Below are 144,179 nucleotides of genomic sequence, written 5' to 3'. Positions count from 1 at the left end.
GTTTATGGTATCAGGACCTACGATATATATGCTAATTAAGCATTTGGACAATATATTTAATGAGCGTTTTTTATCCTCTCGACTGAATCTCTGCCTCACTAATGAATGCCGTAAACACTATCCATGTTTTTCGCGTGCGCCACAAATTTAAGGGGAAGGCTTACTGGAAAATCCTACTTAACTTTTTTTTTGCAGCTTACCGATGATAAAAAACTGTGTGGAATCTCCTCCGATTTAATTTTATTCATTTTCGGTGCCTTGTATTTTGGCTGCTGGATTATTGTTAAGTCTTCTTATGTTTTATCCTATTATGTATAAATACTAATTACACATAAATAGATTGTTATAGAATATCTTCTTTTAAACTTTTTCAAATAAAATGTGTTTATTGTTACTAATTAGGTAGATAATATATGAATAGTTTAGGACATTAAACTTTTATTTCATTGTCAGAAAATATTATGATAGTTAAATAATCGTGGGTATCATTTACAGTCGGCAACACAAGTCGTTGAACCTCAAAGGGTATGGACACGGGTGTCAGGCAGGAGTTTGTGAATGTGTAGGCATTGTGCTTGTTTAACGCCCTCGTTGAAACTCGGATATTCTTACCAACAGCCAAAGCTTCACAAAAAAAAGAATTCTATTACAACTACGCAATTTATTTCAAAATGAAACTTGAAAAAAATGTAAATAACTCACCTTCACAATTTTTCATGAAAACCAATTCAATTTACGATACATCAGTAAAATGGAAACGTAGAGACAAACGAACTCACTTACGCATTTATAATGTCAGTCAGGCTTTCGAATACATAATGTTGTTGGCGACTGTACAAGCATGAAAGCTAGACTCGCTGTTAAAGCTCTTTAGCATGAAAGCTTGGACACTTCCGATTTCTAGTGCTCCCTCTATGAATTTCAAATGCCTGTGTTAATAGGCGTTAGCTACTTTTAAATGTTCCATTATTCAACTTGGAACTTTTCTCGCAGACTAAGTAAATGGCAGTTGAATTGACTTCGACCATTTGATATTCAAAATCGTTTCTAATGGCTACTTAACACAACCTAAGCACCGACCTAGTGGTGATCGAATTGCTCGTAAAGCGTACCAAATTCTTTAATTTTACATTCGGGAGTATTTAATCCGATTCTGATAGTATTTAAGTACATCGTAATATGTATTTTCCAAATAATAAAGATGGCTCAATACAGACAAACTTAATTCAGCAAATAATCTGAACCGGATTTTAACTCTGAATTTCATTGAAGAAGGTATAAATTCCGTATTAAAATAATTCTACACTAAAAGCACAACTGCATTTGGTGAACGCTAGTGCAAGTCGGTCTTCGTTACGGTAAGGTTAAATGCATGCGTGTGGGTAGTTCGATTAAGTACGGAGCTACAAGTGAGCGGGCGATACCAATTTATGACACTTGATCTCCTACGTGCCGAGGCATGGGAGATACATTAAAGCCGTCGGTTACGCTTCATATGCCTGAGTGGTGTTCGTCATTTAGGCGTGTGGGCGCTTAGATATCTTAGCCTGTGTATTTTGCTAAATTTAGTAGGAAATTGGTACTGTGTCATTTGAAATCAATCAATACAACTATTTTGGAGTAAGACCCCAATATATTTTTAGTGTCTTAAGAAGCAAAACAGAGAAAAATATTATAGATTTTATTTCCCCTGAAACTGCAGCCCACCTCACCGAAGAACCATAAAACTACTTCTTTTGGAAGGCCGATTAACTATTTGAATTACTACTCTTTCATGGGGTTAGGAGACACACTCGGCGAGGATTCAATGAATAAGTAAAAACCAGTACTAAATTATTCCATAGCTAAATATTTAATGTATAAGGGCACGAACATTTCTCAAATATATTCGTAACGAAACGAGAAATGACGAACTAACTCTTCATACTTTTCAACCCACGTAGGAAATTGTGGTGAGAACCCCACATAATTATGGAAAGTAACTTCAAATATATGGAATAGAGCAACCTTCGGTAAATAGAGGTATAAAAAACCTAAAGTGTCGCTCCATTTATTTCTACGGGTGTTACAAAAGGGTTCTTTTAGTAAGGAAGGATTCGTATAAGGTAGATGAGTTAAAGCCTCGTGGAAGGTTCTAGTCTATGAACACTGACGTGGAAATCTAGTTTACTTAGGAGGTCGATAGATTATCCTTTTCTGCTCATAAAAATACAAGTTTTTCAGACTGACAACCTCCTACGACATCTTTCAAAGTTCTTAAAAGAGCTCTTTTGCGGACTGAATTTGTATTTAAAATCGTGGTTCTATTAAGGTTTTTTTTTATATATATTTTCGTCTCCATGGTAATAACCATCAAAATAAAATATACGCCGAAAGTAAAACACTTTATAAAATAGGTTTCATCACTTAGCTTTTAAGTTTGAAGCCCAATCAAGCCTATCTAAACGGTTATTAGAATTTAGGGCTCCAGCAATCATGAAGACATTTACCAACATAATTACATTAAAGTGTTAGCCTGACCCTAATGTTGTGTAACTATAATTTTGTTGTTGTGAATGTTCAACACAACGTTATTTGGTAGTTACTCGCCACGAGTATGTACTACGGCTATATTTGGCGGTGGCTAAAACCGCTTAAACAGAAGACTAAGCGGGCACATAAATTTTTGAAACGCTTTTAGTAAACTCGCAGAGCATACGTTCTCATTTCTGAGTAGATTCCGTAGGTAAAGTGAGAAGCCTAGAATTTATTGTAGAGGCCATTGTGAAGCCCATCGTGCGTGCTTCCGACTGGGTAGCGGATACAATAAGAATTGATATGTGTAGTATGCCGCTGTGACAGCAATATGCACTATTTTATTTCAATGCAGAAACAGAACGTGTAGTTGTAGTGCTATTATTTCATGTGTTTACTTACCCGTAACTTCGTTCCGCAGAGTTGTAAGCCAATAGGATTTCACGATTATTATTTGAACGATTCTGTTGTTATTACCGCATCATTTAAACTTATTTAGGAGTTTTATTCATTATTTAGAGTTTATATTATTGCCCTTTGAATAATAAACGGATAATTATGACAGTTTTACCGCTAATTGTGATCGGCGCTTGTTAGGACAAATTATACACATCATATTTACATATAAATCTGAAATGTATTATTAACATTATAATGGTTAGTTGAGTAAATAACAATTACATCCAATCCTTTTGAAACATTACCGTCAGTTGCAGTTATCGAATATTGCCCCAGAAATAAATTAAATTAATTCGACACACTGATACCTGGTTCCAAATTATTTTTTGTTCCACAGCGATTGACGCATTGTGCTGTAATTATTATTAATGACCAGTTATTAAAGCACCATTTATTCGTGTACGTATCGACGTCAACAAATTCGTCACTTATCAAACACAAATACGTCACATATCTATATATACTATACTGTGATATTTAAGTACACTTATGCCTCCCGAAAATACTCTTTTTATAGCAAAAAACTTTCGTCTTTTGTTTAGAGAGTACTTGTCCTAGTTCCTCATATTGCTTTTCAAGTGTAAGCGCATAATGATGTGGTATTTTTGCTTTTGGGGCAGCCCTAATAGTTTTGCTTTAGTTTACAGATACTTCATAAATATTATAATAATTTAATAAGGAACGCTTTTTAATGTAATGAACGTAGCATATGTTCAAAGAAATGTAGGTGATCTACAAATAAATTAACTCTTAATAGACTTAAAATATAGCAGCATATTTATGTAGCACTGTATATTAATACACTGCGTTCATTAAGATTTCTCCCACACCAGCAAGATGCGACGAGGCGAGCATTGCAACGCCAAAATGTGTAAAGGACGATGCGGCCTGGACCTCGGTGTTAGTAGAACGAAACGTTCCTTGAAATCCATGCACTACTCATGACACGTGCATTCCGTTGTGTGAATTTGCATGCGCCTGAGCCATTTAATATATCTCGATTCGTGAATGCATGTTGTCAGGCTCCAGATAACTGCAGATATAAATAGATGCGTTATTTAAGGAGGCACGTCATTTTAGATTTCCAGCTAGTTGTACGTAATTGTAATTACTTATACGACACCAAAATAATTGGGAAAAGGATATGCAGATATGCAAAGGTATGAGTTGTCTACGAACGGGTCTGTAGGGGACCTAACTAAAGGTACTTAATGAAAAGTGGACTGTAACACTTAATACTTTATAATGGTTCACTGGACAGTACAAAATGTTGGCAAACAAAAACAAGTATGCGCGCGCGTCGTTGGCGGTGTCCGGTGATGGAGTGCGGCGGTGCGGTGCGGGCCGCTGCTGCTGGCAGCCGTCCCCCCCGCCTCGGTGACGCGACGCCCTCTGTCGGGCCCTGGTGCGCCAGCTATGAATCACGCCTTGTGTGCGTGAACAGGACTTTTCTGAAACAGCGTTGAGGTGATCGAAGAGAGTCCTGCGTGGGGAACTGCCTGTTACTGTCTCAAATGTAACTTATTAATGTGAAAACATTGGCGTTGTAGTACCGACTACTGTATCTGCAAATGCTTCTTAAATTCCTCTGAAACAGGTATAACAAAGAATTACTTGGTTCTTATTTCAAAGAATAGAAAACATTGATCCCGAGCACAAACAAAATTTCATAAATCTTCCATGTAAACTGAAAATATCATATTATACCTTGCTCGGCTTATGTCGGAATCGTTCCCCGTATCCTATCCAAGTTTCTTGCAGCTTACAACTCAATTTCCTTTAGCAAATCCTGGATCAAGAAAGGTATACGTTCTTTAGCTATTTTATGAATACATCATATCATCAAAATACGTGGAATACTTAGTCAATAGAGAATGAGTTCTAATAAAATGGATATAATCTAATAAGACTTAGCAGTAATATTATTAACAGCAATATTACAGGATAAGATATCGGAATGGTCTATTAATATCAACGTAGTCGCATAATCCCGCGTATTGGCGGACGTAGCAATAACCTGCAGCCTCAATGCTCGAGCGAAGATTGCAGCAGAGTTATAATGGACCGCCGTATATTATATTTAGTAACTCTTTCGTGTAATCGTTATAATCATAAGAGCGACACGTATTTTGACGTGGGAATGATTATGTCAGTCGTCGTTACCAAAATGGCGGGGGTCGTCATTAAGTCGGAGTGCCCTCGTTTAAGTCCGCGGCGCGTGAACGGCAGCGGAAGGAAGGCGGGCTAAAAGGCCAGGTACTGGTGCAGCTTGCAAATTAGCCACGCTTGCTGGATAAAACACGTGAGGACGGGCTAAGAGATTACTTTCTACGAACACCACTGTGTATTTGCATAGGTACGTTTAAAGGCTCAGCTTTTGACTTTTTTCCCCGTTTGGAAAATTTGCGAGCGCGTCCTAGTTACCTACATGACAGCTTGTTCATAATATTCGTGAACATTTTTTTCGTAATAATATTCTGTCTTCATCAAAGTGGATGGAAAGTTGTGGATGTTTCATATTTTTTTCATTTTTATTTCGAAGCTTCGCTTACAAAAAGTTTGAATTTCTGAAGTAGATACCAAATGTTCATGGTTTGTGCGGGCACTGAAATATAAAAGTAAAATTTTAAAATGTGCGAAAGAAACGATTATGAAAGAAAAAGTATATGGAAATCGGCAAACTTACTTAGGTGAAATATTTATATTTATTTGTTAAATTTTATTCTTTGTCATAAAGTTATATACTTACACATTTACTATAAACCGAATAACTTTGTACTTGAATCAACAATTTGTGTTACATGCTAAGCACTTGCGAGAGATGCGATGTAGGAGGCTATACAGTGTGCCCAATCTTCGTTCTGAAAAGTTATCGGATAAGTACGAAATATGACAAAAATGTAAGTATTAGATTTTTGAAAATAAGCAATTAGGAACGACTGAATTTAAATTTTGTCTTATTTTAACATAACATCCTAAACATAAAAAGTAGGCACTTCTTTGGGATCTCTTTTTAACCGACTTCAAAGAGACTCTCATCCTTCAGATGTTAATTAAAATAAAAAATATGTGAGTAGCAATCGGGCTACTGATACACTCGGTCGCACTGAAATATGGTCAGTTGCAATTAATATCTTATTTTGTTGAGCAACAGTCATGGCCAATACATTGTTGAGCGATCTGTGACAATACCCAAGAGGATTAAATGCCCGCTTCTCTTTCAAAACAATGTCTGAGGTAGCACCCATCTGTCATAGTGTTGAGCATAAAATTAATTTGAATTGACAATTTGAATTTCTACCAATAGTCCGCGCAGTGTTATTACTAAATTGTCTCATCTGCAGCATCATCTTTATGCATAAATTTTAATTAAAGCTGAGTTTAACACGGCTTAATTAGGCAGTACGGTAATCCCGTAGTACAGAAATAGGAATAGTTGGTGGATGTCTGCGATGCTTTATTTTTCGAGGAAAATATAAAAACTTTGGAATCCGATAAATTGTTATGAATTTCGAAAAACAATGGTTTAAACAAATAGATTTGTTAAGAGTTTTTCCCGGTTTTCCTGCAACCAAGTGTACACTGTATATTACTCTAACTGTACCGGGAACACAAAGCAAGTGCTCCTCTAAGTTAATGAAAACAATCTGTTATTACTTACTTGTGTAGAAGTTTTTCTAAGGCTTTGTCGAGATATAATTTTACATTTTCTTTCTTTACCTACCCACAAACCCACACACACTTTTATCAAACTTTTTCATTAGGTTCTTCTTGCTTTACAAGGTTCTTAGTTATAGCTGTTCTGAACTTAAGTAATATCAGCGAAAAAAAGTTCCCTTTTTAGTATTTGATATTGTACTAGAGAGAAATACGTAACAAATGTGCGTCCATCAAATGTAAAAAGCAATAAATAGGATGTATCTGAGACACCACAAGACTATCAACAAACCTACAATTTTTTTTTCAAAAAGCAAATGAAAACTATCGAACTAATAAATGATTAAAAACGAGCAGAAGCAATAAATGACGATATGCCCTCAGAGTACGGCAGTTTGAATGTCGAACAAGTCGTCAGGGTCCAATGAGACGCGAGAGTTACCGCGGTCAAACTTACAAACCTCCCGCGGGATGATCATGGTACCTACCTGAAGACGATCACCGTAACACCGTAACTAGTTTTATTGCAGTTTTGACAGTTAATGAACTTTGACGATGAATGTAGCTGAAAATGACTTTCACACATGTTTAGATTTTTTTCACATGATTATTTAAGGACTTCTCAAGGTCTCTGGCTGAACTGCGTATGGTACGCATATTATAATTAATACAAATTTTCAGTGGAATCTTTCAAATAATGTTTTAGTTGAAGTTACCAAACGGAGACATGATGATATAGGTATCCATGTATGATGGCCATGCATAGAAGGAACAAGAGCATAGGAAGATGTTTCTAGACTCTAGACCGTAAAACCCATAAGGCCCTTTTAAAAACAGCAATAAAATATAAGCTCATGGGCTGATAAATTTCATTTTCCTGGTCTAGCCTACGGCAATTACCAGACCAATTTATTTAGGTCGCTGTCGATGAAAACAAGACAAGGGTGTAAACAACTTTCGTGGATCTTATTTACGTTTAGAGCTGCTCATGAAATATCCATTAAAGGAGGCCGGTGTAGACTCTTTTCAAAACGTATTCTATGTATTACTCATAAGGAAGAAGTATCTAACTCTTTTGTATATCTACTCTGAGGCTCCGTGATTTGAGCAGACAAAGATCTACTTATTATTGCTGCAAGGCTTTATATTTGGGATTTTGGATACACTCACTATTTTAATCTCTGTAAGATTTAGTTTAAGTTTTAATGTAGTTTAAGTTCTTGTAAGCGAATTTGAAGTGTACACCAACACATACCAAAAATAACTCTCTATAATCTATAGTCTATACTAAAACTATTTATCCTATAAAGGGAAAATGAATTGCTTTGCATGTAGTTTCATGCAAAACACAAGACTCACAAGGAAAACCTAAGGCTTACTGAGACTCGAACTTAAATTGTCATCAATCACTCTAGTAGGAAAATGTTTCCATTCAGAAAATATCTCACAAATCTTCAACGAAATTGAATAGATTTATAAGCGTAAGAAATTTGCTTTGTTGGTAGATTTTTAGAGGAAATTAAATGGTCATACCCTCTTAAACTGAGTGGCTCACAACAGCGCAACTGCAATTCCCTCGAATAAAGCGGAGAGTACATGTGCGTTTATTTACGCTACATTAAAACTTTTTGTACAATTCCAAATAGCGCTATTACATGGTTTCTAATTATACAAGGACTGCGCTCAACATTTTTAGTTTGTATTTTTGTTTTAGAGTTTTATTTGAACTTATGTCCTTGGACAAGAACCTTTTCATTTTCTCTTTTTTACACTTTTACCATTCTTTGAAAGTGGAAGTAAACCATTTTTTTAATAATTAAAAACTACAAAGAACTTAAGTTCTTCAATAGTGTGACCTCCTAAATCAAGAAATATGGACTAAACAACAGTATCACGGAGATATAATCAACATCAGCAATTTCATAAATGCAGCAAAAACAGAGCGCATAAAACAACAAAACTGCGAACAAACAGAAACAATGAGTATGAATCCGTCTGAAAACTTCAATATCCTGTCGGAGTTCATATTAAAGTAAATCAAACTATAGTCGCGTATCCGGCGGGTCTGAACCCAGCCTTAAATAACGTTCGTTGTTTTGGCCGTCATCCAAGTGCTTGTTAAGGAAACTGGAGAATTTCGCGAGCCACCATTGTTTCTTGTTGTGTATATAAAGGCGCGACAGACGTCCTGAGCCTCGGTCTGTAAATGTATGCAATAGAATAATTTCCGTTCAATTATTTTGTTATCCAGTGTAATTGAGGCTTTAGTGGTTATGCGGTTCTGTTTTGATGCTTAATTTGGAAAGTAAGTGGTTTTGTTTATGTTCGTTTGTTATTATGTCTGTGCTGCTGTTGTACTGTGGATACTTTTACGAGTATACTTTATAGGAGTACTACGTAGGTACCTCATAGAGCTGAAATGTGGATTACAATGACTATGTTGTGTATGTATAGAATAAATTGACAAAAAATCGAAGTAGATACCTACAAAGGTAAAACTACAAATAAAGACCATATCTAGATTACAACAAGAACACATTAAAAAAAACTTGGCACTCAAAATGAACCAACAAAAAATAAATATTAAGCCATTCATTTTAACAAGAACATTAACAACTCAGTATGCATTTTTGTGCAATAATTTGAACGACCATAAAATATTCAATGCTTGCAACAAATGAGTAATGGTATCTACGTAGAGGCACTTGGCCGACACCGCAGCGGTATCGAATATCTATGATTTATTAGTCTTTAGTAAACGAACTATCATTAACTTTGAAGTTAATGTATGAATGATACGTTATAGTTTCTTTGATATATAAACTTTTGTTTATTTGTACATTTGTACGTACACTGGCTTGCGAAAGAGTAGTTTTCTTTAAGTACATTATTAATTTATTAAGTAGCAGGAGCCTGCTGGAATTACATAAGCCTTCGGCGTAAATATCAGTGATATTTTCGAAAGTTTAAGAGTTTTTAACAGACTTCCCAAAAAAGTTCTCAATTCATCGAAGTGTTTTTTTAAATTTTTTATGTATGTTCGCCGATTACTTTGTAAATACACCACAATGAAAAAACTTGCAACTATTCAAACTTTTAAATACACACACAAACACACAAGACATGTCATTGACCTCATGCTGAACATTAGAACATAGGAGCAGGCATCCGAATTTTAAAATTAAAATCTACTGACCTGACGCTATACTGGGCATTAAATACGAAAAATATTAGATAAGTTATAATAAAAAAAACAACCACTTTTTTCCAAATATTTTAAAATTCGAAATAACATCAAGCGTCATATGAAAGAGAGAGATAGTCTTGTAAGAAAGAGTAAACAAATGTTTAATGAAACAAAAGACACGTCAATGACGTCACGCACGAAATGAAAGGAATAGAATGATATTGTAAGAAAGAGTAAACAAATGTTTAATGAAACAAAAGACACGTCAATGACGTCACGCACAAAATGACAAGGAAAGATTGATAAACCAGAAGGAGATAAATAGATAGTTCAAGTTCAGGAAACACCAGTTTTTTTTTTAAACGAGACTAATTCTAATTTTGAAGGAAACATTAGGTTGATATTTTCTAGAATGTCTCTAGAGCCAGCTTTTGCAATCTTTTGCAATCTAAGCTAATGCTGTCTCTGATATGATCACGTTTTAGACTTTAGATTTATTTACAAACAGGCGCGTTTTCTTGTTTTTTTTACAAAAACAAAATTGAATAAAAAAACTTATTAATAAAATAATATACATGAAATGCTTACGGTATTTATTTGATCATGTATCAATACTCTAACTTCATAATGTTCTTAAAAACAATTGCAGTTGGTGGGGATCGAACTCTTAACGTTTTTTAGTCTGTCTCTTCTCGTACAGAGAAGGAATAAGCGTTAGTCACCATGCTTACTCAATGCGGGTTGGTGATTCCGGATTTTAAAAGTCCACATTTTCTTGATATGTTTTTCTTTCACTTTTACTTAATAACAAAACAAGGAAAGTTGTATCAGGACATGTCTGACCTGGAATTGAACACATACTACTATGCTGTTCGTTTTTTTTGCATTCCATTTCCATTTATGACAAACTTTAGATCTCAAAATATGTTTAAACATACTGACATTTAATTAAACATTAATCATTGTATTTGATATTTACTTTAACAAATACAATACACGGGATTCAATTTGTAACCAATGTTTCAGCGATTTAAACAATTAATTAAAAAATCCTTTGTAGAGCTGCGCAATATGTTGGTAATTTCCGAAGAAGCTAATTTACTCCATGCCCCCGGGACCCCGGCTGTACATTAACACTTATTACTGTACGTTTTTATTGGTGCTATTTAATTAACTACTTTTCCTGTAAGTCTTTTAACGAACTTCTATTGGGGCTATAGATCAGGCTTCGCTTTGTAGTGTGGTTTTGAGTTTCATTGGTTGCTTCTTTCTATCGATTCAATCTACCAAAATAGAAATAGATGGCCCAGAAAAGCATTCGTACTTATAGTAAAAACTTCAGTTTTCAAAATAAACTGAATCCAGCCTTTCTGTGGATTTACCATAAAAATCATTTATCTATTTACTTTTAGTAGTGAGGTTTTTTTGTGTATCCCAGCCTAATACATACAAATTGCAATTTGAATGTATTACAGTAATTACAGTAGAATGTATTATTTATTATAAGTATGACTTTTCACTATAAAATAATTTTATTTGGTAGGTCCACACTTATAAAAGATAATTTAGTAAAATTATAAATGTACTATCTGTGTCTTATAAATATAGTCTTGGATTAAACTGCTTGACAAAAAGACGTTATTTGATTTTGTGATCAACTCGTAAAATTGCTTTTCCTTTCGCATTTAATATCCCGAAAACGGTTGAAATATTGTGAAGTTAATAACAATGTAATCTTGAACATTATCCAATTTTATCGAAATATTAAAAATGATCGCTGCTAAATCGTTTATAAAGTACTGGCGATGTGGTAATTACGTTCCCAGCTGGGGATTAAACTACAAAAGAGTTTTGTTTGAAAAAGTTATTAATATTCAGTTTATTTCCTATGTAGTCAATTACATATACAATTTTATCTACCTATATACATACATGTGTATTTTAGATATCAATGAAACTTAGCTTTCAACCTCTTATTATTATTTAAAAAAATGCAGAATTTCACAAATTTTATCCCATAATAAATTATGGGGTGGGAAAATAATTGTCCAACTATTATACTGACTATTTATTATTAAAAACACGAACGAATAGATTCAGACTTGGCAACGTAGCAAACGCGGCCTGGCTCCCCAATGTCATTAGGATCTCATGTTTTTTATAGCTTGTTCATTCATTTAAATGAGCCAGTATATAGCAGAAGCGAATCCTTATTTGATTGAATCTTTCTTTACAAGCCAGCTACGACCCACTCACTCCTCGATTCAGTCGCAAAATTTGAATTTTATTCCAATCATGGTACACCATTTCAATGAAAACGACACGGTTTAGGAGAATACGTGGAGATGTAAGCAAACATAGGCAACACAATCATGTATTCAATTTGTACGAGGATTACTCTTACTTTCTGCCTGATTTTTATTCATTGTGCATGCAGAATATGTATATCGCTGATTTGCCTACGATTTGCTCGGAAGTTGTATGTGCCAAGACGTATGTTACGTTGGGACCGCCAAGCCAAGCGCGGCAATAAAATGTTCTAGCTTTATAGAGCAAGTGAGATCTTTGGCTGAGAAGCCAGACAGTAAACCTGATTTGTTTAATTGTTCCAGATTTTACAAATACGTTCTAACTTGGCAAGGATTTTTTCCATGAACATTCTTTGAATTGAATCAGTATCATATATAGTCACGAATAAAATTTCAATTTGTTTTCATCACTCGATGCTCGGCGCTGAAAACGAAGCTTTAAGATTTATATAGCAAATGAGGTTTATGCTAAATAAGGAATAACTTAAAAATGGATCTCACCACAAACTTTTATAGTCTCATTTGTTGATGCCAATATACGTAAGCTACGAGACGTCTTAAAAATATCTTAAAACGGCAAACTTTATTATAGAACGAGTATTCTGGTACTAACTTCATTCTGAAATATTCTAAGAGTTCCAATGCAATATTAGCTTTTGAAATCCACTGACTATTTGGTCTCGTTCAGAATTCGCGCAGATTTTTCTGCATTTTCATTTTCTTTTCTGATACTTTTTCTCACAAACCTTTGCAATAAACTTGTGTGCAAGGTGAAAGCAAAATATTCAATGTTCCTCAACTAGCTGTGAAACAAAGGTGAATAGTACTTTATTTTCCGTCCACTGTATATTTTAGTAATAAAAATTTTCATGTAAAGCTTGAATACTTTATAGACTGTACATTTGAAAAAAATCGTGTCTGATTGTATGTGGATGGATAAGGAATGAACGTAATATCACACTTTGTATAAAACTTTGTAATAAAATAACAAGATCCGTAAGTTTATCAAGTTTCTAGGAAGTTTATAAACTTTCGTAAGATTCTAAATGGGAGAAAAGTTGTAATATTTTACGTCCACATTTTCGTAAATTTATCAATTTCCGACGTCATACGGTAAATTTATAAACTAACGAATATCTATTCGTAAGATTTTATATGGTTCGACCAATCACAGAAACTCTTTTAAATATACGATCTTTGAAATACGTAAAATAACACACTGCTCCCTGATTGGTCAATGTTCATGGCAATTGGCAATGCTTAGAAAGGAGAAGTGACACGTGACAGCCAACCAATCAGATCGCGCGTAGCGTTTGGTTACTGCTTACTTATTATTTTACGAGTGAGTTCAGTAAGTTTATCAATTTACGAAAATGTGGACGTAAAATATTACAATTTATCTCCCGTTTAGAATCTTACGAAAGTTTATAAACTTCCTAGTAAATTGATAAACTTACGGATCTTGTTATTTTCCGGTGACATATATTTGTCATGTATATTTGTCAATAAAATAATTATTATCAACTAATTTTACACTTCAAATCACTTCTCATTAAAAAAATCGTAAGTATAGAATATCACCATTTATAAATAAACTTGGAGTATCGTATTAACAAAATACGATAGGTATAGTGTTATATTTAAATGGTTAAACGCAGGATTTAATAATAATCAACATATGTAGTGTAAAAGTAAATAATCAAATGAATAAACAATTTGATTGTAAATACTTGGTAAAATGTGTTAAAATATTTAATTTAACACTACAATTATTAATAATAAATCCCACATTAAATGGATATGATTAAATACTTCGTCCCTACTTCAGCATGTGAAATTATTTTGTCAAATTTTATTCCGTCCGCAGTTTTGGCAAGTGCAGGAGATATTTCTTACGGCGACCCGCCCTCTCCGCATAGCTCCCGGTGCTTTTGTCGTCATATACCAGTAAATCTTAGTAGCTTCTCTTAAATTTAGTTGCTTTCTTCATCAAATATTCCCTTGGCTAAAGAGGATTTTGCTGAGAAATTGTTTTCAAGACGATTCAACTCAAAAGTAAATTGATGAGCATGGAATCAAATTATAGAAGTACTAGAACACGCGAATTGCGTAGACTTTGTGGAAATCAATAAGACTGTGATTACTCTGGTCTTAACCAAAGTAATGATGTAGCATCTTATGATTTTTTCTCAATACTTCTTTTTTTTTTCAAACAACAGAGTGAATATTGATTTTGTCGATTGCAATAAACCATTTTAAAAATATTCGTTGAATTCATATCACAAAACATTTCAGGCGATTATAAATGTTAGATTATGCACATTTTTTATTTTGAAATGCAAAAGCTTTTATTTTTGTAGGTGCTTACTAAACACGAGCCTCGTGCTTTAATTATTAAAATAAATACGACTACATAATAAATTTCTTTTTAACGGAATGGGATCTGACGTGGGTTAATTAGATTCTATTGTTATAACTGTGTAATAATTGGGCGTGGGATAGATATTATGCTCTAGAATTATACTCTATTGGCTCGTTTATTTATATTAAGGCCAGAAAAGGGTATTTTCTTGGTCGAAATAATATTTTTCGTTAATGCGTTCTGCAAGTTCGCGGGTACGTCCTCGATTCTGTCGTAGCGCGGCCGAGTAGCGATAATTTTGCGAAAATGGCCGCCTTGTCGACAGCAGTGCCTCTGCCACGAGCCCGGGTGAAATAATAACCACATTATGATTTTAGACAGGCTACCGCTTAAAGTGGTTTAAGGTGACGCAAAGTGAGAGAGGAGCTTTGTGCCACTGTGAAAAATGTAATCAGGATATCCGCCTCTTCTTGTTTTGTTAATTTACTTTCCAACTAAGAGGTAAAACTATGAATGAATACTAGCTAAAGGACAGGTTTATTCGTTGACAATGGCCAAGTTCTCAGAATAATGCCATTTAGGAAAGTTTTGAGTCTTAATGCAAATAAAATTTAACGCAGCGTTTTAATGTCACTTTACCTACTTAGTTACAGGACAGTAAGTTTGAATCTATATTTATGTAGCCCAATATTTATCTAAGAGGATTACTGAAACTACGACAACAATTCTATGAAATATGTCTGTAATAAAAATTTACACCAACATTGATAAAAGCTGTGTTTCTTTGTGAATAAAGATGAGACATTACATTTATACAAAGAAATGTAATACATTATTCTAAGATCTCACTTTGTAGCCTAATACAGTCGTTAGTTTTCTTTGTCAAAGGGTAGAAACTCAAGGCGCCAAATCCCTTCTGTAGTAAGAACCATTAGAGTATTTCTTTTTATTAAAGTAACGAACGTTCTAATTTTCTAATTAAACATGAAGGTGGTACCCGCTTCGTGACGTGATTGTCCCGAGTGCCACAATATCTCTGTTTTGCGGAAAACTAGAATTACAACTGGGGAAACAGAAAAGCTTTTGTTGCTTTATTTTAATATTATTTCTCCATTTTTCATTAATCAATATGAAGTTTGCGTTCTATTTTGAAGAGATAAAAAAATAATTTCATTAAACGGACGTTTATCAAAGTACTTAATTATATCGATGTTAAAAATTAGGTAGTTTGTTTCACTAATTATTCCTCAGTGGCAATTATTTGTAATTCAGTCAGTTCCTGAAATAAATATTGTTATATTTACCCGAATATAATATGTTGATCCATACTAAAAACGTGGTCTCAAGCAAGGCATTGAGCCTTCATTTTCCATAGCACATTTTGATTTACTTACACTCAAATAAAACCATGTTTAAGGTTGAAATTTAAACATTGTCATTTATAATTTTATTACTTGCCAAATAAAACGATTGTTCTATTTCCAAGGCCTATAAAAGATCACAGAGCAGATAGTACCACATCGATGTCGTTAAATTAACAAAGAAATTAATTTCCCCGTCTCGGCTTTCAGAAGTAATTATTTGAAAACAGATTGCGCCTGTCACTAGAAAGACGTTGTGTTCTTACAGATTTGTGACACTTTCCCTTCAAAGTGAACGCTTCGGATTATATTTCAGATAAGGATATGAGGTATTATTACTTACTTGTTTAATGAGGGTATGATTACGACGTTTCCAGGAAAAGTAAGCCTTTTGTATATAAACATATTGTAAGGTACCTTTTTCATTAAATGTTATGTTATTTAACTAAATTCTGTCTATGATGACATTCCTGTTTGAATTATTTTGAGCATGCAGCATTTATTTTTCCATTTACCTACTGAATATTCACGTTTTCCATAAATAAATTATTCAGTTTAATGATAACTCGTAACAAATTCCCGGGCACAATGGGACAAAATGTAACAATGTGTAACGTTCTTTATTTATTGTACGGTTCAAGAACAGCTTAACAAGCCTAAGTAAATAGAGAACTGGAGATAATTCACACACAGACTCATTCACGGTGGAACTAATCAAAACCTGGGCTAACAAGTACCCATGAATAAATTTGCGCTCACATTTGCATATTAAGCCAAATTAGAAAAACGATACGTTACCAACTCTTGCTTAATTAAATGATACAATAAAACAATTGAGTTTTGACAGTCAAAAATGTAAAAACAAATCGAAAAATCGGTATAAAAATTATACTTACAATCATATTTGCTTTTTATTAGGAAATAAACCAATCGTAGTTTAAAACTTCTGTCAATACGAAGAACAAGTTCTACGAAATAAAAATATAGTGTTATTTATTTTATACAGGAACATTGAAAGATCGCCTTGTCGCTACGTACACGGTTTCTTTGCGGAATCTTTGTTAGGTTCAGAACTTTTCGCTTCACTAAACGACCAGGTACGCAGCTGAATGGAAATTGTAGGTAACCCAACCTTGTAACTAAATTATGCATGATATTCTAGAGTTTCTTTCGCATACAGCCATTGGCGTGTGCTTAAAAGGCACAGAATAAATTTTACTGAGCTTAAGTAGCTCCTACCTTTATTGACTTCATTCACAATGACAGGGTAATTATGTTTTTGTAGGAACTTGTCCGTGGAAGTACTGATCTCTATTTTTCTTCTAGCAGTGTTGCACTTAAATAGAGGAACTATTCCTGTTTGAAATGTCCAGACGGGTAACTTCTCAATTTCTTGGGATAGCACTAATCGGAAAAAATAGATTTAGATCCAGCGGACATATTTGTCATAGAAAAGTAATAAAAGAAGCTAAAGCTTGGCCAAGAAGGAAAGACTCCACACAGTTTCAACCAATTGCATACAATACAATGCACAATATTGAGCTCACATAATGTTATTCTATGGCAGTGTTTCCCAAAGTGGGCGATAACGCCCCCTTGTGGGCGCTGCAGGTCTCAAGGGGGGCGGTAAGAGACCCAGAAAGAAAATGGGGGCGTTGTGTAGAGGCCTGGGAGGTGATATGTAATTTTATTTAGCTAGGAGACCTCTTAGACAACGACTGCATGAGCTTTCGACTCTCAACAACAAATTGTGAACATCAACTAAGTAATATGAATTAAAAGATTGCTCAAACTCGGTTCTATATTTCTCTCCGCGTAGTTCATATATCTGTCCTATTTTATTGAATATAGAAAAAAATAAAATCATATCAATGTCTGTCGCTTCGTTTCGTAATTAAAGTTGACACAAACAAACAAATAAAAAGGCAACAGACACACTTTCGAAGAAGTTATAGTGGTTTTTAAATAGGTGAAAAACCGACCTAATGCGAGTCGAACTCGCACACGAAGGGTTCCGTACCAGAGCAAAAAGGAGCAAAAAAAAACATGTTTGTTGTATGGGAGCCCCCCAAAATATTTATTTTATTCTAGTTTTCAGTATTTGTTGTTATAGCGGCAACAGAAATATCAAAAAATCTAATCTGTGAAAATTTCAACTCTCTAACATGAACCGTTCATGGGCGAAAACAATAGGGTCCCGTTTTACCCTTTGCGTACGGAACCCCAAAAAAGGGGGGCGCTAAAAAAATATTTATTCTCAAAGTGGGCAGTAGACAAAATAGGTTTGGGAACCACTGTTCTGAAGTATATCCAGGAGAACAGGTGGCAGATGGAAACAAGCGTTCAGTCCGAAGTCAGATTTTTATTAAAACCCAATTATAACATACAATACATATTGCTTAATCAGATTACTTAGTTTCTAGAATATTAATGCTTTACTTGCGGAACGTGACATGTTATTGTATCGACGACGGTCTTAAGACGCCACCGTGATTTTGATAGCCGTTTGCCATGCCAAATTATAGGACTACCCGCTTACCAATGGATCTGAAATTTTGATATAGGTAAATTGATATCTTTATCTAGATTCTGCCAGAACGAAAACACGATACTGATAATTTTACTCGATCATAATTAATTCCGAAAACACGTCTAAAAAAGTACTATTTTTGAAATTACAAGGAAGTTACACTATCTTTATGTTTCAAAATTACTCTAATATATTCTTAACATCAATATTAACGTTCTGTCAAAGTCATTTTTCCATAACTATTACCAAACATTTTTAATTAAAGTTTTAAGATATTGGATTTTTTGAGCGGCAGCGATCATGATAGACGCTACGCAATTCTGAACCTTATGTCCGTGCTCTAGCGATTGATACACAATGTGTACGGAGACGAGCCAGTCCGGCGATAGCCCTCGTCGAGGTCGGACCTGCGCATGTTGTCGCTCCGGCCGTAGGTATAATAATTTGTGACCATAACTCAGATTTGCGCGCGGCCCTATGTGTGCGTCGGCTTGTAAATATACAACTTTCGCTCGTGTGACAGTGACGTCGTCCGAGCATGACGTGTTCTTATCGCTTTTTGTTATGGGTACAGTCGTTTACAAAAATGTCTAGTTGTTCACGAAGAAAATGTTGGAGTCAGGTAGCGTTTCAAAAAATGAAACAACATCCAAAGCTTTTTATTATTACATCTTACAGTTTTTCATTATTTTCTCATAAGTTTTTTCAAATTGACATTGACAGTATCTAAGAAATAAATGAGGTGAAATATCTAAGATGAATTAAATACTCCTTACATATTTTCTAGCTCGGGGTACGAGGACAATAAATAAAAGTGTGGACTTGATTTTTCAAGTAGCGATTCAGAATCATTATAAATAAATAAATATTTTTATTGGGTATTAAACAAATCAAAAACTAACTTAATAATTTCAATAGATATTTACACGGATAAATAAACATTAACCGTCTTACCACAAAAACTTTTTAACGCCAGTTTAAGACTTGTCTAAAAAAATGACAAATTATGACGTTGACATATGGTTCATTTTGGAGCCACATTTTTTTTAGACAAGTGTAAAACAGTGGTTAAAGTTTTTGTAGTAAGGCCATATATTACGTAATAACTGTTTTTCCTTAAACAGCCGTAACCCCTAAATAACTGTATTTGTACCCGACTGTACCTCTTGTCACGCACACAAAGTCACTGTATATGTACAAGGGTTACCCACACATAACCGCGCGCAAGACTGAGTTGAACTTACTATAAGCACTCTGAGAACAAAAAATCTATGGAGACCGTGTTATACTATAAATTCTTTTTTTTACATTATATTATTATTTATATTTCAGTTTTAATAAATATGTTTAAAAATGAATTACTTAGCTTCATTACTTCTTTGATACCTAGCTTCACTACATACATTTATAGCATACATAACACACAAGATCTGCGACGCTTTTATTCCTTAACCACTTAATTTTTACTAGCTGTTTAACGCGATTTTAGCCGCATTCCCGGGGAACTTCTTCCTGTGCCCGGATAAAATATGGCCTACATTCACTGGGGATAGTGTAAATCTCTAATTGTGAAAGCAAATCAAATCAGTTAAGCAGTTTCAGAGCTTATACAATCCACAGAAACAAACAATCAAATCTTCCCTCTTTATAACATTAGTATAAATTATTTAACACTGGTCAAACGCTTTCATTTGATACCCATATTGAGAGAACTATAAAAAAACAATGCAATTCAGCATTTTCTGGCGGTGGCTATCTTGGACTTTAAATAATATTATACATGATTCAACATACTAATCAAGCCCTTTCATTTGATATCCATACTGAAGGAATTGTAAAAATAATATGTAATTCGCCATTTTGTGGCGGCGGCCATCTTGGGCCGATATTCACCAAATAAAGCTAGGAACACTCCCGATTAATTTCATTTCAAACAAAAAAACCTAAATACATATCGATTCATCCGTTCTGGATATACAAACACACATACACGACACACCACACATACATACACACAACCATACGCGTCCAAATTATCATATTACTCTTCATAAAAAGTTTTCATTACAAATAATTTTTGTAAGTACAACAAAAAAAAATCCGATCAAAAAATAAAAAACTTAGGTAAGTTGCGGCTCCCTATCTTCCCTGTTCGGTTCTCCTGACCCCGCGCTGACCTCGGCGTGTGCGATTGGCGCGAAATTCAAATCTTACACATTGAGTGAAGAGTATAGCTTGCGCGACGCGATAGACGCGGAAGTGTAGTGGGCGGAGCTATCTAAAATCAAAAAATCCGCGGTGCGGTCTTAATGTGGATCAGCAAAGGCATGTCCTTACATCTCCCCCGAAAAGTATCGACAACACCTTCCTCCGTTAGGGAGAAAAAAAAAATACAATAATAAGTCACGCTAGGTATTTTTTTTTTTCAATATTAAGAAATTACAAAAACTTATGTATAATAACAGTACCTATAATAATAATCTATGGATAAAATAAATAAGAATAAAACGCAACGTCAACGTCACTGTCACATTTTTTTGCTCTCCAAATTTTTTCAATAAAAATTAATAATTTACATATATATTTTATACATAATGTATTGAAATACCCAAAAAAAAAGGAAAATAGTAACACGACTAAAATGAGAAACGAGAAAGACGACAAGAAACTCTTTAAAAAATCAGCAATGTGCATCGGCTAAGTGAGAGAAAACTAATAATGTTGACGAGAGCGGCCCGCCTACGCGCACGACTACCACCTCCGGGATCGTCGCTCAGCTCCGCCTCGCCGCCGCCGGACCCCGGACCACCAGTGATACCGGCGGCTGCAGCTGCGTCGAGCTCGAGCGACGAGTACTTCTCTCCGCCGACGTCGCCACCACCTGTACGTCGGCAGGGGAGACGCCGGCCACCGACGGGCTTGGGATCGGGGGACCATCAGGTCCCTAGCAGGGTCCCCGCTACCGGTGGTTGTGTGCAGCGCATGAGATGGACTCAGAAAATGAATGAGAACGTCATGCGCGCATACTACGGGTCCACAGAGGGAGGAACTAACCTCACTGCGTACCGTGATAGGATGCTGTCTCTGTTCCAGGTGCTTGAGCCAGCCGTCAACGTATCGGCCCAACGACTGTCGGATCAGGTGCGGGTTATCCAGCGCAATCACAGACTGGACGACGCCGCACTTGATCGGCTGCGCTTAGAGATGCTGAGCAGCCCTATGGTCACCACCTCGTCACAGGCCGCGGTGCCACCGCCACCTTCAGGCGGAGTCACGCCGCGGTCCAATCTCGTTGAACGGGATGAGGACAATAGGGTTGTAACGGTAAGTACTCAGTGCAACGAACGTGTGAGGAGTGCTCTGGAGGATGCGATTCAGGAATTTAGGTACTCACCCGTCGAAAACCGACCGCGACTACCTCGCTTGCCTATGCACAGACAGAATAGGGCGTTGGTGTGTGCTCTGGATTCGCTGTTGGAAAAATATTTTGAAAACAGCGAAGACCTCCTTGATACACACTCAATTATGTATTGCGCGGCTGTTGCTGCATGTCGTGTAGCTAATGTCAAATTCCCTGACAGTAACAGAGCTACACGACCAAAATCAGCGGTACCAGCTTGGCAGTGCAGGATTGAGCGTCGTATCGAGGGGGCCAGAGTACTCATCGGCAAACTATATTGCTTCAGGGAGGGTAATACCCGACCACGGGTGATGCGCTTTGTGAGACGTGCATTCATGGGGACTGGACTCAGTCCTCATGAATATATGCCGCGTATCGCGGAGCGCATCGACTTCCTGAAGCAAAAAGTCTGTGCATGGGCTAGCCGTATTCGAAGGTATAAACGACGGGTAGAACGTTACACCCAGAATCGTATGTTCCAGAGTGATCAAAGATGGGTATATAGAACTTGGGAGCGACCTGAGCAATACGTGATGGACGGGAGCCGGCCGGATGATGGTGCCACAAACACGTTTTGGCGCAACCTCTGGTCGACGCCCGTATTTCACGAGGAGGGTGACTGGACACGTGATGTTGAACGGAAGTGTGAACAAATACCAGAAATGGAGGAGGTCAATATTACCTCCTCCGACGTAGCCTGTGCAGTTCGTCCGATGCAAAACTGGAAATCACCAGGACCGGATGGACTGCACAATTTCTGGTTAAAGTGGCTGCAAAGTTCACACCCCTGTTTAGCATCACAGTTTCAGTCATCCTTAGAAGCCGGGTCGCTCCCACAGTTTCTAACAACAGGAGTTACCCATCTGCTCCACAAATCAGGCAGTACCGCGGAACCCAAAAATTATAGACCGATCACTTGTTTACCGACGGTCTATAAACTTCTTACATCTATTTTGAGATTAAAAATAAACCAACATATTGAAAAATATTCAATTATGTCAGTTTCTCAAAATGGATGTAAGAAGGGGTCCCGTGCTACTAAGGAGCTGCTCCTCACTGATATGGTCATCAGCCAACAGGTTCGACGATCCCGAAAGAATTTGTCGACATGTTGGATAGACTATAAGAAGGCCTACGACTCGGTCCCCCATGCATGGCTTAGGAGGGTACTGGAGTTGTATAAAATAAATACAACTCTACGCGCCTTTCTTGCGTCATGTATGGAGCAATGGAGAACGGTTCTTCACTATCCAGGATGTAGACAAATTGAAGGGACCGGCGATCCTATTAAGATCGAGCGGGGAATATTCCAGGGTGACAGTTTGAGTCCACTTTGGTTTTGCCTGGCCTTGAACCCTTTGAGCACATTGCTAGAGGGTTCGGGGCTGGGCTATCCTTTGCGGAGAGGGGGTCAGGTTATATCCCATTTGCTTTATATGGATGATCTGAAACTGTTTGCCACTACAGAACTGCAGCTGATGAAGCTACTGAAGATCACTGAAAATTTTAGTAGTTGCATCAGGATGGAGTTCGGTGTGGACAAATGTGCAGTCATGCATGTAAAGCGAGGGGGAATTGTGGAATCTGAGGGAGTACAACTCTCAGATTCCATAAACCTGAGATCACTCTCCGCAAACGATACATATAAATACTTGGGTATGGCGGAGGGGTTAGGCATCAATGTGGCTGTCATGAAACAGTCATTACGGGAGCGTTTCTTTGGCCGCCTGAATAAGGTCCTAAAAAGTTCCTTATCAGGCGGCAACAAGGTTCGCGCCTATAATGGTTGGGTCATGCCAGTCCTGATGTACTCCTTCGGCATACTCAAATGGACTCAAACTGAATTGGATACCTTGGATAGGAGAGTCCGCACACTGCTGACCGCAGAACGAATGCATCACCCACGATCGTCGGTGATGAGACTGTACATCCCACGGAAATGTGGAGGCCGAGGCTTTTTAAATGCAAAGACGCTCCACAACCGTGAGGTGTGCAGTCTCAGAGAATATCTTCTCAAAAGCGACGTGGGTATGCATCGTGATATGGTAGCAGTGGACAAAGGACTCACCCCGCTATCGTTGGCAAATGAGAACTGGCGCAGACCTGTGGTACTAACTACCCATGATCGCAAGGAGGTATGGCAGAGCAAACAGCTACACGGACGCTTCTTCGGGGCTCTTCATGGTCCCGATGTAGACTTCAATGCGTCCGTATCTTGGCTACGCTTCGGTGACTTGTTTGGAGAAACCGAAGGGTTTGTATGTGCAATTATGGACGAAGTTATCCTTACGAATAACTACCGGAGATATATCGTGAAAGACGGGACGGTTGACATATGTCGGGCATGTCACCATCCGGGTGAGTCTATCAGACATATTATATCTGGTTGTTCTCGTTTGGCTAATGGTGAATATTTGCACAGACATAACCAAGTGGCCAAGATTATCCACCAGCAGCTTGCTCTGCAATACAACCTTGTAGACCTTGAGGTACCGTACTACAAGTATGCGCCCGACCCAGTTCTCGAAAAGGACCATATCACGTTGTACTGGGATCGATCTATCATCACTGACAGGACTATTGTAGCCAATAAGCCTGATATTGTGGTGATAGATCGATCAGCGCGCCGCGCGATGATAGTCGATGTCGCCGTTCCGCATGACGAGAACCTTGTGAAAGCTGAGAAAGAGAAACAAATAAAGTATCTCGACTTAGCGCACGAGGTTGTCGCCATGTGGAGTGTCGACACGGCTGTTGTTGTGCCGATTGTCGTTACGGCCAATGGTTTAATAGCCAAGAGCCTCGACGAACACCTCAGGAGGCTCTCGTTGGGCGGCTGGATCAAGGGACTGATTCAGAAGGCAGTACTCCTTGATACGGCACGTATTGTGAGGAGGTTTCTGTCTCTGGGACCCTAACCACCGGTACCTTGGACCCTGTGCCCGATATCGGTGGCAACCTATTTTTTATATTTTTAAATGTTTTTTATTTTTATATTTAATATTTAAAAATGTAAATTATATGCTTGAAAATAAATAAATAACAAGAAAATCTATGGATATTAACATTGTTATATAATAAGAAACAACGTATACAATGCAAATACATCCTTATGTTAATCAATTAGAAATTAAATAATTTTGTCAGATTTTTGTGAATGGTATATTCTTTACCATTCTTAATTATTTTTACATTTGGTGGATTATCCACTATTACCTTGTATGGTCCATTATAAATGTTATCTAACTTTGTACCGGTTTGATTTTTTACTAAAATTAAGTCACCTGGTTTGTAGTTAATACTATGTATATTTTGATCAAATAGACGCTTCCTTAATAGTTTGCTTTTAAATAAATTTTCTTTAGCGTCTGCATGAGCTTTCTGAAGTCTATATTTTAATTCTTTAGGATAGTCGTCAAAATTATATAATGGATCAACATTTAATTGGAGATTGCTAGGCAAATTACAGAGTTTTCCGAATACTAATTCGTATGGAGTGTATTTTGTTTCGGTATGTACCGTGGTATTAAACGAAAAACACCAAAAGGGAACCCAATCGCTCCAATTGTCTCGATTATTACTGCATTGAATTCTGAGATAAGCCCCCAAATGTTTGTGTGTATTTTCAATTGAACCTAGTGTTTCATGATGGTAAGGAGTTGAATTTATTTTTTTTATACCTAATAATACGCATGTTTCTTTTAATACGGATGACATAAACTCCGTTCCGTTATCGGTTAAAATTTCTTGTGGGATACCGTATCGTAAAACAAAATTATTTACGAAAGTTTTTGAAACTGTAACCGTATCTTTTTGTTTTATAGGGTACGCTTCAACAAATTTTGATAATTCGCACTGTACCGTTAAGATATACTTATTATTATAATTGTCTAATTCTAGCGGGCCCATTAAATCTAAACTAACCCTATCAAAAGCGGAACTAGGTGTTGACGTTATAACCATTGGTTCCTTAACGTTCTTATTAGTATATTTCTGTAACTGACAGTTCTTACATTTTTTTACATAATTCGCCACGTCCGTAGACATGCCTGGCCAAAAATAATGTCTTTTAATGTTATTCAGCATACGATTCACCCCCGCGTGGCCACTGCTGGGTAACAGGTGAAAATCGTTGAGTATAACTTTTTTATCGTCGTCATCATAAATTCTCGTAATGCCTCTAATTACAACAAAATGAGGTATATTAAGTTGCAACCTTTTACTTTCACTTAACAAAAGTTTTATAATATTAGCATTTTTATTTTTAATGATTAGCAACTCTTTTATAGCTAATCTTTTACAAAATTGATTTAGATCCCTCGCTAACACCTCTACGGTCGATAACGATCGGGAGTCTAAATATATCGCAGAATGCGATGGAACAAAAATACAAAGCTTTGCATTTGATAAAATATTATCCTTATTCTTCAAAACTTTCTCCTTTAAATTAGAAAAAACAAGTTCTACTATTTCGTCAGGTTTTTTGAGTATCTCCACAGCGAATGGTTGATCAGACCTGTGCGCTGTGGATGTCTCATTTTCTGATCCATCATTACTACGAGTCAATACAAGATTTTTACGTTGATTTCTTGTTAAAACATTGACGACGTGTTCCTGCATGTTTTTTAGGTCCTGGCTCGTTATAGGAATTCGACTCAATGCGTCTGCAGCCACATTGGTTCGACCTGGAACGTATTCTACCTCAAAGTCATATTCTTCTAGGTACAACCGAAATTTCGTTAGCCTACTAGACGGTTCTTTTAAATTAAACAAATAGACAAGAGGTCTATGGTCAGTGTAGATTTTAAACTTTCTGCCATATAAATAAGGTCTGAAATGGTTGACCGCCCAAACTATTGCAAGTAATTCTAATTCTATTACTGGATATCTTGTCTCGGCAGGTTTTAAATTACGACTAGCGTATGCAACCACTTTTCCATTGCTATTTGATAATATTGCGCCTAAGCCTATTTTTGATGCGTCTGTTTGCAATTTAAATATATTTTTTTCTGTAAAATCAGGATACTCTAAAATTGGAGGGTTAATAAGTGCTGATTTTAATTCTTCGAATGCCGATTGACATTCAGGTGACCAAATGAACTTTGCACCTTTTTTACACAGTGCATTCATCGGATATACAATATCCGCAAAACGAGGTATAAATCGTCTATAATAATTGGCAAACGCGACAAAACGCTTGACGTCATCAGCGCATGCCGGTGTCGGATACTTGTGCATCGTTTCAATTTTTGCTGGATCAGGAAAAATACCATCCGATGTTATTTTATGACCTAAGTACACGATTTCATGTCTTAAAAATTCGCATTTAATTGGGTTCAGTTTTAAATAATAAGAATTTTGTTATGATGCGTTAACGATCTGCCTATCACGACGCAGTCATCTAAGTAAATAAAACATTTCTTGTAATTAAGGCCGGCCATTGCTATGGTCATAAGCCTTGAAAATACACTAGGACTTGTTTTGAGACCCATAGGACAACGCTTCATTTGGTATTGTTTACCAGCCGTAAAAGCTGTACATTTACGCGAACCTGGTTCTAAAGAAAGCTGATACATTTTATTTACGCTGAATGAAGTGTATTTTCTAGAGTTTTCATTAAGAGATAGTTGGTAGTAACTTTGAGAAAGATCCAATTTTGAGAAATAAATACTACCTGATAAGGAATCTAATATCTCAGTTATATTGGGTAATGGGAATTTGTCGTCTTGAATTTTGTTATTTAGATGACGGTAATCAATTACAAGCCTCCATTTCTTTTCGTTTGTTTTATCTGCCTTTTTAGGCACTAGCAATACTGGGCTTGACCATTCGGATGTGGTTTCTTCAATAATATCATTTTTTAACATATCCTGGATTTGTTTTTCAACTTCGTTTTTAAGCGAGTGTGGGATTCTGTAAGGTTTAACGTAAACCGGAGTAACATTATCTTTTAAAGTAATAGAGTGTTCTAATAAATTTGTCACTGATAACTTGTCTCCTGGCAAGTGAAAAACATCAGTGTATTTTGCGCATATATTCTCTATACTTATTTGTTCTTCTTTATTCATATAACTCAAGTCAAGTAAGGAAAAAAGTTTTTTAACGCGGTTTGCAGAAGGATTCTCTTCTGTAAATTTACACACGTCAAATGTGTTAAGAGAATAAATACATAAAGTTGATAAATCGACAGTAATCTCTTCTTCTTTTGTGTTTAAAACTCTCACGGGAATAACATTATTAACTGGTTTTGCAATTAACCCCGCTATAAAAACTCCCGAGTCAATTTCCTTCGCCAAAACAACAACGTCTTCAGAAAATTGACAAGGGATATGTCTTATCACTTCACAACGGGGTGGGATAACTTGACGAAACCTGTTGTCACATTCAAAACTTATAGAAATTGTCTCATTATAATTTGATAAGCTCATGGTCATCTTATTATAATTAACGACGGCTCCATACCGCTTCAAAAAATCATGACCTAGTATACCATCAGTAGGACAGTTTAAATTCTTAAAAACGTAAAACTGTTGATTAAATACTATACCATTATGAACTAAATCTAAATATACGTAGCCCTCTGACACTAACTGTCCACTTATGCCTTTTATAACTATCTTATTGTAACAAAGTTTACTTATTAAATACTCATTTAACCATTCATATTTTAAAGTGCATATAGTAGCACCGCTATCTACTAAAAAAGTCGCACAATTAGCTGAAATTACGTTAAGTGAAACTACATTACTTTTACTATAGCTTAAAACATTATTATCATTCATTAGAGGAACGAAAAAACTCATTGCTCATAGTTGGTTCATTTATCGTTGGTTCTTGCGACTCTTGCGAAACAACCTGAACACGTGAGTGTTCACTGCTTCTCGGAAAATATTGCACGCCTGCAGGTGTCCGAAGAAATCCGAAACCTCGACCGCGTGCTGTCCCACGGTTGCTTCCGCGCATGTACCTATTGTTGTAATTGGATGGTGCAATATTTTGATCTTGCCTATTATCTGATGGGTTATTGTATCTATAATTTTTAAATCCCCTATTTATATACGTATTGCCTCGTCTATAGTAAGGCCGGTTTTGAATGGAAGGATTTCTAAAGTTCAGGATGTGATCTTCTTTTGGTAATAACGTATGCTCATCTATTGCTGTACGGATAGCTTCTGGCAATGACGTAAACTGGCGAGAAGCTACTATGGTACTTAGCCGCGTATTATTCAAACCGTCTGAAAAACGTTTAATTGCTAACTTTTCATTAATGGGACGTAATATGTTAAACTTAGAGTCATCTCCATCAGCCTGCGCTATAGTTAAGTCAACGAATAGTTTTTCCAATTCATTGCCAAACTGCTCAATGGACCGACGCTCCTGATTACTATTTAAAATTTGAGATTGGTTAGCTGCTGCTGATTTCTTTTGTATTAAATATGTACGCATATCGGTAATCAAACTGTCTATAGTTGCATATGAAGATTTTAGTCGGAGTTTCGCACCCTCAGACAATCGAGTCTTTAAAACAAACTCTATTAGTAGGTTTTTGGTGTTATCGGTGATCATTGAACTGTATAATTGGATACCATCTATCAAACGCTTAGTGTCTTGTTCCTTATCAGTCATTATGGGTAAAAGTGCAATAGCTGTTTTTAAATTAAATGATTCTGTAGCCATCTTTGATGATTTCGAAGTTATATTACATAAACTAATGATCTTATTATAACAAATATGTATATTATTTATGATAGAGTTAATTGTCTTTAAACTATCAGAACTTAATTCAGAGTTTTCAATTTTTCTTTGCACCTCAAGCAAAATACACTCCAACTTACAATATTCCGATTGAGCTAGTAAAACTTTTTGTTCTGCTGTATCGGATGTCTGTCTCCGTACAGGACCGATTTTTATAAGATAATCCTTAATTTCTTTCAACTTGCTTGATATAGATAGCAACTCGTTTAAAGTCATTACAAAGATACTTAGCTCATAGTTATTTAGTGAATTTACTAACTTATAGGCAACTTAATACTTAACTATGCATAATTAAATAAAATAATGAAACCTGATACAAAGGAGCGACTTGCTAGCGACGACGGAGACTCCGAGGCTTGAGGTGACAGTTTCGCTGGATGTGGTGCTGACTCCGCTGCCGGGACAATCCCTGGATTCCACTGGTACTGGGCCGGGCTATACCCTGGACTCCGTGGGCCGGGACATTCCCTGGACTCCGCTGGTACTGGGCCGGGCTATACCCTGGACTCCGTGGGCCGGGCAAATCCCTGGACACCTCGTTCTAAACCGTCGATGTTGCTTGGGGTTGAGAAACAACACTAAATGTACTGGCGTTGAGTTCTCTTCTTAAGACTTTTACTGCGCTTTTTTGGCACTTTTTCGCGATGAAATAAAGTGCTCCGAGAAGTAAAACAATCAGTATTATAATCAAAAGAATTTTCTCAATACTGATCAGTGGTCCAAAGTCTTGACTGGTGCTGGCATTGGCTTTACCGTTTGCATTTTGAGCTATTACAACTTCTTCTTTTGAATAAGATTTTCCCATCTTCTTTCTTGAAGTTTTTTTTTTTTTCTGCTTCTTTCTTGTATTTAAATTGTTTCTTCTTTCTTGATGTTTCCTTTTTTTTTTTGATGTTTCTTCTTTCTTGATGTTTCTTCTTTCTTGATGTTTCTTCAATTCAGAATTTTTCTTCATTCAGGTTGTCTTAATTTTTGGTTGTTATTTCTGTAATTCGTTTTATATAGCAGGGTCGCCATGAAGTATATCCAGGAGAACAGGTGGCAGATGGAAACAAGCGTTCAGTCCGAAGTCAGATTTTTATTAAAACCCAATTATAACATACAATACATATTGCTTAATCAGATTACTTAGTTTCTAGAATATTAATGCTTTACTTGCGGAACGTGACATGTTATTGTATCGACGACGGTCTTAATGTGGATCAGCAAAGGCATGTCCTTACAGTTCTATGGACATCAAAAATGTTTGAGCGTGTACGACAACATTTTCCAACTCGGTTCGCTCAAGTATTGGGAGGGTTTGTAACAACGTCAAACATTTTATTTTAGCTTTTGAGCGCAGCACAACTTTTTGAAACAGCGTTTTTCAGTTTTTTAGGTATTTAGCGCATGTTTGGATTGGATTAGTGACAGCATATGGACACACTTCCGAGTTACGGCGAGGTAGTTATTTGTTATTTTAGTAAAAAATATGTTAGAGTGAATATCATTTTACATGGCTTGCAACGTGCAATGAAAATACACACCTTAATCGTTGGCTTATTTTTACAAACTAAAATTAGATATTTACAAAATCCATAGTCGGTAGAAAATTCTGATTTATTTTAGAGAACTTTCGACACAACTTTTGGACTGAGGTATCATCCGGTCGGCAATCATCTTAAGTGAGCATGAAAATTTCATAAGCGGCCATAAGTAATTATTGAAGACGAACAATTAGCAAGTTGTCTCTACAGCCAACAAAGTTAGTTTACTGGGCTGCTGAGATATCCAAGAGTCGACAATTACTTGTATACTGAATAGACTAGGCCAATCAATAATGGGTATCTACGTTATACAATGCGTAAAGATTATTCTGTTATAGGTACCGAAAAGGAAAGTAATCAAATCATACACAATAATAAAGTATTTTGAAATACCTATTTTTGCGGCAGAGCTGCTGTAACTTCCCAAAAAACCAGAAAATTAAGAAGCAGCCATCTGCAAAATTTTGATTTGTTATGTAGCACGTCACATACTGACTTCAAACTCAATTTCAAATTCAGCGTTTATTGGCCTTATAAAGTCATAAATGATTTTCGTAATTCTATGAAACATAAAATATCTTTTAAAAAGTATTTTCTTACTTGCATAATTTCAATATTTCGTAATGTAAACAGTTAGCGAACAATACATTCACGGGAACGGATAGAGTTAGTCATAAAATATATGATAAAACCAACATTCTAATAAAAGTATACAACATAACATAAAAATCCTCTACTAACACATCTACGGTATTAATATCCCATTACATGGAAGCCATTACTTATTAATTAGTCTAGATAGGCAGTAACATAAATCTCAATTTAATGATGTAAACACCAATAAAGCTCATTAGATATTATCGATATCGAGTTAATAAACTGTTTCATATACGTAGTTCGTCCTCTTTCACGTCGTAATGAAACATAGAGAGATGAATCAACTTGTAAATATAATGTGGTTTCTACGTCTTTTTATCTAAATTGTGTCTTAGTAGTACTTTCTATGTCTATAAAAATGTATTATTTACAACGGTAAGGATTTTAATTGGCTTTACAAATCTCTTTTGCAATTACGGAATAATATTAGTTTTTTTGGTTGTTTGTGTCTTAAGGGCTCCGAAACTACTGGACTGATTTGAAAAAATCTTTGAACCGTGGGTAAACAGCTGGTGTATCTAATAAATGCAAGAATTAATTTAAAAGGACATGCTTAGAGAAACAATTTCTTACTGAAAGGTGTTTAAATATTAGCTAGGACAGGCCTAGGGTAGTACTCAGTAATCCCTCGCGTGCACTTATGTCAGTCCTTAGTACTTACATACTTAATGCTACTTTAAGCAAAGAGCATTCTTATTGCACAAGCGAAAGTTAAGTTAAAACTTTAAAAAAGCGGTTTTCGTAGTAGTCTTAACGAAATGTGTTTTTTTTTTACATATTTTACTTGATTAAAAGCGGGTAGGTACACGTGGAATGAAGTGGACATTTTTTCCTTTTTCATAACAAAAAAAGGTAATGAAAGTATGTGAACATTACAGAACAAATGGGTTATTCGATCGTCAACTAAACCAATCCGAAGACTTCAAGGCCCAAACCGTTAAGTTGCCCAAAGTTATTTAGGATGGAACCCAAAAACTTAAGTGTCGTCAATCATCCCTATAACAACCGAGTGACAGTGTTAAGGTTAGTCCACACAATACTGTCTTAAAGCACACGAGCTTCAGTGAGTACCAACCCTTGGAGACGCACATTCTTCGTCATGTGTTTGTTCTAAACTTTACATTAGAGAACAATTTATGCGGGTGGGTTTTTTACATCAGCATAACTTTTGCAATTCGTGTCATATTAAATAGGAGGTATTTTATCTACAGTAATTCTTAAAATAATTGAGATTAGTACTTTATAAAAGCTAAAACATAGCTAAGATAAGATCTATTTTTGTAGTTAAAATAATTTCCATACGGTAACCCTTTTCTCTTTTAGTACACTAAACTAATATTTTAAATACCTAAAGATATATGTAAAATAAAGTCGTATTATTTCGTTACTCTTAAACGTAACACGGGTTTAAGAACCAACAAAAAAACCGCTGACACTGCCATTTTATGGTAGGTTTAAAATGGGTAGGTAACTAACTGTGCCCGCGGCTCGAAATGCGTGAAACTTTTTAATTTTCCGGGATAAAAACATCCTACGTTCTCTTCACATTTTAAGTAACCACTTACCGACCTGTTTAATTTTTTCATAATCATGGAAAATTCATGAACCCACTCATAGAATTACTGACTATTTTATAAAGATTCTTATAAATAAACTCTTTTTAATTTCGCTGTAAAATAGCACTATAACGTAATTTATTTCACTTGAGGACAAACATTTTTAATCTGCGGCAAGTTTTTTTATTAAGTTCTAAAATACAAAAGTATTGTGATTCATACCCTGTTGAATATGCAAGAAATCAAGAATATTCATAGCTGGCTCGTTAGCGTGGGGTCGACTACGTTCCTGGAAAGTGCCGTATTAAATACCATGTACTTTGTTATAGGTGTTTACGGTTTATATTTAAAAAGTGGCCCTGTAAAAATATAGATTTGTACTTATACGAAATCTAATACGAAAAATTCAATACAGTTTAAAATAATATTTCTTTTAGCAGTTTGAAAAAGTGAGCTACCGATTACAGTATTATTTAAAACATTAAGTAATGTATTAATAGGAAGTACTTAAGTACCTACTTTGAAAAAAATAAACACCTTACAACATACCTACAATAAGAAAATTGTAAGCACCAAATACATTAATGCTGGCGCAGGCGGCGGAAAAGAACATAAAAAAAAACTGAAATAAACTTCCTGGTACCCACTTCCCTACCAGTGAGTGTTTTCGTATTTTTGACTTACTCGTTCAAAATCTAACAACTGCCTGTCAGTCTACAAACTCGGCAATCCGAATTTACGCTTTGCTGACTGAATTTAAAAATTGAACGACAATCGTCAAAAGAAAAATTGAAAAAATGCAAATTTATCAAAAGAATACATGAATGTTTTTAACAATTACCAACTCAGAATATTGTTACGTGCAGTAAATTTTAATTAACGAAAACCTATTAAGTTAAAATATGAATACGTATGTACACATAAAATCCTAATACTTTGAGTGCGTTGTTGACAAAAATAAGAAATAATTTACTGGGACAGGGTCGACGGAACCCCGAGCACGCTCTCACGGCGGCGTCACCGAAGCTTACTTATGTAGACAGCCCTGATAAGTCCCACTTTACTCTGATTTGTGGCCACCGTAAGCACCGATATATATTTTCATCAACGTTATTTATACGAACAAGTTATTTTTATGACATTCTTAAGGGGCACAAAGCGCGACAAATGTCTTACAAGCTTTTGAAAAAATACTTTCCATATGTAACGCATATTTTATAAAACTTTGTGTGTACGCTTGGAATCTTATAAGAGTACCTATTAGGTTTATTCGCGGTAAAAATGTCTGCGTAAATGGTTGTTGAATTATTGAGGTGATTGGTCCATTAACATGTAACATCGTTTTTTTCGTGATAGGTTTTATGAGCTATGCTTGCTCTTAGTTAAAATGTTGGAACTATTAACGAATGTAGGTATATATAAATTTAATCACTTACATCCTAATTTGAGTAAACATTTTAGTAGGCAGTACGTAATTATTACATAGATTATTTGCCTAAAGATTAAAAATGTTAGTAAGCAACCAGGGAGCGCTCTAGCTTGGTAACAAAAGAAGCGACGGCCGTCGACAGTTGTTGACGCGAACATCTCACTTTGATTATTCTTTTAACCGTCTGCACAATTGCGGGCTCATATACATTATCTACTTAAAATTAGGATAAATTATTTCTTTCATAGAACATAACTATTAAATATCATCACAACTGTATGCATGAATTAGTTAAGGACTTGTTATTGGATAACTTTTTCCCAACGCTGTATTTTATAAAATAACCCTGACGAATTTGACGTTTTAAATTTTTTGCCCTTTCTTTTATTATTGATTTCTGCTCATTACGTTATGATTAACACAATATAATCACACTGTCTCCACTTTCAGATTATTAGGTATACCTTCTAATTCTAGTCCTAAAGTCTAAAGTCTAAAGTCCCCAATTATAATATACCTAGGTACTAAGTGTTTAGTTTATACATTGTAGTTACTTTCGTATGTGTGTAGTGCACATTGTATGTAACGCTCTGCGGGTTGAACGTACTATGTAGGGAGATGCCTTGCCCATATGACTTGTTATAAGGTACGCATTTCCATACAAACGGTGTCATACAAAAAGATGGAATGTTCACCACTGTAGCTCCACCCGCTCTTCTGTTTAGATACCTATGCAACTTTCTCTAACTAAAGTCATGTATTTTGTTAAACTTTCTATGATAGTCTTAAATATGGATTAGTTACTCAGTAGTTCTAGAATTCTCAGCATGTAAACATGATTTACACAAACTAATATAAAAGCAAAATACTTATTCGCCCAATCGTTCCCATCAGAATTGCATAAAATTTTTAAAAGATAAGTTACAAAGATCAACCTTATTACTGTTTTTTTATTATATATAAAATTCATAAAGCAAAAGCAACTGCTTATTCAGCTTTGACTGACCTAACTTTGTAAGCAAAATCGGTAATTGACGCTAGAGTCCACTAGACATAAGCTCTTGTGGACTGAAATATCGGATTGGGTCATAATCAAAGGCTTACGAGCTGAAGCCGGCGGCAAATCCTCCCTCCCATTAAATATCACAAAGAAACCTCATACACACACGTAAATAAAGTGTGAATAACATTTATACGTGATTTTTATGTGCACAGTAACGAGGTTTTATGCACACTTTTATTAGCTTTTCACGAAAAGCGTAATATTGTCAATTGCCAGAAACAACAAAATTAGGTTTATACCCGCATAAAATCAAAATTATGAATGAGTACTTATCTACACAAAATTATGAACAAGTTACTTAAAACACAGTATAAAGAAAACTTTTAAATCTCATATTTAATTAAGTGAAGGAAGGATACAGCTTTTCTTTATAAACTACGTAATCTAATTACTATAGCTAGCAACAACGAGAACTTTTCATATTTGAACAAAGATACATCCTTGAACATACGAATAACTTTTAAACCCAATTTAAAGTCGACATCCCATTTGAAATATGAAAATATAAGTTAAAATGAAAGATAACTAGGTCCCACATCCAACAGAAAATGAGCATACGATGTAGATATTCAGTTTCACTATCCGTTTTCCTCTTGGGCAAGCATAGACTCGGATTGGAGCTGGTAAATTCTCCTGGTAGAGTAAAAAACGGAAAAAGAAATACAAAAGGCGTCCGCTAGCAAAATTACCTGGGGCCACGCAACAATGTAATATCAACCTTACCATTACAGCAATAAAAGCTAAATGGCAACAAATAAAATCTTGGTAGACATGTTCGTGAGCTTCATTTGGGCAAAGGGAGGTCAAACACTTAAACTCTGGAGATACAAGATTGCAGACGAGTTGAGGCAAACGAAGCAAGCTTCATGAATCGCTTTCGTGCATGCGAGGGGGAATTTTTGAGGGCCGCTACGTAATCAACCTGCTATTTTGATGGTACATGCACTTGGCAAAAGCTTTTCATGACGAAAAGATATTAATTAAAAGTAAGGATTTCACAAACTACATCATGCGCTTAGAATTTTTTTTTTTTTTTGTTTCATATAAGGCTGTGCAGTTAATGTTGTTTCTAGTACTGTAACGAATGGTATTTATTCTGGAAAAGTTCATACACGTTTTTATTCTAATCCTGCAGAGTTAGCAATACACATTTTCGCTCGGTAAAGCAGACACTCACATATACAGAACAGATCATCACTGGGGACCGTTTGAAAAAGGGAAAACAGGAAACGTGTGAAAAAATAAGCCTTTTTTCCCGTCGAAAGGCGTGAACGCGACGCATCACCTATTTCTAAAGGAACGTAAATAAACGCACCTTTAAGAGTGCGTCTGAATCGACACATGTCCGTACATCCCCGCCGTGTGTCAACATTCACTGGAGGCTTATTCTGACGCAATATGCTATTACTAATTTACTCCCGTATTCCCGCTTTCCTGTCAAGTTAACTCTTTGTGTGCGGGATATAGCAGAAATATTATTCACTCATCGAAATACTGCGAATAATACCATCTGCTGATTTTATGAATTTTTCTTAAGCTCATTCTTATTCAATAAACATCTGACGCTGAACAATGAAATTGAATTTCACCACAGAGAATAGAAAGCTAGTTACGACAAAAGTTAACAGTGTGTCTTTTACACGGCAACGATAAAATTTTCTACTGTCATGCGAGGAAACCACGCAAAAGATAAAAGGAACAGAATATAAATCGGAATAATCCTTTCTATCGCTTGGTATATTCAGAGGAACGCTTCAAATTACTACAACTCGTTGGTGCGGTTGCCTTTGCCACATCATCAAAGGGGTTGCAAGTGACGTCGCTACTTGCAAAGAAAACAGCTTTTGTTTTCTTTGACCGTCGCACACACGACCATTTTTAGATTTTCTTACCTAGATTAGTTCTTTTCATTTATATAGAGTTCATTTAATAAAATCCGAAACCTTTTCTAGAAGCTGTATTAAAAGAAACATGCAACTACAAAATTGGTAGTTAAAATAAATGGAGGTGCTTGACAAATCAAAACGCTTAGTGCACAAGAGCAAAGTTCGAGCGAGCTCCGTTGTAAATCTAGATCGTAAACTAACATTAATCGTCCGTAGAGAACAAACTAGTTTCTCTAATTATTTCCTCGCCTTCGACCCTCTGGTTTTGTCTCACGGATTGCTGCATTCAAGTAACGACACCATTAATCGTGAAATTCAATGGGATCTTTAGTGCGTCACTAAATACCACCAAATAATGGCTCTTATAAATTTGTCGTTGAGGGAAGTTAAAATTATTATAAGTATAGCTACGTGAATGTTCATTGTTGCTAAAGTTTCTCAACTACGTGTTCCTAATACCACAAAGCGGAAGGTAATATAATGCGTGTAGTGGAATTTAGATATACATATGTTCCATTATTCCGACATCCGAAAATCAACTAATATTCTCTGCCGCCTTCAAAACCCAAAGGAGGCAATGGAGAGTTACACAACATGGCGGAAAATCTGAACGGTCCCCAGCCGGGAAACGTTGAAGTACCTACATAGCAAACACTACGAAAGTAAAAACCTAAAACAAATACGGAAGAACGTCACTAAAGATATTTAAAAAAATCTACAAAACTCTTAGTGTTTCCTATTGATGTGGCTTAGGTATACGAAACGCATTGAAAAATTGAGTTAAATAATTTTGATCATTTTAAAGTTTATTCAATGTGATCAGCACTTGAAACTTAAAAAAAAAACGTTTACGTTTGAAATCAAATTTACAGTACCCTAAAAATATAAATCCACACAAAACATTATTAATGGCTTTCAGTGTCAACGCAGACAAGGCTCAGGAAATAAAATATCCGCATGCACAGTTTAGAGCGTTCTAAGTCCCAAGCTCGAAGTAGTGTACGTATCACTGCGGTATAATAATACCACCGTGCAATCACGGGTTGTGTTTACTCAAGGACCGTGGTATTTATTTGCTAAACTCTTGAGGGTACGCCTGGTAACGTCGGCCTAATTTCAAAACGAAAGCTGAATAAGCACTCGATTGCGGATCGGATAAACATTTCCATGGATATAGGTAATTGCTTTAATTTCGAGTTAATCTTGTAACTTTTTACTTAATGATGTGCCCAACTTCTCGTACGATACGAAAACAAATGGTTTTATGCTAAAAATAGAAAAGGAAGGGCGTACACTCGAAACACAACTCGAATCAATCACTCGCAGTTAAAGTTTTTCTAAGGACTTATCCAGTTCAGAATCTTATTGGTATTATCAATCAATGATTTGAGAATATCGTGGATTGCTTGATTTTAATCAAAATATTGAATTCAATCTTCTTGGAAGAAATATATATTGAGCACTACATATCATCGTCCAGAAAAGATCGTACATATCGAGATAATCAAGACTCTTACTCAAGGCGCATTAGCGATTTCTATGCAGAAAAGTAATGAGCGATAGTCAACACGCTTGCTCTAAACTATAAAATATGTTGAGATATGATCGAAAGTCGATTCAATAATAAAAAGTATATGAACAATTGTATTCTGCAGTGGTTTTTCAATGAAAGAGCTATAAATGTAGAGTCATCCAGCGCCCTGAAAGAACTCCTTGGTGTGACAACTGATTGTTTACAACAATTGTCAAATCTCGGTCAATTGTCAAATAAATAATATAACACGGGATGTTATTATAGTTTATATCTGCTTGCAGTTTGATAACCAAAGAATCCGTCGAAACTTAGCAGTAACTGGCACTATTTTTATTCAATCAATACTATCTCTGAATTATCCTCGAAGACGGAAGAGAAAATCTATAGAGCAGTTGACAAAGGTTAAACTTTTACATAGATTTGCTATAATTAAAAGTTCAACACAAAGAGAACTCGATCAATCGTTGAAATTATAATTTCGAATGAGTTCAATCGCTGTCATTCTTTTAGAAGCTGGGAACGACTGCTCCGCAATTGAATAGGAGTTTTCAATTAAAAGTGAAAACCAAATGAAAACCAGCTTGGCAGGCTGGAGGCGTGTTACGAACATAGTAAGTGGCCAGACGACAAAAGCCTTCGCAATTAAATTTTAGGATGCCAAAGCCGTACTTAAAAAGTTCCTAATTTAATCCTAGTTTCATTCTAATCAAAGATCGGCTCTTCGGTACTTAGGTAATGAAATTAGTGCTTCAAAGCTGAGAAGTACATGGCGCTGTTGGAGCTTTTTTAATGATTTAATATTATAAAACTAATGTTCTCGCCAAGTTACTCTATATTTTTCAACACTGCGGTTGTGTGTGCGATTTACATATTTTATTGTGAAACATTCCGCCGAGGCGTTTATAATAAAGTCATCGTAATCTAAAACATCCACATCATAATTTACTTTATCTTGCATTTAACTCACATGTACGTACACACGTATATATATTTCTTGTTGGTATGTATTTTGTGATCCAGACGACTTGGGAGCAGTATATCCTAAACTTTACCCAAAACCGGTTTGCAATATTAATGTATTGTACGTGGTAATCTTACTGATGTCGATACTGAACTGAACAACTGAAATTATAATAACTGCCTTCCTTATACTCTGCGTGACTATTACGATATTCTATCTGCCAAGATAAATGGGTTTACGTGTGTAACTAAAAAAGTATTAGCAATAAATGCTCGGGCAGTACATAGTGGTACGTGTAGGAGTAAGCGGGCGCACGTTTCGACCTAACTACTACCTCCGTGGCGGAACTCACGTGCGCTCGTTTTCGTCAAAGAAATTTACGTACGTATCTGTAGGATGTGGTGATGAACACGCCAAAACCTCCGTGAAATTACCTTCTTAATTATGCTTTTGAGTATTCATATATAAAGTAGATTGTTTCCGTTTACTACCGGTATTGATGAATTCTTTTCATGACATGTTCTTTTTGGTATGTTTCTCAGTAAGGACATAATTAAGGCGAATAATATTTCAGGTAACATTCTCATGGAATGCTCCATTTATTACCTTATAAGGTAATGTAATTACACAGTAACTATGTAATGAATTTTCAGGTACTACCATAACTACTATTATCCAAAAACAGATCGAACTATTCCAGGATCAAAGGTCTTTATTGATTAAGTACGTTTTAGACAGACTTTGGCAACAAAACAGTAGGTAATTACAAACGTCGAACGTTCTATACGGTGCCTTTGCGAGGCTGCTGATTCCGACGCTCGGATTGAATTTTAAGTTTTAACCTCGTGATTCGTTACCATCGGAATTTTAAGGATAAAGTTCAAGCGGTTTATATTATAGCTACTAGGATGAAGCCTAGATAAGCATATAGGCAAGAAGTGGCAGATATTGTACTTTTGTTTTATGAGAACACCTATGGAATCATTATGTTTGATAAAAAATAGGATGCATAATTTTACTGAATAAATAGGTAATTTTACTGAATAATAAGTAGGTATATTTTGCAAGGAAAAAAAAAAAATACCTACACACATTTTCAAAACAAACCTAGTGTACAAACAAGTGTACACAAATGAACGTTTAGTCACTACTAAAGTTTTAATTCAATTGGAAATGATAAAATACATAACTATCAATCTCATAACATTGGCAAACATATTACTTTTCAATTTAATATGACCGTTATTGCTTTCAGTACCTGTCCAGGCGAGATCTGTTGGAATTCATCCGTCCATGCCGTGTCAACTTTATTGCAAAAATACCTCGGCTCGGATTGAAATGCACCATATGCCCAAGTTTATGAACTCCCTCGCACTGCATTTATATGCGCTCTGTCAATATTAAAAGGAAGAGTTTACAGTCAGGTGGGAGCACCGTTATTTCGTATTGTGGTTGTTTCTTCACACAACACGCTCCTCGATACAGTGTAGTAAGCAAAATATCGGTGAAAACAATTTCTGGTGTCTTGATTGCAACTTGCAACTTCATTACATAAAAAAAATATATATTAACAAGTTTTCGCATCTAGCGTTCGTAAAACTTCCAATAATACAACAATATCGAGCTATCTTTGTTTCGTTTTCTATAAACCAAATTATAACGCAGTTCCCTGTTACTATTACAATTTATAATACAGTTTCTAGAGTAGCTGCCTCACAAAAGATTTTAAAATAGACGAACAAATCGTACCTATTTGTTGAAATCTGTTTTGTGGCACAATACAATAATACGTACAAGATCCAACTGCTTCTTCAATTTAGTTGAGCGAACAAAACATAGCGAGCGAAACAGGATATTTCATCGGCAGAGTTGATTTGTAGCCGCCGCGCGCACGGTGACACACAATAAGCGCTTTAACTTGATGGTATTCGCGCATGTAATTAATCCCGCACCTACATTAAGCCTGCATTTGCATGCAAATTTAAATCCATACCCGTTAACCTTAATGCGCTTGATTCTATAGGAGCCAATTACATATCCCACTTTCACGACATTAGCCGAAACTTTTGCGCGTTTTAATTTGTGACAACAGGTGCTAGGAATGTCAATACAAATATAGTGGAGTTTGGAATCTGGAGCGAAGCTGCCTTTATTGCGCTACTTGCACTTGAGTGAACTGAGGCGCAAACATACGGTTAACTGTAAACAGAACTAACGTGCTGTTCAACTACCAAATACCAGTCACTCATTATTAACTACACAATATATTAATAGATATTTCAATATTCTTTTATCGATGTTTAAAGGTTTTCGCAAAATTTAATAAAAATATAACGTTTAAGACAGAGAAAAGAATAAGTGCGTATAATTATGTAAAGGTCGCATCTTGAAATTCAATTATCTAAGTCATTCCAAACTTGTTTGTTTGATATAAACGGGCACTTTACTCGGTTCTAATGCTTGAAAAGTGTTAGATATTGTGAAACTTTAGAAACCACTTCAGTCTTCAAACACAATAGAAATTCCTCACTATTTGATGACTATTATATTTAGAGCTTCTAGGCTTTTCGTAATGCACAATTAGAATTTGGACTGGGAGAAACTTGACATTGAACTATGAAGACGTTAATAAATATTTTCTTTTTATGTTTTAAAACCGGTGACTACCGAAAGAAGTATATGATAATTTCCATATTTTATTCCATCACCATGAAAAACGCATATCTTCTATTTCATTATTATTTGGAATCATTTTGATCGTAATATAAGCGCTCTCATATCAATCAAGCCACGAGGGTCTAGTATTAGTTGGTATTGTTTGACTCTTTGGCGCCTACAATCGGTGGCCGAAACCGCTTACCCACAACTAGCATTATCTAACCACTGCCTCTGGCGGTCTATGAGCTCGGTTAACATACTGTTTCATTTTATTAACCACAAGCTCGATAATTACACGAATACATGTGCTATCTTATTGTCCAGTCATATGTTCATAATCAATAAATTCGTTATCAGCTAGCTTTGTTCCGATGATTTCAGTGTTTGTTGCGGTAAAATCATGTGAATGTCAAAATCGGATAATTCGGATAACATGGATAGATAAGTTCATTTGTTATTTAGATGCATTTATTTTCGAAACAAAGAGATAAACAGACAAACCATCAACAGAAGGACCTTCCGCATTTACAATATCAATTTATACTTATAGCAAGGAAAATTATGCTTTAGATCATAATAGATTTCTAATACCTAAAGAGACTAAATAAGAAGAGAAATATTCAAAAATAATTTATTTTATATCTTATCTTTATCGGAACGAGCAAATTAAAAAGAAAATAAGCAATTATCACAACAATGGTAGTAGCCTTCAGACTATTACGTAACCGTCTCGACAAATTAACTCGTCTGCGCAAAATCCCTTTGATTAATTTAAAACTATATTTTAAAAGCAATGTTTAAAGTCAAAAAGTAGATAAGCACCGACTTTTTATATTTAGAGGCATGATTCTGTAAATTTAATTCGGTAATATCGAAAGGCGTAGAAATAATATCGAGTCAATTTGTTGGCGCGGCGATCATAGCCTTATCTTAACGAAATCCTGTCGAGTCAGCATCAACTTCGCCAACATGGCTGCTGCTGGCAGTTTTTTTTTTAATTTGATATTTTTATCCGATCTAAAGTAATCGAACAGATTGAATTAGTGCTCGTAATGGGGATTTAAGTATTTTATACTGGTTTGGTTTCAATTGTACTTTAAGGTCTGAATGGCATTTGAATAATTTTGTACATTCTACTTTTGCGCTGCTCTTGAACAGAAACAAACATTCGAAATTCTAAAGCCTCAAATCAAGTTCCAAATGTTATTTAAAAACGATAACATAAAAATAAAATATTCAGCACCGCGATCAAACTAAAATTGCTCCTTGCCGGTGGGAAATATAATCAAATCCACAATCTTTATCCACTTCAGCAGTACATACGTATTAAAAGGACTTCCATAATCGCTTTTTTATCATCCAGTGGGATATCATTCTGCATTTAGGCAATAAAACCACGGTGGCGCGCCCCGACGCCTTATCTCCGCCGCACAGCCACGAAAATATAGATCTAAAAAAAATTGATAGCAATTTATATGTTAAACATCGGCTTGAATGAGATATTTCGCATCTTGTACGCTCCCCGCATGATATATGTACTTAAAGAAGAGCATTATTAAAATGAGGCTGTATCTAGCTTATGATGAATGTTGCAATATTCGGAAATCATCAGAGAAGTCTGCTGAACGATCTTTGCACCGATTTCCTTAACATTTTTGTAAAAAAATCTTTCTTTTGTTTTATTGAAAAAGTTTTCATACCAGTTTTTTCTCTCTTTTATGTATTTTTTTATAACTTTCATTATGTACCTACGTTACGTCATTGGCATGTCTTTTGTTTGGAATATGTTAAAAAATATTTATAGCAAATGTCCATTTCTCTCTTACCTTTTAATTATTTAAAATCTCTTTCCGTGACGCGTCAGATTACGATCTGTATAAACTTATTTATTTAAAATAAATCATCTGCTTTTATAAAAGCGAATATTTACCTTCACTTTTGGTCTAAGAATCTTAAAAATTACAGCCTTTAAAGACTACAGTAATGTTTAAAGATTCTTAGAGCAAAATTATCCTGTATAGTATTATACTGTTTATTTAAAACATTAATAACAAATCTAAAACTATCGCGTGCTGTTCAGTTTGATGCAACTAAACTTTGCCTAGCCTTCTCATAAACAATAGAGGTATTAAACTTAGCCGTACCTGCCTGTAATTCGGTGCAAGAGATGAGAGAATGCGTAACTTTGTAACTCCCAATGCCCCATTTGTGCTGAACGAAACTTAATGAATGAATAGATTACAGGTGCAGCATAAAGCTTCTTGCAAGATATCTACTCCTGGATTCTTATTAGTTATGTTATATAGTTGTCTCCATCTTCCAAGCAAGTCGCTGTTCTACGCGTTGAGTTCGGTTCCATTCCTAAGTAAACAGCTCTTCGAAACAACTTCATCTGTACGCAGTAGAGATTTATTTTATGCTTGCTTCTATTTATTGGATAAATTCCAACAACTTTTGTTTCTTAACATCTTCAGCCATCAATTGTTTATTACCTTCAGTATATTTCGGTATTTCCCTTAAACACGAACTGAGAAGTTAGCAGACTTCCGTAGAATTAGCAGATTCATTATTTATTTGCAAACGTAAATATGCTACCGACAGATTTGGCTGTAAAATAAGATAAAGTAAATTTTAACTTGAAGCGTCAGCGTGAGCGGGTGCAGAAGCGGAACTACTAGCAACTGCTATCATTCCACGGCTCAGTGGACAGCTTTCACGGTAATTCGAAGTGTACTACTTCGAACAATTCGAAGTGTATCAGTAATATTACAAGACTCGCAAATATACAAAATTGCAAATTTTGTGACCAAACAGAAGTCCGCGTTTTCTTGTCCAAGTTATGTATTTTTTTTAGGTTTCATGATTAGTACGATCGTGACACATGGTCAAAAAATTATATTCATTCCTATATTCCGAAGAAATGAACGTGAGTATTTTCCCCATAAATCTGAAGACAATCAAAGTTTTACACTCGTTTGCCTGTAAAACAACGCCTCAGGCATCAAAAACATATTCAAGGGAAAATGAAAACGTGATAAAATAAAAATAAAATCGCAGTCGTTTAAAATAAATAAAACGAGTTGGATACGACGTACTTGTTGTTTGTTTAACTGAATAAATAACATTATTAGTAGCTAGATTTTCTGCTGCGGTTTCGTTTAGGTACCTGTGGGAACCGGATTCCGAGAAGTAAAATGGCTTATACTGAGGAAATGAACCTTTTTTTTGTTAAATCCGATCATTAGTTTTCGGGATTACCCGCTTCATGTGTACTGACCGTATCCATTCTATCGTTTTTATCTTTGTGTCTGTATATTTTCATATCTTTTGTTATGATATAACATGCGATGATAACTACTGAAATACAGTCACTTAATTCAAATAAAAAAAGAAATTCTGAAGCCACTCTGTTTACTTTATAGTCGTGTTATTCTCCTTCAGAGTAGGTCGTAGTACCCGTTTGTCATTTAGAATGTTTTTTTATGAACCACGTCAAGAGCGCGTTAGTCTTTGAATTGCAAATTAACTGCGGATATTTTATCCTTTTTAACCCTCGACTGGAAAAAATGAGAGCTTTTATAAGTTAATGCCTAAAGCTTCGTAGCTACCAAACAAAAAGATTGATTTGAAAAGTTTTCTTAGAGATAGTTCTTTGTCATCCGATGTAATGTTCTTTTTATAGTTCTATTAGAATAGCTTCGGTTTTATGCGATTTATCAATTACTTTTTATTTACATACCAAAACATTCTTGGGTAATATCGAGAAAGTGTAAACCTACGTGTATATAACATTCTATAATTCGGAGATTTAACTTCCCAACTTCTTAAATAGGCATTTTGTCCTTATTCGTGTTTTGGATTAAACGATTATATGTATATTCGAAGTTCAGAAAATGATGTCAAGTAAGTATTTATTATTTCCGCGAATTTAGAGTTTTTCGTTTACCATAAAACGAATCTTTATAAGATTTCTTAGGGGAGTTAAAACTGTTTCTTAAAGTTCTTAGGGAAGTTACTTATCGATGCTTTTGACATGATTCTCATTATTATATATATAATATACTGCATTTAATATATATTAATATTTTCTCGTAACCTTTTACTGGGTGTTATATTACGTGTAGGTATATGTAGGTAAGTCAACATAAAATAATGCTCCTACAGACCCTTTTACCTCGTCTGGCAGATTTATCTAGCATGTCAGTCAATATAAAGCGGGCGTATTATGCGTCTCGTATGTCACGCCCTGTACAAACTCAACCCTCGAATATGCTGCTTAACCTTGACCAGAAAAACCGAAGTCTGAAGGTTATAACGCGATTAATCATATGTGCCCACTTTATTTTATGAGCAATATTTATAAAGTACAATGATCCAATTTTTACAGACATATTATAGATTTCTCTTTATTTTTTTAAACCTTTTGCAAATGATATAAAATAACGTTAAAAGGTAATTACATATTAGGTTTACATTACGAGGTTCTCAAAAATATCACAAAAATATATATTTATCATGCAAAATTTGCCCTCTCAAAGTTTTTATTAAATTTAAATAAAAAACTTATATCCAATATATTCTCACTTAACATAAACTATACCAAATAAAAACAATCAGTACTATATATATCGATGAGCATGTGGAATATGTGGATATTGTTTTATTTATTAACTTGACACAACACTCACATTACACCGACTAACCACAGCATATCACCTGAAACGTATAATTTCGAGCTATGAATTTTGAATCCGATCGTTCACCAGTCAATTGCCGACAATCATTAAAACTACGCTAAAGTACTGTTTAGGTACACAATAGCAATTATTAAACTATTCGGTTCGGAAAACCCTAAAATGCGCGAGTTTCCGCGGCAAACTTTCACAGGAACTAGAAATGTCGGAACATCTAAGCGGGGACCACGTCACTAGAGTTATGGTGAAAGTTCCAAAACCTACTGAGTTAAGTTCGGTGACTATGCATCGTTTAAACGTATTAGGATCTGAGCAGGATCCAGGCACCTGAGTAACTCCTGTCTTCTTCATAGATCTTCGGAGCCATGAGAGTGATGTTCTTTATATGCTGATCCTGGGTGAGTGAAAAACTGTTAATGCTACTCCAACCCATAAACATAACTGTCGAGATGTTCGTGTAGCCTTCTCTACATTGCCCTTTGGGGATAACAAGCGTGATGCTGTTTTGATGTCACACACGTAAGTAGGTGCTGCCTATTTTAAAAATAAAAATATCTATGAACGAGTATAGCACGAATTTCTCTGCCTGCAAATTGCGAGAATCTAGTGAGCATGCACTCATGGAATGTATAAACAAAGGCTACGCTACGGTACTGGGTTACGAATTTTTGGAGTATATCGGTTTGTACTGGGTGTAAAAATTTTATTCCTGGTTGGTATCTTACATTTTTTAACTCTTGTAGTCAACAGCGTTTTTTTGTAAGTCTCCAAACCTTGTTGCAAAAACGTGGAGGACCTTTTTACGAAAAACATTCGTGGGCGGATAAGCAAAACAAAACTGTTTGGGGGCCAGGAATGTCTGTTAAACAAAAAGTATGAACCTGAAAACTTTTTTTAAGCTTTCACGAAAAATCCGGCTAATGTGATTAACATGAAACTTTCATTACCTACTGTGTTTTTAAAAGGTCCTGATGCACGAGTGTATATCTAACTGGAAATGCAGCTATAGGCCGATTGCACGTATTATTATAGTATATAGTATCCGTAGTTTCGGTCAAATAATCAAGTTCATGCGCACAATGTAACATGGACCTGTAATCTAAGTTTACAGGAATTTTGAGTACATAATTGTGTTGATAGATTTTACTATGTTTCAAAGCTTCGTGAAAAGTCGTTGATGTTGTATTCATGTTTACACCTGAACATGGAAGCTTCCAAAAACTGTGCAAAAATACAATCACCCATTCGTTTTCAAAGAATCATGTTCATCGGTCGTGTTGTAGTATTTTATCCAAATATTTAAGTAAGAAATTATTTAAATGATTAAAGTAAAATCCCTCTCCAGCGACTGGGGTAAATGTTGAAATATCAAACATGTCCCGTATGTAAAATTATCGCAGCCCCAGAAATAAAATTACACGCAGACGTGGTCCCGCGCGCCTGACAGCCCTATTACTGGCCACGGTCTGCCAGAGCCGGTAATACGGGTTATATTGCTACATACTCACTAATACTAAACAACGGTTATAATAACTCTATAAATTCTAAAGTAAGGATAATATTTACTGTTGATTATTCTCCATTGAGACTGCCTGCTATTGTATATTGAAGAGAAAAACTGTCTTTCGAGATGTGGGATAACAGATACCGAATTAATTTAGAACTTACATAATGACTTTCACTTTGACTTATTGATACAAAGATCGGACTACTTTTATTGGGGTTTCTTATATTTTTCTTAGTTACATCAAAGTTTATCATATATTGCTATCTTTAAAAATAAAATATGAAGGCTAGACTTTTAAAACATTGCAAGTTCAAACCCGTTGCTACCAACCGTATGCGGAATACAGAATTATGCTAAATCATAACATCAGGAGATGATGCAGATTTACAAAATATTGCTTTCAAACTTAGAAAATACTTACTAAAACAAGTACATTTTGCGCAAAAGAACTTCCAAAAACGTTCACCCTTCTCCACCTCGTAGCGCTTAAAAGCTTCAGCTACACGCCTCTACTGTTATGCTACGAATTTTAGACGCATCAGAATACACGAGTACAGCTAAACGAGTAGGATCTTGATTCAATCGTGGGTGATATCCGAACGTGTATTGTTTTTGTGCGCCATTGTTCACGTAAACAATAGTAGTAAACGTTGTTTCCAGTGCTGCGAGATATCATTACAGCGGTAGCCAGCGAGACGCGTAAGTGCAAACACGAGGACGCGTCTACAGGAAGGTATTTGTCGTGCAAGCCTTGTCGCTCCTTCCTTTCATCGTTATGATTAATGACACGTTATTTTTCATTGGAACAGCTGCTACGTATTTTTTCTACTTTCAAGTCTTCTGTTCCATGACGTTCACCTATTAGTCACGCTCTGAAAAGCTTTCGATGTGAATTTTTAAAGTTGTTTTTTCCCTCTATCTTCGACATTTGAACGCACCACCTCGGTTTGGCTTTGACTTTAAGAGCTGCCCCTCATTATTGTTCGTACCTTTTTATTTAAGAGTTGGGACTCTTAACACATTCTACCTGTAACACCTTTTGTGTTAAATGACTGGCTTCACATTTTCGTGTTTGCGAAGGTGACAAAAATCCGCAGAGACAAAATTACGTAACATTTTATACGCGAGGTACTTACATAAATTACTTGTTACTTGTATGTTTACCATAGATGTGGGTTTTAGTAAAGTGATGGGCTAACTTACAATTTCATTAACCTGAAACAAAAATAATAAAATGGTTGGTTCATTCGTCATTGATATAGATTAAAATCCAATACGATATAAAGTTATGGTCTTATTAATTATTTACAAGTGGTCAAATACAACATTCATATAAACCTGAATGTGTAATTACAATTGAATTCAATGTAGTCATTTTTATTTTGTTTGTTTAAATATTGTGTTTACACAGGACACAGTCCAATTTATTTAATTTAAATGAGCAAAAAGTAATTATAAATTGAAACAAAAAAGGATCGAAGTTAATTAATTTCGAACATAAAATACCGCCTAGTAGACCGGGTAAGCAAATCCGTTTTGAAACAAAAAAATATATAACAGAATGAAACTCATTGAAAAAGGATAAGCATACGCGTAAAAGTGAAAGGAAGCGGTTGTTCTGGTAATTAAATGTCATTTTTATCCCATCGTGGGTTTGCTTCTCACTCAACCTAACATACGTTACGATAATTTCATTACACGGTTGCATAACTACATCTTGCCCGAGTGTCGACGGCCAATGTTTAAAGCGGCTGATTAAAAGTAACGTAGACGGTTTGTTTCTATAGCTCATGAAGGGATGGTGGGGGTAAGTAGGTACATAGCTACGTGCTGGGCGGCGGCGCCAGTTTCTTTCATTTCCGTTTTTCGAGGAAGTTTTCGACTCTTCCTGCCTGTAATGGACTCAACTCGACATAATTTTATCCACAGTGCACAAAAATATATCAGGTAGGAACACTGTTCGATCAAATAACGAACGAATCGCAAATAGATGATGAAAATATTTCAATCGAAAATCGCTATCGGATTTGTTTTGCCAGATGGCTACGTCAATTAAGTTATCTTGTTGTACCTATATTCCTTTCTTTGTTTACAGACAGGAACAGCTACTGGGTGCTTTCATAAATGCATTAAATTGGCCATAAAAAAGATTGATGTGTGGCCATAAAAGTAAGTTAACTACATAACAATGGATGCTGTCGCACATACATTTATATGGCGAACATAAGACGCGAGATGAATTTGGTTTACTAAAATTGGAATGCTATTTCATTTCAAACTTCAAGCTATAAATATATATCGTTGTTCAAGAAGTGAAAAGTCCTCAAACATCCATTTTCCTCTTTATAGTTTCACTCTAGCTTTTCTATTGTATGTATAATTTATTGCGTTTATATTTATAGCTCCCACGCCATAAACGTATAATGAACTTCCTTAAACAAACATAAAGTAAAGTTTCAAGTCAATTCGCACTAATAAGACATTCTTCGGACAGCCACAAAGTTAATAACGCAGAATTCTCGCTTCCACATCAGATGACTGGACTAGGCAAATAGTCCCCGAGCTCAAATTTCACGAATTACTTCAGCAGAAACCGTCTCTATATTGAGTGACTTTCGGCGACTGTAAAAAGGGCTTACGGCAATCTCCGGAGACCTAGTACCTAATTGTAGGTACGTACTTAACAAGCCTCGTGGTTTTTGACACCGAAACACCGGGAGGCCATTTTGTAACTTGAGTATCTAGCAATTTAGTAACGTCAGCTTAAGTAGGATATATAAAATGTATGCTAATTTTACGCACGTGCGGAAAGGCGACACTTTCCGTGAGCTTAATAAACAAAAGAAGAACCTACTTTGACCGAAATAGAATTAAGCAGAGAATCACAAAATGATGTAACTTATGTTTCAGGATTTGGTCGCTTACCTACCCACAAGTAAGGCATTTATTTAAGTTTTGCAGATTAGATACCAGGTAGGGCCATAAATTGAGTGTTACTTACGAGCTGTAAATCAGTGCTCTTTATAAAAGCCTATTGTAAGTTAACAAAGTAAAGGTACAGGAAACAGGATAAACCGTGGAATTAAATAAAATCATTGTTTGAGTGCGAAAAACCGGCCGAAATCGAACTACTTTATACACTGCTTCATTATTTACTGAGTGACAACTAAATTGGCCAAAGTTAGTTGTTTCCTGTAGTATCTGGACAGGATCAACTTAAAGACATGTCTGTAAAAATAAACAAGCCGTAGTAACACAAATACGCTCAGTTGCCGTTCTCAGTAGATAGTAAAGCCATTAGGTCGCCGAGCTAGCCAGCTTACGCTTAGAACCTTTGCGAGCTTTTCAATTTCCTTACTGTTTGTTGTGTACTAAACGAGGAAAAGAATACACAGGATACTTTAATGCAATAACATTGATCGGATTATTACAGGAAAATGTACCTAGAGTTTTATATAACTGTTAACAATAAACGTTTTATTAAGCAGGTCTTTTTTGTGTCGACAGTAACTTAGGTACCTATTAAAATAATTATAAAACATGATATTCGACTCTGCCTATAGTGCGGCCGAAAAGCTTTCATGTAAAACCACATGATAGCAGTTTTAATGTCTCATGCAGAAAAAGGACCAAATATGAAAATGTTTAAGATTTTTTGAGCTCTCTCAGAAAAACGAAATAGTATTCCCTTTATGGTTAAGAGCGGGCAATATTCCGCCTACTTATGTAGAAATAAAAAACAATGGTTCTAGTGGGTTCCTTAAAGAATGTCGCAACTTTGTGTATTGTCTACTTCCACTATATACTCCAGGATACTTGAATAAATATATTCTTTATTCACTCTACATTGTAACATGACATTTTATTCATTAGATCCTACCTTTGTACGAAGTATTCAACGTTTACGTACGTATATTTATAATTTACCTTAATTTTGTCATGTACACCTACCTACATAAGTAGGTTTAATACAAACTTCCTCTTAACTCACTGCCTTCATCTTTCATCTCGAACTTTAAGAAAACAAAGTTTGCAACAAAGGCTTTTCTTGCTTAGAAACTACAGATTTTAACTAAATATTAAACGTCTTGGGTTATAATTCAAAGCGCATTAAATAAGAACTGTACTGAACAGTTTATTTTTGCTCTTAATAAAACACATTATGAAAACAGGAAATATAAGTAACACCTACACTTTTTTCATCATGCTTAATTGAGTATTCATATTGAGTAATTAAAAACCAATTACCAGATACCTTTTGCGCCAAAAAATTTGATATCCGTAAAAATATTGAATTGACAATGGATAATATAAAATGGTTATTTGTATTCTGTAAATATTTATTTAATTTTGATTTAGAGTTACTAAGCTCGTCGTAGGTACATTAATAATAATGTATCTTTGATTCGAACATATCTATGTTAATTCTCCTTCAGATATGGCTGTCTGACGCACGAATAGATCTTAGTACAGTTGACGTAACTGCTGCACCGTCTATGTGACCAAAGTAAATTGAAACATAGTATCAAATAGAAATAAATTGTAATGACTACTGATATAGATATACTTTAATAGCTGTAAGTCTGAGGAGTTCGGTTGCTTCGGGATCATGAAACTACTAGTATACGGAGCATCAATTCCAGGATATATCTTACTTTCAATTCCTGGGGCTGGGTCTATCCATTTACAATTTCTGAAAACCGAAACCCGAAACGGCAATAGTCTTATCCACAAAACATGATACTTTAGCATATAATACCATAGAGTAACTATGATCTAGTGGAACGATTCTCTCGCCTGATCAATTATGAGTGTTATAATGACACCTCTGGTTAATCCATTGTTTAATAATGCGCAATGTTTGTTTTTAAAGGAATTTAACAAAAAAAAAAAATAAACTTCTGTACACACTAAAACAAATCTTTTATGAAAGTTCACACTATGAGTTACACGTCGGTAGGCGGTAGCGACAGAACAACTCAATGTCTACCAAAAAAATAAATTAAGTGGCGCTTTTATACTTAATCCACTCTTTTGAATGGAACAAAGATTTAAACACAAGTAGGATAAACTGTTTCTAAATAATATGACCTGAATTTCGTTGTTGGGAATTCGTGAAACTTTCTGACCTGTAGAACAACTAGACTGAATCGGAATAACTCTGAAGCGAATTTGAGTGTAACTTAACAACATTCAATGAATTTAGTTCTTGAATATAAATTAAATCGGCACTTTGTAAGAGTGCAAATTAATCATCCATTCGTTTGATTACTTATACGAATTTTGTTAAATCTAATATTTTTTTATGTATCTATTCTAGGTATATATGCGTATAATATAAATCTTTCATTATATAAAACGTAATAACTAGAAAAAGGTCCACAATTATAGTTGTTAGTTTGTACGCATTTATTTGTGAAAATCTATTTAACAAAAACCAAATATAAACCATGAAACATACCTATCTATTTCCTGGAAGCGACAGTTGCTGAAACATGGCATATAAGTAGTCTTCAATCGTAGAATTTATTTCGATTTATATCTCAAGTGAGAACGGTCGCATGTTTAAGAGCATATGACCCGGTCTACACTGGCAATTGGCCAGCATTTGAATCGCTTGCAAAGAATGAGCATTATATAGACCGCTAGTGGCATCTATAGCAGCGTTTGATTCAATGTTTATTTGAGAAATACGAAATATTGAACACATTAGCGAAAGTGGTTTTTGAAACTAGTATTTAGAAACTATAAATTACTTACCTGTATCAGATTTAATAAACAAAAATACCAACAGTTGCATTCAAGACTTCTAGGTATATAATACATATATAAATATTTTTGACTCCGAGTTCTTCTACGTGGTGTCACGTTTTCAGAAAGTGTATAAACTGTGATTTGCAAAATCTTTTTGCTAAGAAAGACCTAAACTTATCAAAGCAGTAAGCTCTGAAGTTATACTGAAGACGCCTGAAGATTGTGAGTGTAACTCCATCACAACTTCACATTATCTACTGAATTTGTTCAGTAAATATTACTTTTTGATATGCGAAACGTGTCGGTGTTAAATAGTTGCAAAACTTCAACTGTTGGACGGTTGCATTGTACTAACTTTAGTACATTGTTACTTCTCCGTGTTTATATTCAAAAGTGCATTAAGTACTCGTAACTTCTGACTTTGTTGCCTACTTCGAGAAGTTTCTCTTCGGCTCCTATTTAAGGTTAACTTGCATTCGAAATTATACTTTATATTTTCTTTGTTCCATATTCTATACACCTGTGCACAATGGGTTGGAAAAGGTTATTGTAAGATATTTAATAAAAATAATAGTGGCATATTTATTTACTTTATTTTTTATTAAAGGCAATTTTGATCAAAGTGCGTAAATAAAGGTTAGTATTGAATTAGTAAAACATAAAAGCAGTATAAATTTTAATTAATACAACAACTAAACTGAAGTCGATGAAGTCACGCAATACTTTGAAGTGCTAATAGAGCTCATACACGAAACGATCTTACGCGCAACGCACGCGCCTGTGAAGGCTGGAACAAAGGCAATCAACGAATTTAATGTTGACAACTAAATACTTAACCACACTTAGATAACCGAGGCCAATTTACGTTTCTATTATATTCCATTATATACATAAGTAAGTTCTTATTGTGTTTCCACACTGGCTCGCTGCCAGGGTCCTCTTAGCGTGGGACCGTCGAGCTAATGAGCATTTACAAGCATTCTACTAGTCCCTTAAGCCATGATATAATGAGTTTCTGGTTATAGCCTTATGGCCACAGCGATTGCCGCCCGACCTCAACAGTAAGCTCATAAAAATGGGAAATTAGATGCATCGCGCATTAAAGTATCAGAATTTATTATATTGAATAATCGGTTTCTTGAATATTGTGTGTCTTAGAATATTTTGTTCAGTTCCATAATCAATTCAAACTCTTGTGGAACATTTTCTAAGAAATAAAAATATATTATATTCACACAAGTCTATTTAAAAGTTCGCAACAAACTCCAGCTATAGGCAAAAAGAAACAAATACAAAATTTATTGAAAAAAGTAAACCTTATCGGTACGAAAATATATTCCTAAGAAATTCGGCCAAGTTCACGCTAAGGACATCGAAATTGATATAGACAGTTCACAGTATTACTTTATAAGGCCACGGTCAACCAACATCGTGCCATATTGCTTCGGTGGCCAACTTTCTTCAGACAGTTTATTAGACCTGAAAATTTCGTAATTTATCACACTGTCTTAATATTTTCGCCAGGCCTTATCGCACACAACGTTTAGTGAGACGATATATTTTTCTAAGCTTTGAACATTGTCATTTATGTCATAAATAAAAGAAATATTATTTCGGTAAGCGTCTTTGAAATTGTGTTTAGTGTTTTGATAAAAATAGAGCTTTTTTTTAGTTTTGGTAACGGCCTTTTTACTAACTGAAAAGCTATAAGTAACAAAAAAAACTCTGTGTCAAGAAAATAAACGCAATTTTATGAAAATGAAAGTAAAAAAATCCCAATGGAAGAATAAAACTAACTTTATTACTTTAAAATTTTGCTAACATCATGTTCTCTTACAATGTTCAATAGGGTAACATTCAATAAGCATATCAAGTAAGTGAAACATAAGAGGGTGCGGCGAGTGCTCTCGCTCACAACTTGCTTATTCACGGCTCGCTTAAAACTGCTAAGTAGTGACTGCGCTTATTACCACATTATATTCTTGAAGGCTGAAAATATTATAGCATTATACGTATTATATTAACACGTTTTTCAATTGAAATTAAACAAAAAATAGATTGAAAATTGTGTGTTTTTTTATCTTAGTTATCGATATAAGTTAGTGTTCTTCGTAAATTGATGCTCGCCAATATTTGACTTAATTGTATATTACTCTAAAAGCAATCAACTTAATCCTATTATCTTGTTACGAGCATTTGCAATGAGCAGATTAAATTATTTTGAAATTAGAAGCCGATACTTTTTATAAAATCATAATTTTTAACATAAAATAAAATAGTCGTAAAGTTATTTTTTACCTAAGATCCATTATTAAGCATTACCTACATAAATAAACCGTATTATAATAAAATATAGAAAGGGCAAGTACCCAACACGATAATTTTACCTACAAACAATTTAATTATAGGAGAGCAAAATGTACTTGGTATGTTTGTGTTAGAATTGAAATACCAATGTGGTTAATAGGACAAACCGCTCGATTCGATACCCGGATTAGATTTTCACGCGTAGCTGTTATTTAAACTAAATAAACAAACCGTTTTCAATTGCTATAAAATTATGCTTCAGGGTAAAACGTATTATTCAATAAAGGATTTAATATGTATGCTGAATAAAAGGGCTCAGGTTTAAATCCGTATCTGCTTATTTCATTAAGCAGCAGGTACCCCTGGGACCAACATGCGTTTTATACTCGTATTTAATTATTTATTAATTAGCCACTTATTAATCCTTGTACCAATCGATTACTTAGTCATGACATTAATTAATTGAGTCATTCAATTAATGAATTTATATTCAGTTGAAAGATTAATATAGTTAACTTTCTAGCTACGAGCTACGACACAGGTGTAGTATATTTTGCTACGCCGTAGTCTCGTAGTCATCGTAGTCTCATTTAATAAATATTCAAATCGTCAAGATCTTACCTCATCTTATAAAACCAGCTTTATTATAAAAACTGGCCAAGTGCTCGCTGTGTGGCTTACACACACACACACACACACACACACACACACAGAGAGAGAAATGTCAAATATTTCTTCTTTATAAGTATGTGAATATGTAAGGTATGTCGGTAACAAAATAATAAATCATGGATTAGTTACTATCACAATCGAGATCAGTCATCAATCACTCAATTAATATATACATAATCGATTTCAGCTTAAACAGTGAATAATTAAAACGTACCAATGTATATTATGATCGCTAATTATGATAATCTAAATTGCCAGTATATTGTACTTAAATAAATCAGGGATCATCAAATGATTGGTTAAATTTATAAAAATGTAACTCTTGCTCCAATAAATAAAACAGCGCTTTTGTACCCAAGTTCTAGACTGTCACTGTTTGTATAAAAAAGAAAATGGTATTACATAATACGAGTTTATAAAATAGTAGTTTAATTTTTTTTATTAAAATAAGGACGCATTCCTGCGACGTGTAGGACAATAATATACCGATATAAAACGAATGTGTTTCAATGTAACAAACTGTAATCTGCTCACATTTAAAATGATTAGCGTGAATGAAAATAGTCTGCAAACGATACAAGTTGATTACTGTGTAATTGCTCCTGTAATTTCCACCGCATTGCGTTAAATTTACTCTGAGTTATTGACCAAACGTTTATTAATTTAGAACTGACACATTATTTATGGTAATTGCCCCCACAGTTGTCCATTTTGGCGAGTTTAGCTCGATCTCATAGAATACTGATCACGTAGAAAGTTTTCAACTGTACAACTATCTATGGTCGCCGAACTTATCATATTTGAATGGGACTTGCTAATAAGCATGCAGCGCACAGCAGAATTTCAATGGAACAGAAATTCTTAACCAATGTTATCGGATTGTTAATACATGATAGGAATTCGTTTTAGTTTACCTGCATATAAGAAATTAACGACCGAGCAAGTACTACAAAAATAAAATGTATTCAGTTTCATTTTGAAAAAACATACCCTGCATTTATTTAAAAGGAACGCCAATGCCGTCGACGTTTTCATTTAACTTACCCAAATAGTAACAGGTCAGAACCGTGGTCAAAACACATACAAAACTTGGCAATAATTTTCAGATAAATATAACCAAAGAATTTCGAGCTTTGACTGTGATTTCATAACTCAAATAAACAGTGTGTAGAGAAAACATAAAATGAAAAATTTCAAAGCTTCTAGTACCAAAAATAGAATAAATATCGCGTAACCTCAGACTTTAATAAAATAATCTGAATGTCAAAGGTAATAAAATCAATATCGCCATTAACCACAAGACTTGAACTAATAATACAATCAGAAATAAATGGCGGGTGTGTGAGCGTCTCTGGGAATACTATCGGCTTAATGTTCATAGTACGTACTCATATAAATTGGCCTTATCGCCACCAAGTATAACGAGAGTTCCATACATTTAGCGCGGGCTGACACTCGCTCATGTCTCACTCCGGTTCGCAAACCAAATCACGCGATATGAACCGCGCTTATAAATGACCTCGCGTTCTGCTAACTTTACGTGCACACTACTTTCTATGCAATCGATGTACCCACCTCAAACGTAGCGCACCAGTTATTATTAACTTTACTGCAGATATTATGTATGAATTTATTTAAATGTACACCTTATTTTATGTTAAATCCTAAACTGAATCCATGTATGTTAAAATTTTTGTTCAAAAAATTCAAACTGGGTGCTGAAGATATATCGTGCGAGACTATCGGTTGTCAAAACCGCGGATTCATACCCTGGAACTGCGGTAATATTCACCTTGAAACACAACCCTTAGCCTATTACTTGTTATCATCATAATAATGAACATGGCTCTAATAGATCGCTACGATGAACAGCCACTTGGCAAACAGATAGCTGGTCGCGTTATGTAGGATACACACAGGAGGAAACTATTGCCCATTCAATTGACATAATCAGTTACAACAGACGCGGGAATTGAGTTCATTTATATTTCTTATGAAAAACCACATGGGAAATTATTATTTCCCACTTAATTACCAGTAATAAGGCACTAACAAATCAATATAGTGTCTAATCTTAATTAACAGAATTTGACATCATTTTGAAAGTATATGAGACCAAAAATGGGACAAGAAATTTCATTCAAAACCTTTTTTTTTTTTCAGGAATTTTATTCTCCCTAAATTATAGTGACGTTTTTATTCGGAGTGCTTTTATAATTCTGTGTCTATTGAACTCACACAATGTTCGGTACCACGCTGCATGAACAATTGAGATTTAACAGACTACAAAACGTGATGTCATCATCAAATTCCATCACAGCTGTTTTGAAACCCCATATACAGACAAACAACTAAAAACATAATAAATATCTCATAAATAAAGTTTATATGGTATTTACAGACAAACTTTTGTCGATATTATTTGTATGTATTGCTTACGTGACGCGGGTAACTTAGCAGTATCAGATATTGAACACCGCAAAATTGTTTGCCCTGAAAAAATAAGTTGTGTTTGGTGTCGGGATTGAGTTTGTACAATATTACGTATATTAGAGGAACGCCCTAAAGCGAGGATCGTAATTTTTATTTCACTGGTTAAAATGCTCCGCGATAGCAAACCATCCCAACTAAAATCTGCCATCTACCTCCGCTACACAAAAAGTATTCAACATTTTAGTTTGGTCATGTTTTACATGTTACGTACATTGACTTTGTATTTTATTCATAACGATGTAACTTTTTTATGAAAGCGGCTCTGAAGAGCTACGGCTTCGTGTGGCGGCGCAACATAATCATTGAATTAAATCAGTACGTAAGCATGTCAGGGGGCAACAAGCTATAACTCACAAGTGGAGAGCGTCTCGCGGCCCATAACATTCAATCGTCCGCACGGAGGGAGAATTTTGATGACCTCAAGGAAAAGTTTGCGTCAGAACACTCTGTATAAATCCGGGGAGTCATGTCGGGATTTCCTAAATCGCCTTTTTTATTTATTGCACGGCTAGTACAGTAGGCAGCCGTTTAGGGAGTGACGTTGTGTTACAACTACGTGATACGTTTTCGGAGCTGGATGAAATACGCGGGCCCCAATCTCATCCAGCTTTCCGTCTTTATTTCGCGTGTGCAACTAACCTAATATCTCAAGGAAGGAAATCCGCGTTTTCTTCTGCTTGAGACATTAGTGTGTCGACGGGATTAGCTCTGTCTTGTGCGGTGAGATATGATTATTTCATACATGTGTTATTTCGTTTTAAATGGTAATTTCTCGTCTTCAAATCTTATAGGTACCTATTAGGTAATGTTTATTTCATAAGGGTGTTTCGAATTGAATCGAATTATGTTACAGATTGCCAAGCTCTCGTCCTCGGCTAAGCACAAATAATTGACTGTGCTAATTTGATTTCACTTCTCTGTTTCAGTATAAAACTGAAGCAATGCTATAAGCCATTAGCTATCATTTATTTTTGCAACAAAACTAGACTATGACTAGATCGGTAATGCATAAATATTTAATACGCATAAACTGGAGCTCATTAACCTACACGGGACTCACCTACAAAGATGTGTCGCAGATAAGTTACGCTCAAACTCAGTTACACGATGGCTTTTATCCCAAATTTGATCCAAGCCATAATGTATTTTAACGATAAAACTAATTTCCGAAATCTAACCTAAGCAAATAAAATAAATCCGTTCAATACAAATCCTTATTACATACAATATTCAAGTCATGTACACAATCGGTCTTCTTCCTGTTAGCCATTTCGTTTGTTTAACCGACTTTTGTATTTGTTGTTGTAATGGCGTGTGCGTCAGGTAAACACGGGTACATTTGTCGGTAACAGTAATACTTTGCTGATACAAACGTTATTTTTCCGTCGCGATTTGCGAACGGCGGAACGAAGTGATAATTGCGAGAATTTAATGATCTGAATACGGCGGCGTACAAACGGAAATAATCGACTGGCTCTCAACTAGCTGTGCCCCGCGGCTTGCGTGTATCCTTTTATTTTTCCATTTGTTACATACCGAAAAATAGAAGGTGTGCGTTTGTTCCGCTACATAAAAAACATTACTCCGGTGGCTTACACGGTTGTAGGTAAAATGTGTGTAAAAATGGAAAACTGTTTCAAAACCAAAATCACCACGAAAAGACAAACCTACAAAATATTTTTGAAAAGGAGAAAAAAGTTCGCATTTATTGCACATCCTCGAAAACCTCTTTCATTGTTATTGGTAAACCTTACTTTAACTGATAGAAGAAGTTTATTATAGAAGTTTATTTTTAATTTTTAAAATTAATGTAAATATAGAAATAATAAATAGTTTATTTAACAGTTCGCATTTTGTGATAAGCTATAAGTTACGTATCCCAGGTAAAAGAAAATACTTAATCGTAGTTCCACTGGTATACCGATAAACCACCCAAATTATATCTACAAACATTTCTCAACAACTTCCAAAGAGTCTCTCATGTAATCCAGTATTTCAATAAATAAAAATCCCCGATAGAAAACCTTTTGCACTCGCATCAAAAATCGAACAAAATGAAAAAATATTTCGCTACACAATTTAATGTGAGGAGCAACTGTAAATACAACCGATACGCGGAGCTGGAATATGGCGTTCGTTATTTTAGCTCGGAAGCTCTATTGATAATAGTGGAGCTCTATTGAACTTGCTTTTCGCACATGTAGCAATAAAAAGCTTTGCATCAAAGGCCCTTAATGTAATTGGTGAGTGGAGCTGGAATAAGCTCTTACTGGCGTTAAAATAATTCCCGTCGGTGCGGCGGATGTGACGATGGCGGGCGGCACCGGTAGCGGGCTGCGCAACGGCACGTCCTTCCGGCCCGGTCTGCGGCTCCCTTGAGCCCCTTACGAAGCTTCCATACTACACACTACGACGAAATTATACCAACACATTTACACAACTGTGACGCCGCCAGAAACTTTATACGGGACAGCTGGGATTCACTAAATAGATCATACTCTTAATAGTTGTAGCGCCAACTATTTTTGCCAGTTGTGGAAACGTCTGTCATGTTAGCTACGTTCAGTCACTGATGTTCATTCGTCCTAACTTTGGCACGTATGTAAAAGCGAATTGAGTTTAGGTACTTGTTATACTTTTGTGAACGTAGTGCTGAATTGATTTAGATTTTTGCATGCACAAATAAATATAAAATTCTCTTAGAATAAAATAGCAGCTTTAGGTATGAAAACATCAGCATTTATGTGAATGCGTATTGTTTAGATTCATTTCCAAGAATTCGATGAATACCAGCGTACTCGTGGTTTAGCCAGTTCTGCTTAGGTGCTAAAGATTACCGCGAATCCAGATTACTCAAACGTTAAGCTTTATACACGATTACTTCTTCTGAGAACCAATCATGACTTAGCATTTAGTTATTATATCTAGGTACAGTTAATGTATTTATAATCTAATCTACGTGCTACGTGCAACGTTTTAACTAAAATGTTTTATCAATCACTAGATCGAAAAGAACCCATTCAAACATTATAAAATGGAAAGGTATTTTATCATAAAAAAAACTTGCATTGCAGTGTGGCTTGGCTACCCCGCGATGTATGGAAGGGATCATTCTCAAATCGATCATTGTGGCGAATGACTCGAGTTGTATAAAGCCGTGGTCGAATCTGCCACATCACGATATCGCTTTTCGCTACGATGCTTACTGCCAAGTGCTCTGAGTATCTCTTGAAAGGAGCAAATCATACAGTATTACGACCCTTTTCCATTTTGAAAGGACTGAGGGGCTTATAACTAAAGCAGTTTTCTATCGGGGCTAGATACGTAGCCTGATAAATGACCAGAGTACTGACTACTATTATCTAAGTATTATAGTGATATGGATAAATTAAAAGGATAATTCAATTATAATTAACTTATTATAATTTTCCTAAAAAGTCAAATAAAGCGGCTCGAGGGTTTACAAATATACTTGTAAAAAATAATCATTTTACTTAGCTACCTACCTCTAGGTGCGTCATCATAAGTAACAAAAAATATTACAGTTACCTACAAAATTTCCATTTCACCCAATAATACCTACATACTCGTAACATTCTCACTTTGATCTGAACCAAATATAATGTGGAGTCAGTCGTCTAAACTATTTCCACAAATGGCTTCCCTAAAAACGTTTGTAAATCGCTCTATTGCTCGTGATATTACGGCACCAGTCAAACAACAACGAGCCCTTTGATGTTCAAAATTAAATTTACCTGTATCGACTTGTTATATTGCAAGTGGCATACGGAAGTAAATGTAAACGTTATAATCGGAACACCAAATCGTAAAATGTAGACTTATACATGTAAAAAAAGATTATAATAGTAATTCGTCGCAATTTAGTCATTCTCGCAAAATTAACAATATTCTAATGTCGTTCCCACCTCATGTAAATAACAGTTAGGGTAAATGTAAATAGCTACGCTCATTGGAGCACCAAGTACACATCTAATGAAAGAGAATTCGGGATGTCACACACACATCCCCACATTTCTCGGAATTAACAAAAACTGCCGACTTATTGCTCTCGAAAATTCGATTTCGTTTCGTGTAAAAAAGTCGCTACAACAATATTAACACTGAAGAATCTTTCCATTTAAAATTTTGTGACGCTTTATATTACATATTTAAATTTTAATCAAAAGTATTATTTGATATGCATCAGTTATCTCCTTATATCAAAGATAATATCCGTGAAGTTACCAGACTGCGAAAATAAGTGCGATATCTGATAGAAGTTAAAAGAGCGAATACGAATGTACGATCTTTGAAATCTCGTAATGGACGAAAACGACATCGTGAGTACAAACCGCCGTTTGTCACATCACTAATGGTGTGGAAAATCGCGAAAGTCCCGCTTTCTAACAACGCCGAAGTAAAATCGATAGATTGAAACCGAATAACGCATAATATATTAGGCGCACTCGAGTTTACAGGGACCCTGCCTATCTCCGTGCATTAGGTGCTACTTACCTTACTACATTTATCTAAATACTAGATGGGAGGACCGAGGGCGTAATGGAATAGAATAGAGTACGGCCCAACTGTCAGCTTATGTAGGTACGTAAGAAGGATGCCATGATAATGATTATACCTCCACGCATTATCCCGCACAGGGGCGAGGATAATGATTGTGGGTATATCTCAAATAGATCAATAGTTTCAAGATTACAGAGATAGACTTATGAGCACCACCGTATAAATTCGCTTAAGGTTTGTTATGTAAACTAAATATCAGGCCCCAAAATTCAGTCGTGTCATTATTTGCTAATGCAGATATGATTCTAATTATACTGCTCCGCAGAATGCAATAACGAACCTAATTATAGAGCTCGTATTAGAGTAAGATTTCCCTTTAATGTTACAGAGTCACAGAATTTCTTTTTAGTGTTAGTGGCAATATGGAAACGGAGCTCTTTAAGTTCCGTGACCTGTAAAGGCAGCGGCGTCTAGCAATGACGGACAGTAGGTCGTTCGCTTCTCCAAATGTCTATATACGTAGATACAATGTTAAAGCGGCGCCCTGTAACCAGATTTACGAGTACGTAAGTACCAGCATTCAACATGATTACATGGAATGTTGCAAACCAGATCGGAGCTATAACTGTTAACGTTCAATCTGAACCCAAAGGCTTTATAACGTGTTATCTCTGTTGGTTTTACGGCCTGCACTAGTTGAGAGTGGGATTAATTCAGTGAACGGTTATACTCTTTGTACATTCGTTGGTTAGCTGATTTGATTGAGTTTTACATTATGTGTTTGGAACTGTGGGTGTGCGGTGCTTTTGAATTTATAATTACGTTGTGTTATTCCATTCAGTTGCTTTATTTAATTTGAACGCTGAATTGATTTGTACTAAGAACTCTGAAATTACATAGAGTTAAAAATGTATTCAGTGAATCTCTGTAATTGTTAGAATTAAAACTTTAGCACTTAAAATAATTGTAATCAGCTATAAATTTAATGCTGAAAAATAACCGGTTTCCCAAAATATTCGCTGAATTTTTTCGCGAACTATAATAAAACCAAGTTAATAATCTTCTAAAAATGAAGTGAGTGGAATGCCTGCAAGAGTCTAGAGTTCGGCACACAAATACCGCGTGCCCAAGCCGGGTGCGCGTTACTACCACAAAAGCGTACGGTACGCTAAGATTATACGCCTGATTAAATATTTTCGCTCCAATGCAAATAAAGGCTGTGTGTTAAGGAAAATTTTCCCGCGAACATTTCGATTCTGCTTTATATGTCGGTTTCTTGCGCGTTTGAATTGTGTTTGTATTCTTTGTACAGTATGTTATGTATGTACTAGTAGAACTACATGTAGTCCAACATCGGGCTTTACCCATGAAACACATACCCATGAAACGCTTGGTTTTTTTTTTCAGGGAATTATGTAAATGTATGATTTTTTTAATAATTTAATCTACCTACCTATATTATGTTGCCTTTATTTCTGCACAATTTCGTACATATGTGTTTAAATATCTCTACTTGCAAATAATCATTACTGTATTAGATATTCAAGATACATTCAGTCAATTATGTTTTACTTATACCTTAAGTTGGTGAGTCTTAAATCTACATGAATTATAAATGGGTCACGTTTCGTGTGGACAACAAGTACCAACTCCCAATTTAAATAAAAAACGGTCAAGAGCGAACCATAATCACAAACAAATTCTAAGCACACTCTTTTTTGGAGTACCGATAAGCGGACAAAATTTAACAAAAACTTTACGGTGGTTCCAACTTTCGTACGAGGAAATTATTAAGTTCTATGACAATATATCATAACAACACCTCGGGGACATTATATTTAACTGTGCGTAACGAACAGACGGACATCACTGAGTTGCATAAAGGTTTCATTGTTCAGTATTTTTTGTCACAGGACCCTAATTATTTATCAAAGCGACGTGAATGTAAGAGCTGACCCAAATACGTACGTGACATCTCCCTTTAAAGGGAGGTGAGACTTATTAATGTCACATTATTTTGCACAAAACCCCAATGCAAAAAGTGGACCTTTCCGCTTGTCTAAATGACAGCATTAAAACCGGCCAAGAATTTTTCTTTGGTACTGGTTTTGTGAAAATCTCAGGTGCGTTCGTGTTAGGACGTTATCCTAAATGTCAAGTGGTGCGAGTGTTTTTATTTGGGGCGCTCGTGGTTGCCGCATTCTAGGAATGAATAAACAGCTCTAAACATTAAGTAGGGACAGGTTCCTGAAAGCTATAGAAAGGACTTACCGATTCTAAATATAGCCAAAAACAATCAGTATAGAAACAGCCAGTGAATAAATATGAACCATTTTTTTATAAATCCGACGATGCAAAAAAAATACAAAAAATATTCCGCGATGAAATACAATGTTTGACCTACCAATTATCTGTAAAACATTTTTGTTCAAACTAAACTCGGGAGATAATAAAACATGACTATAATAGGTTTCCCCACGTTGAAGTCTGTCCCACATTTATAGGTCATTAATATACTGGATATCAAAGGCAAAGCGTCGAAGCGGAATGCTATTATTGGATGGATATTTCTATTGTCAAACTCCAGATAGGGTTACTCGTCGATAAGTAACATTTTCGAAGGGAAATCATTTCGTAACTCAGATTAAACCGGGATATACAGACAAGAGTGACGTCACAACCGTGCACGAAATTGCTCACTCAACCGTTAGGGCTGTCGTAATTAACTAAAAAGTGTTTAACATTACAATGCGCGAGCGTATGGCTAATTTGCGAGATGAAACACGTTTACCTTTTCGAACAATTCACAATTTATTCACGACGTGAACATTCATTCCGAAACTGTGCAATATTCAAAGTAAAATATCTAATAACATTGTAAGCTATGATTAATTGATTTAGTAGTTGCTGAATATATAAATTTTTATTTGATGATAAATGAAGTTGGTAGCTTCTTTTCTAGAGTAAATAGTAAATTGAAGCAACTTATTTTTGAAGTACCTTTTTACACTTTTGAATTTTTCTGCATATTTGACACAGTTCCGGAGCTACAAGCTATTTCAATCATGCTGAACGGGAGAAAAAGACTAGCCACGTCTCTAATACCAGAAGTAGGATCAGTCATCATGTGCAGCAAGGTAATACCTACATTACTAAATGTGATATTATAATTTAAATACAAGTGAAGAACACCCTTGCACGCTATATCCCTGATGTTGCACGTGCACGGTATTCAACTTTCTCGACGTTTTGAAGCAGTTTCCGCACCGCTCATAGTCATACGTAAGTGTAATTCATTTCGTGCCTAGCCTGCATCTACGAGGCTCTTTCGGTTATATACATAATTTCTATTTTAATATCAATAAAATTCAAACGAAATATGCTAGAAGATCTGCGTAAATCCTGTCTGTGTACGTATTGTAACTTCTGTGAAAACAACAAATCAATTCAATCGAATCTTCGGGCACAAAAATATTCCGAACTCGAAAACTGATGTCGGTTTATTTTATGTCAATAGTTTATCTCTTGACAAAGATAAATCCACTCTTGTAACAAAAAGTCACAATATGTCTGAGTCATGTCCTAAACCCGAATATAATAGCAAGTCTTTCGTCTAAGACTATTATAAAGAGCTATCGTATTGTCCATCTTACAATGCTCGCCGATGATATACGTCGATGAGAAATATCTCCACTCAGCCGAAATGAGGGTCACACGAATAGACAGGATTACCAATGAAAAGGTGCGTATACATAAAACATAAAGTTTGTGGATAAAAAACATATTTATCTTCAAGCTTTTTCATCCACTATGTTGATACCTACATTCAGCAGCACCAAACCGTCAACAGTTTTGTGCAAACAACTTCTTTAGATTTTCTGTATTATGTAAGAAATAGTATACAAGCATATTGAACTGGGAATATAATTTAATCGCGCTGCACGCCATGTTTTCGATACGTAACAAAAACAAGAATTAAACTAAACCAACTAAACTACAGAAAGAAACTGAAATTTTATAGTTTTTATTGAATAAGTAACTACCTGTTCTAAGTTGTAAGTACTCGTAGTACTTGCCACATTACCGTACAATCAATATAATTCAGTCAGTAATCAAAGCACATCATCTCTAACACGATTCATAATCAAGATTATTGAGTATTTAGGAGAGAAGTAATGTTGACCGTGTGAACAAGAACAAGAACTATTTCAATGCCAAACAAAAAATCTAAATAATATAAAGGATTTTACTGTGTGATTTATTTACTTAATATTTTTCGCCAACTCATGATAACAATGTTAACCTAAATGTTTCTTATCAATTTACATAACAAAGACAGCTGACTATAAAGATTTCACGCTTACAAATATTTAAAACAACAGTAGCTACACATTCGTTCTACCATAATAACAGCTTAATTACTGAAGTAGGGAAAATATAACGAACCTTCCTTCTGAAGCAAATAGAAAAAGAAAATAAATCAGCGTCCATAAAGAATGACAATACTGAAGATGATTGCACTGACTAAATCATACTTTATATTTCGCTATAAATCTGCTTTTGCTCCTAAAACGCCAGATAGATCGCTATTATGCGAAATGCAAATAAAGAAAAAATATTTCTCCAAATTTTCTTGACATGCTGATTTACCCTATAAGTCTGGCGTTTAAAAAGGTTATTACAAAGCGTTTGTTTTGAACCCTGCGGCGTCGAGCATCGTCTCCCTTCTTAAATATTGCTCCATAAATCAGAGTCGCTCCATGTCGGATCGCTGTCGCCTGTCGATTATCGCGCGGGAAGCGATTTCGCTCCACACTGTTCGCAAATTGCGAAAGATAGCGATCGAGAGAAAATTGAACGACTGCACTGATATCGAGAAAAAATTGTTACGTTGCTGTAAAATTGTATATCTACTCCGGAGCTTTGAATTAAATTATTGTTGAGAGCAAGTTATAACATTTTCGAATTTTAAGATATGCACCTGCCTATCATAATACCCTGTGCATTATTAGCGTTTTTGATACAGGCAACGTAGTACCTTCTTACATAAAGTGCATTAGGGTTTTCGAATAAATGTATATAGGTATGTTGCAATATGCAAAACTTCATCAAATATTGCATAGCACTGATAAATATAAGTAATTTCACAGCAAAATACAAAAACGCATTATTTCCTGCTCATCATAACACCCGAGGCGATACAACGAGACTTGTAAGCGGAATTATTAAATCACTCGCTTTCAGCATATAACTTGAAAGTGCCAGAAAACGACGCGTTTAGAATATATCCCCAAGGTAATCGGATAGCGGCTTTCCGCGGAAATTTTGCTTTCTATTTATAAATTGATGTCGAGTTTGTGGATCTTCTGGGTGACGCGATTTGAGCTACGTGCATGAAATAAGTATAACTAGGCTAAACCAATTCCTCTAACTGCTACCTACTTGTCTAACGGACTGATAGTTCCAGGAATTCAGTACATTGATAGGGTAAAATATATCTTCTGATTTATAAGCGAATTTCTAAGTAATAATATTGCTTCTCAAGTAACCATTTCTTATAAATATTACCATAGAGCTGTCTTTAGCTTACCTCCTTGCTGTACCAGACAAAATAAAGTTTAAGTAGAAAATCAACAGCAGCCTGCAACAAGACATAATAGTTGTAAAAGATAAAGGAACATCAACGTATAGGTGCTTACGTAAATTGCTAAGTAACTTTGTTGACAGCTTATTTGTATAGTCGGGTTTGACAAATTCACTTAGATTTTGTTCATGACGCTCGCTCCCGGCGAGTTCGAAACTCGGTTAGTCACACAGTTGAGTTTCGTAACTGACGTAAAGAAGATTGTAAACATGTCGGAAATAGGTTTTACCGAGATAGGCACGGTAATTTAATTGGGATCGACCCGCGGAACGAACTCCTTAACTACAAGTAACAACAATCGAGATAATTTAAGTAGAAGCAATCATCCAAGTATACACGAAGCCGGGCAACGTGTCATTTACCCGAATGTTTCAAACTGTGTCAGGTTATACATATACATGTACGTACGTCGAGTATACCTTGTATGCTTACATCCCTATGAAATGCGTGGCAGAAACTCTTTGATTTTAATTCCAAACACCCTTCAATGACCCTCATGGCAAGGTATAAAGGCATTATCAGGACAGAAATCTTCCCGCCTAAGAGAAGGGACGGAGTGTGAAGAAAAGTAAGCGAGTTGAGAACAAACTAAAGGACTGCATAAGGAATGTATGGCTTGACCTAGTTGTGATGAGACCCCATGGGAGGGCAAAGGAGCACTCAACAACGTGGTGGCTGCCGTGAGAGCTAACACAGTCGCTATCGAGGATGCATTTGAACGGAAACCAGGGGGGGGTTGTGTAGCAAAATTTCACAAAGCTGAACATGCTTTACGGAACACTACACAATTTGATACCACGATGTTTCTGACTTGATTTCATGCCGTTTTTCCTTAAGTAAATCCAACACGGAGTGTATTGATAACGTGAGGCGAATGTCAATAACGTAGAAATTCCATTACAGATGACCACTAGTTTTCCATTGCTGGCATAGTTTTATTTTCCGACAAACATTGCACGACACGCCTTCTATTTTGAATGCGGTAAAGTATTCGCACGATGATAGCATAAAGTCACGCTTCATATTAAAATCTTCTCAGTGGTTAACTTTGCAAATTTTAATACAATTTTATTCCTAACTAGCGCAGTCATAGTGGCACAAAATCACGCTCGTTGCCTCCCCATTCAAACGAGACCCGGTTAAAGCGATCCTGATTGCGTATTATACACTACTACATAGCAAATTGTTACAATTTCCACTGAATACATACATTTTAAATGTAAACTAAACCGGATCGGTCAAGCCAGGCATTTGATTATTGGTAATTTGGTTGTTTTGTTAAGCGATATGTTATGCTCAAATCAGTTCAGTTTAATGACTAATACATAAATCAATAATCAGCAAACAGTAGGTAATCAACACATAACGTATCCCAGATGCATACATTAACTATTGCTGAAAATTAAACTAGCCCACTGTTTTGTATGACTGCTCACTAAATATTAATTAACGCATAATCAACATAAACAAATGGAGGATGTATATGTTATGGACCAAGTGATAAATTGGGCAATATACATAATGCCCGGTCATTATGAATAATGCCCAATATGAGAGTGCAATTTGATAATAATTATTCAAACAATCAAATTGACCGGGCACTATACATATTGCCCGTGACCTTTTGGGCAAAGTAATACAAACATATTTAATTTCATTTTTTTATTGTTATAGACATTTCACTTAAAATAAACTAAATATAACACATCCCATATCAATTGACAGAGTATAGAAGTAGGCATGCAACATGCAGCAAGCATGGCTTCTGTCACGGCTCCGGCGCTGCGGGGCTCCGGCGGTCCCATGCGAGCTTATCGTCGCAGATGGTTTTCACGCTCACCACCGCAGCTTCGGCTTGCTGGCCGGCTCCCGGCCAGCCTCAGCCGCGGCGGCGAGCGCTTCAACTACCTGCGCCTCAGCTCGCAGGCCGCCTCGCCCCTCCGTGCCTACGCGGTTTTGAATTGCACTCTAGGGGTAGGGCAGACAAGACTACGTGGAGTCGGTTTTGCAGCGATTCGTTTTCGTCACTAAGTTCAGTTTTTAATACAATGTTTTGAATCCAAATTAAATTCTACCATAAAAAAACGAGCCAAGAAAAATGCGATCAAGAAAAACGAGGCCGAGTTAGTAAATTAGATGACAATTGTCCAATTAATAGTTTTGTGCCTAGACTTATAATTTCCCATTAAAATAGAACATATAATTTAAAACAATAATCATAAAATATGTAGCAAGTAACAGGATTTATTTATTAGAACAACTGCCACCCTCGCACCGCATAAAATATAGCTTTATTATCAAATTGCCCAACTGTCATGTAGCAATATAATAATGCCCGTGCAATGTGATAAATAATGAAGTTAAGATAGTTATTAATCACTTGGCCCGATAAAGCTAGACATTATTCATAATGCTCGGGCATTATAAATAATGCCCGAATTAATCACATGGTCCATAACATATACAAAAACTACATAATATTGTCGTGTCCGATATCGCGGTATCCGTCCCTGGTGAATATGGATGTATGACGAACCATTCAAGGAAACCAAGCGCGATGTTATCACTTAATAGATTGTATGTGACTGGACAGTAAGTTACAGCTAAGTATTAACTTATGTTTTACTTAATCAGTGAATGAACGTGTGGTTTTCCTTTATCAGATGGTGAATTAGGAGCAATAAGAAATTGAAACAAGCAAGAGGTGGCAATTTGTTGGAGTTTAAAAAAAATGAATTTATAATAATGACGATATTACATTTGGTACCTGACCGTGCTATATTGGAGTTATTCAATTCATACTAAGCAAAATAAAATCTATACCTTTATTTTATTGAAACCTAATGCAATACAAAAATATAGCTAGCCAACAGGTAGATATTGCTTTGCGCCACATGGAGATTAGAATTTCATTACTCGGGATTAGATTCCATTATATTCTGTGGCTCTTGCGGCCTCTATCCCATATTGTATGAACTGTAGTAAAATGTAATACACGGTGCGTTCAGCCCTTAAGTTTAGTTAGTATTGTTTGTTTACAGTAACTTTAACTAGGGACTTGATAGCCGGCGGCACTTCCGCAACCACTTAAAAGGGAATAGATTTGACCTGTTACATAAATCTATTCACAAATATCTATCCAAAGAGATCTTCTGGAAGCCTGACGTAAGACAAGTAAGACGTAATGAAGTCATTAAATCTACTATTTAGGGTTTATATCCGACATATTACTTTAAATGCAACACAACACTGATAGCTGTTGCAGGTACAAATAAACAAATGTTTCTGTTTATTACATTAACATTGGTTTAAACAAATATATAATGAGGAACCATTTTAATTTTAAAAGAAACTAAAACTTCAAAGTCAATATAAAACTTAAAAGACCAGCAATTTGCTACTTCCAAAGCAATTAAGGAATTTAAAATGTTCCTGACATAATTTACGAATAAATTTTACGTCCTTTATGAAAAACATAAAGGAGACGTAAATGTTTTCCGACATGATTTTTTTGTCTTTACACAAGCAAAATTAATTCTGATTCGTTAACTTCTTTCATAGTACATGAAGCTGAATGTCGAATTTACCATTAATTTTGAAGTTGACAGGAGTTTGGTGAGAAGTTGTCGTGTAAAAGTTACAGAATAGGGGTCTTTTTTTTTAGCGACGTAAAATCATCAAATGACCCCTCCCGCTGTGACAGAATAGGGGTCTGAGATATCGATTAGCATGGAGGCTTTTAGGTCTTACGCAAGTGATGATACGGGATCTTAGAAGTCTTAGAAACTGCTAAGCGTTTGAAGTAATCAGGAATACTTTAGTTTGTAGTAGGTATATTCGAGTTATAGTTTTTCAGTTTCACCAAAATTATCTTGGTTGTAAAATTAACCTAGTAGATGTACTATGTAGATGACTAAACACAATTTTTTAGCAATTTTAGTTTTTTAGGTACTCCATTTCCGTAATATTTTATTGCGTAAACCGTTAATGTGTTTTAATGATTTTAATTACTCTTTTTGGGCGCTGTTAAGCGACTGTATAAAGCTATACAAATGTTGGTGCAGCCAGCTTACGGGTTCAAAAGATTTAATCCAGCGCTCTGTTTTAGGCAAGTTTAAGAAACTGAATTAAGTTTTGGTCCCGTACACGAGAATTAGGATCACAATTAATCTTTACGCTTTTAACTGAGAAGAAGCGTTTTGTACAGAAGATTTGTGAAGCTTAATTTTGTGAATACGATCCTACCATATGAAACTCCATTAGTCAAAAACATAAAGAAACTCCCTCTACGCATAATGTCGAGGTAGGGTGCAAGGAGGTACATTAATTTGTCATTTGAACAATTTCGTAACCATTTTCAGTGGAAATGCTTTGCGTATAATCATTACGCTAACATATCAGTGGAAGATTTAGTTCTTTTATTTTATAACTAGCTTCTGCCAGCGGTTTCACCCGCATCCCGTGTGAACCTCTGCACGAACCCGGATAAAAAGTAACCTATAGCCTTCCTCGATAAATGGGCTATCTAATACTGAAAGAATTGTTCAAATTGGACCAGTAGTTCCTGAGATTAGCGCGTTCAAACAAACAAACAAACAAACAAACAAACAAACAAACTCTTCAGCTTTATAATATTAATATAGATATCAACCTTAAGGATTCCTAAATAATGTTCCCAGAAGACCCGAAACCATTTAGCAAAATGACTAATATTCTAATATTCGTTTAAGAAAACGGTCGAAATCACAATATTTTTGGCGTTAAAACTATAACATGTTATTAATCACTAAGCTTGTGTAAACACTGCATTATAATATCATATATTTGGGCAGAGACTTCGAGAGCTTGTGAACTGATAAGAAAAACCGTTGCGGCTTGACCCGTGAAATCCGTCTGTAATACAGTTTCGCCGGGAACAATCTCCGCACACACCCCTGACACGGTCCAGATAGTCCAATACTTCATAACAAGTAGACAACATTCGTATTGTACTTGTGTTTCATATTCTCAATAGATGAAACTATCCATAAACGAGATCACAAAGGGAAAATAAATCGGAACCATTTTGTTAACAAATGAGGGTAAGCGATGTTCCAATCTTATGTTTGGTCTGACGTTCAGAATAACGGCACTATTTCTTTATTGTTAAACTCTGTAGGTAATGCTGGAGCTTTGTACTAAGTATTACCAGTAAATATACTCACCTACCTACGTATGTATTTTTATAGGAAAATATATCTTACGGATCAAGCCTGGATTTGCCACGATTGCAGTAGCATATAACGGAACAGGTAATTATTAATTCAAAATGATTATTTTGTAAGTAAGCCACGTAAACTAGATGCTAAATAATTAAATGTGACATCTCAACCGTGCCGGTATGCCTACGCATGACTAGAATGATTTAATTACCGTCTAGTCCAGTTAGCGCAACGTTATTCTATGTTTGAGATCTGTTTGACATACAGGTAACTATAGGTACCTAGGAAAAGAAAGTCTTTCTACCAGACTTGCCTAGGTAAGCGCTCTAATGTCGAATTTCACTCTGAACTTAATTTGAAAACGACAAGTATTGGACCTGTAAGACCATTGCCTATAATGTACTTAAATTCTTGTAGTTCTACATACTATTCTTAATTATAAGTATAAGGACCGATATAGTCTTGACACTTCGATGTAATCAAGATACTAGTTAACTCCGATAGTTCCGATATTAATTGCAAAATGTTTCACTTGATTTTCATTTTATCTTTAAGCTGCTTTATCCAGGTTTCTGCAAATATCTTCGAGCAAAAGCTTTAATTTCTGAGATGTAGTCCATCTAATCAATTTTGCACGAATACCTAGAAAAGTAAGAGAGATCCAATAAATACTAACAAAATCCACGGCTTAAGGAAAATTTCGGCAAAGTAATCAAGTAACTGAGTCACTTTCCTGGAGATTATTGAAATCAACTTAAGTATTTCGTTCTATAGAACGGTTTACTAAGATTTTTTTTTTATAATTTATTTTTAAACTTTTCAGATACTTAATGAATTACAAATGCATAACTGAATTACTAGCTTATAAGTGTTCCACTTTGCTAACTACTGATATTATGAATTTCAGTTACTAATCTTAATTCTTATTAATTTGATTTCTTTTCCCTTTCGTCTTAATTTTTACTTAATCGATAAATACATAATACCTGTATGTAACATTACATTGAAACTACCTCACACAATAAATTACACTAACAATGCGTACAAAATAATTTTGAATCCAAATATGCATCATGTAAATACTTCTCATGATTGTTTGCATATCTTAATGAATGATACTTCATTAATTACCAATCCCCAGAAGCAATCCAAATATTAACGAATAAGTATTTATTTCTGTCGAATGTTCAACAATCGCTCGCCTAGCGCCATCTATGCTTGGTCAGTAGAATTAGCAGTATAAACGCCATCTGGCTACTATTCAGAGAATCACTTCATTCTACTGAGTACTGAAAATACTGAAACTGTAAAGATTTCGCAAAACTGGAGTTAAACGAGGAACGTGCAAAATAGTTTTCGGGATGTCCACGAGGAGGATTGTTTAAAAATAAGGTACCTATGTAAAAATTTTACTTTCTGCATTTAAAAATAAAATAATGTAAATATTGCCTATAATAAATATCGAGCAATTTATTGAAGTACTATCCTTCCATCCTAGAAAAACAAAATAGCATCAATGCAAGACTATTGATTAATGTCCGTCAAATTGGCTGATCGAATCTTGAATTTCCTACTTTGGCGGGATTCTTTAAACAAATACTAGGAGTAACCATGGAGTTTCTTGCCTGTTATTCTCCATAGGGAGCTGCTTTTGGAATGGGCAACTAGAATCAAACTTAGTTATATTTTTGACATTCATAAGTGCTTGTAAAAGCCTAAAGAAATAATATGCCTTTTAATTTATCCATAATATTATGATAGGAAGTCACGACTGCAATACGCACTTCTTATCGTTATTTATTCGTTTTCTTTTGGGGTTTTACATTACATAAGAGACAGTTTTTCAGAATTCTCATTTATTTAATTATGTTAGAAATTTAAACATGTAAACGCACTTAAAACTAACAGAATTAATAACTGGTTTTAAAATTTTATTAAAATGCTCAAGAGTTAACAAATAAGATTATTGATCTAAAAACCTTGACTTGGTTGTGAGAAATTCCCTTGACTATTTTACTTATAAAGATATTGCAAATTGTCATGGAACCATTGACGTGACCGGGTAACAAATGAAATAACATTCCGGGCTGTCCCCGGGGATCTATTCATCGAATCTGGGTAAAATGACAAGAATAAACAGAAAATTACTGGAAACCGAGGCTTTTATACTTATGTCAATAAGTTCTTTGGTATTTGAGATTGTTTATTGGGACCAATACGAGCAATCAGTGGTAAATTATCAATTTTATACTGCAAGCCTTATTTTATTATAATGTTATTTAAATAAAATTGACCAGGTATTTTTAACTATTTACTTGGTTATTTATTTAATACATTTTAGGAATACTTATCTTAATTTGATAAATGTTTAAATGATTAAACCTTAGATATTTTTGTTTACGATGTATAAACAGGCCTTTAGCACGTTTCAAGAATCCAAGAAGATTGTGTACTGACAATATGGGCCTAAACTAAAATTGCTTACATAACGCTTGTGGTTTTGGTGATGCGTAGGGTCAAATTACATTCCTTGCATCAATCTAACAAACAACGGTATGAATTAATTGTCTCTATCACGGTAAAATATAGGTCCCTACAAGCAAATATTAAAAATCTTCGTGTAGCCAGTCAGAGACAATTTCTTCAGCCAGTTTCATATTTTCTTTCGAGCTATTTTTTTAAAGTAAAATGTACAAATTGTCCTATAAACCCAATCCAGATAAAAACCTTCAATACACAGACCCTGACACGTTATCTTGATGACACTGATAATGCGAATGTCTGGCACCATAAAGCCTTCTATTTCAGTAGGTGAAGGCTCTACCGCCATATATGAATAAATTCAAAGCTTGAAGGAAATTATGCAAAGTTCCCAAATGGAGTGAATATCAATTGATAACCTACAACAGATTGTTTACTGTTGCTTCATCATAAGACAGACTTAGAAGATATAATTTTGGGCCTTGGGCAATGGGAGTGCCACAAGGCTCAATACTTGGTCCATGGCATTTTTCCCTTACAATGAATGTAAAGATAAAATTTATTTATTCAAACTAGACTAAAAATTCGCACTTTTTGAGGGTCATTTTCTTGTCTATTTTAGTCGAGAGGATCAAGAGATAATTTTATGTGCGGATGATGATATGGTTCGTATTATATGGCAGTAGCTGGTTACTGGAGGTGAATAACACTTGATAATAAACCTTTGTTTGCTAAGAAAGACACGACACCTGTTAAATTACATTAAAAGAGTTAAGCTGATTAGAAACGTGCTTAAGATATTTAAGGGGCTTTCAAGAAAATCGAGTTAAAGAGAACTGTTCAGAACAGATTACTGAACGACCAGTTAGAGCACAAACCTATTTATTTTGTATAACCAAGAAAACTAACTCATGACAAAGTTATAATAGAAACGATACAATTATATGATAACTGACTTCCTGTAACAAACGCTCAGGCCTACGCCATTGAAACAGTATATTTCCAGAAGGGCTTTTCTGAAGTATCATATGACCATACATACATTATGAGCAAATGGCAGGACTTTAAAAGAGACCTTGACCTCTGTACTCCGTTCCTACTTCCCACAAGATGAGGAAAGGTAACTGGTATTATCTCGTTGAAAAATGTTCAGAAATTCAAACATTTTAATCTTGAATACACGAATTATCCAAGATTAAGATAATAATTTCTACGCAAACGAGTTTCAGCTGTTTTTTAAGGTAATCCTGCTTTTAAAGTAGTTAAACCTCGTTTACACTTTAAAAAATAATATGATTTTGATCTGAACGACCTCCAGGGAGCCTTCACCAGCTGCATTGACATTCAGTTAAGGTTTCCAATGAGATTTGATGATAAAAGCTGTTTGAAAATCAATGAGGTTTAGCAATACGATGTAGACCCTTGTCTATGCAGCCGCTGAAGCGCTTTTGTACATAGCGCTACACTTCACTCATATTAATGTCATGAAGTACTATAGATATGGTGATTTTGTTGTCAAACTTGAAACTCATAAGTATTGTCTAAAATTAATGAATGAAGAATTATATATCGAGGCTTAAATTTTAATTACAAAAAATAATTTACACTAAAAAAGACCAGCTACCAAATTTTAAGACCTGAAGATTTTTAAGTCAAACTTTTCTTTAGTAATAAATACACTAGTCTTATATCTTTACAAACATAACCTCCAGTATTACACTATCAAATAACAACAAAAATCATCACATCACGATGAATACAAGTCGCTGAAACCGCTGTAACGGCGCTGCAGGGGCGCAAAGGCGACGACAGCGCCGCAGAAACCAGTCGAGTTTCAGGCGCAACCCGCGACGCTACTGTACTACTGCGCTGAAAAGCCACGCTGTGTACCCAACCAACCGCGGCATGGAAATAGACAGTGCGCTTGTTTTTCATATTTAGTGCTCCATAAACAAACGGTAAGCCTCCTTGTTTATTTTCCAATGTATATTAAAAAGTTCTACTTTGAGTGTTCTAACATAATAATCGTAATTCAAAATGGCATGTAGGTTTATGCAAATTTTATACCGCATTTGAGTTTAATCAACAATTATTTATATCCAACAATATCTGAGAATTAACTGGTATTTCACAATGCATCTGTGTCGTGTTGTGAATAACATGAATTAAATATTACAGCCCATAATCGTCCATTTTAGAATTTGTCTCGCGTTACTTATCGGGTTTCCTGTGCTCATAATATTTACGCAAAGTTCGTTGTAATTATGGAAGGTTAACTGTTTGTGGCCAGTACACACTACCGAGTGTTTTTGTAATATACAATAGGTACCTACATGAAATGTAGGTTAAAATGGAGGGTGGACTTAGGGACAAAAGGACCCCTTTTGTACCCTTTTCACCTGCCCCTGCTAACAAGATGACTCCTATGTGGTCTTATTATGACAAGTTAACAAACAACTACCACGTTGGTGAAGTTTCCACAAGAAGAATCAAGGAGAAATACTTCAAAGAGAAATAATATATATTCTATTTTTTCTGAATCACCGAGTCGGTGAGGGCGGAATAAACTAAATCAAAGGGCATGACTTCCGAATTTTTTAGAGTGTTTCAGTTTTGTAAATAAAATATTTCTTTTCTGATTCTATTTCTTTTTAGGTTTCGTTGTTACTTACAGATATTTTGATAGATTTCAATTCGCGTCCAATTCAATTCAATTTGCGTCCCTATATTGTAACCCAATACACGTAATCGCTTAAGTAACATGAATGAGTTTGAAAACTAATTATTGCAAATAGTATAGGTATAAAATATTAAACCACATAACCACTGATTAAATCGACGTATTTCCACTAAACATAATACGTTAGTAGGCAATAACTGATGCTACTTACATTATCAGTATTATATTTAGAATTGCCCTTTTCAACAGGGATTCGTAGAGATTTTGGGAGCATGAATAAAACATTAGTCCCACCTATGTCGGTAGACACGACCTTCATGTATATTATATAGAACACCTACCTACATAAATCCATATCAATAACATTTGGAAGGTGTACTAGGGATCAAGTAAACATACAATTTTCTTTTGTTTAGGTGAACAAATTGTGGATTATCGTCAGCATTGTAGTCGTGACGTAGATCCCAACGTCATTATTGTTCGTACGAGCTGACGTTACGACATTCGCACGCGTTATTAAAGCACTTTAAAGACTCAATTACAGCACCTTCGACCTTAAAGTCACGGAACTACTTTATTATGTAACGCAAAGAAATTACGTTACTTTGTTGAGAAACACCACGAAGTACAGAAAAGAAAAAAGGAATTGCAGGAAAATGGCGTTTTGAAATTGTTTGGTTTTCAAACCGAGGTCAGGAAGAAGGTTATTTTATGACCTTCTACTTTTGCAGCTTCCTAATAAACTCTATGCCAACGTGACTTAACTACTGGGTATTTCCTTTTGGAATTACTTTTTCAAAATGAAAACGTATCGTTTATTACTAGATTTTTTATAAAACACAATAACGAGTTTAAAACATGCACAACAGAGCATACGCTCAAGAATTAAGCAGCTTTCTGTTGAGGAAAAACCACATTATGGGCTCTCACGATCCAAAAATAAGTAAACCACAGAAGTCACATCATACATAAGCTTTCATAATACTTTGAATTTAACTAAAATAACTCAAAAATGTTTAAAAAGCATGAAAGGTCACTGTGGACGGGTCACTTTACTACTTTACTCAATATAATAATATCACAGAGTATTAAGCTGTCATTAACTTGCTCGATTAATCAGTATACGTACATACTTAGCCCTTGTTTATACGAACTTTGAGGGTAACAACAAAGTCAAAAGTTTATTGCACTTAACACGTGATAACAATGTTACGAGTAGGTAATGTTCCCTGTAGATTATAAAGATACATGCTTCCCAGAATAGAATACAGGAAAGCAGTAACAAAGAAATAAATAGAATTAAAAAGTCAATCGAAAACAGTGAAAATAAATCTCAAAACGTAGGTATACCGTCTTACCACAAAAACGTCAGTTTAAGACTTGTCTAAAAAAAATTCAGATTATGACGTTGACATATGGTTCATTTTGCAGCCACAATTTTTTTAGACAAGTGTAAAACAGACGTTTAAGTTTTTGTAGTAAGGCCATTTATGTTTAAAAACTCGTCACTGATTAAGATATTACTTATTTATACTACGCCCCTAAGGAACATGGCTAATGCCAAGCTAAGTTACTACCAACTTCAAAATTATTTTCCAGACTGCCGCAGGAGAGCAAACACGAATCATGTTTAACGAAATAACATTCCACCTCAGACGCCATCAATTGTTCAATCAGCTGTCATTATCACTTAAGTTGAAGCAAATATTGATCCAATAACAACAGAACTTAAGTACTAACAAACAGTTAGCGGCAACTTCTGCCAATACAAACAGGTAAACTTTAAACAAGGTACCTAGGTACGTTCAGATCGTGTGAGCGAGCGACCGTGTGAAACTGACATCGATTTTATCAACTCTCGTGATTGAACCGTGTACTACAACCTTTATTGTCGCACGTAGCTGCGGTCTCTGCAAATGAGGTTGATAAAAGTGTGGTAGCTTTTCGACTGGATTTCAAATGGCTGTCCAGTTGGCAGCTGAAATGTATTTCTTTTTCAAATGTTCATTCAGTATGTTCTGGATATACCTACTACTATTCTACAACATTGAATTCAGATTTTATTTTAGAGTAACACATAGGTAAAAATATAGTCTTAAATTTAAAATACCATGCAACAAAGCATTAACTAGTAGCTCGGCAAAAAGATCAAAGATTATACACTCACCCCTCGCCTCGGGCTTGACATCTTTAAGCTACCACTTGATTATAACCTAATAAAGCTGCTCTTTAGAACTTGATATAATAAGTCAGGGCTTGACTCGTGATGTTAAAACAGTAATATCTTTAAGTTTAATATAAAACCGTCACAATTCAAAAGGACATAACGTTAGAAAACCTTATATACTTAATACAACCATTTAATAAAGCTAGGTATATTAAATATGCGTTATCATGTTTTATCTAGTTTTTAATTAAACCGACTTATTAAATTCCAATGTATGCATTTATGGCGACGCTAATTATATTGGCGCATTGGCAAAAGCCTTTATTTATTTAGTATTTTTTTATTTATTCGATCGTCATAAGATCGGTAAGGTCTATGTATATCTTAACCACCCGGTGAGAAATGACGTCGCATGTCTACGGATTAAGGTAGTCGAGAGTTTACTTTAGCTTTAGTTCTAAGTTCTTATCCACCCACGACGTTCTAGATCGGATACGATACAACTTGTGCCTTTCATTAAATAAACACTCTCTTATTCTAAGTATAATGAACATTATTTATGCCCATCTATCTACCTACATGTAGGCAGGGTAGCTATTTAATTAACATATAAATAAATATATACCTTTAACATACGCCAACGCCTATGGGGAGGCCTTTGCCCAGCAGTGGGACAGTACGAGCTAAGAAAAAAAAATACCTACGCACTACAGTTATTACAAGCTTTTCAAGTCGCATTGTTAGCTTCTGGGATACAAATCTTATTTTTTTCCACTTCCTTTAAACTTAAGGACTTTAAATGTTGAACCTATAGTTTTTTCCGATGGCAATACCTGACCTTTATTTTCTGCCAAAATAATATTTCTAGAAGTTTCTTGCTTAAATTCCATATAAATTCTTATTAGGTTCATACTCAAATGCGTAGGTACAGACGACAGGCAGTTTTCCTTGGAACGCTAAATAAATACTTAAACCACTAGGATTAAACATGTTTGTAGGTAGGTATTATTTATTAAAAGCTGAGCTTACGTTGCTCATCTTCATTTTGCTAAGAAAGGTCATAGTGTGGAATTATAAATAAATCTTTCTTGTGCAGTAATATTTTCCTGATTCAGGATTACTTATTGAATTATGGAGATAATAGTATTGAAATTCCTGCTTAATTAAATACTTAATATTGAAGGGTTTGATCACGTAATATGAATCTGCTCTAGCCTCGGTAACCCAACCCTCAATTCTTGGACCATCCTTTAACTCCGACCCACATCCAGTTTCATCCAGGCTGTTATTCGCACTTATTTGACATTCGATATGGAGTGAGAGACTCCTCAAAGTCTGACTACCGGTCTTACTAATGGTTTTCGTCTGACCCATTAACTGGGTTAAGGAGGTCAGGTTGGCAACGGTTCCATGTGGAATATAGATGTTTTGCTGCATCGTGATTGTCACTATTGTCTAGACATAAGTAGCAGTAGTGTTTTTAAGATCTTATGTGAAAAGCCCTGAATAACGAAACGCAAATAAATGAGCATTCTATCTCAACGCTCACACGCTAGACATAATATACACTCAATTAAGTTTTATATAAGTTAAGTATAATATTAAGTGTAACATTAGGTACATTCACGATAAGAATCACCAAAAAACATTGTTAGTTCTGGATAAAAGCAAAGGCAACAACAGTTAACTTGCCTGCTATATACACCAAATTACATTTTAAAATGCAACGTCAATAAGTCACAAGCTTTCCAGCTTGACATGACTTGTAATTAAACCTTTTTGATCTGCAATCTTAAAGTGGAAGTGTTAGAGGCGGCTGTCTTGAGGCTCGTTCTTAGTGGCTATTCAGGGAAATAGGTTACAGCGAGCGCTTAGGCACGGGTAAGATGGCTATCACTACTTACGTAGCGAGGAATGTAGGCGCATAACCCTTCGCTGCGACGCATTTGCAATTTTCAACGATGCAAACAAGCACGGGTATGATTTACGCTTTCGTATACCTATCTTAATTTATCGATTGGTCGGTGCAAGGCATCTTGGCGTAGGTATTTAACACTTGGATTAGACCCGTGCCATTTTGATCCCAGAGAAAAGACAATATAAACAAAATATAATGTTAATTTATTTATAAAGATATACGATATTGGACCAATGTTATCAAATTAATGACAACATTGGTCCAATATCGTTAGTTCAATGGATTATAAATACTTTATAATGGTGTGGAAATAATTACATAATTAATGACACCCATGTAAACGCCATAAATAGATCTATACTAGCCACTCGGAAAGGTGCACGCCCTGACAAAGCGTGGGCAGATTGTAGCACGTGTTGTTCTCTGTACATACAATTTTATTATTGTTTAATTACACGAAGGGACGCCCTTTGTCTTTGACTAAAATCCTACGCATTTCTGCTGAACTCTAACATCCAATTATTTTTAATTTGTACCCACCAGCTAACCTACCCACCCAGTTGCCTAGGTGACTCTTGGTAAAACTGGTTGTTAGGCTTTCTGGCTTCTGACTACCCATAACGACTGCCAAAGATGTTCCTATGATAGCCGGGACCCACTAATTTAACTTGTCATCCAAAAGTCCAAAAGTCATAACGAGTCAGTGGACTCGTTAGGCGTTCACCCATCCACAGACCAAACGCATCAAGCGCTGCTTTACCTTCCAACGAATATTTAATCACAGGTATATGAATTATCACAAAATAACTTACACATACCGTCGTAACGTCTGTCTCGCTACTACGGTGGGTACTATGGCTAACTAAGTATGAGGATAATAAGTGACGTTATTTGCGAGCAGCCGAAAATCGATCTCAGTGGCGTGCACTTGGAGAGGCTTATGTCCAGCAGTAGACTGCTATAGGCTGATGATGAAGTGACGTTATTTCAGAAATGACATGTTGACTATTTACTTCTACTTTTCACATAGGCGCATGGGTCTATATTTCTTGATGGCTCGGAAGTCTTCACGTCACGTCCACAGAAATTACTTTAACGGTAAACCAACCTACGCTAGTTGGGTTACTTAAAATTTAGGTTAGAAAATAATTTATAAACATGAAAATATATATTTTCGTATCCGAATAAATTGGTATTTCATTCAGCATTTAGCTAAAACGTGGCTTCTCATTATCTCAGCTGTCCGGAGCTGTTATCGCTTTACGCAAATAATACTATCTGCACACAAACAAATAGAGGTATAACATCATCACATCTGCCTTCTGCACATTATGTTTATGTAGGTAGACCACCCGTGGGTAGTCCCTTTAATTCAGTGTTTCCCAAAGTGGGCGATAACGCCCCCTTGTGGGCGCTACAGGTCTCAAGGGGGGCGGTAAGAGACCCAGAAAGAAAATAGGGGCGTTGTGTAGAGGCCTGGGGGGTGATTTGTAATTTTATTTAGCTAGGAGGCCTCTTAGACAACGACTTGTGAACATCAACTAATATGAATTACAAGATTGCTCACACTCGGTTCTATATTTCTCTCCACGTAGTTCATATATCTGTCCTATTTTACTGAATATAGAAAAAATAAAAATAAACGCAAACAAGGCATGACGTCGAGGCGGCACTGGAGGGGTGCCAGTCCGGCTGTCACCCCTCTCTTTCTCGTTTATTTATGTTTTTTCCCGGTTTACTTAAATTAATTCCTCAAAGTTATAAAAAAAAAAACAGTTTTTTCAACATTTCTGGTTTATTCTGCGCCCTTTGAGTCGAACTTGAACAGAATGAATGACCATATTGTACCATATATTGTCGTTTTTTTGGGGGGTGCTCAATAGGTAGTCCGCCCCGGGTGCCACCCGATGCTACGCCGCCACTGTAAGAGTCAACTTGAGACCTAAGCGCCGCAGTATGTTACCTACCTGCGCTCAGGTTTCAAGTTGCGGGTTATAGTAAAAGTTTCGTTTAGAACTCTCCGTTAATAAACATATACATATAGGTCACAATAATTAATTAATTTAATTTGAAGTTATAGTGGTTTTTAAATAGGTGAAAAAATGGGGGGCGCTAAAAAAATATTTATTCTCAAAGTGGGCAGTAGACAAAATAAGTTTGGGAACCACTGCTTTAATTTGTCGAAGGCACGAGTACCTACATGATATCGGCCCTGTTTGATTTGTATTATCATATTGGAGAAGAACGAGAATTTGCATACCAATCATTACATGATATTACCTTGTCGTATAACTTTGTATGTAAATAAAACTTCCCAACTGTATTAACATTTATTAGGTGGGTACGTTATAGGTAAAATTGTCAATTCCCAGCCCAATTGATCCAGATACTTTCTAACAAATAAACCACTCTAACAAATACCCCTCTGGAATTACGGTTTCATTAGAAAAATATGATAGGTTCTTTGTGATGTTTCCAAAATAATAATTTACCAATATGATAGGATCCTCTGTTATTAGCTTTTTGATACCCGATAATGTTGAGCTTCCAGTCTCGCCGAAATGACGATCTTTTTTATAGATTTTCTTGACAATATTTCCGCCGTCGCGAGCACCATCGTAACCTCAAAGAATAAAATACTGGCCTATAAGAAGACATGCGTTATATAAAATACAACACATACACATGCCAATACTTACACGTGTACGGAGCGCTGGAAAATTGCAAGCCGTTTTCACAAACTAAAGGACGGATCGATTTATTAAATTACCCACCTAAACAAAATTAAGGCCTGTGGGAAGAATTTAAACACTAACGTTTATTAGAGATTTTAAGCTTACCGACGGCAGCACTTGTAGCAAAGGGCGACTCCGATTTCCTCAAGGTCGTCCGCCACCACTCGTATCCACATCATTTGGAATTATTCCAAGCTTTTTCCAATACCTAGTTTTTCACACAGTTGCGATCTCGCATAAAATTTAATCTGCCACCGCATTTTTCAAGTTTTCATGATGACAATGGCAACTTTAGTACGGTACTGACAGAGTGAAATAAATATCTTGGAACTGACCTGCATAATAATAAATAAAAAAATAATAAAGAACAAAAGTCTTTTTAAATGTATATTTCATCTTTAAAAGGACGTAATTTGCATATATAGTGTTTTTGGGACTGAAATACTACATTAGAAGATAGTATAGCTTGGCAGCAAAAAATAGTGTAGGTATCCTGTTCCTAAACTATCAACCTTTGTTCGAGCTACACTCTTCACACATCTTTCTACTTACGTACATTTATATTCAACGCCTCGGTGCAATAGGATTATTCTGCTAGCGAGATTTATAACAGCTCTGGCTATAGGTAGATACGTTAGGTATAAGTATCTTAGTGAATACGCTGTTGTTTACGAGCTCTCTGGCTTCATTCTTTTATGTGGACCCAAATAAATATCCTATTTTTTCATCTTGGCTTATGGCTATCGATTCTAGTAGGTGGCTGACATTCAGTGTGGTAATATTTTCGGTGTGAATCTCGGTCAATATTTAAACATAAAGTACCTATTTATACCTATATCTTAAATATACGTAGGTTCAAGTTCTTGCCCATGAAACTTGACGCGGTGACGTGAGTCTCAGAGAAGAGTCGAGACTGCTTTCAGCCATCTTAAATTTCAATGTGGATGCTCAAATATTTTCCGTATTTGCCGTATTGCTATTCACAAATGAAATTCATCTAGGTAGTAATGAATTTTGGAGTAAATTAAGTACTTAGCTATCCATCTTTTTGTGTCCTTTACGATATTGTACTAGGAAAGAAGAAGAATTGTACAAGAATAATTTGCATAAAACATATTTTGCTTATACTTAGCGCATATATTCTACATGTTGTACCACGTATTTGGCAACCTGACCTGACCACTTCCACATTTTGCGATAAACTTGAAATAGGTAGTGAATTTCCCATAAAACGTCTCCTTCACGATGCTTGCCACCTTTATTAAACCAGTTAAATTGACTTTCCCGATACACAACATATTTTAAATGAATTTTTACGTAATAGCGAATGTAAGGCTTTTATGAAATGTCGTTTATAACATGTAATAAAATAATTACAAGTTAGGTAATAGATTCTTTTTATTTATCTTGACGGTTTTACAATAAACAAAAGTGCGAAAACGGTGACACTAATCATTTTCAAAACTTTAACTTCATTACATCTATTTTACCTTGACGGATCTTAACAACTATGTAGATGCCAATGATTTAGAGCTTTAGACATGGACAAGGGTGCGAAGGCTTGATTTTCGTATATAGGTAGCTGTAGGTAGGTACCTACTTGACATGATAAGATATAGGGGTTTCGTTTTCCGTCTCTTTGTTTATTAGGACTTAACCCTTTCACAAAGAACGGCTTCTTTACAGTTAATCAACGACAATGTTTGCTCAAGCTTAACTTTGTCTGTCTAATAGAAGCGGAAAAAATATACCGAACAGCATAATATTAGTTTTTATTTGTTTAAGATACGGTCTAAATATAACTTTCTAGAACTTCATTTGTTTTTTAGTGTCAAGATATCAGAAAGTCTAACGACATAATAATTGTGAAATGAACCGTCATTGTCCTAAGTTTACATGCGACTGCGTGGGTGCGGCGGCGTCTCGGCGAGCCCTAGGACCATGATAACACAGCAACACTTCTAATTTTAAAACTCTATATTAGATCCTGTTTACATTATAACGGTTGACATCTACCTAACGACCTTTTATATACAAAGAATGAGCCTTAATTGGACTGGGGATCATGTAAGATTTTTAAAGCAATCTACATTTAAAATCACCATTTCGCTCGAGTCTTTTTAACGTAAAACTCATCTAAAGTTCTGAACAAAATACTGTAAGAGTATTATAAAGGTTTACCGGGAAACAAAATTCTCCCAATGAAGTCAAAATTAATCGGAGGATTAAATAGTCAGATGAGAAATTCTAAGAAAAGGGTGCCACCTTTTTGAAAACAGATATTATCTTATTTGGAGAGATTTAAACGATCTAGCGATACAAAATGATAAGCTGTAATAAGACGTAGCAAAAAATTACAAAAAAAAAAACAATTAATGAGTTAAGGAGATCAAGAAGAAGGTCTTTAAATCTGTTTAAATTACATAGTTTCGTATATTTATACCTAAATGAATACTTCCAGACTTCTTCAAGTAAATATCAATTAATACAAATGATTGATATTTGCTGAGTGCGCATTAACGATAGATAATTAAGTGAGTAGAAGACTTCAGTAAACACGGAATAATTTCAGTAAAACTCAGAAAGAGCTGTTTTGGCCTACCATAGTAATCATATACCTACATAAATTATCTTATATAATACATATAGGTTGATTGTTGTATTTGCTACTTTAGCAGTTATCAAAATACCTATGTGGAATATGGAAAATATCAACGTAGGTAAAATAGCGCAAACTGTTCGGTATCAATAAATTCCATGTGAGCTAGCTATGTTTAGCGTGACTTTCGATAAATTTTACCACCGATACAGATTCGACGTACATTGAACCATTAACATTTTAAGCATGGCCGTCAATGTACGCAACTAGTGACGTAAACATCGGGACTTGGCCAGGAACTGAACGTAGAGGCATCGCATCGCGCAGCGGCAATCGATCGGATGCGCGCGCAGCTCCGCCATCCTGGCTTCAGTACCGAGTGGTGGTTCCAGTCGAACACAATATTCGACAGAAATGTACCAAACCCGTGCTAAGTGACTACATAAAGACTTTTTGTTAGATAAAGTGACGACCAACTCAATAGGGGATCAAATATAAGGTCAGTGGTGTTAGGCTCTCATTGCCAAAGGGCGCGATCGAAACGGTACGTCGAATACTGCAATTACCATTTCAGCGATAGGTTGTTTCAGATCTTTTCTGTCGATATTTTTTCACATTAACTGATTTTACACACCCTTACATGTAATATTTAATCTGTACGACGGAACAAAACATGTATCCCTACTCGAGCATGTTAATATAAAACAAGGCGTTTATACATGGCCGTAAATGTCTTAAGTGTCCCTAAGTAGCTATATACAGTATACATAGAGCGTAAGTCTTTCCTGAGTTTGACAGTTTTACCGTCGCTGACCTCTCCTGAAACCAAGCGTTAGCCGTTGCCGCAAATAAATAATTCATACATTTTTTTATTATTATTAGACTGATGATAAGCGTTTCACATTCAATAATTTCAATGACAGTGAAACATTTTACCGTAGGTGGGTCGTGCACTTACCCCACTTTCCTCTAAATATAAGTCAAGGAAGTTTTCAGGGACAAAGACTAACAACAGAAACGACTTTAGTTTCTAAACTCTCGTCGAAACTGCTACGAGAAATTCAAACCAAAAGCAAAAAATTGACTGTGAATATGGCCGTTAATATCAACCTTAAATAGTTATATATTTTCATTTGTAACAGTGTATTACTTAAAACGAATTCTCATTTTCTTTGATAAAGAATGTTTTAAACCTAGTTTAAGGGTTGAAACTCCCTATCATCCGATTAATCTAAGAAGGGCAAAATACTAACTAGACAAATTCATCAAATTCACACCGACATATAGATCAATAACAGTTAAGATATGTAGGGCAATATTTCTGGTCCCATTTGGTCTAGTTCGGGGCTTAGATAAGTTAGGCATTCCATTTGCCAAGTAGAACAGACAGCAATCAATTCAAAGGATTAATTTACGGAGATATATAATAGATATTCCAGATATTGCTGTAAATCTCTAGATTTTTAGTCTGAGAGCCTTTTGTGAGGTACTAGGCGTGCATAAAGAGTGAAGGGGTGTCGAATGAAATGTATTGTAATGACCAATTCTTAAGAACCGTGTAACTAGTTTGACGTTTCGAAAAAGCTTTTATAGGCCTATTTGAAAAAAAAATCTTTAACGTTATTTTTAAATGTGTGACAGGCAATCATGTCGCCGCTGCTTGATACGCTGCTGCGGTGGCGGCGCGAGGCGGGCCCCGAGACGGCGGACGAAATAACTACGCCTACATCGAAGAACAACAGTAAGACGACACTAAATATAGCCTTTACTTCTCTATCTAGCATTCTAGATTGATCTACAGCCTTTACAATACAAGTAATATACCAATAATAGATATCTACCAACGTTTTTGTGTGGGAGGTGGTTTTTCAGCAGTTCTATTTTAGGTTCTGAATGAATGTTTTGGACAGACCCTTCTAATACATATCTGCTAAGAGTTTTATACCTAACTGTAATAATCACAAAGCATTTATATTATGGCAAATGACACATTTCTGAGATGTAAAAAGGATTACATTTTTATCATTTTTACGTAACAATTAATATTTCTCTCAAGGCTCAATACTGCTGTAAAAAATATTGGCGAACTAATTAATCACTTTTTATTAAATGTTAATAATTGTTACACTGGTTGAGTTTAATTTATACAGCTACTTTATAAAGCTTTACACTAGTCATTACGCAACATACAAATTAAGCATTGTCTACAATGGCTTGTTTTGTCTAAATAAGTGAATGAAAATCTACCCTTTTAGCGTGCCTATCAATGAACACTAAAGTTACACCTTATTAATGAGATATCCACTATTCCCTTGTCGTGCATGAATGCAAGCAATATATATTAATGAAATACTTAGCCGACCTTATGCCAAACCAGGGATTTAGGCAGGCTTAGGGTTAGCAGAATCTGCAGAACCTTCAATTTTTTATTTAATACTTAGTCAAAACTCTTGATACTTAGTCCATATCAAGAATATTATTTTGAATATCAGAACTAAATAGCGGAGGAGTTCACGAAGACATATGAACAACATATACCCCAATAAATAACCAGCAATATAGCGATAACTAACATCTGAATAGACTTGTAGGTGACTACATCTTTCTTATCTTATACGAGTAAAATACCTTTTTTAAACTATAATTCTCACAACAAATATTTCTGCAGCAAGTACAGAACCTCCGATGCCGATTACATCGTCGACCGTGCCTCCGACACAGGAGAGCATCGGTGAGAAGACGGCCGAGATAGCCCGCAAGATGAACATAGAACCTTGGCAGCTGGTCGCCATACTTGTCGGTAAGCACATTCGTTTATATTTTACTTCTTTTCTGGGACTTTGAGTAGGCAACCCTTTTATTTGGACGGCGTTCTAATGTGCATGTATATAGATACCAGTAGTAGATCAAAAAGTTGTGAGTATAAGAACGTCAAATTCATGTTAAACGTTTGTCAAGGTGTGGGAGTGGTGGTCCTCGGAATATGCTTCTGCTGTATCAGACGGTGTTTCCGCAAGCGACGCTCCAAGGATGGCAAAAAGGGAATGAAAGGTGTCGACCTAAAATCCGTCCAGCTTCTCGGTTCCGCTTACAAGGAGAAGGTAATGTTTTGGTACTTTTCGGCATTTACATCAACATCCCTAAAAACGACTCGAAATTATTTTGGTGTACCTACAATCGGTCGCCTGACTGATCTATTCAAATTAATAGGTACTTGCTTGATTTTTACAATCGCATTTGATTAGAAACAAATAGGTGTTTCCGCTTATTTATTATTACCCCTGAATTGAAGTGGGCAACTGTGAAAATCAAGAAAGTTACTGTTTGTAAGGCTCATAAATGATTTGGTATCAGCTATTTTTAAGAAATACGATATTCATATGAAATTTGCCGCGGGACGTGCATGTAGGTTCAGCCTGACATGGAGGAGCTCACGGAGAATGCGGAGGAACCGGATGACGGCGACTCCAAGAAAGAGGAACAGAAGCTAGGAAAACTCCAGTACAAGGTATGTTTAAACGAGCCCTGCGTACTAAAGCCCCGTGAAGATTGACTGACCGGTTTGTAAACATAGACTAAACAAGTGTCCATTTTCACACTCCATTTTAATATCTCGCAGAATGCAGAAACCTCAAACATCTGTTTACATAATTTCTCTAGAGTATGGTTTTACTAGCATCGTAATTAACCCATTAATTCAAATCGTTAATTTGTTTTATGACCTCATCGCCACTCCGTTACAAAGTCTTCGAATGCCGCTTATGGCCAATAACAAGAATTAACTGCATCATCAAATCCTTTACACATCGGGACCGAGCAGTTTCTAATAGTTGACATTGATCATTGTCTTATATTTTAAGCGTTGATCTCAATTGAAGGCTTTGTTTGCAGCTGGAGTATGATTTTAACAGCAACAGTTTGTCTGTTACTGTTATTCAAGCCGAAGAACTCCCTGCCCTAGACATGGGCGGTACGTCTGACCCCTACGTTAAAGTTTACTTACTCCCTGACAAGAAGAAGAAGTTTGAAACGAAAGTTCATCGGAAGACTTTAAGTCCCGTTTTCAACGAAACATTTGTGTTCAAGGTAAGTCAAAGATGACACGAATTCCTAATTTCAAAATATTTTACAGACAAAATGTTATTGATTCCCAAATTATTTATACAGAACGTGCCGTACGCTGATGCGATGAACAAGACTCTTGTGTTCGCCATCTTTGACTTCGATCGGTTCTCAAAACATGACCAGATCGGTGAGGTGAAGGTGCCGCTGTGCCAGGTCGACTTGGCACAGACTATCGAGGAGTGGCGCGAGCTGCAGAGTGTTGAAGGCGAAGGGGGGCAGGTGCGGATACACACACACAAAAAATATCTCAAGTATTATCGTCCACCTTGAAACATCCAAGTATTTGTACAAATGTAAATGAACATTTAAATTCCGACGTGTCGGTCAGAAGGCACAAAAGCTACCGACACATGCTTTACTTCAAATAGGCAATATTTGTAGTTATTATCTTCATCTTTATAAAATGAAAAGCAAAGTGCTTGTAACGAACGATGAGTGAGAAATTCACAGTAAAAAATATATTATTTAAATCATTATGGAACTATTGATGTGGTTTGACACAAAGGTGAATTTATTTTCTTCAATAATAAAGCTTTGCACGTTGGGCCTAAAATACTTCAGTAGTAATACTCGATTCTACGTTATGCTTTGAACTATTAGGGAATAATCTAACTGTCTTAGGCAGATGTTGCAACAAATCACAATTGGTACAATTGACAATCACACCCAGGTCACATCAACATCAATTCAGATCACATATAACTACCAACTAGGAACATCATATACCTACGAATAATTAATGCACATATAGAAATAAGTCAACAACACTAACGAAATACGTATCTGCAAAATATGAACTATATAAGAAGACAATTTTATATTTTTTATTAGCTTAGGCTAGACTGGCAAAACACACACGACAGCCACACGAGTTACTCGAACCTACATCTGACTACAAATTTTGTTACTTACTAGATTTGTGTTTTGGCAGAACAGCATTATTTTAATTAACATTTCGCCATTCTTACAATCAATGCAATCCAACTTACCATTTTATTCATCCATTTATAAATAGTCCGTCAAATGTCATCAATTTTTACCAGATTTTTATTCATCTAGATTTTTTGTTTAAGTATTTATTGGAAGAATGGTCTAAATTTTTACAATTTTACTGCACTTTTTTATACGAGGAACCTTGACGATGATATCTAATAATTTACCTATTTCATAAAAGCCTCAAGGAGAAAATCTCGCCAGTCAAGGGACCTCAACATGGATTGAGTCGTCATTTATTTTTCTGATAAAATTAATTTCGACAGCAAAAATGTATTTACTTGGTTTTTCTCTTTTTCTCCATATTTTCTCTGCTCTGCTTGGCTGTGTTTGATTGTGTCCTGAACAATCTTGCATGCCGCTTCAAAAACGAAATGATCATTCACGTAAGTATTATTTTGAGACACATCAAGATTATCTAGGTACTATTTAAATTATATAGGTACATGACTCGTATTCAAAATGGCGTGCTGTTTATACCAAACCGACAAGTGGTTAAATGTTATTCAACCACATATTCATAAGCAAGCTTCAGTCTATTCAACAGTATGTAAAGGACATTGGGCCAAGATTCAAACCCATACGTTATTAATTTTAGGTTGTTAGGCAGCATTGTGAGAACATAATGTTTGATCCACATCAGTCAACTTCTGAAAATTATTCACCTAACCTGTGATCACCCGTCATACATTATTTTCTGTTATTACGTCTTATTATTTATATCCATCCGACACTTTGATTTTATTTTTATCTTGCGGCTGGGGAATGTTGCATGTTTGTCATCTTATTGTGCTCGTACATTGTCTGACTTGCCATTTTGTGTCCAAATCACTGTTTATACCTTCGTATTGACGTGGATCCGAACGAAATGACAAATCAGAGTTATTTGTGATACACGATTAATTGGCTATGTATTGGTGTTATTCACTGTTATCCAATATAAGTACATTGGTTCCTTCACTACTCAGACATGACAAAATTTTAAAATTACAAAATCTTACAAACAATCGCACAAATATTTCCCTACGTGTGTAATTTGATGTTGCCCATGTGACTACATCTTGTGTCTACGTTACATCATCATAATAAATATTTAATGATTAATGATGCACTTGTTCAAGTATGTTGCAGGTCACCTTCTGACCAACGAAAGAAGATCCTAGTAATATCCTACTGAACCAATATGTACTTATTGCATGTTTGTGGTATTGGTGTAACCAAGGGGAAGCGCGTTGTGAAGGTCACTTCAGTTATTATAACAATTAAATAGATAGTATAACTTGTACAACTACATATATTTGACTATAGACCCCACAATGTGTTTCGTCCGGAACTCTCTTCTTTAGAAGCTTTATATGCCAGGTATTAGCTTCTATAGTATTGACGACACAAAAATAAATAGCAGTTCTATCGGGATGTACACACGTTGATTTTGCAATCATCAGATCAAATGCGTTATCTGAAGAATTATCCTTTTTTCTCAGTTAAACATTGGTCAGTCATGAAAACCAATCATCAGTTATATTTTTCGGATAAAAAGTATCTGAAGATCGGAAAATCAATTCAGTACCTACATTGCCTTTGAGAACAAGTTTAGCTACACCTTTATCAAAAACTCACAAGGCGCAGCTTATAACTAACACCGTCATAACACTAGAACGATATTGAAATATCTGTTTACTGTTTAGTGTGCTGTTTTCAATAGCACCTATCGATGTATGTATGTATATATACCTAGTACTATTCTAAGAGATCCATTGAAGAACACTTCGAATATTCGAAGTACTTAAAGATTTTATCGTCATGTTTTATGTCAGCCAGGTAAGCAACGACTTCTATCTTCTGAAATATTGCTATAATTCTTCAATGGTTCAATATTGTTCGTTGTATGTGTGTATTGTACCTTTATGTGTATTGTTTAGCTAATTGCGATCTGTTCCTAAAATGGTTAGTCTCTCTTTCAGATTAGGCACATTCTTCAAGGTAACATGTTGATATTAGTTGGTAGGGTGTACTCATTGCTGTAGGGTGAGGGTCAAATAGTAGCAAAGTATAGGAGAGGTGACCTAGATTACATACTTCTCTCGCATTTTGATGATCTGAGCTGGGTGTAACAAAAATGATAAATTGGCTTCATTTCGGCAACAGATCGTAATAAACACACTCCTCATCTTCTATCCTACTACCTACCAGTATAAGTTTATATATTTCAGCGGAAATCTGCTTCATATTAGGTTTGATATGAACATTGATGTATATATTTATTTTGTTCGTCTAGAATTATGTTCCAAAGAGTTATATGTATCGTGTTTAATTTATATTATTAGATAAAGTGACATCTATGTGCTAAAACGTTATATGTAACGCAATGAAAGTGTTCGTCAAATGTGCGTATGATTAGCTGCAAATTCCATTATTTTCGAGGCTATTAATCTCAATTGTTTACGGGCTATGCGTCCCAAGCACGTGGGTCGGCGCAGAATTTCAGTGGTTTTGTAAAATAAACATTGACATGAATATTCATGAAAGGTAAATATTTAACTTCCCTGAACTGAAGCCCTGTGCCGATAAACCAAAAACCATAAATACGCTTCTAGGTGACTACACGGAGCTATTGTTATGTTTATTTGTTTTTTATTTCGTGTTACGAGATTTTGAGTGCCCTGGTCCGCCCTAAGCCGCGTTATTTATGGCCCATATTATTTCTATGTTTTATGAATAGCTTTTCAAACCCGTTCTCAGAACGCTATATTCCTTACACAACTTTTCCTATATTATCTTCCATACAACTCACATCCTAATAAACTGTTTGTTGAACTCTGTTTATTGACTATGTTAAATTTAAAAACACATTTACAAAGAGAAACATCAGCATAATACCCTTGATTACGTCAGAGATAAAAGAATATCTTTCGTACAAAGAATTGATTACATTCACGTACTATACAGGTTGTTCTACTTCGTACATTCGCTGTCGTGGGAAAGTATCCATGTTCGTTGGATCTTGAACAAACAGTCATGTTACATGTTGCATTTTACAGGACAACAAGTTGGGAGACATTTGTTTCTCATTGCGTTATGTACCGACGGCCGGGAAACTGACAGTTGTCATTTTGGAAGCTAAGAACTTGAAGAAAATGGACGTGGGCGGTCTATCAGGTACTATTACAAACATAATGTACAGTCTTAGTTGTTTACCATATGAACAAAAACACTGATAAAACAGATATCTAATTTCACAGGGGTTTTAGGGTAAATGTACTTACCTACAATAAGTATTTTTAATTATCTTTTGTAAGCGCATATATAGTACCTAATGTATACTTTTCATTATGGTAGCATCACATAAACGATTGAATATAATATATAAAACATTGCATGTTTTTAACACTTTCATCACTCAATTAAACCATATCATATGAAACTATAATCGTAGATATCCCATAAATATGTAGCATCATTGATCCATATTAACTTTCATTTATTGAATTCTGTCTAAGTTTTGTACATATTTAATATCATTTACACTACTATTTTACAGTTCACGAGTTCATGCACTATTTATTCCAAACACACGTATTTTCCCAACATCTATACTTACTTAAATTCACAGCCTATAATTAAAGCATTTAGAAAATAATAATTTCAATTGTTTTGTCATTTAAATTCAATATAATGTTTACGTTTGTAACTAATAGAAGCTAAATTGTCTGTTTCATATTCGACTCGTGATGCGGCGCCTGCGCACAGATCCGTACGTAAAGATAGCACTCATGCAAAATGGCAAACGTCTCAAGAAGAAGAAAACGAGCATCAAGAAATGCACACTGAATCCCTATTACAACGAGTCATTTACTTTTGAAGTACCATTCGAACAGATACAGGTGCGAGCCGAGATTCATGCAAAATTCGATGTCGCAGCGCATAGTCTGGACAAGCCAACCAATGAAAAATACATACTGAAATATCATTTTTTTCAAACAAGTTATCTTATTTGCTCTAAAATTTTCTCCCTTTATGTATTTTTCATTAAAATTGTCTTAACTGTGCACGATTTGATGTTGTGGACTAATTGTTGTGATTATATGAATTATGTACACCACTTGCATCCATACCCGTTCCTATCCTTTACATAACATATTTGTGTTGTATCATTTTATCTGCTCTTGTGTTTGTTTTGTTTTAAGAAGCTATGGCTTCTGTGACTACTGGCTTAACACAAATCTTTATGGAATTATTTACTCAAACTTCAGATCATTCTTCGTAAATATTTGTTGTTAGTATGCAGTTTCTTGATTGTTGTATGTCCTAAGTTATTTATGATTTGGTATGTTCTTTTGTGTTTCTATAGATGTTGTCTAGTTAGAACATGTGTAGTTTCCCCTAGTACCTATAGATTCTGCTGTTTCATGGATCATTCTATCATCTGTCTCTGTTCCCGAATGGCCCGCCCCCATCTTTTCCTTTTTATATTGTTCAAAGTCAATATTTTATATTTCATTCACTTTAGAATGTTGACCTTCACTTGTAACACCGCGTGCGTGTTTCGACTGAAGGTTTTCATTTTTTGTAGAAATGTAACATTTTGACTTTAATTAATATTGTATCCCCTCCAAATCTGAGTGGTGTTAGCAATCTCCCCTCGTGACTGCATTGCAATTTGGTTACTTCAAACTGTAATTACTTATGGTTTAAGGAATCCAGTTCCTCGTTCTTCTTCTACATTCTTAATCTCTTTCCACATTTTCGTATATTTTTTCGTATGAATGCTTTGTCCCCCTGTTGCGTTATTTATTTATTGTGAGGTATGTATCGTACATTGCTGTTACCTTCTATTTTTGCTGTTGTACTTATAAGGTTTGCTAAAGTAGAACGATTACTGTTAACTGTGCTTTCAGATATTCATCATATGCTGATATTGCCTTTTTTGTCTATATTATCTTACATCCACAAAATATTACACCATTCTAAACAAAACACAAAAATTACCTTAAACAATTAAAATAAATTGTGCTCTTTTAACTTTTTAGATTTCTGATAACTACTTAACTAATATACTCGATACCTTGCTGGAGTTTTTGTGGTGGCTTATCAAATATACAACAGAAAACGCCACAATAAATGAATATTTAAAAAGTTGCCAGCTTCATGGTATTATTTGGTTCAATATCAGTGACCATACAAAAATACATAATATGCTTGTGGGTACTCTAGTTTGTTTATATATTTGCACATTATGTAGGTATATATATTTCATCATAATAAGAGTACTTATGTAGTTAGTTTCGCTTCACGAGAGCTTAGAAAATATTAATTTTATTGTAGGTCTTAATTAGTCTGGTTTAAATAATTATTTCGTGGTTATCAAGTTTATGCATTTCCTTGTGTTTTAATATTTTTTACTAACACTGGTATTAAAACCACATTAAAACATCGGGGAGTGTACAAAGTCACGATAATCATGAACATAACATAATAAACTAGATTAATTTCGTATAGCTAAAAGTATCTAATTTTTCGGTGCCGTCCTCTAAAGTCTAAATACATATGATCATTACATAAATATTTCATAAATCATTATATGTATAAACAAAGAATAATATATTGAAAATTGGAATTAGAGGAACCTAATAGTTTTAGTACTAAAACAAGACAAGACAAGCTAATTTTTCTCAGCTCTCGTAGTTACCTAATTATCATAGAAAAGTCACTTTGTGCTTTCACTAGATATATCATTAATCTGAATCGCACCACAGAAAGTTAACCTAGTGATCACCGTGGTGGACTACGATCGCATCGGCACGTCGGAGCCCATCGGCAAGGTAGTGCTGGGCTACAACGCGTCAGGCACCGAGCTCCGCCACTGGTCCGACATGCTGGCCAGCCCGAGGCGCCCCATCGCGCAATGGCACACACTCAAAGACCCCGATGATGGAGAGAAGAAGGATTAAACGCTGAACTGAGGTGCGTCTTTGTATCACCTACAATGCTTACAACACCAGTTGCATAATTTTCCTAATCTAGGTCAACAAAGCAAGAAAATTTTACTACAGCAGGTAACGTGTTCTCTATTAATTCATAATTAACTTTTAATTCATTAATTAGTTAGCAAATAAATAGTTATTATTAGTCACATGTATAAAATAAAATGTAAAAGTTTTATAATATTCTAAAACGTTGATGTTGTAATAATTTTCAGTATAAGAAGCAGAAAAACCAAACTGAAGTACGAGTGTGAAGAATAAGCGACTTTATAATTATTTATTTTTAATTTAGAATATTTGCTGTTTAGTTATACGTTTTAAAATATTGTGTTGGATCCAGTATGTGTCCTCCTAGAACTTTATCATTACCAAGCGCTTGATAAATGTGATTTAAATGTTGTCTTTAATCGTTCCCGATTTAAAATTTAATACTTAAATATTTCGGTGAAAATTGTAAGTAATTCCAAAGATTTAAATGTTTTAAAACCTTACGTAATTATTTCGCTAAATAGAATGTTGCCTACAAATTCTATGCGAAAACTGTGCATGGTCTATCTGCGATAAGTTTGCATCTGTGCAGTTCCGACGCGATTGGTTTTGGGTTGTCGCACGGATAACGTAGTTTACAGACACAACAGTTTATGTAGGTAGATGACTTGATTGCATTAGCGACTGCATCGACGCAAGTGTATCGACTAGAATTGTTCTGTCACCTCGTCTCGACTATCTAATACTCGTATCTTGCTAAATAATAAGGATGTTGGATTAGCAATATGTAACTTGTTGTGAGGAGTGTAGGGATTGTTGTTAGAATTCCTTTGCTACTTCCATGTTCTTAGCGTCTAATATTAATTTACTGTAATGTTCTCGCTAATAAATAATCAGCTTCGTTTATATAATAAGTGTGCTTTGTTATCAAAAGCCGTTACTTGACGTAAATGTAATCGAAAATATATTTCATTTAAAACCCTATTACATGAAGCTGTGTAAATAAGTTGTATCCTGTTAAATTTATTACATTCTATTTTACTATCATATAAGTGTTATAGTATTGATACCCTTTTATTATAATAATAACAATGTTCCTCAGCGGAAGAGAATGTGCCGGCTACATTAGTTTACGTTTAGATAATTTAATTTGTTATTAGACTACAAAATATATTTTGTCGGGATAACATTATTCTCTTCTTGTGAGGAACAATAGGCCTATTGTATAGGTACCTAATCATTATTATTTTAAGACATGACATTCTTTATAAATTAATTATCTTCTGAAGTCCAGTGTCCATCGATTTATCTGTATGAGTTCGTTAGTCTTATGTTCGAATTAAGTATAAAAAAATACTTATATAATTTAGGTTAGGTAGAATAATTTATTTTTATTTTATAGTTACGAAAATGGACACTCAATATACGTGGTATCATCGAAACTAGTCAAACGTATAAGACTACCTACAAATAAAAATACATACTTATACTTTAAAATTATACTGTTGAATAGTTCAAAATCGTTTAAATGGTTCTTTACGATATAATGTAAAATCGTGATTAGACTGCTGTTCGTCTCGTCGTGTCGGTAAGGTTCGTCTCGAGCGATTTATAAATCTCGTCGCAAGTTATCCTATTTCATTCGTATCGGTTCGAGGTACCAACGTTTTACTGTTAGGTAGGTAAACAATCATCGAACCATCTCTTAACTTTGCGGTTCGAGTACCTATTTATACCTACATACTTAGCTAAAGCTTGACTGTTGTTGATCTCAAACATATGTGTTATTGTGTATATAATGTAATCACATGTTAAATTCCACAATCACATTATACTTATGTACGTATCTATGTACCCATAGGGGTGATGGAGTCGGGCTTCAAGTAAATTTAGAAGTGCACCAACACGAAACAAGTAGGAATAGACTTGTGGTTCAAGTACTGTATTTAACAATAAATATAATTACTATGTTAATATAATATAGAACTTATTTATATTTGTAACAGATTCATTGACAGGAAAGGCAGAAATCAGTATGCCTCTGTTGTTAAAAATACGACTCGACAAAATGATAATGAACATGCTGATAACAGCAAATCAGACGAAAATATTTTCGTCGTGATAAACTCGATAAATCAACATATTCTGGCAGACAGAGCATTTGTCGTGAATCTGTTGCAGCTCCACTCAACTACTTTATAATCCCTGACCGCGCAGATCGAGCGGTTGCGCCTCGGTAGAATTGACAATATAGATATTTCAAACGCTATTTATTATTAACATTTTGTAATATTAAGAACAAACGCCAGGAAATATGTGAATAATCGCTAGAACGTAATATTAAGAAATATCGGAACTACATAATACATGATTCATACATACTCTCATGCTGTTAGTAACCTTCCCTCACTATAGTCATCACAGCCCTATCAAACCTTTAGAATTTACAAGTTGATTAAACTCTACTGAAAAGGTTGTACATTTACTATTTATTCTCAAATAATACCAATGAATTATTCATTGAATATGATAACTGTGGATGACTAGAGACCAAAGTTACAATGACATAAGTAAAAACACATATCTTCACATTAAAATAAATAGTCTATTTATATCACAATAGAATGTATAGAAAGAACAATGAGTTTTATTTGTGTCATTTAACTTTGACGACATACACTAGAAGTGTTTGGTATGTAAAACCGTTCTCAATCCAGGTTGATAAACATTTTCAATTGGAAACCTGTATAGCAATCTCTATGAGTGAAATAAAAATTTAATCACACTTTAAGTGTAAAATGTTATATCATTGAATAGTTAGCTTGTATCATACAAAGTGGTGTTAATGTGTTGGGCTGTTGTAATCATTGCTGTTTGTTACAAACTCCTTTGCTAACTTTAGAATCGTAAAAGTGTAACCAATGTTAATGAAACTTTCATTTGTAGTTCAGATATTCACAACTATGCAGGGTTTATCTGTAACTCTAACTTGCCCATCTCTTGCACCAACTATATAAAATATACTTGTAATTTTGTTGACACAAAATTGTTATCATAGATATAATGTATATACTTAACTCTGAAACGGATTGATAAAATAAATTATCATATCACTTGCCACTTAAATAAAAAATCATTGTCTCATTTTTATGTTAAAGATTTTATTAACATTTTGTTTAGAAATATTAGATACTTTATTTTATTATTACACAATATAATTTTTACTAGAGTTTATAATAGTAATGAATTATGTAAACTATAAAAATGTCTATAATACATAATTACATAGACAATTGGTTTCATTTTTGACCTCTTATTAACAAATTAAGCACTATTTACAGATGATTGCAAACAAGTAGGTAACTAGAAAAGCTAATTAGAAAAGACTTTTACATTATGACAACAATGGACTGGCTGAATTCTAGTGTGTGTACAATTACTTATCTAATTACAAATATTCTTGTCATACCTATACATGTTCCTTATGAGCAAGAAAGCAACTTCCGTTTATTTTTTGTCAAGTTTCTAAAAAACTTACCATGTTAGTTTTCATCATAGTACCGTTTCTTCATTGCCCTATATTTCTTCAACTTATAAAGCGCTTCAATCTCTTTGACGACGAACTCGCCATGTTTCACCATGATTTTAACCTTTTCCGGATTTTGTTCTTCGCTGTTCTTTAAAAACACCTTGTGAAGTCTTTTACGGAAGAGGTCGTAACCCTGAGGCCAATCTCGACCCAAATGTAATAGCTGGGAAATAAAAAACCTGATAAATATCGATACTATCAAAACAGTTGTTATTACTCACGAGGTCACACAAACACTTGTGAAATAAACAGGGAAACATTTTGAACTTTCAGTTCCACTTCTTCTAATTCATACGTTACTTACAGTTTTATAAAGATTTAAAACTGCTCTACGATGTGGTTGCGACATCTTTAGAAAATACTTTCACAATTTTGTATTATTTAATTTCTTCAAAACAAAGTTCATAGTCCAAAAATCAAAATAAGCCATGTAAATGTCAACAAACAACTGACAATGATAAGACATTTAGACAGCAGGATAGCATTATACACTTCACAACATGTGAGAAAAGGACAACTTGCGGACCAGCGTTATGACATAAATGAAGTACTGCCAATACCACGCAAATAAATGTACAGTGTTGCCAGTATTTGTCGTAACTACAAGCTTGGAAGTGACTATTTGAATATATAGCCATTTACTAAATCAAACATCAATTCCTTTCACTGAACAATACCGCTGAATAGTTAAAAACGTTCTACATTTCAATTTATTTAAAGCCTCCTTTATAATACTTTCTCTTTTTCCATTTATAATAATATAAGCAACTCGTTAGAAAAACTTTACTTAAAATGGCGCCAAACCGTCTGAAACCGAATTTTGAATCCCGAACTTACGTATCTTAGCAACGAAAAGATTCCGATATTCAATAAAAGTTGAACCCACAGAGTCCGTTCTATTATATGGTTGAAACTCAAAGTTGAAGCGAGTATTAATAAAACAATTATTATTCCAGTAACATTACTTAAGTACCCATCGAACATTCATTTTTGCTTGAGGTTTGAAAAGTGACGGTGAATACATAGGTACCGATGTCTGACAAGGATCCCAACGGTGAGTTTTTATCTAAATATCTTCATTTAAAATGAATGCGTATCCTATTTCGTCTAACTGGATGCAGTTGATTATTAATCTTAGGTACTTATGCGTAGTTCGTCTACCCACCTGACTTCATCAACCCAGCTTTAAGGTACCTGGGCAGACCGATAGCCCTGGTTATGGTATCTGCTGTTTGAAAGATTTTCCGGTTTCTGTATCTACGACAATTTTTGAAGCGCAGCTATAAAATATTAAACATACCTAATTGAACTTTTAAAAATAACAGAACTAAAATGTCCGAAGTTATTGGCAGTCAATTCATGATCAGCTAAATTATTAACTAAGTAGATATCTAATATATCTCTTTACAATAGCGGAGGGCGAAGAAGGAGAAGGTGAGGAAAATGAAAAACAGGCTGAAGAGCAGGAGCCTGAAATGTATGAAGGTAATGAAGAGGAATTCGTGGAAGAAGAGTCTATCCTCACAGAATATGACTACGATGATTTCATTTCTGAAGCAGTTACTACGCCACATTCTTCTATACCGATCGATATGTTCGATTTTGAGTATCCTTTGCAGTAAATACAGCAAGCAAAAAGCGTGTCGTAATCTATCTTGGGTTACTCCAAACAGATTTTTTTACAGTATGAATAGCTCAAGTAGCTGGTTCTATTTATTCAATGACTTTCATAGAGGATGGGGATGGTTGTATAAAAAAAGTTCTAATATAGGTAAACACCCGACTGTTTACCTAAATTACGACGTTAAGTTTTTCTTTAATAACTTTCTTAACCAAACTAAGACATTCTTACGGCTACAACTGTCACAAGTTCTTCAATCTATGCGCGTGCGATGACTCGGTCGTGTGCTGGTCGGCTGGCAGCATTATTACTTTTCTCGACGTCAATACGAAGCAGACGTGGTTTCGCCGCAGCACCACTGGAGGAACAGTCGGGAGTCTAACGGTAAATTAATTCATTCCCTCTTTGTAACCTTTATCTATAATGCCATAGAAATGTAGGTCCAGTCCCAACAACGTAATAATTAAATGTTCTGTACCTAAATAATGCATTAAATTGTACCCAATTCGTCTTTGTGATTAGTCCTACAGAACAGACCCTTATTATCGCATAGCGATAGCAGAGGATAGAGAGGGGGAACGTGAACCACTGATAATGTTATATACGTGGCCTCAAATGGAAATAGACGCAGCCCTTCGTGATGGAACTACTAATGCTTATGCCATTTTGGACTTCAGGTAACTTTTACATGTAGAAGTTGCTATTGCAAGTTTTTTTCTTTCTGGATACAAAGTATTGAGATATAAATTCTCATTACTACCTGGTTACTTAGGTAATGTTGAACTTTACAGTCCAGACGGTCTGCTATTAGCCTCAGTGGGAAAGGAACCAGATTACAACATTACCATTTGGAACTGGAGACGACACAAGATTCTTCTACGCACTAGCGCCTTCACTTACGACGTTAACGCGGTCAAGTTCTCGCCCTACTGTGAAGGACAACTTACTACAGCAGGTCATTTATGAACTGACGCTTTTTTATGTTAACAGAAACTCATTTTATTTTTAGATGATTAAAAGCATCGGTATTTATAAAACAATAAAGTTGAAAAATAATCAATTTATCACAATCGGCACTTTTCTGGATGTTATAGGTGCCGCTCATATAAAATTCTGGAAAATGGCTGAAACGTTTACTGGACTGAAACTGAAAGGCGAACTTGGCAGATTTGGCAAGACAGAGATCTGTGACGTTCTCGGCGTTTATCCAATGCCTGATGAAAAGGTAAATTTGAGTAATTGCTGTTTTATACTTGTTCATAGAAAATTTTTAACTGGTAAACGTTTTATTTTTACGACACGTTATATCTAAAGGTCACGGCTCTTTTTGAAACAAAGTTTCATGCTGACATTTATCATCTAACCCTTTCCCTTTTGAATAAAATAACGACCTTTATAATTGCTGTCCTTTAAATTGGGTATCCATTCCTTTATTTGGTAAGTTTGTTAAATATGCTTTTTAGGTATTATCTGGATGTGAATGGGGCAATATATTAGTGTGGGAAGCAGGCCTCGTTAAACTAGAAGTCACACAGAAGGGAAGAAAATTCTGTCATAAAGCACCCATTGTAAGTAGAATTACATACACATATTCCCACACCGGCCCGCTTACGCTTATCCCATATCAAAGCTATCTTGACCAACTTCGATACTGAGCAAACCTAACTATCAACCGACCTTTGCTTCTAGATCATATTAGTTTTTCATAAACACATTTCAGATCCAATTTATGCTAAGCCCAGCTGGTGACGAAGTGACAACTATAGCTCGCGATGGATGCATCCGTGCGTGGTATTGGGATACCGTGGACCAAGCTGATCCACCCGAAGATGACCCTTACGTGGAACTTAACCCTGTTGCTGAGACTTGCGTGTGTATACATTTATGTTTCACCGAGACTACGTTTTTAGGTCCCTACCAAAAGTCAATATTTCGTTTACAGGTTCCTGGTTGCGAGATCATGTGTCTAAAACATAAAAAAGACACTTTTTGGTACGCCCAAGTAAGTATTAAATACAATTCTGTATAAAATAGGACAGACATAGACAGTATTCACGTCTATTTCCCTTCTAGGACGGCAAGGGTGGCGTTTGGGTTGTGGAACTCGATGTTGATAAAATAGATTGTAATCATCGGAAGGTTACTACTTCTCATTCTGGGGGTGTCGTTGCTATGGCTGCTATAAGGACACATCCCATCCTGATCACAACTGGAGAAGATGGTGCTTTACATGCTTATAATACACGAAAGCACACTCTTCTGGCTCGATATATTTTCCCGAAACCTGTTACGTGTCTACTTTACCCACCTACAGACGTAAGTAACAATTTTAATTTCTGTGTTAAAAAATATATTTTTGAAATGAGATTTAATTATGTTTCCAATATTGAAGGTGGATGAAACCTCTCATATCTTAATAGTGGGTTTTGAAGACGGTATAATGCGCACGTTGCTGCTACATCCGGAAAGACTTGAAGGTCAGAAAACTATGATCGACATTCGGATAGATTCAGTACTCACTATTCATAGCGATGAGTCTGACGAAGCTGACGTCTTGGATTTGATATCGGTGAGATTTTTTTATCTAGGCTTATAAAAAAGTAAAGCTTTAAAATAAAATAATAATATTTATTTTTAGTTATTAAAACCACACTCAAAAGCGATAACGCAAATATCAATAAACGCACAGCGCACTATACTGGTGACTTGTGGGCAGGACAGCACCATATTTATGTACCAGTTGAATTTAGGCACTCCCTTCGAACTTCAGAGAGTTGGTTTCATTGAAACTCCAAATAATATCGCTTTCATTACATGGAAACCTAACACGGTAAGTTTAAACAGTCAAGAATACGACCTGTATTGTACCTAAATCTAACATCCTCGTATTTTTTGTTGCTTTTAACATCTATCATATAATAGAGAAGAGTTTGAGTGAGAGTGAGTTTTAAAAGCGAGCTGGCGATTACCCACTGCCGACCGCACGTGCAGCGCCTACATGGGTCTCGCTCAATAGATTTTAGTTCAGATAAAAAACATCTTGTTTTACCTAGTAATGGAAGTATGTTCTCTTAATGATTCTGATCCACACATTTTGTGCACTGCTAAAAAAATATCATGTGTGAGTTGTTCAATTTGTGTTCAATTAATTGAATATTTAAAGACAAAAGCTTTTAAGATAACTTTGTACCTTTCAGGACCGCACACTTTTGCTCTGTGGTCAATTGGGACTCATAATGGAGGCGACTTTACCGTTGCCCGTAGTGCGCCCGTACGCCGATATTTCAACTTTTAAATTAGAATTTCAATCCTATAAAGAATCATTGGTGAAAAAGCAATTGTAAGTAGATATTGCTAATGCTGCTGCAATGATGAAAATGAAAACTTAGAAGTGCCGAAGTAGCAAACATTTAGCCACCTATAACTTTAAGACAAAGTTTGAATTCCATGTGCTAAATATTATGTTGGTCATAAGTGAGTTATTAAATTAAAAATGTTTTGTTAGCATGCGCCACAGGCCTTTCCCAGAACCGGAAGATCTTGCAAGCATAGATGAAGAAACTTTGAAAGCACAGGCTGCTATAGGAGATGATGATGAACCAACTGAGTGGATCGGCGAAATAGAACTAAGTAAGTTACTTAATGATTCACTAAGGATCACTCTTGTTTAAGCCAGTTACCTACATTGTGTTTTTAATTGTTCTTAACATAATGTAACATTTAGTAGGTATAGATCGAATAATTTAAATCCTCAAACGAATGCTTTATTATCCTAGTGGAAAGCGAGAGCATGCTAGGAACAACAATTACTTGGGCCGAATACTGCCATGAAGGCATCTGGATTGTTCAGCAAGGTACAGGAGCTTTGCTTCTTATCCAGCCTGGAACCAACAAAATCCTCAAGTACGCTCCTTTCATCGGAGCTTGGTGTGAAGATATGACTTCTCTGAAATTTGTGTAAGTTACCTACTATAGTAAAAAATGTAGTGTATCATAGCTATTTCTTGTTAATTCGTAACGCTTGAAAGCCTGCAATTATTTTTGACATCCGAACTAAACAATATTGAATCAGATGCGACGGGAGGTACTTGGTAGTTGGAACAAACAGGGGATATATCCGAGTGGTGCGCATGCCAACTGAAGAGGAAGATAATCCTCAACATCACTTCAGAGTTTGGATGGCTGCCCAGCAGAAACTATTACGAAGCTTGAAAGGTCGTCGATTAGCTAAAGAAGAGGTAATATTTGTGATAAAGAACAGTAATCAACAAGATTATTTTATGAAGCCCATTCAAATATTTATTGCTTTTATTTAATTTGCAAATAAATCCTCTCTTATTAAATTTTTCAGAAACAACCAATACCTCGTATAGACTTCATTGACAGTTACTATTTACCGATGCACGATCAATACACTGGGCGTATTACATGTCTGGAATTTAGCCACAATTCAAAGTAAGATCCTTTAAAAAAATTGAAGGTAAAGTTAATAAATAAGCCGTCCTTAATTCCATTGTTTTAATTTCAGATACCTATATTCTTCTGGGGCTGACGGTAATATTTTCTCTTATAGAGTAAATTTTCCAGAACGACTGCTACCGAAGCAGATACTGCCATACCCTCCAGACTCGATGGTTAGTCGAAAAAGTTGTATATATATTACTTTATTTACCTTGCTCTTATCATTGAGACCACAGAAAATCTGAGCATAAATAACACTATCTCATGGTTAGAATCAAGCTTAGCCAAAATATTCAACTTTTGCAGACAGTTACCAAATTAAAAGAGCCTAGCACAGTAGAAGGTGAATTGATGTCCCACGAACAGCTAAAGCAGAAAGAGGAATTTGACAAAATGATGGCCATTGCAAACGCACATAAAAAGAAAGTTCGAGAACAACTGGCTGTAATCACAACTGAGTACAGCAAATTAATAAAAGCGTAAGAAATAATTTAGATTTTCTTGTAAAATATGGATGTCCCAGATCCTGAGTTTTTGAATAACAAAAGCTTAACCAGATAGTGCTTACTTACAGCCCATTAGTCGTCACATATCTAAGAACTAATTAAACATATTTAATTTATCCAGGAATCGAGCATTACCTTTTTCGCAACAAATAGACGTAACCCTAGACCCCCGTCCCCTGAAAGTTCAAGAAAGAGAATTGGATGATGCTAAAGCTCTGACAATCAGAAAATTAGCCCATCAACTGGAAGCTTCTGATTTGGGATTAGAAAAGATGTATTCAAGGAATATTATACAGCTCGACGTATTTCCTTTTAGTGTGAGGGCAATAAGGTAAGTGTAGAATGATTAAAAAAACTATTTGAAGTAGATTGGAACTGATTGTCCTTTGTTTTAAAACACTCACTTTCTGAAGGTTGTAGGTACCTTGATAATTATTGCAGGGAGCCTGAAATGATACTAAGAACTCTACGCCAAAAGAATCTCTCCAAAGCATTCTACGCGCAACTTGATGAAGTGTACCAGAAGTTAGCTGAAGCTGCTTTGAAAGGAAGGTAGCGTACATCACATTCTTTGATTTTACATTTCCATTTATTTTCAATACCCTAACTAGGAGATATTATGAAATGTGTTTAATTTGTGTTTGAAATGTACATGCTGCTAGGGATATGAATTTGTTGGAATTGGCTGAGAAAGAGCTGAAGTAAGTAATTTTGTTCGATTGAAAATCTTTCACAACTATTACGAAACATATTCTTTATCACTATCGATCATCATATTATTCTAAAACAGGCGAACGGAGTCACAGATTCGTCGAGTAGCGGCTCGCAGGGCGTCATACGGTCCTCCAAGGGTTGCTTCGTTCTTACTAGGCCTTCCACCAAAACCACCATACCCTCTTAAGAAAGCTCTCAGAAATTACCACATCCGCCTGAACAGACATCATAATCAATTTATTGAGGTTTGTGTATTTCCTTTTTTTCCTCTAATTATCTTCTACAACTTTGCAAAATCAGTTTAAGCTTTATGTAACAAAAATAATGCGATAACTAACTATATAAATAAACATTGTAGCGTCATGAAACGCATACACCATCTTTGACTTGCAACCTTCAATACTCATGAAGAAAATAGAAATTAGGATTAAACGTCAAATTCAAAATTTTGAAATTTCAAAAGCAGATTTTCGCTGCCGCAGGCGTGCGGGTATAAATAGGGCGCCGCCGGTCTGAATAAAGCCAGTCGACAGAAATTTCTAGTGCTTTAATTATCTCCTAAATTGGTGATTTATCTGGAATGTTTCTCCGTAGTGGCAAAATCATCTCAATCTAAAACCAGACCCAAACGCGATGCCTCCGGGGGCAGCCGAGGCATTGAAGGAAGCTGAGGCAAGCATCGGTAACCGCATACTGAAAACACATCCTGACTATGTGGCACCGCCTGGACACAATACTCAGTTACGTGTCTGCCTAATACGGAAAGAGGTCAGTCTGTTCAAAATAACAAGGAGTTTCATATATAGCAAATAAAGATATTAAGATCCATTACCATATAATACATTAAACTTAATTTCCAGATATATGATATAAAACACGAATTCAATGAGAAAGTGCTTGAACTAAGGAACCGAAAAGTTCAGATGGTGGCGCGTATGAAGGAGATCGGGGAGCGGTTGTCAGAGATCCGCATAGAGATACCAGCCAAGCTTGTGAAAACTCCTCCACCACTGCCCCCGTTCGACGTCGAACTTGAGTTCCCTGAAAGGCATCTGGAAGTGAGTATTGTAATATTTTGGCCTGCATTCCTATCTCCTATTCAAAATGATATATATATATATATATGATATATACATATATTTCCTATTTAAAAGAACAGTTCATTCTTATTCCAATATTCCAAGGGCATAGAATGGTCTTTATTTAGTAGGTATGTTCGTATGGAATTTACGTTGTTATGAACTCTGTTTTAATCATTAAGGATTTTATATACTTAAAAAATCAATGTCACAGGTAAAACCGGAGCCTATACATACACATGGTGGTCGCGCACCAACGTCAAAAAAATCACAACAAGTTCAGGAGCGAAGAAGAATGTCTCAAATGCACCAAGCAGCCAGAGTACGCGCACCAAGGGTTGAAAGCTTCGTACCGATTACTGGTGAGAGAACCAACAGATTCCGATCCACACTTACGGTATTTTGTATTTAACTACTAAACCCAGCTTTCAGTCTATAAATATTCTTTGCCATGACCATGTATTTTTAATTGCAGTAACACGCCCTCTGGTTGCTTCTTGGGAACTTCTGAGAGTTAGGCAAGACCAGGAATCCACGGAGATTGAGAATGAAATTCGAGAGAGACGCATTGAGAGGTGTATATAAATTAGAAATTACTTACAAAAAACAATATTCTTTTGTAATGTTGCTCTTAATACTACATATTTTGCCATGTTATTACAGGCATCTTTTTGAACAAGATAGGCTACTAGTGGAGGCAGAAGCTGCAGTTACCCAATTTGATGCGCGGTTAAAAGAGTTACAGCGTACGCGCATAAGAGTTCAGGTTTGACAATTTCTAAATTACTAAAAACTCGTAGATACTCGAAACTATATGTGTAAGATTTCACTTAACTTAATGTGTGTAAGATTTCATACATTGTAACTACGCATTGACTCAGCGTCTATCGCGAGGGACCTTCGACGTCACGCTTTACTGGTACAAAATTGTTTCAGGAAAAATCGCAACTGCTGGAGATACACTTGTGCCAGTTGCACAGAGAAATGAATGTCTTGAACCGCTTCGAGATGCATGAGGACCGATTAGCTGAACGAGTTTACTCAAAATTAATGCAGGTAATGACTGTTCCATATTAATGAAGGAGAAATAGCAAGAGGTAATGTAAATTCTGATAAAGCTTGTCAAAGAAAATACATAGTTGAACTACGATACCAATATATGAGTTAGCTTACCTGGAGAGCCAGTAAAATTCGTTAATACCAACTTACGCAAGAATCAGCAACAAACCCAATAAGTTTTAAAATCTATCAGGTCCGAGGCGTTCAAGAACAGATAAGCGAATGCGAGCATCGCATCGAAGAGCATAAGGCAGAGAAAGACAACATCAATGCTGCTTGTGAGGAGTTGCAGAGGAAGTTCAAGAGACTGGTGCAGGACAACAAGTTCGCTGACTTCTTGCGCAGAATATTCAAGAAGAAGTACCGCGCGCCCCGACTTCACGATGATGATGGTAAAAACATTGATTTCGATTTTGGGGGTTTGTTTCCCCGTAAAAAGAGTAAGACAGGCATTTTTAAAATTGCCCAGAAAATAATAAATACGAAAAGAAAATGTAACTTATACTCTTACGTACTTAATTTATTTTTGACCTTGTCGAATACCCAAGGTTTTTGGGACGTGAGTAAAATCGCGGGGAACAACTAATAACGTTTTGATGATTCAATAGAATCTTCTGAATCGGAGTCATCATCATCATCGAGCGACGAAGAAGATGAAGGCAGTTTGGACAGTCGAGACATTGGTCCCATACGCCTGGATCCCAATATCTGTCCCGAAGGCTGCGAACAGGAAACTTACGATCTAACATACGAAATGAGAGGTGACAGGTAATGACTGATTTAGGTACTCATGATTTACTGGGAACTGCCATAATTGTTTTTTTTTAAAGAAACATTTTTTTTGTTTTTTTTTTTTAGACATAAGCTTGAACAAAATATAATGGAGCAAGACCGTTTGGTTGAGCTTTTAAAGCGGGACATTGAGGCACATAACAAGGTTAGGCGGAAGTTGTCTGCGCAACTGGATCAAAGAAAAAATGATTTGAGGGAATTTATGGTACACACGTAATAAACAAACAGTTTTATACGTAGTAAATTAAGTTAAAACAATTATTACTTATGCACGATATTTCTTTAATTAAGCTGGAAAAGCAGAGTTGCCTGAACGATGTGGAGACGGTAGTGGTCCTTCGTTATGATCAAATTAGAGCGGCAGCTATAAGCGGGTGCACCGGTGCTAAGGGCCTGTCGCAGGCTGTGGTGTTCCCTGAAGCATTACTCACCCGACTGAGGAAGAGAGTTTTGGAACTACAAGAAGAGATCAGGCAGCAGAGGTTAAGGCAGAAGTAAGGAGAAGCTTTTATCTGTGAAGTATTCCATAATCATCATCATCATCATCATCATCCTCCTCCTGCCCTTGTCCCAATTTTATTTGGGGTCGGCGCAGCAAGTTTTCTTCTTTCATACTCTTCTATCTGCCGTCCTTACAAGTAACGTTCTTTCTTACCATATTCTATCCATCGTTCCTTTGGTCTTCCTCTTCCACTATATCCGTCCAAGTATTCCATAATATTCGTATCAAAATTATGCACGTTAATGTAAGTTCTTTTACATTGCCAATACATACTTGTGAATTTATGACAATCGTGTGTAAGACAAGAGACTAGTTCAGAAACATTGGCATGCAGGATAAACCGCACTCACCTGTTCCGCATGAACGTGGACTTGCGCGCGATGGAGGCGGAGGCGACGGACCTGCGCGCGCAGATGCGAGACGTGCTCACGCGCAAGCTGGGCAAGCCACGCAAGGTACTATTCTTTTATTGACAACTCAAAAAAATAACGATTATTTATGGGTAGTATTTAAACGCAAATCAAAAAACATCCTTTTTCTATGCAATAAAATTCCGAATTCCCATCAAAATTACTGATTGCACAGCAAAATATTCAACTCAAAATATCACTAAACACACTACAATTTATTTTCGCAGCGTACAGCGATTTTTCCTAAAGCAAAAGCTTTTTCATCAATGCACAGCTAATAATCTTAATGCACATTATATATGTTAACTCTTTTTCTTTTAAATATAGCTTCTATTTTTATATTATTTACAGCAGTTTTTCTGAATAAAACAGCATTTTATTAGTCACAGTCATCTTATTATTTATTAATTACCACATGATGAGATCAGCAAAAAAATATAAAATTAAATACAAAATTGTAATTTATTGAATTATTAATAAGCGTCCACGCTTCCTTTTTTGCCCAAAAGGCACATTTTTAACCTCTGCAGGTGGCGCCACGTACTTGAGTCGGATCGCAAGTCCGATGATATGCTTGCACATATAGTTCTTAAAAAAAATGGGGCTGGTGCATTTTTAGTTATTGTCAGTACTTCCTTTTGGCATACATTTCATATAGTCATTAAAAGGTAGAACTATCATATTTCAGAATGTTTATAGTCAGAATCATATTTTGGCATAGTTTTGGAATTTTTATTGTCCTGTAAAAAGCATGCAAACAAGCCTGAAGCATGCAAGCAGGCATGCAGCATGTAAGCAGGCATGCAACATGGAAGTAAGCATGCAACATGCAGCAAGCATGGCTTCTGTCACGGCTCCGGCGCTTCGTGGCTCCGGCGGTCCCATGCGAGCTTATCGTCGCTGATGGTTTTCACGCTCACCACCGCAGCTTCGGCTTACTGGCCGGCAGAGCCGGCCAGCCTCAACCGCGTCGGTGAGCATTAAAACTACCTGCGCCTCAGCTCGCAAGCCGCCTCGCCCCTCCGCGCCTACGCGGTTTAGAATTGCACTCTAGGGGTAGGGCAGACAAGACTACGTGGAGTCGGTTTTGCAGCGATTCGTTTTCGTTACTAGCTTCAATTTTTAAAACAATGTTTTTAATTGAAGGTTATAAATGGCAATTTGCTAAATAAATTGAATCTTAATAAAATTCTACCATATTCATAGTACGCTGAATGAGATTTCAGTTAATTTGTTCTGCTTTTAGAAATAACGCAATGTGACAGGATTTTTTTGTTATAATAATCATTAAATTTGCCAAGCGTGGCTTCTTGAAAATTAAGACAAATATGATGAACAGGTTTTGTTGTACTTACTGGTTAATATGCGACTGGGATAGATATTTTGCTATGAAATATGGGAAATTTGCTGTGCATTCAGTATTTAATGCTTGTATGTAGTATTTTTGTACAAGAATAAATTTAACTGTATTGCATTATAAGGAAAAAAGTAATGTCATATTGATGTATAATTTCGAATTATCTGCAGTTTGAGTTTTGTTAAACATTTAGTTTATTTGTAGTGAAGTAAGCTATTTGATGTAAAAAAGAATATAAATGATGAGTACTTATTGATAGGCGATTATTTATTTGATATGCAATTTATAATATCCCAATTTGTTTATTTACTTCGATTTGAATTTCTAACAGAGGATACACAGATCAGATACAATAAACGCAAAATACATAGGAACTGATTGCTATCTTCCCCCAATTACAGGAAACTACAAGCATTTACTTAATAACTACGTTACAACGTTTATTCAAATTAGGATCATAAATCAGCCAGTGCCGATTCAGCATTTTTTGAACGTTAAAAACAAAAGACGACCGCCAAACCCACCCTTCACCCCCAAGCCCACCCTTCACCACTTCGCAACCAACTCCCCAGTAGCAGCTTTATTTTCTAGTTTTTGCCACCTGTATGTTTTATTTTTGTAAAATTTTGTGTAATTTTGTGTGCGTCATTGAATTTGTGGTGATGCGTGGTTTGTTCGCTTAAGGTGGACCGCACATTGGACGACCTGCTGCGGCAGATGGCGCGTCGCCACAAGTACTCGCTGCGGTACGGCGCGCTGCCGCACGTGCGCGCACAGCTTAAGACCTGGAGCGTGAGTCATTAATAATTATAAATAAATACATCGTTTATTAAATTTAATTGTGCATAAGTTTTTACAATAGGTAATTTACTTAATTCTAAATTAACTAGGCATTTACTTGTCGCCATGGAGATCAAACTCACTAGCGGAGATGCCATAACAGAAAATCTGCTAAGAAATCTGCTCAAAAATGCGGGTCTTCGGGGGACGCGAAACGTTACTATCCGCCATTAATTTGGAACCACCCATTTTTGCAATACTGACGTTTAGCAATCTTTGGTATAATACCAAAAATCGTTGAGAGATGTCTCAAAGAATCCGAAGCTGATACCACTTACTTCTTCTTATATACTTTCTTTTCACGTCTTTTCAGAAAATAGAATTAATATTGTGTCGATTATGACATCAATCAGATACTCAATTTAATATGAGATCTTTTAAATATAATAATTTAATTATTTATTTCAGGAGCGCATTAGCGAGCTCGAAAAGAAATATCTATCCTCTATGAACAACTATTCCGATCGCCTCCGGTTGGCTGCAGCACTGCAATCGGAAGCGCTACCTTACACGGTGAACCTGGTTTTATTAACTTTTTACTTTTATTCAAAGGTCCCTGCTGTTTGAAAAAATATCTGTTTAGTTATGTTGGGGTCGGCTTTCAATCTAACCGGATGTACTTGAGTACCAGTGTTTAACTGCCTCTCTGACCTCCTCAACCCAGGTCACTGAGTTACCATACTAGTCAGTTAAAAAAATATAACGAAACAAATTTTTGTTGTTCTTCTTAGTATCTTTTTTTTTTTTGTTGTCGCTGGGTAAAAAATGCTATTACGTATGCCCTTCCCGTCGGGGGAGCGGAGAGGGGTATGTGGGGCTGCCCGGTACAAACGTTCCCGGTATACCCACTAAAAAGGCCCAGCGGCACTCCGACCTCCTGAGTGGAGGGGATCTGGGAATCTATGGCATCCAGTCCCCCACCGGCGATTGCCCGCCTCACGGCAGGCCCCTCATGCCTCCCCCCAGTGGGGAGGGGCCCCTATGATGGTCGGAGCACAAGGGGCGATTCTTGTGATGCAGGCGGTGGCACCCCCGCGCCTGTCGCCTACTGATCACCCCCCGGGGCGGATGCTAATGTAGTGCCGATAACTAAAACCGCGACTGCTCCGAAGGAAACAGGCCACTTTTTCTAATTTTGAATTCGTACTGCAGAGCCCCCAAACTATTGCTGAGATGTGTGGAGGATACAACTTAGAACAATATCAGCGTGACGTCATGCGTCTCCTTATTATAAGACAACGACAGAAGCAACAAATAAAGGTGATTGCTACCATTATACATGCGTGTACTTACAAATAAGGTGAGACACCTTGAAAGCACGTATATATTGAGGTCTGAGAGAATGCTTGTCCCCCAATGTCTCCTAATTAATTTCTAAAGCTTCATATTTAATTGCTTTGAATCTATCTATTTCACCTGCCTACTACTTGTTACTGAAAGTAATTTCAACAGGAACTGCAAGCGGAAATCTTAAGTCTTCGCCAGAAGCCGTTATCAACGAGGAGCCCACCGCCATCTTACAGACCAATGGAACCGGAGCCATCGGACATTTATCTAGTGATGGCACCTCGTGCTCGTCAGGAACATAAAAAATACTTTCCCATGTGAGTCCTGTAATAGTACCCCACAATGATATTACGTGAAATGTCATTAGGTATACCTAGCCTCAATACGGAAATTTCTTAAATCCTATATTTATTTAGTAGTGTATCAACACAAATTTGGAACACAAACAATGCAACTTGTATTGTAATGTACTTTTAACACTGTAATTGAAGAGAAAGATAAAGATTTTTTATTATTATTAAAAATTTTATTTAAAAAAAAATACTACTTTGGACGACGGCCTCTCAAGTCAGACAGCTTTCACGTAGCATCTCAAAAACTTACACATTTATTTTATTTACATCGCGCTCTACATTCGGCATTCGTTTCCTACATTCGATTCCAGATTTTTGACTTTTGAAGTTGTATAAGTGTTAAAATTATCAGTTTCTTTTTATTGTTAACTTGCAGAACACCTTTAATTTCAAAAACGGAAATGACAGAAAACGTAACATCAATGATGTTACTATTCGACTGCCTCGACGCAATGCGTTTATCGCGGGATGAAGCTGAGCTCCTGCTCAAAGATGTCATGACCATGCTGCCTGACGTCATGACTGGGTATATATAATTAAGTTCACTTACTCTCTTTCATTCATTTTCGATCACGTCGCTAGTAACGCACAACAATTGATGAAACATTTTAGTACAATTGGCATCAGGTTGTTTAAATTCAATGAGGATGTAAGTTCTGGTTTTACGGAACCGAAGTGGTAGTTGGTGATTGATAAACCCGTGAAGGGTAAGAACGTAAATGGTTACATCTGATCTTTCACCGGTCGTGTCAGATTACTCTGACAGATATTGTAAATGTGCCTTGCAGACAGTGTTCTCGCTATGATTTGGTGGATGCTGTTGTACGCAAGTGGCAGCTAAAAGCTGGCGGTGATCCGAGAAACTACAAGCAGCAGACTAGAGCATTTGACGCTTTAGCGGCTTTAGTTGATCTCCTCGTAAAGCAACAAGTAAGTTTTCAAAACGCTCTGCTTGTCTTACCTACTTAATTTTGCGCCCCACAGATCCTAATAGCTTATGCACACCAAGATGGCATTGCAGATTATTTTCATTATTAACGTAATACGAATATTTTTGGACCGTAACATCGAAATTATATTGGATGTCGTGCGAGATGTTCAGCAGACAGCATTTAGGCGTCCTTAACTATCAGCTCATCAATCATATCATAATTGACAACAACGGTACAAATACTAATAAATCATTTTGAACATAGTTGGCAATAATTGAAGCTATGGAATCTCCGGAGTCTGTGATGGACAGTCTGGAAGGTGCTCTCTCGGAGTTGGTGGAAGAGCATGAACGACTTGAGGAGCGCCTCGGGCCTGCCATCGCTGCGCTCATGCACTCCGCTCATTTCAAAGATATAGGTTAGCGTTGTTTCACACTGGACAAGATCGACACATTCAATTAACTGCTAAACTTCTACACTAGTATAATAAAGATGAAACATTTTTAAGTTAGACCCTAGAGGCTTCGAAACAATTTGGAAAATTCTTTCACTGTTGGGTAGCTAACCGCGGGAAAACTAGTCAGCGAGAAATGTTTAAACATTATAAATTCTTTCATAAAAACTATTTTGCTACGTTACCTCAAAAAGTAATTTATTTGATATCCGTGTTCCATTCTAGACGATCCTGAGACGTTGGCGTCTCTCGTGAAATCATTAGTGGACGAAAACCATCCTATCACCAACGATAGCCTCGAAAGAATCTGTTCTTTTGACGTCATAGAAGATATCAAAGGTAGTTTTATTTCATTAGATCTTGGTACCTGTGTGTCTATTAAGATTAAACTCAGAAACCCTTGTTTAATTGGAAGCCAGTACTTATGTAGGTGCATGGATCTCAATATACCTTCCTGTGCATGATATCATTCTTAATTTATGGAGAAGACTGAAAAAGAAACTGAGCACCTACTGAATGTAGTTATTTTTACCTTAACAGACTGCGGTGTTGACATGCCAGAAGAAGAAATAAAGAGGTTTGTTGCCAGAGCGATAGAAGCTCTACAGGCACAGATAATAGAGCCAGAGGAACAGCAAGAGATCACTGAAGAAGTGCAAAGAGCAATGCAAGCCAGTGCCATAGATGCGGTAAGTCTAGCTTTTCAGTTATGCCAAGATTATAGATTCTAGATTACGAAATACGAAAAGTATATATATATATATATAGTATATAGTATATATATATAGTAGGTACCTATCAAAAAATATTTTTCTTGTACTGTGTATATTGTTTCATCGTATTGTGCTCACATACAGTTGTTTTGTTTCACGAAAGCGGTTGAGTCATACATAGCAAGCTAGCTACATAATTATATTATCTAATCTGCCATCGTACATATGAGCAAATATAAATAGATAGGTATCTTGGCACATTTTCTTTGTACGACTAGTTTCACGTCGACTCGAACACAGCGAGCTTTTGCGAGCTTGTACTATATGTATCAGTCGCTTTCGTGAGATTAAATATTATTAATTAATATAAGTACCTACTGTAATAAATATGCTATTAATTTATTTCGTAAATTCTTTATTACAAACCTGGCCATTAGATGTCGCCTCAATTCGAATAGGTATGTATATTATAAATTCTAAAATAATAGGTGAGTACGTACTTACTTCCTATGTAGACAATTATAGTTCGGCCATTCAGAGAATGCGTTCCTGACACGTCGCGATTGAACTGACGACGTAATAACATTCATTGATTATTGATATAATAATGTTGTTTTAATGCTCCTCAATTGTTAAAACGGTAAACAACCAGCAAAAATATTTTTATCGTAACTGCAACGCCATTGCAAAGTTACGTCGTCAGTTCAATCGCGACGTGTCAGGAACGCATTCTCTGAATGGCCGAACTATAGATAAGATTGATAAACAATTTGAACACGTAACATAACTAACCTATCACAAAAAATATTTCAGATGACGAAAGTAAGTGTCATCGCGAAGCGACCAAGTCGTAAATCGTCTGACATCACGATTAAACGCAAATCTCAGGGAGAGTTTAAACCCATTCTGAGCACGGGTTCAGCGGTCTCCTCCGACCGTAAAACCTTAGGCCGAGTCTCTATAGGCACGAAAACCCCAATGTCAATGGCTTCCGACGACGAAGACGTAGGGCCCAAGTCCAAACGTAGTACCTTGACAACTTCCGAACGACAGTCTTTAGTGAGCCGTGTGTCTGCAAGTATTATAGGGCCAGGAAGACAAAGCCAATCCGGTGGTGTCAGTCGATCTTAGAAATCTCTCGCAGGATTTCCTACTAGAAATAATGTGTTTGAAAAATGATGTATGTGAGTTCTCATTAAATATTAAGAAATGTCTGTATGCCTTATTTATTTTTTTTTATTATAAAACAAGTTTGATGGCGTACCCAAACAATTCAAAAAAGGCCACCGTTTTTACCGCGACTGCGGCTAGAGGTCAGAAACGCGCGGAGCTGGGAGTTAGTGTACCTTCTTAGTTATTTTTTACAAATTATAAGCTTCAAAAGATGGATCGATATTATATTAGGTATATAGAGTAGGGTGGTTACTTTCGTTGCCGCTACGATTTGGGAGGCCGCGTACATTTTGCGTAGGATTCGCCAGGCGAGTCGCCGGCGGCGCTGTAACACGAAAAGACTCGCCTCGCGAATTCAGTGGCATTGCGTAGGGAAAAACAATGTTTTGTAATTTTTGTGGCTGTGACAGTGCAAGTTACGTGTTTAACGCAATTAAAAAGTGTTTTACTAGTATACACGGTGTAATAACATATAAAAATGGCAAGAAACTCTATAGATGAAATAGAAGGTAAGTTTGTTTCGTAATTTGAGGTTACATTTTGAATATCTCATGTATAAAGGTGGATTTACATGAGACGAGCGAATGCTCATTCTATCCCCACTATGTCAAATTATTTTAGTATAAACAGGCGTAGAGCATTCTTTCGTTGTTCTGAGTGCGTTCGCAAAGTTTCTATGGAATATTCTAAGAATGCTTGCTCGCTTGATGTAAACGCCGCTAGAGCGCGCGAACAGTTACTTAGAGCGTTCTTGCGTGTTCGAACGTGCTCGCGCCCCTGAGCGGTCTTTTCAAAGCGTTCTTGTGTTCTAGCGATTGTATCGATTAAATTATGGATTGGTCTCAAGAAAAATGTTTACTAATGATAGAAGCCTATCAAAATTTTAGATGTCTGTGGGATCCGACGTATGAACACTATAAAAATACAACTTACAAACAAGATGCTTGGCAAGAAATTGCAAAACTACTGAAATGTAATGTTGAAGAAGTAAAAAAGAAGATGGACTCGCTTCTTGCATCTTATCGCCGAGAAAGGCAAAAAACAATGAGTACGCCATCAGGCAGCGGTGCCGATTGTACTTATAATTCTAAATGGTTTGCATTTAAAAGTATGCACTTTTTGATGGACAAATATAAACCGAGGAAAACAATTGATTTCTTCAATGATCCAGCTCTACACAAAATACGAAAGAATGCTCTTGTTCTAGCTCTAGCTCTTTGTTCGTTTGATGTAAACGCTGAATAAGAGTTTTTGTTTACACTAAAAGACCACGAAAGAATGCTCTTGTTCTAGCTCTAGCTCTATGTTCTTTTCATGTAAATCCACCTTTAGATGAATAAAAGTTTGAGAACCTACGTCAGTGAACTTAACGAGTTCAAGACTAAAGGCTGAACTCAGGTTCCGTTTTCACTTGCACGCCCTGACATATTGATCGTCTAGGGACTGCCTTACATCGAGTCGGCAAATAACATCATTTTTTTACTTTGGCAACTCAAATCTTTGAGGTCACAGATTCTATTAACAATTTATTATCTATGTATGGTTTTTTATGAAGCGTAAATTGACTTGATGATACCTATTTGACATGGGACTTCTCCATCCAAGTTTTGCAAAATTATTAATATTTTCTATTTACTCTTTGTTTTACATTTATTACGAGTGTATTTTTAGCAAATAATACAACAGCAGTGTTCATTTATGTGCTAGTGATCAAATAACACGTTGATAATTTTGTGATTATGTTCAAGCTTGTTTTCTAATTTGGTATTTCTTTTCATCTGAGTTGCAAATTATAATAGGGCTCAAGCAAAAATTTTAAATCGACGTGTGTGTAAACATATAAATTTATCCCATAGTTCAGTACGACAAACTTTTTTAGTGATTGGGAATGCACTAGGTTGTTTGGAAAAATAATGCCATGTACGCTCCAGATAATAGAAGAAAGGATGCTAGAGATGTTATTTACCGCAGCAACTCAAGTCTTGACTTGATATACGCTGAGCATCCGTCTGGGAATGGCTTGCGACGAGAGTACGGAAGTCATGGTTCAATTGACGTAATTGGAGGCGCAAACGAGCGGTTACCCGCTATGGTACACAGCTACAGCGGCGTGTCGGCACCGGACAAGACACCAGGACTGAGCCGCGCCGTCGAAAGGATCACTGATGGCATCACAGCTGACCATGCAGATGGCCCACCATCCAGATCAAGTGCCAGTCCTAAGCCTCGATTGAAACTAAATAAGCTTTGGGGTGGAACAGCACCTGTGTTAAGCCGTCCACCCCTAGAAGACGGAAGTCTCTCATCTGTAGCAGAGAGTAACAAAAGAAAACAGTTTGCCCACTATGATTGTCAGTCACTGTTGGCTAACTTAAGTTATGCAGCAGAAATTCGTGGGGCACTGCTAAGCAGGCGGCGCAACACCACAACAGGAGCGTCTGCAGCATCATTACTGGCAACTCGTGGACTGCCTCCAGGAGAGGATGCAGTGCCAGACACAGGAGATGGAAGGTGTAATGAATTGTTAGAAAGTTGTCCATTCTTCAGAAATGAACTGGGAGGTAAGTCACATTCTAAACAATAATAGAATTCAAGGAATCAGTACTTAGAAATACTGTGGTGCCTAGGAAGCATGTAAAACCGTCATGTGTATCTAATTATCTTTTTGTATTGCTTTTTATTTACTACAAATAACCATTGTGTTATCTGTGAATCAGGTGACACAAATTATGCTCTCACACTTGACATTGTTATTGAAGGAATGTAATATTTATGAGTAATCATTGTTGATAGTTGCTTAGATATGAAATATTCCTATTTCTTTTCTAATTAATATAGGAAGTGAGGTGGTATATTTATTTCTTTTTTAATTCTATTCAAGTAGGTACAGTAAGGCAATTGTCTTTAGCAATGTAACCTGTTTTTCTCGGTTGGAATTCTCGGATTGTCAATACATTCTACTGTTATCTTTCATTCATGAGAACACTACAAGTGTATGTAATTATTCAGAATATCCTTTACTGTTTCATTCTTCCATAATATAAATAATGCAATAAAGAAAATAACGTGCATAAATATGCAAAATATTTGCATGAATTTACAAGTAATTAAACAGGAATATTTTTTCTTTTATATATTATATTTTATGCTGTTATCATACAAATTATTTTTACCAACTATCTAAAATGAAATTTGAAATAATAATTACAAAATGGAATCAAAAAACTCCTCTTGCCTACCCACCAGGAACGTAGCCAAGAGGCTGGCATTGCCACGTTGGATGGCAATGCCTCTCACTTAAAGTGTCAGCAATACAATTACAATTTTATTAATAACACAATGCAATTTTATAACTTCATTCGACAAAATGCTATGGATTACAGTAGTATAATTGTCTCCTTTTGTTATTAACTTACTTCTAATAGTTTACTAGATAGCAGACATTGTGTGCTTCCATTCAATATAACTTATTCATTAATGCAATAATTACTGCACAGACAGTTAGTCATGCGTTAATGAAGTACACTTGCAGACAATAAAGAATATACATGTAGACATTTATTAACATTATCGCTTTGAATTGAAATTGTGGTGAAATGCGGTTGATATTTACATTCTTGCAAGAAATTTTCAATTAAAATAGAAAGTCTATTTTAGTTTTTCCAACTTATAATTAGTAATTTTTTTAAAACATTTCAATAATATTTCAATCACATTTTTTTTTCTGCCCAATATTTAATATGAGTCATACTGAGCACAGGTCTAAGTAAGAATTTTAATTTCTCACGTTTGCTAGTTCGTATTGTCATTGATTTTTCTTTTAAAAGTTTTAATTAATTTAACTTTTTCTTAGTGCAATTAGTTGAATGCTCAATAAAAATCTTGCACTTTCCTTTATTGCATTTCAGTTGGTATCCGATGTTGTATGGAACTGTACTCAACTCAGTATAGTGAACATCAACTTTTTATAGAAAATTGTTGCACTTTCGTTTATTATGGATTCTCACATGTCCACAGAATCTGTCATTTACACAAGTGAAAATTAATAGTTGGATATTATAAACTGTATAATGTAACGTGTAATGAAATTGGTTTTTACAATATTAGAAATGAAAATACATGACTGTTTTAGAAATATTACACAAATATGATTTGAAGCTGATTTGCTAATTCTCTTTGCAAATCAGAACACACAGCAAATTATCAATTTTGGTAGTTAACTGTTAGCCTTCTGCGTGTTTTGGAGGGCACAATAAACTGTAAGCCCTGGCTGTCATTGAACATCTTTGGCAGTCGTTAAGGGTAGTTTGAAGCCAGCCAGTTTTACGTTGGGGTATTGGGATTTGAATCAACTACTTGTAAAGAAACAGAGTACAAAACAGTGTAACATATTTTTTTACTAGTCATAAAATCATTGTGACATCATTACAGGTGAAGAAGAACGCTGTGTGTCTTTATGTTGGAAGACTGCCCGCGGTGCTCTACTTGGCCAGTCAGGAGGCTGGCACCGTCCACGCGCTGCTTATGGGATTTCTATGCTGGAGTTTCCTCCAGGACACACGCACTGGCGTCATGGCTGTCCATTTGCCAGATCACTTTCACCATTTCCTATTGAGAGCCAAGACCTGGGTGCCTTATACTATAGGAACTATTTCTACAATCAGCGTAAGTAATTTTCTCACTTGGAGTTTAAGTTTCAGGTAACCTTTTCGTCCCTGGGATCTTTAATAATACGTTTAGACACACAACTGTTTAATTATTTATGTTCAGGAACTAAAATCTTTTTCTAAATAAAAGAAATGACATCCAGTCATATACATTAATTAAATATCTTCCCACAGCTCATCAGAATTGGTTTGGAATGGACGAGAACCTCGGACCAGTCGCCATATCGATAAAGAAAGAGCGGGTGGAGCTACGTCGCGGCGGCGGGGACGTGTCCGCGCCCGCGTCGCAGCTCGCCTGGCAGTACCGCCTCATCGTGCGCACTTCCGAACTCCTCACGCTACGAGGCTCCGTGCTAGAAGATGCGCTGACGGCCAAGCCAAGCAACAACAGTGCCACCTACAACACTAAGGATGTGTTGGAGTACGTCGCGCCAGAATTACAAGTTGGCTGCTTAAGGTATGACCACTAGCGATTTCATCGGCGAAATAACATGATTACACAAGCTTAAAGACATTACTATCGTAATCTAATACATCACCAGTCCTAATCAAAATTGCGCGTTGCGGCAACATGATTATATTATAACTTTGTAATACTACATTTGTAGTATGTCACTTAATAATCCCAAAATTTTCAGGCTTGGTATCAGTAATGGAGGGGCTGAAGAACAACTTTTAAGATTAGACGAACAATGTGTAACCAGACACTACAAAGTTGGGGTCATGTACTGCAAGAGTGGTCAGTCAACGGAAGAAGAAATGTATAACAACCAAGAAGCTGGACCAGCTTTTGTAGAATTTCTGAAGATGTTAGGCCAAACAGTTCGATTAAAAGACTTTGATAAATATAAGGCTGGGCTAGATAACAGAACAGACTCCACTGGACTTTATTCAGTGTTTACCACATACCAGGGCTGTGACATAATGTTTCACGTGTCAACTATGTTGCCGTACACGCCGAATAACCGACAACAGTTATTGAGGAAACGTCACATCGGCAACGATATAGTAACCATTGTCTTCCAAGAACCTGGTGCTGCCCCGTTCACACCGCGGAATATACGTTCGCAGTTCCAACATGTTTTTGTTGTAGTTAGAGCTATAGATCCATGTACAGAGAATACGCATTATAGTATAGCTGTGAGTCGTGCTAAAGAAGTGCCTTTATTCGGACCTCCGATCAAAGACGGTGCGATATACCCTAAAGGCGAAGCGTTCACTGACTTACTACTAAGTAAAGTAAGTTATCAATTTACAAGTATACACAAACCCACCCAAAACAAAAATGTGAAAGACTGCCAAGTTCGATAATATGGGAATGCTTCGCCTATAAAAGAAGTGAGATCTGAATAAGTACCAAGTTCCATACACATACCTCAGTTAAAAATAGTTACTTTTTAATGATGTCACTTGGCAAGTTTTCACACTCCTTGTTATAAACCTACTAAACGCAATGAATCAAGTATTTAATTTTCTATTAAAACTTGCCAAGTAACATCATTAAAAAGTAACTATTTTTAACTGAGGTATGTGTATGGAACTTGGTACTTATTCAGATCTCACTTCTTTTATAGGCGAAGCATTCCCATATTATCGAACTTGGCAGTCTTTCACATTTTTGTTTTGGGTGGGATTTCATTTATTTTTGTAAGGTTGTTTATTTTATTTTTTTCTTATGATGAAGTTAGTTAAAGAAATGTCTCATTTATACTATCTTTCAGATTTTTTTATATGCACTATGTTTCTTACAAAGAAATGAACTAGATTAACTAAATGGACTAGATTTACCAACTGACTGACATGACATGTTATCATATATTATGTTCGTGGATCAAAGTTACACATTTGTTATTTTCGAAAGTGATTCACACTTGGCCGTTTTCAGATTTTTACTAAATACAATCCTTTGTAACGAATTTCAGATCGGTACGACCATTCGAAGATATATTATATAAATATAGATAAATTTAGTTCGTTTTAGTTCCTTAGGGGTATACATTTACACCGGGTATAAAACACCTTCATTATTTTGAAACCGACTCACACTTGGCCATTTTCAGATTTTTCCCTTTACCTTGACATAAGGACCTACCTCCATGCCAAATTTCAAGTCAATACGACCATTGGAAGTGGTCTAGGTTTTTGATGAGTGAGTCAGTCAGTCAGTGAGTGTATAGTAAAAATAGCGATTTTCTGACGGCAATATCTCAAGACCTACAATAGGTATATTAATGAAATTTTGTATTTTAGATAAGTGAGGGGGTCTCAACAGATACTAGAAATTTGATATGCGTAAATAAAATAGATTTTGAGTTACAGGGGGGTCGAATTTGGCCCGAAATGGTTCGTGTAATATAACCCACGGCCGGTGTGTCGCTTTTTTTGCTCGAACTTGGCGGACACACTGCCGTGTGTCTAGATTGATATTAAAACTTTCAAATAATTAATACTTTGATATTTTTCTATTATGTAGGTTATAAACGGCGAGAATGCTGCAATCCAATCACCAAAGTTTAGTACAATGGCGACGCGCACGCGACAAGAGTACCTGAAAGATTTAGCCAAGAATTATGTAACAGCTACCACTGTTGAAACTGGACAGAAGTTCTGTAAGTATTCGAACAGTCCCCATAGCAATAAATTAAAATATATGAGTTAATACTAATACTTATCCTTTTTTTATTTTGTGTTCCAGCAATATTCTCATCGCTACTTATGAAAAGCGGCAGCAATTCCGCGAACAACACTTTGATTACGCGAGTGGACAACTGCACCAACGACGTTTTAGTCGGAGGAGCTCTATGTTTTCATGTGAGTTATTTTTCTACATATAAGGTGCTTTATTATTACCTGCCAGGACTTGAATGGAGGGTAGTATTGCGTTTATAGATTACAATAGTAAATATAAATTATTGATTATTTGTCATATTTAGTTTTTTAAAAATTACGTATAAATTTGACTTAATTTATTAGTTTAAAATCATCCAGTAGAGTTGCGCGTTGCCACTCTTGCAGAACAGATATTAAGAGATAGCAGTTGTTTTCATTGACGAAGCGATACTACGCGCGTAATTTGTGAACCACGTTATGCAGAGTACAGCCAATGTTAATTTAACTTGTTTACCGTCTCAAATTGAATTGACTGTTCCGGGAAACGAAATTTCTTCACTATTGTAATCAATAAACGCAATACAACCCCCATTCAAGACCTGGCAGGTAACATTAAAGCACCTTATATATCAGTATATTAAATAACTAACCGAACAGTCTTTATTAACTAAATTATTTTATCAGGTATTTTTTCTGCTGGCCGTCCTAAATGATTTCCATTAATTTTAAAAATCATATTTCAGGTTCAAGTACAAGATGAAGGTGCGGGCGGTTCCCTGCTCGACTGCATAATGGGCGTGTCAGCTGACACCGTGGTGTTCGTCGAGGACAGCACGCGACAAATTGTGCTCGTCCTACCCACTAACTCGTTACTAGGTGAGAATCGCGCTCGTTTCACGTGCGTATGAGGTAACGTGCGACCGCTTAGCTCGCGCTGTCTAGACAGGCCCTAAGAGTGCTTAAAGCGAGTGGAGGCGCACCGCTCGTTTGCTTACAGCAGCGCGCCGATGGCTATCTTCGTACCACGCAGACAGCGCGTCAGCTGTAAGCTAAATTTTAAACAGAGTCGTGCTGTGCCGTTCAGATATGTCATCACTTTAAGAGATGCAGCCCATACTGAGAAAATATAAGTAAAGTGTTACATTCACTGACACTAGCAAGAAAGTAGTGAATTTTCGATTCTAATGCAATATGTTTTCACTTTCTAAAGAACGGCGGTTACGTTTACAGGATGGGTGGTGAGCGGCGGCTGGACGCGAGTGTACTACCACCGCGGCGAGAGTGTCCGGCTACGTGGCGGCTCCGACGTGCTGCTGCGGCGCCTGGCCAGCGTGGCGCCGCCGCACGCGCACGCGCTGCACGAGCTCACGCTCGAGCGCGGCGCCAACCCGCAGCTCGGTAACTACTGACTATACTATACGCAACACTCGCGCCGTGCTGCTGCGGCGCCTGGCCAGCGTGGCGCCGCCGCACGCGCACGCGCTGCACGAGCTCACGCTCGAGCGCGGCGCCAACCCGCAGCTCGGTAACTACTGACTATACTATACGCAACACTCGCGCCGTGCTGCTGCGGCGCCTGGCCAGCGTGGCGCCGCCGCACGCGCACGCGCTGCACGAGCTCACGCTCGAGCGCGGCGCCAACCCGCAGCTCGGTAACTACTGACTATACTATACGCAACACTCGCGCCGTGCTGCGACAAACATGTTCTTCCAAATTCCTGGGCCTCCTAGCACGCAGACTGTGGGGGTCTGCTCAAAAATATGTCCAGCTAATAGCATCATTTCTTCAGGTTTCCACGTGCAGCCGGACGGGCTGGTGACGCTGGTGGAGAGCTCGGGCTGCGCGGCGCGGGCGGGCATCAAGCGCGGCGCGCGGCTGCTGGAGGTGTGCCGCGCCGCCGTCGTCGCGTTACATCACGACCAGCTCGTCGATCTGCTCAAAACCTCCGATCCTGTCACGGTATGTGCAGTTCTGTTAACATTCTAGAATATGTATCTTGAAGAATCTGAAGTTAGAATTACGGTCGAGCGAAGTACGAATTTATAAAATATTTTGTTCCGCTTGTTAAATAACAGAAATAAATTGCTATTGTCAGCTTGTGAAATTCTTATAAAAGAACTAACCAGATTCATAAATAAGAAAAACTGTCAACCAGATTAAATTTAAAATTATTTTCGCAAAGTAAAACCAAGCAATTTTTTGCTTGAGTATTCTTTTCCCAGTTCAAAATCTATGTACGTTTCAACCCTTTTGTCTTCCATTCATCAGTATAAGATCCAAGATACATCGTTATATAAAAGCAATACTTGACCAGGTGACGGTAACATTCGCGTCGAGCTCCAAGTGCCAGTGCGAGGCGGGGCTGGAGGAGTGGGCTCCGCTCGCCCGCGCGGACGCGCAGCAGCCGGGCCGTCCGCGCCGCGCCTACGAGCGCGGACACTCGCCACCGCGGTCCGATAGCTCAGGATATGGCACAGGTTCGTTTGTTGAAGAAAGTGCTTTGGTTTTGATAACTGCATCGAGTACTTTCTCGAGGCATGAGCAATAAGCACACAAAATATGATGTCGCAATAAAAATTGTTGTGAAACTGATTACTTAATTTTACTTTTTGTATCAAGTTCTCCAGAGAGGTCTGTAGGTATTTTCTTTTTCAGAATCGGAATCAGTGTTTTGTTTTTATTATCATTTGTAGACAAAAATATTTTTACATTGAATACTGAAAACGTTTATATTCAACATGCTTATTGCAAATACTGTAAATTAATTAAAAAACCGGCCAAGTGCGAGTCGGACTCGCGCACGAAGGGTTCCGTACCATTATTTATAAAACGGACCAAAATAAAATCACGTTTGTTGTATGGGAGCCCCCCAAAATATTTATTCAATTCTAGTTTTCAGTATTTGTTGTTATAGCGGCAACAAAAATACATCATCTGTGAAAATTTCAGCTCTCTAACTATCATGGTTCGTGAGATACAACCTGGTGACAGACGGACGGACGGACGGACGGACAGAGGAGCGAAAACAATAGGGTCCCGTTTTACCCTTTGGGTACGGAACCCTAAAAACGATGCTATCGAGGTTAAAATATGATTTATTTATGCTAGGTGGTTCATGTCGATCGGGTCGTCGGTCGCCGCAGACGTCTCCTGCGCCTGAGGCAGCATTACGCCGCCGCTCGCACGACGACGCCGCGTCTCCGCGACATGCGAGGCACAAGCGTGCCTCGGCCAACACATCTTCGCTTACTGTGAGTCTACAAACCATAGAGAACAAAATTACATGCAGATATGTCATGCAAACATCACGCAAAATCTCCTAAGAAAATAGCAAAGTAGCCTGCCAAAATACGGGCGTTCGGGGGACGAGGAGCGTGACTAGCTCCGCCCTTCTTTGGAACCCGCCCAATTTTTCTTAAACCAATCACCAATCAATCAATACAATTATATATTTCAGTTTCAATTTTTACAATCAAGACAAATATTTTTCAGATGTCTCGTGGAACCCGAAGGCCTCGTTTATTCATTATTTATACATTATTATTCATACATTACTTAACGTACAAGAAGGCGCGTAACCTACCAGCCTTATGGCGTCTACGCTCATCTTACCTCCGTACCTCCTACAGACTTTTCGAGTTCAAACGAGACAAAAAACAATAAATTGTATTGACAAAAAAAAACTCAATACTAAACAGAACCACATGATTACAGAAACACCAAGCAATGTTGTTATTATCTGCTTATTTCTTGTTATCCAGGAGGATCTCATCCGAATGATGGACGCGGAGCTAGGCGAAGGGAGGTCTTCAGCGAGTGGGACGGGGGGCGGAGGCCCGGCGAGTGGGGCGGGGGGCGCGGCGCCGCTGCCGCTGCCCGACGCCGCCGCACTGGACTGGGCGGCGCTAGTGCATACTGCCACCCGAGCTATGCTACAGGTACACATCCGTTTGAATAGGCACTTAACTAGGGACACAACACTAGAGACGAACAATCTTCATAAGACTTTTTTTATTTCCTTTCTCAGTTGAAAGTATAATGCGGCAGAAAATAAAAGTCACAAATAAGAGAAATAGGCAACAAAATACAATGATAACAATTTGTAATTGTGCATTTGTGTAAAAAGTTGTTTACTTTTAGTCAACCCCTTAACGGCATACAAAGCCTTTGTTGACGTGACAACGTCTTATAAATCGATGGAGCCGGCTGCACGCACGAAAAAACATGACTCATGCGGCGTTACCTCGCTCTGAGGCATTCCGTTTAAGGCTTGAAGTACAAGCGAGAGCACGCAACGAGCAACAAAGAGGCACGATCGGCCTCCGCGTTTGGCAACGTTCGATATCTGACGATCAATTTCTCATGACGTTGTCACGTTCGACTATCGTCAGTAAACCGACTTTACAGACAACCGTTTTTTTTTTTTTTAGTATAATAAAATTAAAAATCTTACAGAAAATCATAAAGTTCGGCGTCCATATATAGCTTTGTATGCTGTAAGGGGTCTGTCTAGCCAATGTCCATTATTGAATTAAAAAATAACATCGACTGTATGTTTATGACTTTCGGACGTCACTTAAAAACTGTGCCCTCTTATTATTAAAAACATAAATTACCTACTGGTACGGGTTTTTTTAATTAGCGTAGGTGTAGACTATTCACGTGATAAAATTAATAATCAGGTCATTAATCGGTTTCCTGTAGGTATATTCTACTTTATTTGTTATTTTATTTGTATCTAAAAGTTTTACCTAGTCTAAAGATAAGATATTACAACAATAGATAATACAAAGAAGCTATTTAATTTGCGTACATTTTACCTAATGACAAAGCAAAATTTTGATTCAATGGCTGTATCAAGTCAATTTGGAATTGTTTATTTTTAGCGAGACTTTTTAATTCAAAAGTTGGTTGGAGATCTTCTATATTTAATTATACATTTCTTTACCCAAATCTGTTCATCATAGACGTAGATTAAGTGTCCATGTTTAAAGAGACTGTCTCTATACTTGGATATAATATAAAATTTTCATCTGTTTTGGTTTAGATATGTGAAGAGCATCAATACCCATCGATGGACAACACCGATCCCTCATTAGAAACTTTAGCGAACGAAACCGCCAACGATTCCTGGAATGACGTCTCTGTCGTAAGTAGAACCTTATTTATGCACAAGTTTTTGCCAGTCCTTTGAGAACTACTCCATTAAATAACATGTATCCTTCCTCAAAAATGGGCAAATGGGCTACCGAAGGAAACATATTTTTCTAATCGGACCGTAGTTATTAGTTCAAATGATAAAATTAGCACATTCAAGCGAACTTCTTCAGCGTTTTAATATAAGTATACATACAATAATATATTTAAAAATGAAACAGTCAATAAAACGATTTCTGCGTTGAATGTTGATATGCAATTTAGATTAAAAAAAAAAAAAACAATATCACTATATATATTGACCGAAAGACTATTCTTAGCTCAATTCATAAATCAATCTTTTTTATCAATATTAATGACATTTTATAAATTTATTTTTTGCACGTTATGTTATTTTTGGGCAAGCGGAAAATTACTATTGAATAAAATATTTCGTGATGAACAGAACGGCACCTTAACTTAACATTTTATGTATCCACAATCGCGTGATTATCTACAGATACGACTACTTGTTGCATACGTAACGTTCGTTACACTTATTTTTATGGCTTCATTTTATGTAATTTCCCTATACCTACGCTGCCTTATGTAATACCCCTATGTTCTTCCTTATATACTCTCCCTTCCTTATGTTTTCCCTCTATATGCTGCCTTATGTACTCCACCACATATGTATTCGAAATGAGCAATCTGTTCATAGTATTTAGCCGTAAGCCATAAATAATAAGCATATGTATTTTAGTTTAAGTTAGGCTATGATGGAATTGACATGTACTTTATGTATAAAAATTACTTAAATAAGCGAGAACAAAAAAAATGAGCAAACCTGAAAATCAATCATCACCAACTTTTTATACTTGTCAGGTATCTGAAACAGTCCCCGCTACATTAACAACAAGCGTTTCTACAACGTCGCCTACTGGGGCTAACGTGGCCAACAGTACAGCGAATACGGCGAGCGCGGCCAACTGCGCGTGCGGCCTCGCGTCGCGCGTCGCCGCGCTCGAGACCGACGCCGCCGCCTCGCAGCGACACAGGCATCAGCTGGAGGAAGAGGTATACTGAGATAACTATATTTAATTATATTGCAATCTTTTTATGTCAATTTCACTATGTTTAGCATGGAGAACAAAATGACTAACAAAGATGCCATAACGGAAAATCTCCTAAGTAGCGCATCAAAATACGGGTCTGTTGGGGACGAGGCTACTTGATCTTTCCTTACTCAGTGATGTTTGTTCAATTTTTGCACTAGTGTTGTCATGCAATTTGTCGATACTTCAATCGATGTTTAATATCGAATTTTGGATGGTTTGGCGACTTTTGTTTCTGACTAATAATTTTTCGGATGCGTAGAGTAGGGGAAAAGCGCCAACAGCATTCTAAAAATTATGCAGCATATTTCTGTCTATCTATCTATCTCTGAAAAAAAAATGTTATTTATATTGTAAACATATCAATATTATAAAAATAGAAAGACGATATTTGTACCTACCTTCCCAGAAATTATTTTTAATACGCATGCACCAATGTACCGATGTAATTATCACCAGACAACAGGATTACCGCATCGTAATCTATGGGCTAAGCGTCATGTGATTGTACAGCACGTGTCTATGTTACATTGATTTTATCGTTTTTAAATAAGCTTATGGATGAATGAATTCGAAGTAAAGGTCATCACACAAGCTAATTTACTATATGTATGCAATACAGAGTCATTCAGTTGTTGGTTTGACTAAGACGCAGCTGAATAACTAATCACGAGGGCATTTTTATGTTTGGGTTGTTTGTGTTGTAAGACCTCTCGATTCAAAAATGTTTAGTTCACACTGGGACATTTAATGTAACCATTTTAATTTATTTAGGTACTACAAATCTATTTCATAACAATTTCGACAGTATTAAGATTAATAGGTAGTAGGCAGCTTAACTTATTATCTCGGATTATTCGATAGGTGCGTCGGCTGAGGCGACACAACGCACGTTTGCGCGAGGAGTCGGCGCGGGCGGTGTGGCAGCTGCGACACTTCACGCAGTGGCTCAAGCGGACTGTCGACCGACAGTGACCCACCACCCTACATCAAAACATCACTCGTTAAAGGCCTTTCCCAATACTCTATCTGTTTTTCTTTTGCTTACTGAATATAGGATTTGACATAACTTTTATTGGAGTTAATGTTAAAATAATATCTGTAGTAAGCTATACAACAGATAGGTATTGGGAATGGCCGTAAATTCAGCTCTATTCAACTTAGTGTGGATTTCTATAACATCCGTTGTTTTGCAGTTATAGATTGAAATAGGATCTCTAATCGCAGTTCGTTGTATAGATAGGTAATAGAAATCTACAATTAGCCTTTGAAAATAGCGATTTTGTAGGAGAAATCATTCGTTCAGATAAAGGATGTACCTGTTTGCAAAATCATACTCTTTCAAAAGTGAGTATAATGTGGATGGAGCTAAATAAGTGATCTTAGTCCCTAGCCTAACATGAACATGTTACAATTTGACACGAGCAATAGTTTAAACAGCTCATAAACCTATTAGGTAAGAAACATGTGATGAAAGTATTAAAATGATTATATTTAATTGGATTTAAAGCGAAATTATGATATCTGAGATTTGTAGAAGTAGTGGAAAAATCTATTGATATAACTCAAAGATTCTGCAAATAAAAAGAAACCTGCAACTGATTTGAACTCTTATTTACTAGACTCTAGACAATGTTGTTTGTTGAACATTTTGAATATAAAAAAATATATTCTTTTGTTGCTATCTTCAATTGTATCAAAAGTTTATAAGAACTTGTACTGCGTCAATTATACACACCGCGATAACAATCAATATTTTGAAATGGACTTTCCAGTTACGATATTTACAATTATGTACTAGAACTATACAATTTGTCAATTGCAGGTTTATCTTATCATCTGGCTCATAAATTGTACTGGATTTAAAGTGTTATCATAACCTTATCAAGTATCCAAATCTATTTAAACCGAATCAATAAATTATTATGACCTATATGAAAATCACATCTTTAGCTTTTGATTTATGGTAGTGTTGTAGACTAACGATTGTTAAAGAAATTGAAAAAAAAAAAAACAAAGTTCAATTATAAAATAATTCTTATGAAATATGCCTATATAAGTAAATAGTATAACAATGACAATGTTATAACATGCGCTGTCTTATGAATTTCGTGCCTTTTCTGTGCTTCTTGTGAAGCGTTTGTTTTGGCGTAATTTTTACGTATATGTTGGTACTAGTATATATTCGTAGATTAATTTGTTATTACCTATATATTATGCTATTAATGGTTGACGTTATTGTCTCAATAAAATTGACGTATTTAGATACGATTGTTATAAGTCTCGTTTTAGTATAACTATCTGAATAAATCAGACGGTTATCAGAACGTGTTAAGCGTAATATATATTATTTATTATGTGTTTATCGAATACTATATTGATACTACGTAGGCTTTAATTTATTTATCAATTACAGTTATCTAGATTACTGTTTCGAGATTACGGTTAGTTATTATGAGAACCGAAGTTGTAAGTGAACACCAATTAGGATAAGACTATGTGATCAATCAAATAAATAGTGCGCCTAATACGTATAAGTCGAGGCGATGTTTGCCCTTTGGTAATTACGCCAAGGATTAAAGTATATCGAGCCACTATCACATTGGATTATGATTGATCTTGTGACGTAAGTTTATATAATTGTTTAGCATGTAATCTTAATTGTAAACAGACTTGAAACCTGCCAAATATTAATACAATAAGAGAAAAATGCGTTAGCACAAATAGTACTCGTTTAAAAAATAATTAAACATAATGCATAGATTGTTTACTCAAGTTGAACATAGTTCATAGTAAATACATGACATGAAATTGTTATAACTCTGTTTGTGGTAATTTATTTAACTTTTTTGCAGCTATATACTCAAGCGCATATGTAATCCCGACGTTAATTAACACACAGACATGCAAATTGGTAAAATCAGATAGTTTTAAATAATGTTTGTCTTCGTTGTACTTTGTTTGTGTAAATATGAGTCTCATTAATTAGATGTAATCACCAACAAAGCTTTATTAGTTTAGATAATCGTAGGCGTTAATTTTATTAAGAACGGGAGAGACTTAATAGAATATTTTGAGCCTTTATTCCCTTATTATTTTGGTAAATTACGTATTGTATCTCTCGATAGAATGGTTTGGCCGCTACTGATATACAGTGTTAATCACCAGTGGAGTTACCTTCTACCATGTGTATGCTACTTTTACTTATTAATTCAGAAATAGCATACTGCCTTATCCATGTGTGTACTAGAATTATAACAAAGGATACATAAAAGAAATGTAGGTGCACTTGTATTAGTCTTCCGCGTATTATCGATCACAATAATACTTGTTATAGTTACAATCTGAATTTATATTGTATAACAAACAAATCATTGTCATATGTTAACAATATGCATCGTTTACATGAAAATATTAAGCGTAACTCATCATAATATACCATTTTAAACGCTTGGAGAAATTGAAAAACAAAAAACGTTTAATTTTTATTCCTGGTATGAGCATATAATTTGAATACATCGAGTCTAAATTAATCCGCTTAGGTGCGCAGTAGATTTTAATGGATTAAAATTTTCTATTGCGTAGCTAATCGGCTAATTAGCACTAACTCACAGTTTGAAGTCGGCCATACTGATTTTGGTATTATTCATGAAACACTTACTAATAATATAAAAGTTCGCTTAACATTATTTTCTATAAGTTACTACTTTCTATCTTAGGTACTTACTGGATTAATACTGCTTTACAAAGTTTGTAAACTTGTCAAATACTCTTCGTCAATTATTCGTATTCCTGGCTGTATTTTAGTCTGTGGTTCAACGTAGTTACATATTTGAGTTTTGATACTACTTTTTTGTACGTACACATAGCCCGTAACGTATTATAATATTAACGTTTTATATAAGACAGACGATAAAGCTATAACTAGTAACTGGTATCAGGGAAAGCAAAGTTTACTGTTGTATCAACTTTCAGATTGCAATTAACTAAATGATAATATTTACTGATTGTGCTGCTATGATACCATTTACTAAAGCTATACAATATGTACCTATGTAGGTAGACAGTGTTCGAAGTATGGATTTTATATAAGTTTTTCCCACCACTCATGTTTAAGGTATAACTAAGTTATTATTTCTTTAGTCCTCTCATAGAGAATTGAACAGATTTGTGACAAAATGATGCTGTTAAAGAATTCTACCTTATAAAATTACAATATTTCTTAAGTAATTCATGAATATTTTTTCGACACTTTGTTAAATTTCAATTTTACAAATTCTAAGCAATTCTCTATGTGATGATGCTAAATAATTATTTTGAATAAGTATGTAACCAAAGCGATTACATTTAACCTCCATTTTTTTGAAATTTGGATTGTTTCCTCGTAACAGCTTAAAGGTTCAATTGTTTAGAGATATAATTTCCCTTAGATAATTTGTACGTATTCTAAAGGACATTCCAATAAAACCTATATACCACGTGACTTTTTCATTTTGCACATAAATTAGGAGCCCCTCCCACTCCAAAATCATTGACTTATTCAAACAAGAAACGAGTTATGATCAACAAATGCGTAATGGGTCAAAACTTTGTGCTTCACAGCATTCTATGAAGAGCATGAAAAGCAAATGACGCGAGATTATAGCTTCTTTACGACACTTTTGTTTGTGCGATTTAGTCTATGACACAATATGGAATATGGCAAAAAAAAGGTCCTTGCACATTTTGCACAGAAAAACTTTTATCTTTGAGATGCAAACATGCATCCATGTAAGCCAATGTCTGTTATGAATATATGCAGTTTAAGTAAAGCCGAAGTAAACAGTTTACTTCGGTTCTAGACTTATGTAGGAAAAGCTATACACGAATTTATTCAGAAGTAATTTCTAGGCACAACAGAAAAAATATTAAAAACTGCCATCATACCTACAACTACTGCAAGACGAAGACTCCCCTTCTGTTTCAACTTGTCTCTATATTATAGTGCCACCTGAGGCCATTCGGTGGGAGTACAATTCGTCACGTCCTCCTGCTAATTTGGGATCCACAGAGTGGTCGTTTTCGCCCAAAGCTCATCCGACATACGGCAGATGCGACCAGATCAGTTCCATTTAAGTCCAGCCCAGCAGCAGTATGGCCTACATCTGCTGATCGTAGACATTTACTAATTAAGTAAATGTCAATTTCAATTAGTATCATCCGGGAGGAGATTACAATCGGATTACATGAGTATGTGTAATGAGATTAATTACTTATTTGATAATTGGAAGATAACAGATAAGCACATTTAATATAAAAGAGTTTGCTAGATCACGCAGAACACAGCCTAGGTACACCAACAATCATGCGCGCCGTCATCCTGTTAGCCCTTTTGGGCTCCGCACTCGGTAAGATATTTTTCTGCATTCTCTTTCATGAAAAAAATCGCAATCACTGCAATTCCTGTTTTATACAAATCTAATTTAGAGTTCAAAGTTTTGTAATTTAAATGTTTACTATGAAAATTATTGGATAAAAAGTTAATTGTATAAATAATATGTTTTTCCTATTTCAGCGGTACCCAAATCCGTCAACCGCATTGTGGGCGGCAGCCCCACCACTGTGGAGGCCTACCCCTACATGTCCAACATGCAGTATGGTTTCTGGGGCATCTGGTGGTACCAGGCATGCGGTGGATCTCTGCTAACCTCCACCTCCATCCTCTCAGCTGCTCACTGTTACTTGTAAGTTATTTATTTATTTACAAATTTTTGTACACACATAATAAAGAAAGATGACCGGAAAGAAAGAATTTACAAAGGTAATGCTTATTTCTAAAGAAATCTCTTCCAGCATACCTGCGAAAGGAAAAAGAGAATAAAAGAGATGTAGACAGTGTGTAAAAAGCAAGGGAAACAGAAATTAAAATGGAAGAAAACAGCTGTATCTATACTAATATTATAAAGAGGAAAACTTTGTTTGTTTGTTTGGTTGTAATGAATAGGCTCAAAAACTACTGGACAGTTTTTAAAAATTCTTTCACCATTCGAAAGCTACATTATCCACGAGTAACATAGGCTATATTTTATCCCGGTACGGGCAGTAGTTACCACGGGACGCGGGTGAAACCGCGGGAAAACGGCTAGTATTGTATATTATACCTACATAAACAATACGTAAATATGAATATATACCTACTAAATAATATATACCCAAAGTTACCACGATTCTTGTATGTACCACGATACTTGCTGGTTTTTGTATGAAAGTTAATGTGTGTGTGATCTTGATTTTTTTCCATTACTTTTTTACCCACATTTCCGTTATTTTCAAGATTAATTACAAAAGTGAAATGCGTGACATAAGGTACCGATTATATCTCAGTCAATTTTTTTTATAACAGTGGTGACTCACCTCTGGAGTGGAATGTGCGCCTGGGCACCTCCCTGGCGTCCAGCGGTGGCACCCTTCACACCGTGTCCCAGTTGGTGCTGCACCCTCAGTACAGCAGCGCTACCCTGGACCACGACGTCGCCATCGTCCGCCTCACTGTCCCCGCCACCTTCTCCAACACCATCCAGCCCGCCAGCATCCCCGGCAGCAGCTACTCTCTTCCCGACAACACCCTTCTGACCACTGTCGGATGGGGAGCACTCTCGGTAAGTAATATCTTAAAACTATTTTTTATTTTTTAATAAATGAATAAGGCCGCGGCTTTAACCAAAAACATTACTGAATCTAATACTTATCTGACCTTATGTATGTTAATAATGTATTATATTAACCTACCTACTATTTCCAAGAAATCGGTTTCAGATGATTTTATATAATGTTTTATTTTCAGAGCGGCGGTGGATTCCCTCAGCAGTTGCAGCACGTTGACATCAACCTCATCAACCAGGAGCTCTGTGCTGAGCGTTACGCCTTCCTGAAGACCCAGCCTGGTTACCAGAACTGGCCCGACATTACCGACAACATGTTGTGCGCTGGTATCTTGGATGTCGGCGGCAAGGACGCTTGCCAGGGAGACTCCGGCGGTCCCCTCGCCCACAACAGCAACATCATCGTCGGTGTTGTGTCCTGGGGCTTCCAGTGCGCTGATCCCTTCTACCCTGGTGTCAACGCCCGCGTGTCTCGCTACACTGACTGGATCATTGCTAACGCCTAAAATAAGAAACATTGTTTCTCACTAAAAGAATCTGTTATTTATCGACTTCTAACTGAACGTGAAGTTGTATATGTTTGTAAATGTTTTTCCATGACAGAAAAAATATAAGCTATAATTAAAAATTTCTCTATAATTTTATTGAATGAAAACACCGATGAAACAAGTAGGCGGAGAAGTCAATTAACCTAAATTTTCTTAACCAGTAACTCTGCCGTTGTCTCGAAGGTGATCGCTCCACCCGTGCATTAGAGGGCACGTTCATGTTGGTCCTGCACCTGAACTCTCCCGTAGTGTAGGAATTCCGTCCCATCCGGGTATGATAGTCAAGGAATAGGGAGTGCACCTGTTTAAATCCAAACACAGGCCATGTCATTGACATCATGCTGAAAATTCA

The 144,179-nt window shown here is 35.9% G+C and overlaps 5 protein-coding genes and 1 long non-coding RNA gene across 11 annotated transcripts; 4 read left to right on the top strand and 2 right to left on the bottom strand.

Moving 5' to 3' along the window:
- The first annotated feature begins 79,902 nt into the window (after positions 1-79,902).
- LOC124629840 (synaptotagmin 1) lies at positions 79,903-102,598 on the top strand. Of its 5 annotated transcripts, none has more exons than XM_047163429.1 (11): positions 79,903-80,036; positions 91,819-91,918; positions 92,846-92,977; positions 93,136-93,278; positions 93,593-93,685; positions 94,069-94,263; positions 94,345-94,521; positions 98,346-98,454; positions 99,046-99,179; positions 101,052-101,259; positions 101,495-102,598. In XM_047163429.1, exons 2-10 carry the CDS (start codon positions 91,825-91,827, stop codon positions 101,244-101,246), a joined length of 1,272 nt encoding a protein of 423 aa, XP_047019385.1. In that variant the 5' UTR covers positions 79,903-80,036; positions 91,819-91,824; the 3' UTR covers positions 101,247-101,259; positions 101,495-102,598. The 5 variants fall into 5 exon arrangements, with proteins under 5 accessions (XP_047019385.1, XP_047019383.1, XP_047019384.1 ...); XM_047163427.1 differs by having other exon boundaries at positions 98,337-98,454; XM_047163428.1 differs by having other exon boundaries at positions 93,587-93,685.
- A 590-nt stretch (positions 102,599-103,188) lies between these two features.
- LOC124629841 (electron transfer flavoprotein regulatory factor 1) lies at positions 103,189-105,301 on the bottom strand. Its single transcript, XM_047163430.1, has 2 exons — positions 105,161-105,301; positions 103,189-105,019 (listed from the first exon to the last, which is right to left on the bottom strand). Exons 1-2 carry the CDS (start codon positions 105,203-105,205, stop codon positions 104,810-104,812), a joined length of 255 nt encoding a protein of 84 aa, XP_047019386.1. The 5' UTR covers positions 105,206-105,301; the 3' UTR covers positions 103,189-104,809.
- Positions 105,302-105,888: 587 nt separating this feature from the next.
- LOC124629678 (cilia- and flagella-associated protein 44-like) lies at positions 105,889-123,150 on the top strand. Its single transcript, XM_047163191.1, has 43 exons — positions 105,889-105,910; positions 106,270-106,462; positions 106,699-106,861; positions 107,000-107,154; positions 107,269-107,432; positions 107,572-107,702; positions 107,941-108,045; positions 108,198-108,347; positions 108,420-108,479; positions 108,551-108,793; positions 108,870-109,046; positions 109,116-109,307; positions 109,675-109,817; positions 109,983-110,107; positions 110,254-110,434; positions 110,550-110,715; positions 110,829-110,932; positions 111,006-111,111; positions 111,245-111,417; positions 111,566-111,775; positions 111,886-111,996; positions 112,235-112,403; positions 112,753-112,926; positions 113,019-113,216; positions 113,452-113,599; positions 113,713-113,812; positions 113,901-114,003; positions 114,174-114,293; positions 114,490-114,688; positions 114,905-115,064; positions 115,155-115,293; positions 115,380-115,582; positions 115,925-116,045; positions 118,042-118,149; positions 118,606-118,710; positions 119,350-119,457; positions 119,650-119,801; positions 120,214-120,363; positions 120,626-120,771; positions 121,050-121,187; positions 121,449-121,562; positions 121,764-121,912; positions 122,750-123,150. The coding sequence occupies exons 1-43, from the start codon at positions 105,889-105,891 to the stop codon at positions 123,065-123,067; spliced, it is 6,396 nt and encodes a 2,131-aa protein (XP_047019147.1). The 3' UTR covers positions 123,068-123,150.
- A 1,517-nt stretch (positions 123,151-124,667) lies between these two features.
- On the top strand, positions 124,668-141,116 carry LOC124629593 (signal-induced proliferation-associated 1-like protein 1). The gene is made up of 15 exons (XM_047163072.1): positions 124,668-125,670; positions 127,541-127,774; positions 127,951-128,233; positions 128,415-129,015; positions 130,250-130,385; positions 130,472-130,587; positions 131,130-131,262; positions 131,617-131,784; positions 132,177-132,346; positions 132,702-132,864; positions 133,496-133,638; positions 134,149-134,325; positions 135,435-135,536; positions 136,409-136,600; positions 137,503-141,116. Exons 1-15 carry the CDS (start codon positions 125,028-125,030, stop codon positions 137,611-137,613), a joined length of 3,372 nt encoding a protein of 1,123 aa, XP_047019028.1. The 5' UTR covers positions 124,668-125,027; the 3' UTR covers positions 137,614-141,116.
- Positions 133,467-141,819, bottom strand: LOC124629595. 2 transcript variants are annotated; one of them, XR_006984315.1, is made up of 3 exons: positions 141,565-141,819; positions 136,371-137,622; positions 133,467-133,644 (listed from the first exon to the last, which is right to left on the bottom strand). It is a non-coding gene; the product is annotated as an uncharacterized LOC124629595 (long non-coding RNA). The 2 variants fall into 2 exon arrangements; XR_006984314.1 differs by lacking the exon at positions 136,371-137,622 and having other exon boundaries at positions 141,565-141,813.
- Positions 141,820-141,873: 54 nt separating this feature from the next.
- LOC124629592 (trypsin CFT-1-like) lies at positions 141,874-143,907 on the top strand. The gene is made up of 4 exons (XM_047163071.1): positions 141,874-142,025; positions 142,193-142,361; positions 143,021-143,276; positions 143,462-143,907. The coding sequence occupies exons 1-4, from the start codon at positions 141,983-141,985 to the stop codon at positions 143,783-143,785; spliced, it is 792 nt and encodes a 263-aa protein (XP_047019027.1). The 5' UTR covers positions 141,874-141,982; the 3' UTR covers positions 143,786-143,907.
- Positions 143,908-144,179: the final 272 nt, after the last annotated feature.

The sequence above is a fragment of the Helicoverpa zea genome, chromosome 4, assembly GCF_022581195.2.
Source record: "Helicoverpa zea isolate HzStark_Cry1AcR chromosome 4, ilHelZeax1.1, whole genome shotgun sequence".
NCBI classification, from domain to species: Eukaryota; Metazoa; Arthropoda; class Insecta; order Lepidoptera; family Noctuidae; genus Helicoverpa; species Helicoverpa zea.
Note: the sequence above shows the minus strand (reverse complement) of the source record. Positions and strands in the feature narration are given on the sequence as shown.

Coding starts and splice junctions, on each gene's coding strand:
- LOC124629840 (XM_047163425.1), top strand. CDS start 91,825: ATGTCGCCGCTGCTTGATACGCTGCTGCGGTGGCGGCGCGAGGCGGGC. Junction 94,264..94,344: donor ACGAAACATTTGTGTTCAAG/GTAAGTCAAAGA, acceptor TTATTTATACAG/AACGTGCCGTACGCTGATGC. Junction 99,180..101,051: donor TACCATTCGAACAGATACAG/GTGCGAGCCGAG, acceptor ATCGCACCACAG/AAAGTTAACCTAGTGATCAC.
- LOC124629841 (XM_047163430.1), bottom strand. CDS start 105,205: ATGTCGCAACCACATCGTAGAGCAGTTTTAAATCTTTATAAAACT. Junction 105,020..105,160: donor TTTTAAATCTTTATAAAACT/GTAAGTAACGTA, acceptor TTTATTTCCCAG/CTATTACATTTGGGTCGAGA.
- LOC124629678 (XM_047163191.1), top strand. CDS start 105,889: ATGTCTGACAAGGATCCCAACG. Junction 109,308..109,674: donor TTACATGGAAACCTAACACG/GTAAGTTTAAAC, acceptor TGTACCTTTCAG/GACCGCACACTTTTGCTCTG. Junction 110,435..110,549: donor ATGACTTCTCTGAAATTTGT/GTAAGTTACCTA, acceptor ATATTGAATCAG/ATGCGACGGGAGGTACTTGG.
- LOC124629593 (XM_047163072.1), top strand. CDS start 125,028: ATGTACGCTCCAGATAATAGAAGAAAGGATGCTAGAGATGTTATTTAC. Junction 129,016..130,249: donor CTGACTTACTACTAAGTAAA/GTAAGTTATCAA, acceptor TCTATTATGTAG/GTTATAAACGGCGAGAATGC. Junction 134,326..135,434: donor CCACCCGAGCTATGCTACAG/GTACACATCCGT, acceptor GTTTTGGTTTAG/ATATGTGAAGAGCATCAATA.
- LOC124629592 (XM_047163071.1), top strand. CDS start 141,983: ATGCGCGCCGTCATCCTGTTAGCCCTTTTGGGCTCCGCACTCG. Junction 142,026..142,192: donor CCTTTTGGGCTCCGCACTCG/GTAAGATATTTT, acceptor TTCCTATTTCAG/CGGTACCCAAATCCGTCAAC. Junction 142,362..143,020: donor TCAGCTGCTCACTGTTACTT/GTAAGTTATTTA, acceptor TTTTTATAACAG/TGGTGACTCACCTCTGGAGT.